The sequence below is a fragment of the Heptranchias perlo genome, chromosome 20 (assembly GCF_035084215.1).
Source record: "Heptranchias perlo isolate sHepPer1 chromosome 20, sHepPer1.hap1, whole genome shotgun sequence".
Classification (NCBI taxonomy): Eukaryota; Metazoa; Chordata; class Chondrichthyes; order Hexanchiformes; family Hexanchidae; genus Heptranchias; species Heptranchias perlo.
The window spans coordinates 18,542,000-18,686,178 of record NC_090344.1 but is presented as its reverse complement, the minus strand read 5'-3'; the positions used below and the strand labels follow the sequence as shown (position 1 = coordinate 18,686,178).

Here is a 144,179-nt window from a genome sequence, read left to right as displayed (position 1 = left end):
GCTACTCGAGTAGGTCAGAAGCTGATATTCTGTGGCAAGTGCTCACCTCCTGAACCCCCAGAGTTTCTCCACTTACATCACTTACAAGGCACAAGTCAGGAGTGTGATGGAATATTCTTCACTTGCCTGGGTGGGTGCAGCTGCAACAACAATCAAGAAGCTCTACACCATGCAGGACAAAGCAGTCCACTTGATCGGCAGCCCATCCACCACCTTAAACATCCAGTCCCTCCACCACCGGCACACCGAGACTGCAGTGTGTACCATCTACATGATGCACTGCAGAAACTGGCTGAGGCTTCTCCGAAGGCATCTCCCAAACCCGCGACCTCCATCACCGAGAAGGACAAAAGCAGCAGATGCATGGGACACCACCACCTCAAACTTGAATCAAAATCATGGACATCCCCACGTTACCGCCTCCCCAAAGCCTCTCCAATACCTACAAGTTAGGAGTGTGAGGCAATCCTCTCCACCTGCCTGGATAGGTGCAGCTCACACAACCCCCATGAAGCTCGACACCATCAAGGACAAAACAGTCTGCTTGATCAGCAGCACATCCACCACTTTAAACATCCACTCACTTCACCAGCGGTGCACCGGGGCTGCAATGTATAGTAAGTGTCGGATGTACTGCAGCAACTCACCAAAGCTGCTTCCACAGCACCTCTCAAACACGTGACCTGCTCCACCTCGAACGCCAAGGACCGCAGGTGCATGGGAACACCATCACCTCCAAATTCCCCTCCAAGTCACACACCATCCTGACTTGGAAATATATCGCTGTTTCTTCATCGTCCCTCAGTCAAAATCCTGGAACTCCCGACCGAACAGCACTGAGAGATACCTTCACCATACGGACTGTAGCGGTTCAAGAAGTGGCTCACTACCACTTTCTAAAGGGCAGCTATGGATGGGCAATAAATACTGTCATTCTATAGACGCCCACAAACAGAGAACGACAAAAACGTCTGAAAATAAGAGGGAATGTTCAGGGATAGGAACTGCGATTCGGGGAAGGACCTGAACGTTGATTGTAGCGGTCATCAAAGGGAGCCGTCTGGGTCCCGGTCATCAAAGGGAGCGGTCTGGGTCCCGGTCATCAAAGGGAGCGGTCTGGGTCCCGGTCATCAAAGGGAGCGGTCTGGGCCCCGGTCATCAAAGGGAGCGGTCTGGGCCCCGGTCATCAAAGGGAGTGGTCTGGGTCCCGGTCATCAAAGGGAGTGGTCTGGGTCCCGGTCATCAAAGGGAGAGGTCTGGGTCCCGGTCATCAACGTGAGTAGAAAGGAGCAATCAATATAAAGGTTATACTGGGCGACGACAAAACAAACCGGACACATGTAAATAGGAGGATCAGCTGTGGATGGAATTTAATAGGGACACGTGGAAAGTGCTGCGCATGGGAAGGGAAAGTGGGCGACAGGCGGACTGCGGGAATGGGGTGGGACCAGCCAGAGTGACGGGGAGAAATATCAAGTGGGTTTCGCGGCCTTGAACCTCAACATGTTCATTCATCGAAAATCAACAATCAGCGAAACAAAGCAGGTGCTGGACTATGTCACCAAACTGTACAGGACAAGTCTGGGAGATCAGCGTTAAACTGAACAGAGTTCTGTCCAGATATCGCCTTGTGCACTGTGTATAGTTCAAGTACAAGGTGCAAGAGGTCAGTTAGACTGAACAGTGATCTGTCCAGATATCGCCTTGTGCACTGTGTATAGTTCAAGTACAAGGTGCAAGAGGTCAGTTAGACTGAAGATTGATCTGTCCAGATATCGCCTTGTGCACTGTGTATAGTTCAAGTCACAAGGTGCAAGAGGTCAGTTAGACTGAACAGTGATCTGTCCAGATATCTCCCTGTGCATTTTTCATAGTTCTGGTCACCAATTACAATTGGTCAGAATTAAACTGAACACAGCTCTGTCAAGGGTTCGCCTTGTGCGCTGTGTATAGTTCTGATCACCGGGTACAAGTGGTTAAAGTTAAACTTAACAGACCTCTGCCCAGATATCGCCGAGTGCACTATGTATCATTCCGGTCATAAGGTACAAAAGGTCAGAATTGAACTGAACAGAGTTCTTTCAAGACCCCGCCTTCTGTATTGTGTATAGTCCGGTCTCCAGGTACAGGGGGAAAATCAGACCCCGGAAGAGGTGTGTAGAAAAGCCTGGAGATTGATGTCTACGGGTAGATACGGTACATTGTGGGCCTTGTAGCGGGAAATGCGGAGACTCAGAAGTGAGCTGCTGGAGGTATTAAATGTAGAGAAAAGGTAAATCTGGGAAACGACATTTAATTAAATCTTTACAGTGGAACAAAGTGGGAAATACAAAGTGGGAGAGAGACAAAGTTAGGACTGGTATCGGGATATTTTTCTCACAAAGAGAGGTGGATTGGTCCTGGTTGAGGAAAATAGAAACATTGAAGAAACTGCTGTGAAAAGCCTTCTTTAGGGTATTTCTGGGTTAATGAGCTGTACCGGCTTTGACCATCATCAGAAAACGTATGTATCATGTGTTGGGTAAAAGAGAGAGTGTGACCTGAGAGGGACGGGACAGTCCTGAGTTCTCCCCTCAGTGTCCTTCAGTTCCAGGGTGAAAGGAGGGTGTGATCTGAGGGGGGCGGGACGGACCTGAGTTCTCCACTCAGTGTCCTTCAGTTCCAGGGTGAAAGGAGGGTGTGATCTGAGGGGGACGGGACAGTCCTGATTTCTCCCCTCAGTGTCCTTCAGTTCCAGGGTGAAAGGAGGGTGTGATCTGAGGGGGACGGGACGGTCCTGAGTTCTCCACTCAGCGTCCTTCAGTTCCAGGGAAAAATAACTGTGCCAGCCCACCTCGGCCTCTGGTTTCTGGAGGAGAAAATGTATTCAGTCGGCAGTGGAGCGAACCCAAAGTGGGTGCAGGTAAGACAGAGATTGTTTGAATTGAATTTACCCATCTCTCGCCATTGATACTTTGCCGAGTTCTCTCAGTACGTGATTGTAACATCACAGTGACGGCAACTGGGTAAGGTAGCAATAAATAGAGGAATGTTATCAACAGCCATGCAGTCACAGTGTAACCAATAGCGTTTGGGGGGAAACAGCATTATCCATATTGGAACAGAATGGAACCAACCTGAAAGTAATAATCACAGATCTGTGATTACTCATGTGTATTCATTTGTAAATATTTAATGTTATTGTTATTATGATGCTTATTATTATGATTAATATGATTTTAGATCACAAAATTCCCAGACTGGTATTCGGAGACACCCCATGCTCGGGCAGACTAGAGGTCCAATACGGTGAAACCTGGGGTTCAGTGTGTGACCTTCACTGGGATTTGAATGACGCCAATGTAGTCTGTGCGCAGCTTCAGTGTGGAGTCGCGGTGTCCGTGCCAAGAGGTGCTTATTTTGGAGAGAGCACTGGGATTGTAAGGAGTGATACCTTTCAATGTAAAGGGAATGAGACATCTCTGCGGGACTGCCCTCTTTCTCCAGTAAATCAGCAGGAGTGCACCCACAGGAACGATGCCAGTGTGATCTGTTCCGGTGAGTACAGATTTACTGAAAAACAGACAAATTCCTCCTTAATATTTGGAAAACTGATGGTGATGACATTCCTGTGCTTCTCTTTAACACGGTCATATCTAAACTCGCCCTGACAGTTTACTATTATTGTTCTACGTCTGGTGTAACGTGGTATAAGGTATCCACAATTATTTGTAAATAAGAAGTTTCTAAACTTTAACTTTTGTTCTGGAAGAAGTAGATTTGTTACTAGTTTGTTTACCGCCTGCACCGAATGTATTTTTCTCCATCACATTTGACCAAGTTTTCGGTGTCAATCAACTCACAGGTCCTGCGCTGACTCACGAACCGTGCACACCCTTCATGGACCATAATGGTAACTTCATTAATCTTGCACAACATCATCAACTATGGGTTGTCTTCATTAACTATAGGTTAACTTCATTAACTATAGGTTGCCTTCACGCAGAACACTTGTGACTTGATCAACCGTGCGTTGACTTCTTTAGTTCTGGGACTTTTCCGTTAACCTTCCTTAAAGTTCAGTTCCAGGCAGTCCATTGTCCTCATTGCTCAAACACTGACTTACTGATCACTGCACTGTCCTCATTAACCATCCGCTGACTGCACTGACCTCAACACCGTGCCACTGTATACATTTCTAATGCTCCTCTGTAATTAAGCGTGCATGAGGTCATCACCCTGACGTTCACTTCGCTAACAACTCAATTATATCAGCAGCTGTGGACTGTCCTCGGAGTCACACACTGAACCCCTCAGTGGTGCAGATACCTTCATAATTAGCATCAAATGTATTAACGTGGCACTGAACAGCGATCGCTTTAACTGATCACCCATCTCATTAACTGATCACTGATCTCATTAACAGATCATTAACTACAATAACTGACCTTTGACCTCAATAATTGACAATTGACCAAGAATCAGCCATTGATTTCATGAAACGGATAAACACGACACTGATACCTGATCGCATGAACTGATCGCATGAACTGATCGCATGAACTGGCCATTAACCGCAAAAATCGAATATTGACATCATGAAGTGCGCACTGACCTAATCAGATACTTTGATTTCAACGTCAGACCACATCAATTGTACACGGATAGAATATTGAAGTGAATTTCTAATGGTAAAACTGGTTTCTTTGAATATGGCTGTGAATATCTCTAATTAATAAATATTATTGTGGAGAATTTATCCAAGGGATTTATAGGGTCGCTATCTGGGAGCTGCAGTTGTCCTCAGTGTCCCACACACCAGCAATAGGGGACTGAGCTCGAGCTCCTGCTTCTAGTCACTTGAGAATAATTGAATGTGTGTGTAGGATCTGACTGTTCCACACGGCAATAGCCTTCCGACCCTCCCTGTCCAGGGTCAGACTTACGGAACAGTAGGGTATCAGAGGGCGGCTGTGCTCCAGCACGGGTGTGTACAATCAGGCCAGATGGAGCGGATTTGGAAGTTATTTTACAGAATGTGTGCATTTTGCTGTCCACGGGGATATTGACAGGTTAAGCGAATGTGCAAAATTTGACAGATGGAATATAATGTGGGAAAATATGAAGTAATCCACCTTGGGTCGAAAAATAAAAAAGCAAAATATAATTTGAATGGAGAAATATTACAAAATGCTGCGGTACAGAGGTATTTGGGTGCCCTCGTAGATGAAACACAAAAAGTCTACATAAAGGTGCAGCAGGTAATCCGGAAGGCAAACGGAATATTGGCCTTTGTTTCCGGGGGATGGAGTATAAAAGCAGGGATGTCATGCTACAACTGTACAGGTTGCTGGTGAGACCACACCTGGAGTAATGCATACAGTTGTGGTGCCCTTATTTAAGGAAGGACATACTTGCATTGGAGGCAGTACAGAGAAGGTTCACTCGGTTGATTCCGGGTATGGAAGGGTTGTCTTATGAGGAAAGATTGAATAGGTTGGGTCTATACTCATTGGAGTTCAGAAGAATGAGAGGAGATCTTATGGAACATACGAGATTCTGAGGGAACTCGATAGGGTAGATGCTGAGAGGATGTTACCCCTGATGGGGGAATCTAAAATTAGGGGCATTGTCTCAGAATAAGAGATCGCCCGTTTAAGACAGAAATTAGGAGGAATTTCTTCTCCCAGAGTGTCGTGAATCTTTGGAATTCTTTACCGCAAATTGCTGTGGAGGCTGAGTCATTGAATACATTCAAGGCTGAGCTAGACAAATTTTTGATCAGCAAGGGAGTCAAAGGATATGGGGAAAAGGCGGGAAAGTGGAGTTGAGGTAAAAATCAGATCAGCCATGATCTCATTGAATGGCGGAGCAGGCTCGAGGGTTCGAATGGCCTATTCCTGCTCCTATCATTTATGGTCTTATGGTCTCGGACCAACTGTCTTCAGGTGAGTCATCGATAATTTTGCCTCCATCATAAGGTCAACAGTGGGGCTGTTCGCTGATGATTGCACAGTTTTCAGCTTCATTCGCAATTCCTCAGTTAATGAAGCAGTCCCTCCCCGCTTGCAGCAAGACCTGGACATCACCCAGGTTTGGGCTGATAGGTGGCAAGTAAAATTCGCACCACACAAGTGACAGGTAATGGCCATCTCCAACATGAGGAAGTGCAACCAACTCCTCTTGTCATGAAATGGCATTACCATCGCTGATCACATACCATCAATATCCTGGGGTCCGCCATTGACCAGAAAATTAACTGGACCAGCCGCATAAATGCCGTGGCTACTACAGTAGGCCAGAGGTTAGGTATTCTGTGGAAAGTGGTTCACGTCCTGACTTCCCAAAGCCTCTTCACCATCTACAAGGCACAAGTCAAGAGTGAGATAAATTACCCTCTATTTGCCTGCATGGGTGCAACTGCAACAAAATTCAACAATTTCGACACCATCCAGGACAAAGCAGTCTGCTGGATCGCCAGCCCATCTACCATCTTAAACATCTATTCCATCCTTCATTGGCGTAGAGTGACTGCAGTGTACTATCTACAGGATGAACTGCATATATTACCGTTCTTTCATCGTCGCTGGTTCACAATTCTGGAACTCCTTACCAAAGAGATTTAAAGGACAGCTTTCACCACACTGATTACAGCGGTTCATGAAGGCCCCAAACCACGTCTCAATGGCAAGTGGGGATGAGCAACAAATGCTGGCCCTGCCAGCGATGGCCATATCCATAGGATGAATAAAATAAAATCCTTAATGGCCTTGTTCTGAATTGCTCCATCAGAACTCCTGTGCCTAATCTATCGAATCCCTTTATTAATTTAAACACATCAACGAGATCAGCGGTAAACCTTCTAAACTCAAGGGACTACAAGCCAAGTTTAAGCAACATGTCTTGATAATATAATGATTTAAGTCCAGGAATCATTCTGGTGAATGTGCGTTGCACCCCCTCCAACGCCAATAGATCCTTCCTGAGGTGCGGTGCCCAAAACTGAATGCAATAACTCGAGATGGGGTCTGACCAAGGGTCGGTTCAATTGAGGCATCATTTCCTCATTTTTGTATCCCAACCCCCTTTAGATGAAGGCCGAATTCGATTAGATTTTTTTCTAGGACGAGCTGTCACCTTTGTGTTCATCGGACAACTTTTTAACGTGGGTCCTGTCGTAATTTTAATTGTTTTTAGACAATTTGGATAAAATCCGGACAGACGATAGTGGTGTCTGAGGTTTACCTTATTGTCCCCTATTCTCGAGTTCGCCCCGTATTTATTCTGGGTATGATTTATAATTTATTTCGATCTGTATTTGTTTCCAAAACAGGGAACCATGGCCCACGATTGGTTGGTGGGGAGAGCCGATGCTCCGGTCGGGTTGAAGTGCTACACGGAGACCAGTGGGGGACGGTGTGTGATATTTACTTTGGTTTAGAAGACGCCAGTGTGGTCTGTGAGCACCTTCAGTGCGGGGCAGTAATCGCATCCCCGGGAGGAGCTCACTTTGGGGAGGGAACCGGCCCAGTGTGGAAGGAGAACTACAGGTGCAGAGGGAACGAGTCCCGATTGTGGGATTGTCCGGTTTCATCCTGGGATCAGTTCAACTGCTTACATGGAAATGACGCCAGTGTCATCTGCTCAGGTGAGTCCTCACAGTCTATTGAAATGAAATACACCAACTGTTCTACACTCCAGTAGAGTCTCACGTCAGTGAATCGATTTCCACCTTTCATTGATCCACCAGTTTTACTGATGACGATCTCATATTTTCATTCAGCAATGACGGCTGCTTAGTAGATTGGTTCATTACTGAACTACATCAGACTAAAGGGTTTCACTCCAGCACATTTCATTAATAAATGGTTCGACCTACTGTTTAATCTATCCGTGTGAATCCATTACGGATGGCACCAAATTGAGGGGGGGGGGGGTGGACAGCTAACACTGAGGAAGAATACAACAAAATTGCAGAATGTTTAAATGTCCATTTAATTTCAATATAGACAAGTGTGAGGTGGTGCATGGTGGTAGGTGGAATAAGCAGGCCACGTACTCCTTGGAAAATAACGGACAAAATGGCGCAGAGGTACAAAGGGATCTGTGGGTACAGATTCACAAATCATTAAAAGTAACAAAGCAGGTCAACAAAACCATAAAAAGCGCAAACAAAGAGCTGGATTTCATTTCTAGTGGAATAGAATTCAAAATCAGAGAAGTTATGTGAAACTTAAATGTGACCTTGATTCGAACACACTTGTAGTCCTGAAAGGGTACAACTATCAGGAAAGACTGAACAGGCTGGGGCTCTTTACCCTGGAAAAGACTGAGAGGTGACCTGATAGAGGTCTTCAAAATTATGAAGCGGTTCGATAGGGCAGAGGTGGAGAAGTTGTTTCCACTAGTCGGGGAATATAAAACTAGGGGCCATAAATATAAGATAGTCACTAATAAATCCAATATGGAATTCGGGAGAACTTCTTTAACCAGAGAGTGGATAGAATGTGGAATTCGCTACCACAAGGAATGGTTGAGGCAAAAAGCACAGATGCATTCAAGTACATGAGGGAGAAAGGAATAGAAGTGTATATTGATAGGGTGACGTGAAGTAAGGTGGGGGGCTCGTGTGGAACAAAAACATCGGCATAGATCCGGTGGGCCGAATGGCCTGTTTCTGCGCCGTCAAATTTAATAAAATTCTATACAATATCTCACGTTGCTGTAGCACAGAAATCCTGTGGTCGTATTTAAACCGTTACAAATGTTACCGGCTTAAATGTATCAGTCAACATAAAATTCATCGCAAAGATGAGATGTGCTTTTTCCTGGAAACCTTCGGCGTTAATTCGGCAGCAGATAAATGTTTTTCCAGATGAGTTTTTACCTGGTGTGCACGTTTCAGTATGTGTTAAATAGAGAACAATGTAATGTTGAGTGAATGGATCCTCTCGTCCTCTCCTTGGTTCACGATCACTCTTCTGGTGTCAGGAGCTTTATCTTTATCACAGCCCGTCATTTCCGATAATTGACTTGAATACGTTGCTAAAATCAATAATTAGTTGGCTGGTTCCTATTATTTGAACAGATTTATGCCCCGCGATGCGAAAGTAAAATTGTTTTTCAGCTTTGTCGAAATGACCGTTGAAATTGTAAAATTGTGGCTGGGAGGAACTTGTGAAACTGACTCGGTGAAATTCGTGCCTTTCTGGTCATTGGGGATCTCGGTCAGAAATACACCAGTGACCAAGTGACGGATTTACACAATGCACCTGTTGTGCTCCAAATCACACAGGGCCATGAATTTTACAGAGTAGTGATCCAGGCAGCGCTGAAACTAACAATCGCCCGTTTACCTGTGACTGGATTGTGTGTCTACTTCCTGTAATATAGTATCGCTATCTTCAACCATCGGTCCCAGTGATCACCCGCCACTCTCCTCATATGGTGAGGGCCTGATTGTGGCAGCTCTGCCCCCTGACACCGTGATCCACTTTACAAAGGGCATTTATACTGGGCTTAATTTCAAAGGATGAAATCCTGTCACTAACTCGGGACCCGCTCCCTATGGGAAAGGGAACCTGAGAGGCAGTTAATAGCTGTTATGACCATGTGAGCACTGTCTGAACCCGACCTCTATATACTGGAGGAGGCATAGTGCGAGTGGCCAGGAGTCATTTTCTGACCGAGCTCCTGCCATCGATCGCAGCACTACAACCACCGCCGGCCTGGACTGATCGCCCTCTGATTTATCTCCGATTCTCCGGAGCAGCGGCTGGTTTCGGCTCGGTATTTCTCCAGAATCTCTTCACCCGAGATCAGGAGACGGCAGAAAGGATGTGCGCGCAACCCGCCTGTCCAACTGGGAGTTTCAGGTTATCCACTGTTATTAATTTATTCTTCTTCAGATGAAGGTTGGCCGCCGAGACTGATGAATGGGGGAAGCCGCTGTGACGGGCGAGTGGAGATTTACTCCAACAGCAGCTGGGGGCGAGTGCGGGATAATCTCTGGGATTTAAATGGTGCCAGCGTGGTCTGCAGACAGCTGGGCTGCGGCTATGAGATATCCGCTTATAACTCTTCAAAGTACGGAGAGGGTGAAGGGCCCGTGTGGGTGAATGAAGTCCAATGTGAGGGAAACGAGTCGCGGCTCTGGGACTGCAGCTCATTCACATTGAATCAGAGTCTGACTGACAGCGAGGATGTCGGCGTGCTCTGTTCAGGTGAGTGAATGGTGACAATTAAGGAAACATAAACCATCGTTATTAGAGATCTGAGAAATAGAGAATGTAGATCCAGTGTTCATTCGTTTCCATGCAAACTGGATATTTAGCACAGAATGTGAGCCGACATGGGAGAAAATTCACAAACATTACGCAAGACTAGGAGAGATTTTCCCGCTAAATGTGGAGCAGACTCTCGACTGCAGCAGGCATCACCAAGGGCTTTGTACCACTTGCTTGGCAAAATGTTTGAGCGTTTTAAGGATAATGAGAACGGTTGGGGTTATGGAAATATTACACAAAGAAAACAGTTTGCCTGAGTTGTATTATTCGGTGCAAGGAAATCTCCCCTGGCGTTGATCACGGTTAGTGGGTGGAACAGTTGTTTCTTCAGCTGCCTTTTCACTGACAGTCTGAACGAGGTTAAAGCGCCACCTCGCGGCCAACAAGGATCACCAGCTTTCCAGAAACATTGCTTGTGAGATAACAGCGCCATCCATTGGATGAAGTAACAAAAGCAGATGGGGTCTTTCGAGAACCACCCATTATTTTCAATGGACTGGTATCTCAGTGGTAATCAGGTAAATAAATATCAAAAGCGAACATTTCGACATATGTATTCTGTATTTGTGCTTGGATTGTTTTTGTAGATTTCTCGAACACAAGAGACGAGACAGGAAATGAGAGGAGAATGTAGATTGAGTGGAACTTCACTTCTCTGGGAGTTTGGCGCTAGAATGAGTTCAGTCAAACTCTCGGCACATGTTTTAATTTAGTCAGTCTGACACCGCAGGGTGGCAGTGCAGAGAGCCCAGGTGAGTTTCATGGAGTGAGCTTTGTCGGAGGTCATGTATTACTATGATGGGAGGAGGAAGTTACAAAGGGACATAGGCAGAATGAAGGAGTGGGCAAAACTATGGAAGATGGCGTTTAATGAAGGGGAGTGTAAGACCATCCGCTTTGAATCTCAAAGGGCAAATTTTAACATTGTCTCAATGGGAACAGACCAAAAACTGTGGAGAAGCAAAGAGGTTTAGGTTTCTAGGCACACAAATCACTAAAAGCTAGTGCACAGGTACAAGTGGTAGTCAAAAGGCTAATCGGATGTTGACCTTTATCTCAAGGAGAATGAAATACATAGGGGAGGAAGTGATGGTTCAATTGCATAGAGCATTGTTTAGACCCCAGCTGGAGCAATGTGTTCAGTTTTTAGCATTGGCCTTCAGATTTGTGCAGGGCAAATGGTTAAATTATGAGGACAGATTGCATATACAATGTTTGTATTGTCTTCAGCATAGATGATTGAGGGTGATTGTAAATGAAAATAAGGAAACAGTGGACATGTTAAATAATTATTCTTCATCAGTATTTACAGCAGAGGAAGAGGATAGCATGCCAGACACCCCAAGGAAACTAATTTTGAATCAGGGCCGGGCGTCACCATAATTAATGTAAGCAAATTAACAGTAATGAAGAAAATAATGGCACTAAAGAGTCACAAATCTCCAGGCCAGATGGTTTTCATCCCAGGATTTTGAAGGAAGGAGGTGAGAACATTGCAGAAGCCCGAACTACAATCTTCCAAAGTTCTTTCAATTTAAGAACCGTTCCTTTAGATTGGGAAATTACACATGTCACTCTGCTCTATAAGAAAGGTGAGCGAAGGAAACCATGGAATTATAGACCAGTTAGCCTGACATCTGTTGTCGGGAAATTACTAGAATCTAAAATTAAGGATAGAGTGACTGAACTCCTTGAAAACTTTCAGTTGATCAGAGAGCAACATCATGGATTTGTAAAGGGTAGGTCATGCCTGATGAAACTGATTGAATTTTTTGAAGAGGTGACGAAAGCAGTAGACGGGAGTGTCTATTGATTATGTCTATATGGACTTCAAGAAGGCATTCAATAAAATCCCTCATAAAAGACTGTTAGCCATAGTTGAAGCTCATGGAATTGAGGGCAAATTATTGACCTGGTTAGGAAGTTGACTGAGCGGCAGAAGACAGAGAGTAGGGATAATGGACACGTACTCAAATTGGCAAGATGTCCCAAAGGGATCTGTGTTGGGGCCTCAACTATTCACTGTATTTATTAACGACTTAGATGACGGGATGTAGAGTCACAGATCCACGTTTGCCGATGAGACGAAGATAGGCAGCATTGTAAGCAGTGTAGATGGAAGCTTAAAATTACAGAGAGATATTAATAGGTTAAGTGGATGGGCAAAACTGTGGCAAATTGATTACAATGTAGACAACTGTGAGGTCATCCGCATTGGACCTAAAAAAAGATAGATCAGAGTACTTTCTAAATGGTGAGAAGCTCGAAATAGTGGAGGTCCAAAGAGACTTTAGGGGTTCACGTACATAGATCATTAAAATGTCATGGATAGGTACAGAAAATAATCACAAAGGGTAATGGAATGCTGGATTTATATAAGTAGAGGACTAGGATACAAGAAGGTAGAAATTATGCTACAGCGATAGAAATCCCTAATTAGACCACACCTGGAGTATTGTGATCAGTTCAGGGCACCGCACCTTAGGTAGGATACATTGGCCTTGGAGAGAGTGCAGTGTAGATTTACTGGAATGATACCTGGACCCCAACCGAGGGCTAAATTACGAGGAGAGGTTACACAAACTAGAGTTGTATTCCCTGGAATTTAGAAAAATGAGGCATGATTTGATCAAAGTTTTCAAAATATTAAGGTGAACTGATAGGGTGGATTGAGAGAAACTATTTCTGCTGGTTGGGGAGTCTAGGACTAGGAGACATAGCCTAAAGATTAGAGCCAGGACTTTCAGGAGTGAAGTTAGGAAACACTTCTATACGCAAAGGGTGGTAGAAGTTTGGAACTCTCTTCTGCAAACGGCAGTTAATGTGTGCTCAATTGTTAATTTTAAATCTGATATTGATAGATTTTTGTTAACCAAAGATATTAAGGGGTATGGGGCTAAGGCGGGTCTCTGGAGTTAGGTCACAGATCTGCCATGATTTTACTGAATGGTGGAACAGGCTCGAGGGGTTAAATGGTCTATTTATGTTCCGATGATCGAGGCATTTAAAATGATAAAGGATTCCAACAGTAGATAATGATACTATTTCCTCTGTTGGGGAATCCAGAACGAGTGGGCATAATCTTAAAATTAGAGCTAGGCCGTTTGGGAGAGAAATGAGGAAATCTATTTTCACCCAGAGGATAATACAAACCTGGAAGTCTGTTCCCGCAGACGGCTGTGGATTCTGGGTCACTTGACACATTCAAGACTGAGATAGATAGATATTTTTGTTGGGTAAGGGGATCAAGTGATATGGCCCAAAGCCGGTATATGGGGTTAAGATACAATACAGCCATGATCTAATTGAATGCCAGAAAAAGGTTCCAGTGGGGTGGGGCGGTTGGTAAATGTCCTCCTCGTCTTTCTTTATTCCTCCCCTTCTCTCCAGCACCACTTGCACTAAGTGACGAATATCTGGAGCAGGGGCGCCTACTGCTGGAGCAGAACCTGGTCACGTCCCACAGTATCAGAGGCTGAGTGGATTCGGGATGCGGTTGATGGGTGATTCCACAATCTGACAATTACAGCCAGGATGTATAGAAACACACAGCACAGAAGGAGGTCATTCGTCCCACCTTGCCTGTGGCAGCTCATTGGAAGAGCTATCCAATAAGTCCCACTCTCCTGTTACTTCCCCATAGCCCTGCACTGTTATCCTTTTCAAGTATTTATCTATTCCCTTATGAAAGTTACTGTTGAATCTGCTGTCACCACACTTTCAGGCAGTGAATTCAGGATCATAGCAATTCGCTGCGTAAAAAAACCTCCTCATCTCCTCTGGTTCTTTTGCCAATTATCTTCAATATGAATCCTGTAGTTATCGACCTTCCTGCCAGTGGAAACAGTTTCTCGTTATTTACTCTATGAAAATCCATCATAATTTTGAACACCTCAGTTAAATCTCCCTCTTAACCTTCTCTGGTCTGGACTGGGAATTCCAGATGTGGAACAGGGACAGTGCAGCTGCAAGTCGTGGTTTTGAGAAGTCCCAGAGAGAGCTTAAACAGTTAGACAATAATCTGAGATTGTAATATTTGAACGACTTTGTGCCATACGATGGCCAAGTAAGGTCGAGGATGTCTGGACAGATTAGCGGGTGGTTAAAGGGCTGGGCTAGGGTGTTCACATTCTTGGGCCATTGGAAGTAACTCTGGAACAAGCAAAAGAGGTACTGAAGATACAGCCTGTATCTGAACCAAATGGCCTAATGCCCTTGCGGATAGGTTAACAGGACCATTTGGAGATGCTAAACTAATATTTCCAGGGTCGTCGGAACGTGTAGACTTTGGACTAGAGGTAAAACATGATTAGTAACACAGTTGGGACAGAATAAGACTTGGCTGCAATAAGCAATAAGAAATATCACGAGAGGAGGAAGGGAAAGAAACAGGTTTCCAGGAAGTGAGAGATGCACGAAATGTATTAAAGTGGACAAGAGTTTGCCGGATTTAGGAGAGAGCTGCACAGAGGAGGACAGGAGCGCCGAGAGGTGCGGCAGAGGGAGGCGGAGGGACAGGAGGCCGGAATCAGAGGGACAAGGAGTACAGGGGATGGGGGGCTGGGGGAACTTGAGAGATGGGGTGTGGGGACATCATGGGGGAAGGGGATTGTAAACTGACAGTGTGGGAGGGGCGGTGGGAAAGGTTGAGAGATGGAGTTGGGTGACACCATGGGGAGATGGGACTGGTAACTCTCTGTGTGGGGTGATGTGGGGCTGGAGATGGTTGAGAGATGGGGTGGGGCTGAAGCCATGGAGGGGCGGGGATTTAAAGTGACACTTACGGGAGAAAGTTAAATAAGAAAATTAGAAATGGGAATCAGAAGACTTTCTGAAATAATCGGGTCAGGATAGCGGATGACTTATGTCCATACATAAGGCATTGGAAAGATTTATGAAGAATTTAAAAAGTTGTTAATTATAGCTGGACATGACCAAATTGCTATAACAAAGAGATGCCTTGTTTTTGGCAATTTGGGGACCTTTATATTCCTGGTCACCATAGTTAAGATGTGGTGAGGAGTTGAACTCCCCATTGTAATTTTTTGCCTCTATCTCATTAACATTTACCCCCTTGGGACCTTTCTCAGTCATTCCATCTCTGAAACATTTGCAAATGACTTTGTCACCTCATGAATTGGCCACCTTACTGCCCTCCCATACTCCACCCTCCAGAAACTCGACATTGTCCAAATCTCGGCTGCACATTCCATGTCCCACAATAATTCCTCACCGTTCATCATCCCTGTCCCACAACAATTCCTCACTCCCCATCATCCCTGTCCAACAACAATTCCTCACTCCCCATCATCCATGTCCCACAACAATTCCTCACTCCCCATCATCCCTGTCCCACAACAATTCCTCACTTCCCATCATCCATGTCCCACAACAATTCCTCACTCCCCATCATCCCTGTCCCACAACAATTCCTCACCGCCCATCATCCCTGTCCTACAACAATTCCTCACTCCCCATCATCCCTGTCCCACAACAATTCCTCACTCCCCATCATCCCTGTCCCACAACAATTCCTCACTCCCCATCATTCCTGTCCCACAACAATTCCTCAATCCCCATCATCCCTGTCACACAACAATTCCTCACTCCCCATCTTTCCTGTCCCACAACAATTCCTCAATTCCCCTTATTCATGTCCCCGCTGATATACAATTCCTTACCACCTATTATCCCTGTCCCCACTGATAGTCTTCTACATGCATGCAAACAGTAACCGGGTAGTAAGAGGAGGGGTCCGGCCGATTCGGGACCAGAAAGGAGATCTACTCATGGAGGCAGAGGGGACGGCCGAGGTACCAAATGAGTACTTTGCATCTGTGTTTATCATTAAAGAAGATGCTGTCAGAGTCTCAGTAAAGGAAGATATAGTTGAGATACTGGATGAGCTAAAATTTGATGAAGAAGAGCTACGAGAAAGGCTAGCTGTACTTAAAGTGGATAAGTCACCCGGTCTGGATGGGATGTATCCTAGGTGAAGTAAGGGTGGAAATTGCGGAGGTACTGGCCATAATCTTCCAAACATCCGTAGATACGGGGATGGTGCCAGAGGACTGTAGAATTACAAATGTTACACCATTGTTCGAAAACGGGTGTAAAGATAAACCCAGCAACTATAGGCCAGTCAGTTTAACCTCGGTGGTGGGGGAACTTTTAGAAATGATAATCCAGGACAGACTTAACATTCACTTGGACGAGCGTGGATTGATTAAGGAAAGCCATCACGGATTTGTTAAAGGCAAATCGTGTTTAGCTAACTTGCTTGAGTTTTTGGAGTAGGCTACAGAGATGGTGGAAGAGGGCAATACAGTTGATGTGTTGCATATATGGACTTTCAAAAGGGGTTTGATAAAGTGCCGCATGGTAGGCTTATCAAGATCGCAGCCCATTGAATAAAGGGGGCAATAGCAACATGGATACAGACTTGGCCAAGTGACAGGATTCAGAGAGTTGTGATGAACGGTTGTTTTTCGGACTGGAGGGAGGTGTCCAGTGCTGTTCCCCGTGGGTCGGTGCTGGGTCAAAACTGGAAAGGGTAGTAAAGAGTGAGGAGGATAGTGATAGACCGCAAGAGGATATCGACAGGCTGGTGGCATGGGCAAATGAAATTTAAGGCAGAAAAATACGAAATGATACATTTCGGTAGGAACAACGAGGAGAGCCAATATAAACTAGAGGGCACAAATCTAAAAGTGGTACAAGAACGGAGAGATCTGGGGGTGTATGTGCAGGAATCGTTAAAGGTGGCACGGCAGGCTGAGAAAGCGGTTAAAAAAAGCATACGAGATCCTGGGCTTTATAAATAGAGGCATAGAGTATAAAAGTATGAAAGTCACGATGAACCTTTCTAAAACACTGGTTCGGCCACAACTGGAGTATTGTGGCCAGTTCTGGGCACCGCACTGTAAGAAAGATGTGAAGGCCTGAGAGAGGGTGCAGAAGAGATTTACTGGAATGATTCCAGGGTGAGGGACTATAATAACGTGGATGGACTGGAGAAGCTGGTGTTTTTGTCCTTGGAACAGAGATGGTTGCGACGAGATTTGATAGAGGTATTCAAAATCATGAAGGGTCCAGACAGAGTGGACAGAGACAAACTGTTCCCATTGGCGGAAAGGTCATGAACCACAGAGCATAGATTTAAGGTGATTGACAAAACAACCATGACATGAGGAGAAACTTGTTCACACAGCGAGTGATTAGCATCTGGAATGCACTGCCCGAGGGGCTGGTGGAGGTAAATTCAATCATGGCCTAAAAAAGGGAACTAGATAAGTACTTGAAAGGTAAAAAAATTGAAGTGCTGCGGGGTAAGTGCGGGGGTGGGGGCGGTCGTGGGGTGGGGGGGGGGGTGGCGTGAACTCGCTTGATTGCTCTTGCATCGAGCCGACGCGGATTAGTTGGGCCGAATGGCCACCTTCTGTGCTGTCCTTTCTATGATTCTATACACAATTCCTCACCACTCATTACCTCTGTCCCCGCTGATATACAATTCCTAACGCCCACTATCCCTGTCCCCGCTGATATACAATTCCTCACCATCCATTATTCCTGTCCCTGCTTTTATACAATTCCTCACCACCCAATATCCCCGTCCCCGCTGACATACAATTCCTCACCATCCATTATCCCTGTCCCCGCTGATATACAATTCCTCACCACCCAATATCCCCGTCCCCGCTGATATACAATTCCTCACCATCCATTATCCCTGTCCCCGCTGATATACAATTCCTCACCATCCATTATCCCTGTCCCTGCTTTTATACAATTCCTCACCACCCAATATCCCTGTCCCCGCTGACATACAATTCCTCACCACTCATTATCCCTGTCCCCGCTGATATACAATTCCTCACCATCCATTATCCCTGTCCCTGCTTTTATACAATTCCTAACCACCCATTATCCCTGTCCCTGCTTTTATACAATTCCTCACCACCCATTATCTCTGTCTCCGCTGATATACAATTCATTACACCCATCATCCGTGTCCCCGCTGATATACAATTCCTCACCACCCATTATCCCTGTCCCCGCTGATATACAATTCCTCACCACCCATTATCACTGTCCCCGCTGATATACAATTCCTCACCATCCATTATCCCTGTCCCCGCTGATATACAATTCCTCACCACCCATTATCCCTGTCCACGCAGAGCTGCCCGTTCTCGCGGCATATAATCCCAGTCTGCAATGATCGACAACAGATCCCTACCACACATAATCCCAGTCCACACTGATCTACAATAGATCCCGACACACATAATCCCATTCCATTTTGATTTACAACAGATCCCGACACACATAATCCCATTCCGCACTGATCTACAACAGATCCCCAACTCACATAATCCCAGTCCACACTGATCTACACAGATCCCCACGCACATAATCCCAGTCCACACTGATCGAAAACAGATCCCCCCACATAATCCCAGTCCACACTGATCAACACCAGGTTCTCCAACACATAATCCCAGTCCACGCTATTCCATAACAAGCCCTCAACGCACAGCAACACTTTCCACCATCTTTGCCCCACTGTTTGCAGAGCATTCTGCTGAGTCGCTACTCTCTGGTATCTCTGCTAATCTCCTATGACTCTCCGCTTCTCTCTCTTTTTGAACACCGTCTCAAAACCCAAGCATTTGACCCAGATCTTGGTCACACCTCATGTTTTCGGCTCGTAGAAAAAAAATGTTTTCTGTTACCTGGGTTTTCAAGAAGGCGTTCAATTGGCATCTCACTGAAGGCTGGTTGTAAATGATCTATCGTATCATTAAGTATTCTTAATGAATACATTGCGTCTGATTTCATAACAGAGGGGGATGAAGCAGAGATTGTAGTTAAGGAGGAGGAATGTGAAATATTAGCTGCGATAAACATAGTGCGAGAGGAAGTATTAAGGGCTTTAGCATCTTTGAAAGTAAATAAATCACCAGGCCCAGATGAAATGTATCCCAGTCTGTTAAGAAAAGCAAGGGAGGAAACAGCAGAGGGTCTGACCAACATTTTCCAATCCTTCCTGGCGACAGGCGTGGAGCCGGAGGATTGGAGGACGGCTAACGTTGTACCGTTGTTTAAAAAAAGAAAAGAGTAAACCTAGTGATTACAGGCCGGTCAGTTTAACCTCAGTGGTAAGAAAATTATTGGAATCAATTCTGAGGGTCAGTATAAACCATCATTTAGAAAGGCACGGGTTAATCAGGGACAGTCAACACGGCTTTGTTAAGGGAAAGTCATGTCTGACTAACTTGATTAAATTTTTTGAAGAAGTAACAAGGATGTTCGGTGAGGGTAATGCATTTCCTGGAGTCCACATGGATTTTAGCAAGACTTTTAACAAGGTCCCATCTAGCAGGCTGGTCAGAAAAGTAAAAGCCATGGGATCCAAAGGAAAGTAGTAAATTGGATCCAGAATTGGCTCAGCGGCAGGAAGCAAAGGGTAATGGGCGACGGGTGTTTTTCTGATTGCAAGGCTGTTTCCAGTGGGGTTCCGCAGGGCTCAGTTCCAAGTCGCTTGCTTTTCGTTGTACATATTAATGATTCAGACTTAAATGGAGGGGTCCTGATTCAGAAGTTTACTGATGATTCAAAAATTGGCATGCAGCTGATAGTGAGGAGGAAAGCTGTAGACTGCAGGACGATATCAATGGACTGGTCAGGTGGGCAGAAAAGTGGCAAATGGAATTCAATCCGGAGAAGTGTGAGGTAATTCATTTGTGGAGGTCAAGCAAGGCAAGGGAATACACAATAAATGAGAGGATACAGAGAGGTGAAGTGGAAGTGAGCGACCTTGGAGTACATGTCCACAGATTCCTGAAGCCAGCAGGAAAGGGAGACACGGTAGTTAAAAAGGCATACGGGATCGTTTCCTTTATTGGCCGAGGTATACAATATAAGAACAGGTAGGTTCTGTTCGGACTGTATAAAACATTAGTTAGGCCATAGCTTGGGTTCTGCGTACAGTTCTGGTCACCACATTACAGGAAAGATGTGATTGCAGTAGAGAGGGTACAGGGGAGATTTATGAGGATGTTGCCAGGACTGGAAAATAATAGCTATGAGGAAAGATTGGCTAGGCTGAGGTTATTTTCTTTGTAACAGAGGAGGCTGAGGGGTGATTTAATTGAGGTGTATAAATTTATGAGGGGTCGAGATAGAGTGGATAGGAAGGACTTATTTCCCTTAACAGAGAGGTCAGTAACCAGGGAGCACAGATTTAAAGTAATTGGTGGAAGGATTAGAGGGGAGATGCGGAAAAAAACCCACCAGTGGGTGTGTGGGTGTCTGGAACTCACTGCATGAAAAGGTGGTAGAGGCAGAAATCCTCATCGCATTTTAAAGCTACCTGGATATGGACTGGAAGTGCCGTAACCTGCAAGGCTGCGGACCAAATGTTGGAAAGTGGGATTCGGCTGGGGAGCTCTATTTCGACCGGCACAGACACGATGGGTCGAATGGCCTCATTCTGTACCATAAATTTTCAATATTTCTATGTAAGATATAAATGGAGATGAAGCAGCATTGGGTGATAGCTGTTTTTCGGACAGGAAGCAAAGTGCTGGAGTGCGTGGGCATTGCTTGGATTGGAGAAGGTTTGGAAGTCCCACACCCCGGGGTTCATTAATGCTCCACCTTTATCCCCGATATATAGATGATTTGGATTGGAGAAGGTTTGGAAGTCCTACACCCCGGGTTCATTAATGCTCCACTTTTATTCCTGATATACAGATGATTTGGATTGGAAATGGGGAACACAATACTGAGATTGGCTGACGATAAAACAGTAAGGGATGTGGTTAACAGTGAGAATAGTGAAATGTTTCAGGCGAACACAAACACGATAGGAGAAATGTATTTCTTCACGAAACTGTTAGAGGACACATTGCTTTGCCACAGGCATTAGTTGCTGCACAGACCATTGCATTTTTACGGAGAATGTGAGTCAGCATTTGAACCAGATGAACATTCAGGGTTTTGGGAGAGAGAAAGGAAGTGGGATTAGTTTTTGACTTATCTGGCTAGGAGCTGACAAATTGGCTCCTTGTGTGCTGTAAGTATCTGTGGAAGGAACCGGAACAAACCGCAGACCTTTTCTAACCTCGGAAATGTAGTGTTGGGAGTTCCTGACACTGCGGATTGTCTGTGGTTAGTGTACGGAACGGAAGGAGAGGCCAGTTGGTCATTTCTATTGCCGTTCCTTTGTACTGTGGTCCGGCAGGAGTCAGCTGATACTGGAGAGGAGACAAGGGGATTGGTGGAATAAAAGGGAAGACAACTTGTAGAAATGTTGCAAGAACTAATCAAGCCCTTTCAATCCACTACATCTAATACAACCTACTTGATTTGCAACAGAACATAAACAGATAAGACTGGTGGACGGCGGAAGTCCTTGTGCTGGGAGAGTGGAAATGTACTACAATGGTGCCTGGGGGACAGTGTGCGATGACTCCTGGGATCGACTGGACGCCGATGTTGTTTGTAGGCAACTGGGTTGTGGATATTCACTAACGGCGACAGCTCCGGTTTCCTGTGGACAGGCCTCTGGGCCAATTTGGTTGGATGAACTGAGATGCACGGGTAACGAGTCGGTACTTTGGGAGTGTGATTCATCACCTTGGGGAGAGCATGACTGTATTCATAAAGAAGATGTCAGGATCGTATGCTCAGGTAAGTGAGTCGACACAGCAAGAGGGTATTCATGTTAAAGGAGTGAGGATTATATATTCAGATAAGGAACTAAAGACAACAGGAGTGTGTTCATATAAAAGGGGGAAAGGATGTACAATTATGGAAGGGACTAAACACTTGGTCCTATTCACTTGAAAAGATTGTGGATTAGTGTTGGATTAGCGATTGACTGTTTCCCTGTTTAAAATTCGGTGCTATTTACATGAGCGGATGTTGTCGTAGAATGGTATCAATCCGCTCTGCTGTAATCCTGGAACTTTAACCAATAATACAGTTCAGGCTGTGGCAGTCCCGCCACCAGAACCGTTTGTCGGTGTCGTAACTACTTTCTCTTCACTCCACCTTTTGCTCTGGGAGCGGCGTCAGACGATTCAAGTCTGAAATCGCTTTTTAAAAAAGTTTATAGCCGATTTACTTGGTAAGAAATCATTTTCACTGCGCTGCCGTATAATATAACCAGAGTGTGGACGCTCCTTTAGGTGTTGCACATACTGGGCGGGAAGCGAAGCTGTAGCATGTTTGTGAGCGGGGCTCACTGCTGGCTGGGCTCAGAGCCCGAGTCAGTGATGAATGAATTGATCGAGACAGTAAATGGTCGGGAGTCATTACAGGTAAAGAGGCGGTATTGTTCACTGAAACTCTCCCCCTACCGTCCAGGAATGAATTTATAAAGATTGACAGTGAAGCGAATTCCATCAGATGATATTTACAGATTCCAGTATCAATATCCCTTCCTTACTCCATCAGATAATGGTGACAGATTCCAGTATCAATATCCCTTCCTCACTCCATCAGATGTCGGTGACAGATTCCAGTATCAATATCCCTACCTCACCCCATCAGATGTCGGTGACAGATTGCTGTATCAATATCCCTTCCTCACTCCATCAGATGTCGATGACAGATTCCAGTATCAATATCCCTTCCTCACTCCATCAGATGTCGATGACAGAGGGCTGTATCAACATTCCTTCATCATTGTCAATTACTGACACTCTCTTCTATTCACAGAGCATAAGGAGATCAGATTAGTGAAAGGACACCATCCCTGTGAGGGCCGAGTGGAGGTGTTCTATCGAGGATCCTGGGGGACAGTTTGTTACGATGACTGGGATAAGAAAGACGGCGAGGTGGTCTGTAAACAGCTGGATTGTGGATCAGTTACCGAGATTCCATTCGAAGCCCATTTTGGAGAAGGCACTGGGCCCATTTGGCTGGATAACGTTGAATGCCGGTCAGACGAGTCCTTCTTGTGGCAATGTCTCTCCACACCATGGGGTCAGCATGACTGTAAGCACAGAGAGGATGCCGGTGTGGTTTGCTCAGGTAACAGTCTGTGTTTAATCAGTGCAAGTACCATTCATGGATATCTTTATTACAGTGCATCATTGGCGCATGTGTCTTGTACTGCAGGAAATCAATCGTCAACGAGGAGCGACAGTTTCCATTCCTGTCCTGGGACACCTGACCACACAAGTGATCATTTAACAGGTAGTTTCCTTTTAAATAATATGGTCTTTACGTGGGATTCCGCTAATGAGTCATAAAAAAACTGAACTTCCTGTTGATTTGTTATTTTATTCAGGACAACAATTACGATTAGTTGGAGGAAAGACTAACTGTTCGGGAAGAGTTGAGATCATGTTCAATAACACATGGGGGACGGTGTGTGACGATTCCTGGGATAGGCGAGAGGCCCGTGTGGTGTGCCGGCAGCTCGATTGCGGCTCCGCCCTTGCGGATTCCGGGGAGCCCGTGTTTGGGAAAGGCGAGGGCCCTGTATGGCTGAACAGAGTCCAGTGCAAGGGAAGCGAACTCTTCCTGTGGGACTGTCGGTCATCAACATGGGCTCAGCGGGTCTGTGCTCACAAAGTCGCCAGTGTGATGTGTTCTGGTAGGAGCAGGAACATGTTTATTCAATCAATGGACGCCTTCATTTATTCATTTCCGTGCTTCATAGGAAATCTCTTGTTATCTATTTTAAAAGCGAGAGTGTAAAATGCTGATTTCCTTTCAACTGATATTGAATATTCGGCTTTGTCATCTCCCCATAAAACTGCAAAAAAACTACATGTACTTTTCAGTAGAAATTGTTTTGTTATTTAATTTGAGAATATTGATTGATCCGGATCAGTAGTCACTCTGTTTACTGATAAGATGAGACTGTTTGTTGTTTCAAACATTCTAAGATTGAACCATATCCCCTTCCCCCTGTTTCCTGTAACAAACCAGTTCTCCAGTTTGTTCTCTTCCTACAAACAGCCTCAATTAAAGTGGAGGAATGTTCCCCCTTTCTGAAAGTGTTGTTTCATTGAAGCAGACTTATCGCTGTTCCCACAATAATTCGCTCTGTTTGTCTTAATCAAACTCCTCATTGCCCCTCCTCTGTCACTCCGCCTATCGTTTGTCTCTCTGCCGACAGTTACGGCAGTTCAAGTGGAGATTCATTGTGCCAAGTATTTTCAAACGTTTCGAATTGATAGGGCAAACAATAAATACAAATATATATTATTGTCTTTCATTCATGCTTTATCCCAATTTAAATTCATTAAGTTTTGACCATAGTTACTGCCCCTTCAATTGTGACATGCAACAAATCAACTGACCCACAGCCAGTTTGTCTCCTCTTCAATCCTTGTCCTTGTTATAAGAACTTCCTGCTGTGACCCTATTTCAAAGTTCCTATTTACTGCGATAGTTTTCTGCTCCTTGACTAAAAATCCAGCATTAACTCTCGACCTTAGTTAGATTTGAGTCTTGTCAATGGAGAAATCGCTGCTTTGGTCGGATCATTTTCCTCGTGTCTGTTTTAGTTACAGATGTGCTGATCCCGGGGGGAATAATATCCACGCCGGTTGCCGTTTCCATCATCCTGGGAACCCTGTTGGTTTTTGTGCTGATTGCACTAACTGTACAACAACAGAGACAGTCATCAAGAAGAGGTACCTTTAATCTTAGAGCCTCGGTGATCAGCAGTTTTCTGTGTGTGTTAAGGGGCTGTAAATTGCTCGCTGTAATGCTCGATCCCAGTTGTGAATCAGTCACCTTCTCACACTTGAAAGTACATTCTATTTTGTGGTTTTGAATGGAACAAGACAGGGGTCATTTATTCGGTGGATTTTGTTCTGTTCCTTGGAGATAGCTGTCGGGAGGAGTCCGGAATACAATGAATGAAATATATCTGTTTTACTCCTAAACAGTGAAAAATCGTAGCTTCAGTTATACGATTTCCAGACCGGGTGAACCAATTTATCAAGAAATCGATGACATTACAGCTGGAAGAGGATCGCGTGAGTCCCACCCCATGACATGTTCTGTCTGTCCAGGTGTCGCTTCCCCCCAATAAAACTCCGCTGCATTGAATGTATTTGGGACCAGTCCCGTGATATTCGGCCCTGTTCACAGGACACCTCCTTTCACGGTGAACATGGTGCTGTCTGATTGTTCAGATTATTAACTGTTGTCAGCTTCATGTTTGATGGGATTTCTATATTTCTCCCTTTCCTGTCTTTTCACAGTCCTCCTAGTTTCTAATTCTGAAGCTTTTTTTTGAGTGTTTTTCCCTACTCTCATTCAGAAGGTTGTGTCGATGTACTCTGAGCAGTCACTGTGCAGTTTATCACACTCTCCTTGCCGCAGAGGGCAATGATGCTCCGTGTTGCTCCCACAGGTGGGATCACTGAGAGCACTGCGGTTTAAGAGTCCATACAATGAATATGATCACACTTATTACAAAGGCTCTGAGGTGTGAAGACTGTAAATGTATTTTTGTCTTTGTATTCTGGTATCATACTAACTAATGATGGTATTTGCTGGCGATCTGAACAGTTGACAAGATTTCTGTATGACAGCGTTTGTGTATTTGAAAGAATGTAACAGCCTTAATTTACATTAAATGTTCTTCACCGTTCTCATTTGTTTTGACAGTTTATCGATCTAATAGCGGAGAGATTGATCTGGAATATTATACCAGTTCAAGTTTACATCAAACCGACCAGAACTCGCAGAATCCTGAAGGTATGTACTACCCAGAACTGTGTAATAGTTTGTGACTGTTACATTCCGCATCTAATTACTCAGATCTGTGTAATATTTTGTAAATGTCCTTTCGTTGTGTAATTACTCAGATCATAGAATTTTACAACACAGAAGGAAACCATCCGGCCCGTCGTGCCTGTACCGGCTCTTTGAAAGAGCTGTCAAATTTAGTCCCACAACCCAGCTTTTTCCCATAACGCTGTGAATTAGTCCCCTTCACGTACATACCGAATTGCCTTTAAAAGTTCCTATGGAATCTGATTCCACCGCCCTTTCAGGTAGTGCGTTCCAGATCTGAGAGAAACAATTTCTCCTCATTTCCTCTCTAGTTCTTTTGCCAATTATTTTAAATCTGTGACCTCTGTTTACCGACCCACTTGCCAAAAGAAACAGTTTCTCCGGACTGGCTCGATCAAACCCCCTCATAATTTTGAATATCTTTATTAGTTCTCCCCTTAACCTTCTCTGCTCCAAGGAAAACAATCCCAGCTTCTCCAATCTCTTCACAAATCTGAAGTCCCTCATCCCTGATATCATCCTGATAAACCTGCTCTGTATCCTCACCAAGGCTTTACATCCTTCCTAAACTGTGGTGCCCAGATTTGTACACAATACCCCAGCTGAGGCCTAACCAGTGATTTGTAAAGGTTCAACATGACTTCCTTATTTTTTATACGATACCTCTATTTACAAAGCCAAGTATCCCATATGCTTTCTTCACCACATTATCAACTTGCTCATTATATACTAAGATCTGAGTAATATTTTGTTCGTGACATTTGGTTTGTAAATACTTAGATCTGTGTATTATCTTATAAATATGACATTCGGTGTGTAATTACTCATATCTGTGTAATATTTTGTGAATGAAATTCGATACCTTATTAATCAGATTTTGTGTAATATTTTGTAAATATTATGATCGGTGTGTAATTACTCAGATTCTGTGTAATATTTTGTAAATATTATGTTCGGTGTTTAATTACTCAGATTCTGTGTAATATTTTGTAAATATTATGTTCGGTGTGTAATTTCTCAGCTTCTGTGTAATATTTTGTGAATTTGATAATTAAGCACCAGCCACTGCTTGAAACATCGACAAAATGATACACACAGGGTGACAAAGAGCCAGGAATAACTAAAATAGTTTCTCACGCACCCAGATCCCTAAACCGGTGATGGTGATTGTTTTGCCATCAGATTGTAATAATGGCCGTGATGTCAATCAGGAATCCAGGAGCTCCACCCGATGGGTTCCCTTGAATACTTGTCAGGACGTGTGCGTCATTACTTTAGGAAAACTCTGTTTAAATGGTCTGGAAAAGACCGCCTTGCGGCTCCACCGCTGTTCTCCGCTAAAATGAACATTTCCTTTTATAGATTGGACCAGAGAGCGCCTCAGTAAACAGGATTACGATGACACTGATTCTGGCCCATTGAATGATCAGACCCCCAGCGCAGAGGGTCCTGGTAAGTTAACCCCTGGGCTCGGAGGCTGCCGACTCATTCCTTTATTTGTAAACACATTTCTGTACAATTGCACCAGCCCAATGCCAATCATTAATCGCCATTCGTAGAATTGTTTTACAATTTGTGTTGAAAGTTCCCATTGGATGACTCATGCCTGTTGCCCTAAAAAGCCCGAAAATTGCTGTTGGTGATTAAGCCGACGAACACTTAACCCTGTCATACCACACTCAATTACCGGCTATCATGACAACGAAATAAGTCCAGTTTAAAGAAATAAATCAAACTCAATGTTAAAATAGCGGAGAAAGCAATTTCAATTTTTTTCGCCAATACCTGCGGCAATAATTAACGCCTACGGTTACATGTTGGTGAAAAGGTTTCTCCTGAATTCCTTATTGGATTTACTAGCCACTATTTTATATTTATGATCTCCAGTTTTTGTCTCTCCCACAAGTGGAAATCTTTTCTCTACTTCTCCCCTGTCAAAGCCTTTTATAAACTTAAATACCTCGATCAGTGGGGATATAGCATTGCATGTGTGAGGTCCCGCGTTCAATTCCCAGCATCCCCAAAGGCTTTAACTTGCACGGGCTCGATGGGCCGAATGGCCTCCTGTTTTGTAACCATTCTATATATCACCCCTTTGCTTTCTCTTTTCTAGGACTGAGGATTATTCCATATTGTCGATGGTCCCAAACTGCTTCCTGTAGTTTGATGATTGTGTAAAAAGGGGTTTGTGTTTTTCTCTGAAGTACGTTTTAAAACTCCTTCTCTGATTCCCAACAATCGTTTCCTTCCAGCACCAGTTCGGGGGAGTTGTGCCGATGTTGAGGGCGCGACCCCGAGCAGCACGCATTGTGACTCCTTGCTGGACAGAAGCTTCCGTCTCACACTCAGAAGGACCGCGGACCACCCCGCCACAGACTGTGAGTTCAATTCAGTAGAACGGCCCAGATAGTTAGTTCTCAGTAATCGACCGAGAGTCCATTAGTCTGTTTATTGACAGATCCCTGACCAGAAATATTCTATTATTAAAAAAGTTGGGGAGGAAAGTGCAAATTATCTTTCTGGCTTTCCACATGCAGCAATCTCAGTCTCTGTATCCCCTCCCTCTTTCTCTCCCTCTCTCTGTCTCTTGCTCTGTATCTCTGTCTGACTCTGTCTGTCTATTTATCCAGTTATATATATGTCGCTCTCTATCATCATTTCTATCTCTCTATCATCGTCTCTCTCAATCTCACTCTTCATCTCTCTCCCTCCATATTTCTCTCTTTCCATCTTTCTACATCTATTTCTCTATCTCTCTACTTCTCCAGTTTGACAGAAGGATTTTCCAAACAAATCAAAAGAATAATATAGACTCAATTCTTACACTGAGACAATGGAGCAAAAGGCACTGACCCGAGGGGTCAGAAGACAAAATTCGGTCAGAGGGACTTCAACAGCTGCATATTGTTGCCAAGAAGATTGGCTGAGGCCAGGTCACCGGACTCGCTCAACAAACAGCGCAATGTTCAGAAGGTTCTTCATTTGGAAACAAAAGGGTGGTCGGTGGTCGTGAGGGATTGACAGTAACATTTCACGTCCGGGTTAAAGTTCAGCCCTGAATAGTGTAATGGAAGCGTCCCCTAGTGCGAGCTGTGAGTGAGTTCAGACAATATCAGTCCCAGTTCCAGATACAACCCAGTGAGCACTGGTCCACAGCAAAATTCAGCTTCAATTTGCACGAAACTGACAACTTTACTGAAGGATGAGTGTGGGAATAAGAAAACATCAGACTCGGGCAATGGCAGGGTTCTGTTGAGGTTGCAGTTATGTAAGGTTTTTGAGGCCGAATAAAGGCTCTGACTGTCAACCGTATTACATGTGATGAGTGAGCAGCTGATACCATCACTGATGCACACAATGGTGTCCATGTCCTGCCAACAGAAGCGTTCTCAGGTGCTTTCAAAGGGTGGGGTTTGGAAATGTTGCATGGAATCTGGGAAACACTTGGGGTCCAGACCGAGGACGTGCTCCAACATGGAGCTTGATGCCTAGGAGTGAGGAGAGTGAGATCTGTGCATTCAGGTGGAGAAATACAAAGGCCCACCGCCATCTTCTCAGGACAACTAGGGATGGGCAATAAACGCCGGCCTTGCCAGCGTCATCCCACATCCCGAGAATTAATTAAATACTGAATGCAAATGGGTGATTTGCGAAAGGTCAACATTGATAGTGGGGGGAGTGGAGTGGGGTGATTCACAACAGACCATCGTCAGAGACGTGGAGGGCGTGTGTTGGTGTCTGTGGTAGAGCAAGTTGCAGAGGTGGATGGTCCGGACATTGGAGGGATTCATAAACAAGCAGGAGAATTTCCTTTCAAAAGAAATGCGGGAAAGAAACCCGGGCACGGTCGGCCCCGGCCATAACCCAGATTGATTTGACTTTATTAGTGGACAGTTTTTAACAGTGAGGTGAGAGCTCCTCACCGGCCATCCACAATTGGAAAGATTTCCTCAGTCTTCTGTCCCATTGCCTCTTTATGCGGACAATTTGAGTTTCAATTTCATAAAAGTTATCAACTGTCTAAAATTGTCTTAAATTCATAAATTGCAAATGTCCCAGAGAATGTGAGACACATCAGTTTAAAATAAAGCCTGATCGTCACTGTCTGTATTTAGTCAATTTACAGAGTGGGAATGAGTTAATTAACTTCATTTACCAACATGTTTTCTTTTGTTTCGTGGCAGAATTTTGGTTGAAATATTCCAACCGGATGTGAATTCATCACCGGAAGTCCTAAAGTATTCGGCTCGATCATGGACGAATCTCGACTGACTGTCTCCACAGCCGTGGGTATTTTACATATTATCTCATGTTCGTTGCTAAGACAGCTTTATTTTCTGCTAAAATCCCTCCATGAAATTTGCCTTCTCAATCTATAGAATCTGATAGCGCAGAAGGAGGCCATTCGGCCCATCGTGCCTGTGCCGACTCTATGAAAGAGCTGTCCAATTAGTCCCAATCCCCCGCTCTTTCCCCATTGCCCTGCAATTGTTTCCTTTTCAAATATACAAAAAGAAAAAAAGACTTGCATTTATATAGCGCCTTACTCAACCTCCGGACGCCCCAAAGCACTTTACAACCAATGAAATACTTCTGAATTGGAGTCAATGTTGTAATATAGGAAGTGCGGCAGCCAATATGTGCACAGCAAGATCCCACAAACAGTAATGTGATAATATCAGATGATCTGTTTTCGTGATGTGGATTGAGGGATAAATATTGGCCAGGACACCAGGGATAACTCCCCTGCTCTTCTTCGAAAAAGTGCGATGAGATCTTTCACGTCCACCCGAGAGGGCAGATGGGGCATCGGTTCAACATCTCATTAAAAAGGACCGCACCTCTGGCAGTGCAGCATTCCCTCCGGACTGATCTGGGAATGTCAGCCTAGATATTGTGCTCAATTCTCTGGAGTGGGAATGAACCCACAAACTTCTAAATCAGAGGCGAGAATGCAGCCAACCGAATCACTCCAATACATGCAATTCCCTTTTAAAAGCTACTATTGAATCTGCTTCCACCACCCTTTCAGGCAGAGCGGTCCAGGCCAGTAACAACTCCCTGTGTAAATAAAACATGTCTCCTCATCTCCTCTCTGGTTCTGTTGATAATTATCTTAAGTGTGTGCCCTTTGGTTACCGACTCTCCTGCCAGTGGAAACGGTTTATCCGGATTTACTCCCTATCAAACCCCTAACTATTCTGAGGACCTCTATCAAATCTCCCCTTAACTTTCTTTGTTCCAAGGAGAACAATCCCAGCTTCCCCAGTCTCTCCACATAACTGAATTCCCTCATCCCCTGTACCATTCCAGTAAATCTCCTCTGCACCCTCTCCAAGGCCTCCACATCCTTCCTAAAATGTGGTGCCCAGAATGAGACACAATACTCCAGCTAGGGCCTCACCTGTGATTTATAAAAGTTTACCATAACTTCTTTGCTTTTTACTTTATATCTCTGTTCAATAACAGGTTTATCACCTTCTTCTCTGTTACCTCCTCCAGCCTGACAACCCCAGACACCCAATTTTCCCCGCCCTCTGACTCGGATCTCTTCTAACTCTCCCTCCGTCCAATCTGCCATCAGCGCCTCGGCCTTCAGCCGGCGAGCTCCCATATTCTAGAATCACCCCGCTCCACTCCCCCGAGGATCAATTTCCCTCGGCCCGAGTTACACCCGGCTCTTTGATCAAGCTGCGTCTCATGCCTCCTCTTCCCTCTCCTTCACTCTGTGTTGCCTTTATTTCACATTCTCTTTGAAGCGCCTTGGGATTTTTTTCTACCTTAAAGGTGCCATTTAAAAAGCAAGTTATTGTTGTAAAATAAATAGATATAATGTCTTTCTTCTATAAATAAACATGGGGAATTTTTTTAACTGATGTAATTCTGCGGAAAATGTATTTTGAATTGAATTGTTTTATCAGCTGATGAACTTTGTATCGTTTTATGTCGCTGTTTTTACTCAAATGTTGTTAATGAAGAATATTAAAAATATCTGATGTAACAGACTGAGAACTGCGGTGCTTTGCTATTATTAAGTAAAATTGCTGTCCTCACCATTGCTTTCGTATCGGGATCATCCGTTTTAGTTACATTTTTAATCAGACTATTGCGGTTCCAACAGAATCACCAACACACAAATATTCCAGTTTCTCTGAAAGCCTCATGGAACCAACGAGGGACATCGGTTTCAAAATGAAATATAACTCAATTTGGATTCTGCTTTTTGGAAAAAGTCCATCAGGACGTCACAGAAAAAATCAGCCTGTTTGTGTCAGTCGAATCCCCATCTCACACAAGTTATTCCTGCGGCCGAGTGTGGGGTTTAAGGAAAACAGTTACCGATAATTCAAAGATTAAATGGTGCTCAGCAAAATCCAGTGGTCATTAAACATCTGCTCCTGCCCTTGATTTCTGTTAAAATTCTAACTGGCATAAAGTCAATGGACAGACATAATGTAAGAGTTCGGGTGGGAGATGAGGATCATGTGAAAGTTACGAGTGGGATGTCGAGGCTGATCAGAGCTCTGGGTGAGGATGTAGATCTGGGACCGGGATGGGGACTGCATCATACAGCAGGGATATTGAGAGAATAATGTCACCTCCTGCTGGTGTGTACTCCATCATACAGCAGGGATTTGAGAGAATAATGTCACCTCCTGCTGGTGTGTACTCCATCATACAGCAGGGATATTGCGAGAACAATGTCACCTTCTGCTAGTGTGTAATCCATCATACAGCAATGATATTGATAGAATGATGTCACCTCCTGCTGGTGTGTACTCCATCATACAGCAGTGATATTTGTAGAATGATGTCACCTCCTGCTGGTGTGTACTCCATCATACAGCAGTGATATTTATAATATAATATCAGCCCCTGCTGGTGTGTACTCCATCATACAGCAGAGATATTTATAATATAATGTCACCTCCTGCTGGTGTGTAGTCCATCATACAGCAGTGATATTTATAGAATAATGTCACCTCCTGCTGGAGTGTACTCCATCATACAGCAGTGATATTTATAGAATATTGTCACCTCCTGCTGGTGTGTACTCCATCATACAGCAGTGATATTTATAGAATATTGTCACCTCCTGCTGGTGTGTGCTCCATCGTACAGCAGTGATATTTATAGAATAATGTCACCTCCTGCAGGTATGTACTCCATCACACAGCAGAGATATTTCTAGTATAATGTCACCTCCTGCTGGTGTGTACTCCATCATACAGCAATGATATTTATAGAATAATGTAACCTCCTGCTGTTGTGTACTCCAAAATACAGTAATGATATTTATAGAATAATGTCACCTCCTGCTGTTGTGTACTCCAAAATACAGCAGTGATATTTACAGAATAATGTCACCTCCTGCAGTTGTGTATTGCTTCATACAGCAGTGATATTTTTTAATAATGTCACCTCCTGCTGGTGTGTTCCCCATTATACAGCACTGTTATTAGTTTCATAGAATCATAGAAAGGTCACATCACGGAAGGAGGTCATTTGGCCCATCGAGTCCGCGCCAGCGCTATGGATGAGCAATCAAGCTCGTCCGACTCCCTGCCCCATCCTCGCAGCCATGCAACATTTTTCCTTGCAAGTACTTATCCAGTTCCATTTTGAAGGCCATGATCGAATCTGCCTCCACCACCCCCTCGGGCAGTGCATTCCAGATCCTAATCACTCGCTGTGTTGAAAAGTTTGTCCTCATGTATCTTTTGCAAAACACCTTAAACCCATGTCCTCTGGTCCTTGACTCTTCCTCCAATGGAAACAGTTTCTCTCTATCCACTCTGTCTGGACCCTTCATGATTTTGAATGCCTCTATCAAATCTCTTCGCAACCGTCTCTGTTCCACGGAGAACAACCCCAGCTCCTCCAGGCTATCTACGTCATTTAAGTCCCTCGTCCCTTGAATCGTTCGAGTAAATCTCTTCTACACCCCTCTGTAAGGCGTTTACATACTTCCTAAAGTGCGGTGACGTTATCCAATAAATATCACTGCTGCATGATGGTGTAAACGCCAGCAGGTGGTGACAATATTCTATAAATATCAATGATGTATGATGGTGTACACACCAGCAGGGGGTGACTTTATCCTATAAATAGCACTGCAGTATGATGCAGTAATCATGGTTGACTTTAATCTGCATATAGACTGGCCAAACCAAATTAGCAATAATACTGTGGAGGATGAATCCCTGGAGTGTGTACGAGATGCTTTTTAGACCAGTACGTTAAGGAACCAACCAGGGAACAGGCTATTCTAGATTGGGTATTGTGCAATGAGAAAGGGTTCATTAATAATCTTGTTGTGCGGGGTCCTTAAGGGAAGAATGATTCTAACATGATAGAATTCTTCATTAAGATGGAAAATGAAGTAGTCCATTCTGAAACTAAGGTGCTAAATCTGAACAAAAGAAAGTACGAAGGTATGAGGAGTGAGTTGACTATGATAGATTGGGAAGCTTCATTAAAAGGCATGACAGTGGATAGGCAATGGCTAACATTTAAGGAATGAATGCATGAATTGCAAGAATTATACTTTCCTTTCTGTCGCAAAAACACAAAAGGAAATGAGGCCCAACCATGGCTAACAAAAGAAACTAAGGATAGTATTACATCCAAAGAGGAGTCATATAAAGTTGCCAGAAAAAGGAGCAAGGCTGAGGTTTGGGAATTGTTTAGAATAACGCAATAAAGGACCAAGAGATTTATTAAGAGAGGCAAAATAGAGTATGAGCGCAAACTTGCAACGAATATAAAAGTGGAATGTAAAAATTTCTACAAATATGTAAAAAGAAAAAGATTAGTGAAGACAAATGTAGGTCCCTTACAGTCAGAAACGGGAGAATTAATAATGTAGACCAGGGAAATGGCAGAGCAATTAAACAAATATTTTGGTTCTGTCTTCATGGAAGAGGACACAAAAAAATTCCCAGAAATGCTAGGGAACCAATGGACTAGTGAGAAGGAGCAATTAAAGGAAAATAGTATTAATAAAAAATAGTGCTGGAGAAATTAATGGGACTGAAAGCGAATAAATCCCCAGGACCTGAAAATCTGCTTCCAAGAGTACTAAAACGTAGCCATGCAAATAGTGGATGCATTAGTTGTTTTCTTCCAAAATTCTATAGATTATGGAACAGTTCCTGCAGATTGGAGGGTGGCAAATGTAACCCCACTTTTTTAAAAAAGGAGGGAGAGAGAAAACAGGGAACTACAAACCGGTTAGCCTAACATCAGTATTAGGGAAAATGCTGGAGTCTATAATAAAGGACGTGATAACAGGACACTTAGAAAAGGGATTAAACAAAGTCAGCATGGATTTATGAAAGGGGAATAATGTTTGACAAACCTACTGGAATTTTCTGAGGATGTAACTGTTCGAATAGATTAGGGAAAATCAGTGGATGTGGTGTATTTGGATTTTCAGAAGGCCTTTGATAAAGTCCCACATTAGATGTTAGTGTGCAAAGTTAAAGCACATGGGATTGGAGGTAATATACTGGCATGAATTGAAAATTGGTTAACAGATAGCTAACATAGAGTTGGAATAAATTGATCTTTTTCCGGGTGGCAGGCAGTGGTAAGTGGGCCCCAGCTATTCACAACATATACCGATGATTTGGAAGAGAGAACCAAATGTTAAATTTCCAAGTTTGCTAACGACACAAAAGTACGTGGGATCGTGAGTTATGAGGACGATGCAAAGAGGCTTCAAGGCAAATTAGACAAGTTGAGTCAGTGGGCAAATACATGGCAGATGCAGTATAATGTAGATAAATGTGAAGTTGTCCACTTCGGAAGGAAAACAGAAAGGCAGAGTATAATTTAAATGGTGATAGATTGGGAAATGTTGATGTACAAAGGGATCTGGTTATCCTTGTACATCAGCCACTGAAAGCAAACATGCAGGTGCAGCAAGCAGTTATGAAGGCAAATGGTATGTTGGCCTTCATTGCAAGATGATTTGAGTAAAGAAGCAAGAATGTCTCACTGCAGTTTTACAGGGCCTTGGATATTGTCTGCAGTTTTCGTCTCCTAAGCTGAGAGAGCATATACTTGCCATAGAGGGAGTGCAGCGAAGGTTCACCAGACTGTTTCCTGGGATGTCAGGACTGTCGTATGAGGAGAGATTGTGTCGACTTGGCTTGTATTGATTGCAGTTCAGAAGAATGAGAGGGGATCTCATTGAAACATATAAAATTCTGATAGGGCGAGACAGACTGGATGCAGGGAGAATGTTTCCTCTGGCTGGGGTGGTCCAGAACGAGGGGTCACAGTCTCAGGATACGGGGGAGGCTATTTAGGACTGAGATGGGGAGAAATTTCTTCACTCAGAAGGAGTTGAACCTGTGGAATTCCCTACCACAGAAGGCTGTGGAGGTCAAGTCACTGAATATGTTTAAGAAGGAGCTCGATAGATTTCTAGACTCAAAAAGTATTAAGGGGTATGGGAAGAGAGCGGGAATATAGTATTGAGATAGAAGATCAGCCATGATTATATTGAATGATGGAGCAGGCTCGAAGGGCCGAATTGCTTACTCCTGCTCCTTCTTTCTATGTCTCTTTGTTTCTAACAGATTCACGAAAGGAAACATGGGTCCCTTGGAGACAGAGACAGGAGAAATTATAACGGGGAATAAAGAAATGGCAGAGACGTTTAACAAATATATTGCATATTTCTTCAAAGTAGAAGACACAAAGAACGTATCGGAAATAGTGGGGAACCTACCTTCTAATGAGAGTGAGGAACTTAAAGTATTTAAGATTAGTAATGAAAAAGTACTGTAAACATTAATGGGTCTAAAAGCCGCCAAATCTCCCGGGCCTGATTGCCAACATCATAGGGTTTTAAAAGAGGTGGCTGCAGAGATAGTGGATGCATTGATTTTGATCTTCTAGAATTCCTTGGATTCTAGAAAGGTTTCCGTGGATTGGAAGGTAGCAAATGTAACCCCGCTATTCAAGAAAGGAGGGAGAGAGAAAACAGGCCAGTTAGCCTGACAATAGTAGTAGGGAAAATGGTAGAATCTATTAATAGGGACGTAGTAACAGGGCACTTAGGAAATCATAATTTGATTATGCACATGCAACACGGTTTTATGAAAGGGAAATCGTGTTTGACAAATGTATTAGAGTTTTGAGGGTGTAACTATCATGGTACAAAAGTGAGAACCAGTCGATGTAGTATGTCTGGATTTTCAAAAGGCATTACATAAGGTGCCGCACAAGTGGCTGTTACTCAAGATTAGGGTCATGGGATTGTGAGTAATATATTAGCCTGGATTGGGGATTTATTGACGGACAGTAAACAGAAAGCCGGAATAAACAGGTCATTTTCGGGTTGGCAGGTTATAACTAGTGGGGTGCCGTGGAGATCAGTGCTTGGGCCTCAGCTATTTACAATCTATATTTATGACTTAGATGAGGGGACCGAGTGTAATGTATCCAAGTTTGCTGATGATACAAAAGTAGGTGGGAAAGTAAGCTGTGAGGAGGACGCAAAGAGGCTGCGAAGTGATACAGACAGGTTAAGTGAATGGGCGTGAAGGTGGCAAATGAAGTATAAAGAGGGGAAATGTGAGGTTATTTACTTTGTAGGAAGAATAGAAAAGCAGAATATCGTTTAAAATGTGAGAGACTACGAAATGTTGCTATTCAGAGAGATTTGTGTGTCCTTGTACACGGATTACAGAAAGTTAACATGCAGGTGCAGCAAGCAATTTGGAAAGCAATTAGTATCTTGGCCTTTATTGCGAGGTGGTTGTAGTATAAGGGTAAGGAAGTCTTGCTGCAATTATACAGGGCTTTGGTGAGACCACACCTGGAGTACTATGTACAGTTTTGATCTCCTTACCTGCGGAACAATTGCCTTAGAATTGGTGCTAAAAAGTTTGGCTGGATTGATTCCTGGGATGAGAGGTTGTCCTGTGAGGAGAGATTGAGTAGAATGGGTCAAAATCCTCTGGAGTTTACAATAATGAGGTGATGTCATTGAAAAGTATAAAATTATTAGAGGACTGGACAGTGTAGATGCTGAGAGGCTGTTTTCCCGAGCTGGAGACTCGAGAACTAAGGGTTATCATCTCATGATGAGGAGTCGGCCATTTAGGACAGATATGAGGAATAATTTCTTCACTGAGAGGGTTGTGAATCATTGGAATTCTGTACCCCGGAGTGCTGTGGATGCTGAGCCGTTGAGCCGTTGAATATATTCAAAACTGAGATCGATAGATATTTGGGTGCTCAGGGACTCAAGGGATATGGAGATAGGTCGAAAGTCGAGTTGAGTTCGGAGATTAGCGATGATCTCATTGACTGGCGGGGCAGATTCGAGGGGCTGAATGGCCGACTCCTGTTCCTATTGGTAAAGTTGGACGTTGGAAAGGCAGAACTTGACAGCTGTTCCAAAATTTACAGCCTGAACAGGGACTTGATCCCGAGATCCTCAGATCCCGACCTGTTTTAAAAGTCTGATGTGCTAACGACTGAGTTACCCAGGCTCGCTGTTAGATTAGATCCCATTGTACAGATTCATGGTAGTACTATAAATTATTCCTTGTCGATGTCGAACGAGGGTGAGGGTCCGTTTTTTTAAAATTCTCAACAACGTGTTTAGGAGAATCCTTGTTTCTGTTGAACATGATGTAAGAAACATGGACAGTGAACTCGTGAGTTCACAATTCTTTTTGTTTGTGCCAAATATTCTGTCTTCGTTCACACTAATTAAAAGAAAACACTTTACCCAATGGCTCAAAAGCTAAACTTGTTCCACACAGGAGCTGGAAAACGCCTCTTGACCTTTCAGCCGATCAACAATTGAAAGCTGATTAATTTCACCCGTTACAACGTGACACCAGGCAGCAAATTTTCTTCCGGAATTTTCCCTACACGACACTTCAAACCGATGAATACCAACTTCACGGAAAGAAGAATTATGTGTTTGGTTCTTTGGATTTAAAGACCTCGTGCCGGCTCCTTTACCATTTCAGCTGCCGTCAATCGCCCCCTCTCCCTCCTATAAACAATATAAATTGGAGGGTGCAATTCTAAAAGGGGTGGAGGAACAGGGGGATATGGGGATGTATGTGCACAAATCGTTGAAGGTGGCAGGGCAGGTTGAGAAAGCCATTAAAAAAGCATACGGGGTGCTGGGCCTTATAAACTGAGGCATGGAGTACAAAAGCAAGGAAGTCATGATGAACCTTTATAAAACACTGGAGTATTGTGTCCAGTTCCAGGCACCGAACTTTAGGAAGGATGTGAAGGCCTCAGAAAGAGTGTGGAGGAGATTTAATAGAATGATACCAGAGATGAGGGACTTAAATTTCGTCGATAGACTGGAGAGGCTGGGATTGTTCACCTTGGAACAGGGAAGGTTAAGAGGAGAATTGATTGAAGTGTTCAAGATCAGGAAGGGTCTACGCAGAGTGGATAGAGAGAACCTGTTCCCTTTGGCGGAAGAGTCTAGAACCAGAGGGCATAGATTTAAGGTGATTGGCAAAAGAACCAAAGGTGATGTGCGGAGAAACTGTTTTTACACAGCGAGTGAATAGAATCTGGAATGCTCTGCCAGAGCGGGTGGTGGAGGCAGATTCAATCATGGCCTTCAAAATGGCAATGTGTAAGTAATTGAAACGAAAAAATGTGCAAGGCTACGGGGATAGGGCGGGGCAGTGGGACGAGCTGGATTGCTCATGCATAGAGCTGGCACGGACTCGATGGGCCGAATGGCCTCCTTCATTTCTGTAACCTTCTATGATTCTATACAGTAAAACGGCACCTGCTATTGCAACACAGTAGGCCAGAGGAGACTCAGTGCCCACATGGGAACACGAAGAAGTCGATGTGTTATGGAATATACTGTTTGAACTTTGAACTCTGGTCAAAATGTTCAGAAGCAAAAGGCTCAACTACTTTAGGTGAGGTTGAAACTCACAACCTCGGCATTTCTCGAGAGTATAATTGTTGTAGAAATAACGCGCGCTGACCGATTGCGCCACCAGAGCCGCGCACGGTCTGTGTCACCAGTGCTCCCATCAAACACCTTCCTCGTCGGTCTCTCAATTATCGCTTAGTGATGTTTCCCACACAGAAGCCTCCAACCAAGAGGCGCTTCGTTAAACATCCGCAGTGACCTTTAAAAGCCGTGGAATCTGAAATAAAACTCCAGAAGATAAGAACTTTTAATTATATTATTAGTGACTTAAGGACAATCATGGTACTTCAAGGAGGATTTGGGGAAAGTGGGAGCTGAAACTAAGAAACTCTCTCTGGGCTGTCGGTTACTGAAGAGATGGGCGTTATTTCATTTCAAAATCGAGACTCTGATCTTTCTGATGGGGAAGTGTGACAGAAGATTGTGGTTCGTGGCAGTTGCCGGTGAGATCTCGAGGAGAGGGAGAAAAGACAAAGTCACAACTGTGACAGCTCAAGTGCTCTGCTTATCTGTAATATTTAAAAAGTAATGTACAATACAGGACAAACCGATTTGGTATCAGTTATCAAAAATATTAAAAGACACGGGGTCAAATGGGGATTTGTGAAGAGGGAACGGATTTAACCGCCAGACCGAAATCATTCCACATGAATCTGAAGCGTCTTGCGGAAAACGGCAGTGCGAACTGTTATGTTCGTGTCATGATTTGAAAGACCCTCCAATTACCGACAGTATCTTTGAACGAGTTGTGCAGCAAAACCGCGATTGAAGCCGCTTTGAATTTGTCAAACGTGTAGGTGCCGATATTGGGGTTGATAAGGGTCGATTTCAATTATTTGAAATCTCACCATCTGACCCGAAGATTGACCGCAGAATCGAGTTTTTCCTGTAAGTCCTGAATTGAAGGGACAGGCGCATCAAGCAGGTCGGAGAAATGAAGCGCAGAAAATGTGGATGAAACTTGCACGAGTGAAAATCCCTGTATGTTGGAAGACTCAGTCCCCAGTGGTGGAGCGGATTGGGATTTCAAGCTGTTTCACAGCTCACACACACACCACTGGCTCATTTAATCACGATGTGGAGATGCCGGTGATGGACTGGGGTGGACAAATGTAAGGAATCTTACAACACCAGGTTATAGTCCAACAAATTTATTTTAAAATCACAAGCTTGTGATTTTAAAATAAATTTGTTGGACTATAACCTGTTGTTGTAAGATTCCTTACATTCATTTAATCACCTTCAACAACTCGATTACATCATCACTTAATCTTCTATACACAAGGAAATACAAACCTTGTCTGTGCAACCTGTCCCGCATAACTTAAATATTTTAGCCCCGGTATCATTCTGGTGAATCTGCGCTGCAACCCCTCCAAGGCCAATATATCCTTCCTGAGGTGTGGTGCTCAGAACTGAATGCAGGACTCTAAATGTGGTCTCAGCAGAGTTGATATAACAGTAACATAAATTCCACCCCTTTGAATTCCAGCTCCATTGAGATAAAGGCCAACATTCCATTCGCCTTTTGGGTTATTTTTTGTAAATGTCCACTGACTTTTAGTGATTTCTGCACTTGGGCCCTTAAACATCTTGCCTCCTCCACAGTTCCTAGCTTCTCACCAGTTAGAAAATATTATAACCTATCTTGCTTCGGTCCAAAGTTCATACTTCCCCATATTGTAAGGTTGAACAGACTGGGGCTCTTTTCCATAGGAGAGAGAAGGCTGAGGGCTGACCTCATACTGGACTTCAAGATTATGCAAGGGTTTGATAGGTCAGATGTGGATAAGGTGTTTGAACTTTTGGTGGTGAGGATTCCAAAACTTGGGGCCATAAATAAAAGATAGTCACTAAGTAATCCAATGTGGCATTCAAGAGAACCATATATACCCAGAGACTCGTTAGAATGTGCAACTCGCTACCTCAAGAAGTCGTTAAGACGAAAAGCATGGATGCGTTTACGGGGAAGCTAGATAAACACATGGAGGAGAAAGGAATATAAGGGTTTGCTCATAAGGTTAGATGAAGAGGGGTTCGAGAAGGTTCGTCTGCAGCATAAACACCGGCAGAGTCTAGTTGGGCCGAATTGCCTGTTTCTGCGATATACATTCTATGTAATTCCATGTAAGTTCCATCTGCCACAGTTTTACCAACTCACTTAATCTATCAGTTTCCATTATAACTTTATGCTCCGACCTGCACTACTCACTGTGCCACCTAACTTGGTGTCGTCGACAAACTTGGATATACGGCTCTCATTCCTTCATCTACGACATTTATGCATAGAGTAAAAAGCTGATGCCCCGGTACAGATCCCTGGGGGACACCACTAATCACATCCTGTCAATTTGAGCACAGATCCTCTATCACTACTCTCTGTCTCCTACCTCCTAACCAACTCCCCACCCATGTCAATGGGTTGTTTTAATTTCCATGTGCTCCCATTTGTGTTAACAGTCTCTTATGTGGCACCTCATCGAATGCCTCTGGAAGTCAATATACATAAACACCCAGAGACACTCCATTATCTACCACGTTATTAAATCTTCAAAAAGTTCAACTAGTTTCGTTGGACTTGACTTCGCCTTTACAAATCCATGCTGGCTCTCTCTGATCAACGCACTGATGGACACACAAAGATAAACACAGCCTGAAACGCCGGCAGTATCGGGATTCACAGGGAAACGGGCAAGCGGAATTGACAAAGATGGAACAGTCTGAACCCCCAACAGAATGTGGCGTGTGGCTGATAGATATTAAAGAGAAGAGGTGAAAAGCAATACCAGGAATTGGCTCCGTGGCATAGTTGGTTAAAGCGCCTGTCTAGTAAACAGAAGGTCCTGGGTTCAACTACCAGCGGCGCCTTTATGTAATTTATACTGTTTAGTGAATCTGGTATGCGAAAACACACAGTGGAGTGTTTGTCCTTGTTCAGGAGCAAACACAGAACTGATCAGCATGCCTCTTCAAAAATGCCCTTTCATGATACAAATAGACCTCTCATGGAATGTGACCGGAACACGCCAATGGAAGGACACCTTCTTGTCTCTGGGCTGGTTGAGGTCGGGGAACAATTCTCGATTCGAGAGTCACAGCCCGGAGAAGCCTGAATTTAACCCTAGACGTGTGATCTTGACTTTTGCAAAGAGGGGAATGAAGTCCCCAAATCACTCCACCTGAATCTCAAGCACCTGCTGAAGAAGTTCAGTTCAAACAATCAGGACTTTAAAGGCACCTCAATGACCTGCACGTTCATTGAACGAGCTTTGCTTACAATTGCATTCGACCTTGAAACTGCTCTGGGCTTTCATCTCACTGAAGCAGAGTGTGTCCGCTTTGTATCTGTGAGCATGTCGGTGACGAGGTTCGCTTTGATATTGGTCGCTTTCAATTTTAAAATTTCACCAAGCGTCAGGGAAAAGAAACCGAGAATCGAATTGTCCTTGTAAGTGATGAATTGAAGGGATTGGTGCTCCAAGCAGACTTTGAAAATGCTCAGTGCAGTCGCTCAGGAGTTCCAAATCCACCCTCTCGCCACTGGGCGATTATATTAACAAATTTACTCTGGCCCAGTGTCACCGCGCTGAAATCGAGTATTTCTTCGGCACGTTTCTCTTAACTTCATAGTTGCTGATTTCAGAGTGAAGACCGGCTCGTTGGATTTTCACTCCTGCAAGCTTCAACCATTCATTTTGGACTGACAGTTGACAACTGTTATATTGGTCACTGCAACCTCAAAGTTTAGCTGAGTGAATTATTGGTTTAGTCGGTAAATTCTTCAACTGTCTCGTGGTGCTGTCGGTTAACGCGAAGGTTTGATGGTTTGAGCCCTAATTTTATTTTCTCTAAGGTTTCATCGCCTCCAAGTTCCAGGGTTTCAATGTGTGTTTTGTCTGCAAGAAAATCTACCGTGATGATTGCCGGCTGAGCAGGGCTGATATTCCACCATTTACCCTGCGGTCGGAGAGCAGGCACATCAATCAGATAAAGGAATGGAACTTTGGCTTCACGGAAATCACAATTCATAACCCATTTATTTTAAGCGGGTTTATTTTAAACGAGTTAACGCCTGCCTTAAATGGTCGACCGAGGACTGTCACACAAACAGGTTAAATCTTCATAGAATAATTACCAGTCATTTTTAGACTGGACGCCGCACGGCGACTTTGCTGTCAGTGAACAGAGACAAGAAAGACCGAAGTGCTTTTTGCCCCTCTCAGTGTGGCCCTGAAGGACTGTGTCCAGGTTGAAGTTCTGTTCCCACCGGACGATCCTGCCCCCAGATTGTCCTTTCTGAGCTCCAGTCAGGTGATGCTAAACACTCAGGTGGGAAAGACCAAAATCTACAACAAGTTGTGTAAAACAAAGCTGTTTTATTTATCAGATATCCAGAATATTAATCTCCAGCCCAGTTATAGGGTTATTAACATCAGAAGAAACAAAGCCCAAATGTCAGAATGAACATGGTTCAGTTCTGGATGGGATTAACAGCAGAATCCTACCCCTGCAGTCACTTTTGAACTCCCTGGTGTCTCAGCACGTGTGATGACTGAGTGAATCCCTTCCCACACACGGAATCATAGAATCATCGAAGGTTGCAGAACAGAAGGAAACCATTTGGCCTATCGTGTCTGTGCCTGCCGAAAAAGAGCTATCCAACTTAATCCTACTTTCCAACACTTGGTCCACAGACCTGTAGATTACGGCACTTCAGTTGCACATCCAAGTACTTTTTAAATGAGTTGAGGTTTTCTGCCTCGATCATTCTTTCAGACAGTGAGTTCCAGACCCCCACCACCCTGTCCGCTTTTGTGTATCCTGTTACTTTTTCACTGCTATCCGGAAGTCTATAAACAACTCCCACTAAAGTCTTGCATTCTGTTCTGTTACTCAATTCTACGCAAAGCGTTGCTACTGCGTGCTCACCTTTACTGATATCTCTTCTTTCTGATGCAGTAATAGTATCCCTCCTCAATATCGCTACTCCACCGGCTTTTCCAATGTCCCTATCCTTTCTAAACGGCTTATAACCTGAAATATTTATCTGCCAGACATGCCCAGTTTGTAGCCATGTCTCAGTGATGAGCACTACGTCATGCACTATAAGCTGAATTTACGCTTCGAATTCACTTGTTTTATTTCTTATGCTACGTACATTAGTGTACAGAACATTTAATTGGGCCATAGAACGTGTCCTACCCTTATGCCCTGATGTTGTGTTTAACACACTTGGTAAATAATGTCGGTGAGCTGCAGACACAAGTGGTAACATGGGATTATGTTATAGTGTCAATAATGGAGACCTGGCTCAAACAAGCGGCGGAATGGCCACTTAAATATTCCTGGCTACAACGTATTCAGGAAAGGCAGGGAAAACATGTAGTGGGGAGTGGGGGGTTTAGAGGGGAGCAGGCACGATTGATCAAAAATACTGTTACAGCGGTAGAAAGGGTCGCCATGCTTAAGGGTTCAAAGGCAGAATCTATTTGTTTAGAATTAAGGAACAATTGAGGAGCTATTACGCTGCTGGATGCATTCTACAGGCGACCAAATAGTGGGAAGGAGATAGAAGAGCAAATTTGCAGGCAAATTACAGAAAGATGCAATAATTTTAGAGTAGTGATAAAAAGGAACTTCATTTATCCGAATATAGACTGGGGAATAGCAGTGTAAAAGTCAAAGAGGTCGAGCAATTCCTGAAATGTGTACAAGAGAACTTTCTTAATCCGTATGTTTTCAGCCCAACGAGGAAGGAAGCAGTGTTGGATTTATTTAGGGGAAAGAAGTGGGGCAAGTGGAGCATGATTCAGTGGGGGAGCATTTGCAGCAGGTTTAGTGTAGTTATGGAAAATGAAAGGAAAAATCAGATATGAAAATACTCAACTGGGAAGAGCGAATTTCAGGGAGTTGAAAAGGGATCGGGTCCAGGTGGATTGGAATCAAAGATTGGCAGGTGAAACAGTAAATGAGCAATGGGAGGCTTTGAGTGAGGAGATATTTCGGGTACAGACTGGATACATTCTTACTAGGGGAAAGATAGGGCATGCAAAACTAGAGCTCCCTGGATGACAACAGAGTATTTGAGACAGCATTTTGTACATTCTGAATACCAATGTCCGGACAGGTGTGCCCGCGGTTATCAACCACAACCTCGTCACCTCCACGCTGACAGATAAAAAGCGGCCACATTCTGCTTCAGTGAGATGAAATCCGAGAGCGGTTTCAAGGTCAATTGCAATTGCAAGTAAAATGCATTCAGAGGACATGAGATCATTGAGATACCTCCAAACACCCTGCCAGTTTGAACAGCAGCTCAAGATCAAAAGTCGTGGGGGGAAAAAAATGAGGGTTCGACCGGGATTTGAATCTTTCACATATTTCAAACTACAAACCCGAAGCGAGAATCATACCCCGAGGCCAACGAGCCCGCTGGAAAAAAAAGCAACAAGCAGTAGTTTCTGAGTATCAGCGGCCACTTTCCCCAACTCTCCCTGAAAGTGCCGTAAATAAAAGTGTGTCCGTACATTAGTGAAGAATCATAAAGCAAATTTCTTCACTGTTGGGTTTTGTTTAGGGCTCCTGACGCTGATAAAGATGACTGGGGAAAGTTGATGAGTTAATGGTTGTAAGGGCGCAGATACACCGGTATGAGGGCGCAGATACTCCGGTGTGAGGGTGCAGATACTACGGTGTAACGGTACAGATACTCCAGTGTGAGGGTGCAGATACTCCGGTGTAAAGGTGCAAATACTCGGATTTAAGGTGCAGATACTCGGATGTGAGGATTTGTTGCCACGACTGAAATGCGGCTTAGAACTGTTGTTATTATCCAAGGCAGCGCTGCAGGATTCTTTCATGATCTCTCATAAATCAACTGAAACCCATCGGAATGTGAATACAATTTTGCGTTTCCAAAGTAAAAGGGAGTGACATTCATTGTGGAAACAGTCTGGTGTCGCTCACTGCAGAAATATCCATGTCAGAGTGAAGCGGCTCTCCTGCAACCTTCGGACCTTGTCTGTCAAGAAGAATTCAGATTTCGGCGAAGCCAATCACAGGTTAAATGGTGGAAGATCGGCCGCACTCAGCTGGCCATCGAAACCGGACATTTGTTTTGCAGCCAAAACAAACATCAGAAACCAGGAAATGCGAGACCATGAAGATAAAAGTTACCCCATCGTCCCCGGGTGGGTTCGAATCACCAATCTTTTAGTTGATAGCCAAACGCGCTAACCGATTGCGCCACAGAAACAGCACACGTTTGTTACTAAACCACTGATTGAACGAGCTAAAAATTCAGGTTGCAGCGATTAATGTAACCTCTCTCGACAATCAGTTTACTTTACCAAAATAAAGTGTGTGAAGTTTGCACGAGTGAAATTCTGTGCTCTATTATTCCTGAACATTAAACTCACCTTGCCATTAAATACCTGTATGTTGGAAGACTCAGTCCCCTCGTGGTCGAGAGGATTGATTTATCGAGCTGTGATTCGCCATTCTCTATTCCAGTAATATTCAGGTTTACTGAAAATGAGATGAGATGAAATGAGCAGGTCCGACGAGCAGGTCTGTGACACGAATCGGTGTTCACAAAGATGTCTCTTGCACTTACAGTGAAGCCGACGGCAGTTTTCACTCTTAAACCAGTAACTGTGATGTTCAGAAAAAGTGTGGCCGAGAAATACTCGATTTCAGCGCGGTGACACTGGGTCAGAGTTAAGTTCAGTTCATTCGATTGCCGAGTGGCGAGAAGGTGGATTTGGAACTCCTGTGCGGCTGCACTGCGCATTGTCCAGATCTGCTTGGAGCGATATTCACTTCAATTCATCACTGACAGGGACAATTTGATTCTAAGTTTCTTTTTCTCTGCTGCTTGGTGAGATTTCAAAAGTTGTAAACGACCCATACCGACCCCAAACTCGTCACTTCCACTCTGACAGATGTAACGCGGTCACACTCTTCACTTCAGTGAGATTAAAGCCGGGAGCGATTTCACGGTCGAATGCAATGGCGAACAAAACTCATTCCAAGAAAGTGCAGGTCATTGAGGTGCCTTTAAATTCCTGATTGTTTGCACTGAACTTCTTCCCAAAGCGTTTGAGATTCACGTGGAGCGATTTGGGGACTTCTTTTCCCTCTTTGCAAAAGTTTCAACCGCAGGTCAAAATCAATCGTCGAGGGCGGAATGAGACGCCTTCCAGAAATTTGAGAGCCAGGGAAGCAGACTTTAGAGCAAGGTTCTGTTTATTGAGAAAAAGCAGATACAATATTCATTCCGGAATGATCCAGAATCCGATCAGCTCGAAAAGTAACGGTTACCCCGTGATTTGAACACGCAGCCTTCTGGTGACGCAATAATTCATGAAGATTGAAGCAGGAAGTTGAAAAGTGGGAATTGATTGATTCAGTGAGTGGGCAAAACTGCGGCAAATGTAGTTCAATGTGGGGGAGAGCGAGCTCATCCACTTTAATTCTAAGAACGATAAATCAGAATGTTTTCAAAATGGTGAGAAACTGGGAACTGTGGAGGAGCAGAGAGATTTAGGGGTCCAAGAACAGAAAGCGCTACCAACTAGCGTACAGTACAGAAATTAATTAAAATGTCTAATGGACCGTCAGTACGGCCGGTTAACTCAGTTGCTTAGAGTGTTGTAACGCCTTAATCACGGATTCGAATCTTATAATTTACTTTATTTATTTCGGCTTTTTATAACTTTTAAAATCGAAGCTTTACAAAAAAATATATAAAGACAGATTCGAGGGGACAGTTTTTTGAATAACATCAATTGTTACTTTGCCCCTGGACCGGAGAAACACGTCTTTCTTTTTATTCGGGTTTTTTTGGCAACTGACCCTGTGACGCAATGGCGAGTGTGTTGGACTTCTACTTGTTTTGTTTGAGAAGCCATTCAAAGGTTGTGGATTCGAGTTGCAACGGCGTTGGATATTAGTTCGGGAGCTAGGAAGTGAAATTTTGCAGCAAAACCGCAACAGCATCATTAATGTCCGTCAAGGATGTGAAACTGACCCCGACACTTCATCTTGCACAAGTGGCTCCAGTCACACCCGAATTCATGATTCTTAAACCACTCTGAGCTGGAATGGCGAAACTCTCTCAAGAAGGAGACTCATCATCTGCTCAGATCGAAAGTCAATCTGCTGGACTTCCGGCTCTGTCAGACTGCATGTTCCTTCAGACAGGTTTCTAACTGGACACATGCATCCTGCTGCCGTGGCAGCATTGGTGCTTCAGGGGTAGAATTCTTGCTTGCAGTAATTGTATTCCTGTCAGACTAGCTCCTGAAGTGTCGGATGGAAAGTATCCTGGCTGAGCGGTCAAAGGCGCAGGTTTAAAGCTCCAGTTAAATCCCACGATTTGTAAATGGATCGAAATCATAGTTTGTGTCCACAAAACCACTGCCTCCCTCCTGTAAACAAGTAACAGTAAACATCTCGTCTGCTATTGCAACAGCGTAGTCCGGAGGAACCACATGGCATTTCAGATAAGTCGATGCATTTTGGAACACACCAATTGTACCTTCAACTCCGGTCGAAATGTTCACAAGCAAAAAGATTTTTTGGTCTAGGTGAGACACGAATTAAAAACCCCGGCATTTCCCGAGCCTGTAACCCATATGAGGACGGATTGCGCCGCGAGAGCCCGGTCACTCTGATCACCTGTCCCACTCTGCTGGAAAGAATCTTAAGGTGAGAGGTCATTACCTGTGGAAACGTGTCCAGTCACTGTGATGAAACTAATATCTGCACTTTCACTTTCAGCTTCTTTCACATCCTCTGCTCCATCGCACTGCAATCGGATTTTCTGTGAACAGGTCAAAGTGGACATTTGCAGAAATTCTGTCAGTGGTAAAATTCGAATCGATAAACGCCCCAGACATTGAAACCAGCGATTTTAACCACCAGCTCACACTTCCACAAAACAGGGCCAATCTTCAAAGGTCTGTTTAATGATCAAATAAATTAATTGAAGCTAATTGACCGCATTTGCCGCGTGCTGGGTTGTTCCCCTTGGAGCAGAGAAGGTTCAGAGGAGATTTGATAGAAGTCTTCAAAGTCATGAAGGGTTTAGACAAAGTAAATAAAGAGAAACCATTTTAATTGGCGGAATGGTCGGGAACCAGAGGACACAGATTTGAGGTGATTGCAAAAGAACAAAAGGCGATATGAGGAAAAAAACTTAATGACGCAGCGAGTAGTTATGATCTGGAATGCGCTGCTTGAAAGGATGGTGGAATCAGATTCAATCGTGACTTAAAAAAAGAATTTGAAGGGGAAAAATGCAGATCACCGGGAAAGGGCCGGGGAATTGGACTAATTGGATTGCTCTTATAAAAGCCGCCACGGGCTCGATGAGCCGAACAGCCTCCTTCTGTGCTGTAACCATTCTATGATTCGATGGACAGAAGCGGTCTGAATGAATGGGCGATCGGTTGTGGGGAACAGGGAAATTTTCGACTGGTTGTTCGGTTGTGTTACTGACGGCTCCTTGTTCTCGGATTATGGTTTTCATTTTGGCCGTTTCACTATTTGATATGTGAGAGTTCCCCAGTTCAAATCCCAGAACCCTCCTGTTTCACTATTTCCAGTGAAGATTCACTCATTTCTTTCTCACATCTTTTCAGCGTTGCAGAAAGCAGCATTGATTTAATTCTCGAACATGTTTGAGGTCCAGAGGCCAGAATGCAGCCGGTTTATCGACGCAACACACACGGAGAGAGTAAAATGTCTCACGGCGGTGTGCAGATTGAAACTGAAGGTGAATTTATCCCAATTCAGGCGATCTCAGAGGTGCAGAATAAAAATGAGCCTTAATTGGTCGGGAAAACGAACCCTGTTCCCTCGCGTGGTAAGTGCAAATTCTACCAGTGAAACAGCAACGTTTGCTGTGTCCAATTGGAAACCTGTTCAAAACAACATATCATTTCACAAATATCCTCTGAGCACCTTGCGCATTCTGATTTACAGCCCTGCATTACGAGCACTCGCTGCTTGTGATGGCCGAATGGTTAAGCCGTCACATCTAAAACTCGACGGGGTCTTTTGGTAAAACATTGGAATCCTGCTCGCGGCGCTATTGTTTACAGTTTTGTTCAATGCTCAAATAAATATGAACTGGAGATAACGGGCCGCATTTCCTTCTCTCAGAGAGATCCTCCACCGCGGCAGACCTTTTAATTGGGAGCCCAATGGTCTCTTGCAAAATTTCAAGGTGCGTGAAGGAAACTTCACAATAATCCACAACTGGAGTATTGTGTCCAATTCTGGGCACCGCACTTTAGGAAGGATGTGAAGGCCTTAGAGGTGGCGCAGAAAAGATTTACTGGAATGGTTTCAGGGATGAGGGACTTCAGTTACGTGGATAGACTGGAGAAGCTGGGGTTGTTCTCCTTCGGGCAGGAAGGTTGAGAGGAAATTTGACAGAAGTGTTCAAAATCATGACGGGTTTAGATAAAGTAAATAAACAGAAACTGCTCCCGTTGGCGGAAGAGTCGAGAATCAGAGGACATCGATTTACGGTGGTTGACCAAAGGAGATATGAGGAAAAACGTTTTAAATCAGCGAGTAGTTATAATCTCCTGAAAGGGTAGTGGAAGCGGATTTAATCGTTAATTTCTAAAAGGAATTGGACAAGTATTTGAAGGAAATATATTTGCGGTCTACAGGGAAAGAACGGGGGAATGGGACGAACTGGATTGCTCTTAAAGAGATCCGGGGCAGGCTCAATGGGCCGAATGGCCTCCTTCTGTGCAGTAACGATTCTTTGAGTGTATGATTCCATCTCTCTCAAGCTTCATTTAAAATTCTTTTAACTTGATATTCAGGCTTATTTTCTATACTTTTATCTCTATCTCTCCCTGTCTCTGTCCCGCTCTGTTTTCCCCTGATGGACTTCTCAGGCTTCATTAAACGGCCAAAGCTCATCGAACCTGCGACACCAGCAGAGAACGCTAAAGATCGAAAGAATGAGACGGGAGGAAAAGTAAAGGACCAACCCAGATGATGAATTCGTAGCCAATGTCCACATATTGATGTCTCTTCGTCCTCATAGTGAAATTATCAGTACTTTTAGCCCAGTATAAAAACAAAGTCTTGTATTTATAAAGCGCTTTTCACGACATCAAGACGTCCCAAAGCGCTTTACAGCCAATGAAGTATTTTTGAAGTGCAGTCACTGTTATACTTGTGGGAGAGTGGATAATCTGCGGATGCCGAGACAGAAAACAATGTAGCTACAGAGCAATTAATTCTGCAATGTCTCACTTGATATTACAACTCGCACATTCGAAACGAATGTGGTAAAGAGAGGCTAATATTGTTGATATGAAATAGTTAATGTACGTCTTCACATTGCCGTACATCGGAATAGAAAAAGTGATAGGATGGACAGAATGGTGGCCGATCGGCTGTGGGTGGCACCGAATTCTGCATTGGTTTCACCCCTCTGTTATCAGTGGCTCTTTGGTCTTCTGGTATGATTCTCGCTTTGGGGATTTGCTGATTGTTATGTGAGAGATCCCGGACGAGCCCTGCGGTGTTACCATTTATAGTTCAAAATCACAAATTGGTTTCTCACGTCTTGTCAGCGGTGTTGTCGGCAGGATTGTCTCAATTCCAGTGCATGGAGGACAGAATGCAGAGGTTCTGTCGACGACAATACACATGGAGAAAGGAAAATGTCACAAGATGGTGTTCAAATTGAAGCTTCATGTAAACGTATCCGAATTCACATGACCTCATGAATGGAGAATGAAAAATGCTCCTCGATTGAGCGGTGGTCGAACTCGGGCCTCCCGCGCAGACAGCTAGAATTTGATCGCTGAAATAACAAAGTCCGCACAGCAGCCGGTGGTCTGCGCTCAGTTCGAAACCTGTCTAAAAGAACATACAGTCTCAGAGTTCTCCTGTCATAACCTTCTTCATTCTCTTCTGCAGCCGTGTCGGATTTGTCGCTTGCAGCTGCGATGACCGAATGATTAAGGCGTTAGACTTGCAATGTGATTTTCCAACCCAGCTTCGACGCAACACACGTGGAGAATGGAAAATGTCTCAAATGGTGCGCAGATTTAAGCTGAGGGCGAATGTCGCACAATTCACGCGATCTTATGAATGGAGAATGAAAATAATCCTAAACGAACCGGAAATCGAACCCCGGTTTCTCACGTGATAAATGAGAATTCTATCACCGAGACAGCAAAGTCAGCACATTAACAAGCTGTAAGTTTCCAGTTGGAAACCTGTCTGAGAGAACAAAGTGTCACAGATCTCGTGTGATAACCCTACGCATTCTGATTTATAGCTGTGCATCAGCGATGTTGACAGCTGCGATGGCCGAGTGGTTAAGGCGTTGGACTTGAAATCCGATGGGGTTTCCCTGCACAGGTTCGAATCCTGTTCGCAGCGCTACTTTTTAAAGTTTGTTCAGTGTTCAAATTAATCTGAACTTGAACGAACGGACCTTGTTCGCTCCCTCAGAGAGGTGCTCCATCGCCAACGACGCTTTTAACTCGGAGCCCAATGATCTCTTGCAAAATTGCAAGACACGTGAAGGAATCTCTCCCAAGCTCCGTTCTAAGTTCTGCTCGTTCGCAGAACTTGACATTTATACAACTTATTTCTATGTTTTAATCTCTCCCTGTCTCTGTCTCTTGACTTTGCCTGTTTTCTCCTGATGGACTTCTCAGGCATCGTGAACAGCGAAGAATGATGGAACCTGCAACACCAGCAGAGAAGGGTAAAGATGGAAAGACTGAGACGGTAGGAAAAGAAAAGGTGCAACCCAGCTGATGAATTTGTAGTTAATGTCCACACATTTATGTTTCTTCCCCTCACAATGAAAAAATCAGCAATTTGAGTACAGTACACTTATGGTAGAGTGTATAATATGCGGATGTTGAGACCGACAATCGAACCTTTGCCGTGGTGATGAAAGCGCCGAATCCTAAACACTAAACCCCAAGGAAACGCTGAAAATTCTTTGCTGCGAACAAGCAGAGCAACGCGACCTTTCCTACTTGGCCCTTTGTAATTCAGGTCATTTTCCTGCCAGACAAACTGCTCGCACAAAATGGCATTTTCTGTTCGAAATAATATCGCGACAGAGGTGATGTTCAGGCAATGACATCACCAAGTGCAAGTAGGCATGTGCATGAAATGGAAAGTGAGGTAAAATACCACCACAAGCTGCTGATGGACATGTTTCCATTTCCAAAATTCACGCACTGAATGCAGCTCCTTGGAAAACTGCAAGGCCACGCAGGTCCATCGTGAATCGTTTGAAGCAACTGGCAGTTTAAAGTGGCATCTCCTGCTGCTTCTGTGGGGAGTGAGAGAGAGGCACTGTCGGTATTTGCGTGCAGTTTGATTTTGCACAGAACTGCACAGAGAAACAGCAAATATACCGGGGCTGTGAGATGTTCTATATTATTCATATTTAGCCACAGGAATATCCGCAGTCAGAAGCTGAAAAGAAGGAGAGATAAGCGGCCTGAGAATAAACACAGAGCTGAATGAATCATGAAAGAGCGAAAGAAAAACTAATGTCATCAGTTCCACTTTGTCTCGTGCGCAATCTTGGGAGCTCCCCAATGGCCTGGTGGTGAGAATTCGGTACTCTCACCGCCGCGAGGTTCGATTCCCAGTTAGGGAATTAACTTTAAAAAGAGTTATGAACTTATTAAATTAATTACATGAAGCTAATTAAATCCTGATCGTAGTTGAATCCCTGTTTTAATCACCATGAATCAATGGATAACTATCTATTTCAGACTGAAGGCGATGTTGACGTGGTGACCGAGAGACAGTCAAAACTTTAATAAGATTTTTATGCTTTGAATGTGATTAATTTTTTTCATTTTATAGACTGCATCTTAAGAGTGGGATTAAAAACGCAATGGAGTCGTTGTTAAATTTAACATTAACTGGCAATTGTCGCTGTTTATCACAGGAGCGCCCGAACTGGTTCTCCGATCAAGATGAAAGTAACGCAACGAGGAACATCTGATACAACACGAAAGGCATCGGGCTATGACAAAAATCCCCACCGTTTTGCTTTTCCAAAATAAAGGGTGTGAAATGTATTCTCTGAACATAGGAACAGTCTGGTCTCACTCACTGCAGAAATCTCCATGTCACAGCGAACCAGCTCTCCTGCTGCGAATGCGGCCTCCCTTCGGGCCTTTCGGGGGCTTGTCTGTCAAGGAGAATTGTAATTACTGTGAAGCCAATGTTCCATTCCTTTATATGATTCATGTGCCTGATTCCCGACCGCAGGGTAAATGGTAGAATATCAGCCCTGCTCAGCTGGCAATGATTCTTGATTCCAAAACATGCGTTGAAACCCTGGAACTTTGAGGCGATGAATCCTGAGGAAAAATAAAATAAGGGCTCGAACAATCAAACTTTCACGATAACGGATAACACCGCCGAGAACAGGTGAAGAGATCACCTGCTAAACCAATAATTCACTGGGCTAAACTTTGAGATTGCAGCGGCCAATCTAACAACTGTCTACAGTCAGTGAAAAATGAATGATTAAAGCTTGTAGGAGTGAAAATCCAACCAGCCAGTCTTCACTCTTAAACCAGCAACTGTGAAGAAAAACATGCCGGAGAAAGACTCGATTTCAGTGCGGCGACACTGGGCCAGAGTAAAGCTCAGTTAATATAATTGCCGAGTGGCTGGAGGGTGGATTTGGAACTCCTGACCGATTGCACCACGCATTTTCCAGATCTGCTTGGATCACCAATCCCTTCAGTTCATCACTGAGAGGGACAATTCGATTCTCTGTTTCTTTTTCCTGACGATTGATGAAATTTTACAAATTGGAAGCGATCAATATCAAAGCTAAACACGCCACCGACATGATCACAGATGCAAAGCGGCCACACTCTGCTTCAGTGAGATGAAAGTCAAGAGCGATTTCACGGTCGAATGCAATGGCTCACACAATTCATTCAACGAAAGTTCAGGTCGTTGAGGTGCCTTTAAAGTCCTGATTGTTTCTATTGAACTTCTTCCCAAAGCATTTGAGATTCACGTGGGACGATTTGGGGACGTTATTTTCTTTTGTGCAAAAGTTTCAACTGCAGTTCAAGATCAAAATTCCTGGGACGACAGTTGTTCACAATTTATCGGTGCTGGGACCACTGCTGTCCACAATTTATCGGTGCTGGGACCACGGTTGTTCACAATTTATTGATGCTGGCACAACTGTTGTTCACAATATATCAGTGATAGGACCACTGTTGTTAACACTTCATCAGCGGTGGGACCACTGTTGTTCACAATTTATCGGTGCTGGGACCACTTTTGTTCAAAATTTACATTCATGATTTGTACACGGGAATCGGAAGTACAATTTCAAAATTTAGAGACGACACCTAATTGCGAGCTGTAGTTAATGCAAAGAAAAATGCGAATAATAAAGGAAGACATTAGTAAATTTGCAGAATGGGCGTGTAAATGGCAAATTAATTGCAATATTTATTATATACTCCCTTGCCTTTTTGCCCCCCCCCCCACCCCACTAAATGCATTACCTCACACTTCTTCAGATTGAATTGCATTTGCCACTTTTCTTTCCACCTGTCTGCTCTATGGATATTTTCCTGCAGTCGACAGCTTTCCTCCTCACTATCAACCACAGGAACAATTTTTGTATCATCTGCAAATTTCTTCATCATGCCCCCTACATTTAAGTCCAAATCAATGATCTGTACCATGAAAAGCAGGGACCTGGTATGAAGCCGCATGGAACCCCACTCGAAACAGCCTTCCAGTCACAAAAGCACCCGTCGACCACAACCGCTTGCTTCCTGCTACTCAGCCAATTTTGGATTCAACTTGCCAATGTCCCTTGGATCCAATGGGCTTTTACATTTTTGACAAATCTGCCCTGTGGGACTTTGTCAAAAGCCTCGTTAAAATCCATGTTGACTCCATCAATCGCGATACCCTCATCGATCCTCCTTGATACCTCCTCAAATAATTCAATTCAAACGACCATCCCTTAACAAATCCACGCTGACTGTCCTTGATTAATCCGTGCCTTTCTAAATGACGATTCATACTACCCATCGAGTTCATGCTGACTGGCCTGTATTTACTCGATCTTTCCCTTTCTCCCTTTTTAAACAATGGTACAACGTTAGCAATCCTCAAATCCTCCTGCACGACGCCTTTTGCCAGGGAGGATTGGAAAATGATGGTCAGAGCCTCCGCTATTTCCTTCCTTGCTTCTGTTAACATCCTGGGATATATTTCATCTGGGCCTGGAGATTCAGGTCGAGCGATTTGGGGACGTCATTTCCTTTTATGCAAAAGTTTCAACTGCAGTTCAATTTCAAAATTCCTGGAACCACAGTTGTTCATAATTTATACATGCTGGGACCAATGCTGTTCACAATTTATCGGTGCTGGGACCACTGTTCACAATTTATCAGTGGTGGGACCACTGCTGTTCACAATTTATCGGTGCTGGGACCACTGTTCACAATTTATCAGTGGTGGGACCACTGTTGTTCACAATTTATCGGTGCTGGGACCACGGTTGTTCACAATTCATCAATGGTGGGACCACTGTTGCTCAAAATCTATCGCTGCTGGGACCACTATTTTTCAAAATTTATCGGTGCTGGGACCACTGTTTTTCAAAATTTATCGGTGCTGGGACCACTTTTGTTCACAATTTACATTTATGATTTCTACACTGGAATCGGAAGTACAATTTCAAAATTTAGGGACGACACCTAATTGCGAGCTGTCGTTAATACAAAGGAAAAATGCGAATAATAAAGGAAGACATTAGTAAATTTGCAGAATGGGCGTGTCAATGGCAAATTAATTACAATGTTTATTGTATACTCCCTTGCCTTTTGCCCCCCCCCTCAACTAAATGCATTACCTCACACTTCTTCAGATTGAATTGCATTTGCCACTTTTCTATCCACCTGTCCGCTCTATGGATATCTTCCTGCAGTCGACAGCTTTCCTCCTCACTCTCAACCACAGGACCAACTCTTGTATCATCTGCAAATTTCTTCATCATGCCCCCTACATTTAAATCTAAGTCAATGATCTGTACCATGAAAAGCAGGGACCTAGTACGAAGCCGCATGGAACCCCACTCGAAACAGCCTTCCAGTCACAAAAGCACCCGTCGACCACAACCGCTTGCTTCCTGCTGCTCAGCCAATTTTGGATTCAACTTGACAATGTCCCTTGGATCCAATGGGCTTTTACATTTTTGACAAATCTGCCCTGTAGGACTTTGTCAAAAGCCTCGTTAAAATCCATGTTGACTACATCAATCGCGATACCCTCATCGATCCTCCTTGATACCTCCTCAAATAATTCAATTCAAACGACCATCCCTTAACAAATCCACGCTGACTGTCCTTGATTAATCCGTGCCTTTCTAAATGACGATTCATACTTCCCATCGAGTTTAGGCCGACTGGCCTGTATTTACTCGATCTATCCCTTTACCCCTTTTTCAGCAATGGTACAACGTTAGCAATCCTCAAATCCTCCTGCACGACACCTTTTGCCAGGGTGGATTGGAAAATGATGGTTTGAGCCTCCGCTATTTCCTTCCTTGCTTCTGTTAACAACCTGGGATCTATTTCATCTGGGCTTGGAGATTCAGGTCGAGCGATTTGAGGACTTCTTTTTCCTCTTTGCAAACGTTTGTCCCGTAGGTCAAGATCACAAGTCTTGGTCCAAATTAGGATGTCTTCCGGCTTTGAACCTCAAATCGTGAATTATACCCCGATCCCAACGAGCCTAGAAACAAGAACGTGTCCTTAAATTAACGTGTTACAGGCACATTCTCTGAGAGGTCTGTCTGTGGAATGAAAGGGCGTTTTTGAACAGTCATTCTGTTATCCGTTTCCTCCTGAAACCTGAACAAAAACGAACACCACATTGTTATTTTGTCGCTTTACTCCATAAATTAGGTAAAATAATGAACTGCACAAGGCACCACTGGGAGTTGAACCCAGGATCTTCTGTTTACTGGACAGATGCTTTAACCAGCTAAGCCACAGCGCCAATTGATGACATGGGGCCCCCACCTCCTCACTAATATCTATCAGCGACACTTCACTGTTGGGGGTTCAGGCCGTTTTGTCTCTGTCCATTTCGCTTGTCCGTTCACCTGTGAATCCCGACACTGACTGCATTTCTCGCTGAGTTTATCTTTGTGTCTCCTTCAGTGAGTTGATACACGGATGATTATGTGTGATTTTATTTGTGACATGAAATAAATCAGGGCTTCAGACAATTCTCGCTCTGACATTGGAGAACTATTGAGCCGAACTTTACAGCGAAGTGTTGTTTATTGTCGTGCTGAAACTAAAAAAAATCGCAAGTTGAGAAAAAAGGGAAAAGGAGAAAAACTTATGAGGGAAAATGAGGACAACTCTCAAGATTTTTACGAGTATATTCAGAGAAAGAAGGGAGGCTTAGAGTAATGTGGGCCGCTTAAAGACAGATGCAGGTGATATTGTAATTGAAAATCAGGAAATGGCAGAGTTGCTAACTTTTTACTTTGCATCGGTCGTCACAGAAATGGATGAAGCTAACATACCAGAGACACGAGGAAAACTGTTAATAAATCAAGGGGATTCAGTACAAGTAAAATAATGGCAATGGAGAAAATGAGGAGGCGAAAGATAGACAAATCTCCAGGACCTGATGGTTTCCACCCCAGGGATTAAAAGGAACAGGTGAGGAAATTGTACATACTTCAGTCATGATCGATCAAAACTCTCTTGATTTAGGAATTGTTATTTAACGAATCGCATCTTGATTGGAGGCTTGTGTTTGAGAAAGATCTCGAAGTGATAATTGAGAGACCGAAAATAAAGCTGTTTGGCAAGAGCGCTGATGCTGTCGGTTGTTCGCTGCTCTCGTGTTGCACAATTGTTAAGCGTGCGTTACTTATTTATAGCAGTATGGGCTCCAGAAATGACCAGGTTGTGAGTTCGAGCGTCTTCTAAAACAATCAAACCTTTTACTCCGAACATTTTGATCGGAGTTCAAGGTACAAATGGTATCTTCAATAACGCATCTTGTTAACAACCAATCGTTTTTACAATACGCCCTTGTGGGACAAACGTATGGAGGTCAACAATCGACTTCTTAGTTTTCCCATGTGGGCATTTGGGTTCCTCTGGCCTACCGTCTTTCAACAGCAAGTGTCAGTTTACTTGTTCATAGGGGGAGAGGGGGCTTTTAGCGGCAGCTCATATGACAAAGGGGCCGGTACGAGATCTTTAAATCTAAAGAACCAAAAAACAATTCTTCTTTTCTTTAAGCCAATATTCATCGGTTGCAAGTTTCGTGTTGGGAAAATTTGGAAGAGAAATATTCTGCCTGGTTTCAATGTGTCACGGGTGAAATTATTCAGCTTACAGATGTTAATACGCTGAAAGGATGGGAGGCCTTTTCCAACTCCCGTGTGGGACAAGTTCAGCCTTTGAGCCTCTGGGTAAAGTGTTATTTTTAATTGCTGCTAACGAATGACAAGACATTTCGCACAAACAAGAAGAATTGTAAACTCACGAGTTCACTGTCCATGTTTCTTACATCATGTTCAACAGAAACAAGGATTCTCCTCAACATGTTCCTGAGAATTTTATCAAACGGACCTCACCCTTGCTCGACGGCTGCAATGATAATTCGGAGATCTCCCATGAATATGTACGATGGGAGCTTATGTAGTATCGAGCCTGGGTAGCTCAGTCGGTAGAGTATCAGACTTTTAAAGTGGGTAGTGAGCTGAAGGTCCAGCGTTTAACTCCCTGTCCAGGCTCCAAATTTCGGAACAGCTGGCAAGCTGTGACTTTGTAGGGGGACCTGCGATGTGTTGTCAAAGCTTCGGTAGTATCTTGTTTCCCAGGGATGGGCAGTAATGCGCTGTCTGAGGCGGTTCCCGATCAGGAATTCAACTTTACTGTATTAGTTCACTGTATTAATTTCGAAAAACTCATTCAACTCTGTAAAAAAGACGAATACTTGTTCAAATCGCCATTGATCAACCAGTAACTTTCTGTTTCCAGCTGAAAGAAATGCTAACTTTTTTATGCGTTAATTCACCAGGCAGAATTTAGGGAGTTCAGAGGGGAAGTGAAAAAGGAAATGAGAGGCAAAGAGAAATATGACTATTGACTGACGGCCAACATAAAAGGGAATCCAAAAGACTTCGACAGGCATGCAAACAGTAAACGGGTAGTCAGAGGAGGGGTGAGGCCGATTCGGCACGATAAAGGAGATCTACTCATGGAGGCAGAGGGGATGGCCTAGGTACCAAATGACTAATTTGTATCTGTCTTCACCAAGAAGACAGAGTCTCAGCAAAGGAAGTTATCGTTGAGATACTGGATGGTCTAAAAATTGATAAAGAAGAGGCACTTGAACGGCTGGCTGCACTTAAAGTAGATAAACCACCAGATCCGGATGGGATGCATGCTTGGTTGCTGAGGGAAGTAATGGTGCAAATTGCAGAGGTACTGGCCATAATCTACCAACATCCTTAGATATGTATGTGGTGCCAGAGGACTGGAAAATTGCAAAGGTTACACCCTTGTCCAAAAAAGGGTGTACGATTAAACCCAGCAACTATCGGCCAGTCAGTTTAACCTCAGTGGTGGGGAAACGTTTCGAAACGATAACCCGGGATAGAATTAACAGCCACTTGGACGAGGGTGGATTGATTAGGGAAAGGCAGCACGGATTTGTTAAAGGCAAATCGTGGTTAACTGACCTGTTAGAGTTTTTTGATGAGGTAACAGAGAGGATAGATGAGGGCAATTTAGTTGATGTGGTGTATGTGGACATTCAAAAGGTGTTTGCTAAAGTGCCGCATGGTGGGCTTCTCATCAAGATTGCGGCCCATGGAATAAACGGGGCAGAAACAACATAAATGCAGAATTGACGAACAGCAGGAAAAAGATTACTGGTGAACTGTTGTTTTTCGAACTGGCGAGAGGTGTACAGTGGCGTTCCCCAGGGATCAGTGCTGGGACCACTGATTTTCTTGATACATATTAATGACTTGGACTTGAGTGCACAGAGCACAATTTCAAAATTTGCAGATGAAACAAAACTTGGAACAGTAGTAAACAATGATAAGGATCGTGATGGACTTCAAAGGATATGGACAGGCTGGTGGCTTGGGCGGAGACGGGGCAGATGAAATTTAACGCAAAAAAAATGCGAAGTGATACATTTCGGTCGGAAAAACGAGGAGAGGCAAAATAAACTCCAGGACACAAATGTAAATGCGGTCGAGGAACAAAGAGGGGTTTATGTGTACAAATCGTTGAATGTGGCAGGGCAGGTTGAGAAAGCGGTTAAAAAGCATACGGGATCCTGGGCTTTATAAATAGATGTATAGAGTACAAAAGTATAGAAATCAGGATGAAACTTTATAACACACTGGTTCGAACACAACTGAAATTTTGTGTGGGGTTCGGGACACCGCACTTCAGGAAAGATGTGAAGGCCTTCGAGGGGGTGCAGAAAAAAAATACTATCATAATTCCAGGGATAAGGGACTTTACTCACGTGGATAGACCGGAGAATCTGAGGTTGTTCTCCTTGGAACAGAGACGGTTTTGTAGAGATTTGATAGAGGTATTCAAAATCATGAAGGATCGAGGCATGGAAGATGGAGAGAAACTGTTCCCATTGGCGGAAGGGTCAAGAACCAGAGGACAGAGATTTAAAGTGATTGGCAAAATAACCAAAGGTGACATGAGGAAAAACTTTTTTACACAGCGAGAGGTTCGGATCTCAATGCACTGCCCGAGGGTGTGATGGAGGCAGATTCAATCATGGCCTTCAAAGGGGAGCTGGATCAGTACTTGAAAGGGAAAAAAATGCAGGGCTTCGGGGAAAGGCAGGGGAGTGGTTCTAGCTGGATTGCTCTTGCAGAGATCTCGCACGGACTCGATGGCGCGAATGGCCTCTTTCCGTGCTGTAAGTTTTCTATGATTCAATACTACGTGTAGGTTGCAATGCAAAGGGAACAGAGCGTGCCATAAATCGACACGACTCTGAGTATCCTCACAAGCAATGTATTTTAAGAGCAACTAATTCTGAAACGTCTTACTTGATAACTCAATTCGTGCACTCGAAAGCAATTTGGTAAAGGGAGACTAATATTGGTGAATGGAAATAGTTGGTGCACAACTTGATATTGCTGTCCACCCGAAGAGAAAACGAGATTGGATGGATCGAAGTGGTCTGAAAGGATGGTCGAGCGGCTGTGAGTCGCAACCAACTTTTACACTGGCTGCACGATTAAAGTAACAGTGGCTCGTTGGTCTAGGGGTATGATTCTCGCTTAGGCATTTCATTGAGTGATATGCGAGAGGTCCCGGGTTCAATTCCCGGACGAGCCCGCATGTCTTTCTCCCTTTAGTGAAAAATCACCAATTGGTTTCTCACATCTTTTCAGTTTTGCTGTTGGGAGAACTGAATTATGTCCAGAGGATGTTTGAGCTCTCGTGGACTGAATGCCGAAGTTTCGTCGACGCAATACACATGAAGCAAATAAAATGTCTCAAGATGATGAGGAGATTGAAACTGAATTTGGATTTTTCCCAATTCAGGCGGATATTAGATGACGGGATAGAAAGCCACATATCCAAGTTTGCCGACGACACCAAGATGGGCAGCATTGTAAGCAGTGCAGATGGAAACATAAAATTACAGAGAGGCATTAATATAATAAATGAATGTGCAAAATTGTGGCAAATCGATATGAATTTCGTCAAGTGTGAGGTCATCCACTTTGGACCTAAAAGGATAAATCAGAGTACTTTCTAAATGGTGAAAAGCTCGAAACATTGGAGGTCCAAAAAGACTTAGGGGTCCATGAACATACATCATTAAAATGTCATGGACAGGTACAAAAAATAATCAAAAAGGTTAATGGAATGTTGGTCTTTATATCCCGAGGACTAGATTCAAGGGGATAGGCATTATGATACAGTTATGCAGAGCTCTGGTTGGACCACACCTGGAGTATTGCCTTCACTTCTGGGCAAGGCACCTTAGGAAGGATATATTGGCTATGAAGGGAGTGCAGCGTCGATTTACTAGAATGTAACCTGGACTCCACAGTTCAAATTACGCGGAGAGATTACATAAACTCGGGTTTGCCTTGAATTCAGTAGATTAAGTGCTGATTTGATCGAACATTTCAAAATATGAAGGGGAACTGATGGGGTAAACAGAAAAAAAAAGATTTCCGCCCGTTAGCGTGTCTCGGACGCGGGGACGCAGCCTAAATATTAGGGTCAGGACTTTCAGGAGTGAAGTTGGGAAACACCTCTGCAAGCAAAGGGAGGTAGAAGTTTGGAACTCTCTTCCGCAAACGGCAGTTGATGCGAGCTCAATTGTTAATTTTAAAACTGAAATTGATAGATTTTTGTTAACCAAAGGCATTAAGGGACATGGGGCTAAGGCGATAATATGCAGTTAGGTTACATATCAACCAGGATCTCACTGAATTGCGCAACAGGCTCGAGGGGCGAAATAGTATACTTTTGCTCTTCAGCTCCTCATTGTTACAGAATGATCCTGCATTGATTGGGAATCGAACCAAGGTCTCCAGCGTAACAAGTAAGAATTCGACCCCAAGCACCATCAACGCGCGCGTTTGTAACAGCAGCATGTGTCCATTTGGAATCCGATCTGAATGAACATGCCGTTTACAGCTGCGGTGGCCGAGTGTTTAAAGCGTTGGACTCAAAATTCAATTGAGGATTTCCTGCCCAGGTTTGAATTCTGCTCGCAGAGCTACTGTTTAAAGATCACTTCAGTGCTGAAATAGATTAATTGGAGTTAATTGACCGCATTTATCTCTCTCCCAGAATGAGAGATTCTCCAGCGAGGCCGGTGCTTTTAACTTGTGTCCAATCTTCTCTTGCAAGATTTCAAGACCCAAGAAGGAATCTCTCCCAATCTGTAACTTAAATTCTGCTAGTTTGCAAAACTTGACATTTATACTCTTTATTTTCTTTGTCTGCATCTCTCCATCTCCCCATGTCTCCGTCTCTTGTCTCTCTGTGTTGTCCCCGATAGACTTCTCAGGCTTCCTTGAACGGCGATGGCTGATCTAACCTGCAACAATAGCAGAGAAGGGTAAAGAAAAAAAAGACTGAGACAGCAGGAAAAGGAAAGGTGCAACCCAGCTGATAATTTCGCAGCTAATGTTTCCACATTCGTGGCTCTTCGTTCTCATGGTGAATGAAAGCAGCAATTTGAGCAAAGTGTACTTATGGTGGAGTGTAAACTATGACGATGCCGAGACAGACGACAATGTCGTTTCAGAGTAATTCATTCTGGAAAGTGTTACTTGATAATACAAGTCATACATTCAAAACAAATTTGATAAAGAGAGACTAATGTTGTTGATCTGAAATAATTAGTTTAGAACCTGATATTGCTCTACATCGTATATCGTACAAGAAAGCGAGTTTGGATGGCCATGGTGTTCTGAAAGGATTGCGGATCAGCTGCGCGGCAGCGAAATTTTACAGTGGCTGCACGGCTCTGTTACCAGTTGGACTTTGGATCTGATTCTCGCTCAGGGAGTTTCACTGGTTCAAATCCCGGTATGAGCCCCCTTGCGTCCCCATTTTTCGTCAAAAACCACCAATTGGCTTCTCACATCTTTGAAGCAAGTGCAGAAGGCAGGTTTGACTTATCTCCAGCCGAGCATGTTTGAACACCAGAGGAGAGAATGCAGAGGGTATGTCCACGAAAGACACGTCGACGAAATGAAGATAATCTTTCAAGAAGTTGTACAGATTGAAGCCGGCACATGAATTTATCCCAATTCAGGCGATTTCATGGTTCCAGATACAAAAGGTAAAGGAAGCTGCATTGGCCTGGAACCAAACCCCTGGTTTCCCGTCGGCAGGCGAGAGTTCTACACTCAACCACCAATCCACACACGGCTGCAGGCGGCACGTGTAGCGTTGGATACAAGTCTGGAACATGCAGTCTGGCAGAGTTCCTGTGATGAGCCTGCGCAGTCTACAACCGCGTGCTACCTGTGGGTGACCAAACGAGTGGGTCAAGCATGGTCTTGAAATTCACTGAGATTCGAAATCACTTCAAACCGCCACTGTAAAATGGTCAAATAAATAAGAGCTGTCGTTACCAGGCAGTGTTTACTTTTTTCAGAAATAATGTAAGAATCCAGCCCTATGTCGAACTCTTAGATTTCACGGCATGCGACGAATTTCCATTAAGCTGCCACCTAAATTCTGCTCAATGACAGAATTGGAGATTTATACTATTTTTCTTTGCATGTATCTATCTATCTCTGTCTGCGTTTCTTCACTTTCGCTGTTGATCCCTAATGGACTTATCAGGCTTCCTTCAACAGCCAGGTCTGCAAACCCGGGATGGGAAAAGGCTGTCGGTTCTTCGTCCAATTGTTGGATTTCGACGGGTTGAGTTTTGCTATTTTCCGTCTCCGTTTTCGGAAAATATAAACCGAGATGGGATTTCCCCTGCTCGGGTCCCGTCACCTGCGGATAATGGGAATGAACCCGATCTATCATCCGGTCCTAATATCTGTATTCTCATTGTTTAACAATAAAATTACGGGGTTACAGTTATTTTCAGAACACATTTTAGAAATTCAGACTTATTCGAAAACTAGAAGCACGTGGGATTAAAGGGCCGGTGGTAACGTGGGCAAGTAATAGGCTGGGGGATAGGAGGCAGAGAGTAGTGGTGAACGGATGTTTTTCTGACTGGGGAGAAATATGCAGTGGAATCCCCCAGGGGTCGGTATTAGGACTATTGCTTTTCTTGTTATATATAAATGTCTTGGATGTGGGAATAGGGAATACAATTTCGAAGTTTGCGGATGATACAGAACTTGGCAACGTAGTAAATAGTGAGCATGATGATAGCAGACTTCAGGAGGACATGGATAGACTGGTGAAATGGGAGGTCACGTGACAGATTTAACGCCGATCAGTGTGAAGTGATGCACTTTTGGAAGAAGAACATGGAGAGGCAGTATAATCTAAATGGAACAATTTATGGGGGGTTCCAAGAGCAGAGGAACCTGGGGGTTCATATTCAGAAAACAGGGCAACTTGATAAGGCGGTTAAGAAAGCATATGGGATACTTCGCTTTGCAAATAGGGGCATTGAATACAAAAAATGGAAATCATACTAATCCTTACAAATCAGTGTTCAAGTCTCATCTGGAGTATATTGTACAGATCCGGGCACCACACTTTAGGATGAAAAGGGATTGAAGAGGATTCAGAGCAGGTTGACCTGGATGATACCAGGGATGAGGGACTTCAGTTATTTGGAGAGATTGGAGAAGCTGGGATTGTTCTCCTTACAGCAGAGATGGTTAACGGGAGACCTAATAGAGGTATTCAAAATAATGAGAGGTTTTGAAAGAGCAAGTAGGGAGAAACTGTTTCCTCTGGCATGTGGGTTGGTAACCAGAGATCATAGATTTAAAATAATTGGGGAAAGAACTGTAGGGGAATTGAGGAGAATTTTTTTCACACAGAGGGTTGTTAAGATCAGGAACGCACTTCCTGAAAGGGTGGTGGATGCCGATTCCATGGGATCATTCAAAAGGCAATTGGACATAATTGAAGAGGACTAATTTGCAGTGTTATGGGGAAAAATCTGGGGTGTGGGTCTAATTTGGACAGGTCTTCGAAAAAGCCGACACTGGCACGACGGCCGAATGGCCTCCTTCTGTGCTGTAAGATTCTATGATTCTATGATTACCTTCTGAATCATTACAATTGAAGCTATTCAGTGTTGAGCAACCAAGAAAATTATAACCGTGATATTCTGCTTCTCCATTCCCTTATGAATATCGCAGATTATAATGTCCAGGCGGCGGCGGGTCCGAATGGGCGATAGAGTGCGGAGCTTGGAATGGAAGCCCAGCAGAATGAACTTGGTCTCATCAGTTTTTGTTATTTTTCCGACCAGTTGCCCGAAGCAGGCGGTGAACCTTTTTCTCGAGAGAGGATCGTCATTTCAGTTCAGAAGGAAAAAGGTATCAAGAAAATCGCGTAAAACGCACACAGAATGATCCGGGACTTACAGCACATCTCTTTTAAACAGACACAGACACGGAATGATCCGGACATAAATCATAATTATGGGACATAAGTTTCTCTTACGTTGACCATATGATTTACTCATTGGCAGGCAAAGGGACGTCTGGTAAGTGGGAGGCTTTCAAAAGTGTGTTAACCAGGGTTCAGGGTAAGCACATTCCTTATAAAGTGAAGGGCAAGGCTGGTAGAAGTAGGGAACCTTGGATGACTTGGGAGATTGAGGCACTAGTCAAAAATAAGAAGGAGGCATATGACATGCATAGGCAGCTGGGATCAAGTGGATCCCTTGAAGAGTATAGAGATTGCCGGAGTAGAGTTAAGAGAGAAATCAGGAGGGCAGAAAGGGGATATGAGATTGCTTTGGCAGATCAGGCAAAGGTGAATCCAAAGAGCTTCTACAAATACATAAAGGGCAAAAGGGTAACTAGGGAGAGAGTAGGGCCTCTTAAGGATCAACAAGGTCATCTATGTGCGGAACCACAAGAGATGGGTGAGATCCTGAATGAATATTTCACATCGGTATTTACGGTTGAGAAAGGCATGGATGTTAGGGAACTTGGCGAAATAAATAGTGATGTCTTGAGGAGTGTACATATTACAGAGAGGGAGGTGCTGGAAGTCTTAACGCGCATCAAGGTAGATAAATCTCCGGGACCTGATGAAATGTATCCCAGGACGTTATGGGAGGTTAGGGAGGAAATTGCGGGTCCCCAAGCAGAGATATTTGAATCATCCACCGCTACAGGTGAGGTGCCTGAAGATTGGAGGGTAGCAAATGTTGTGCCTTTGTTTAAGAAGGGCGGCAGGGAAAAGCCTGGGAACTACAGACCAGTGAGCCTGACATCTGTAGTGGGTAAGTTGTTAGAGGGTATTCTGAGGGACAGAATCTACAGGCATTTGGAGAGGCAGGGACTAATTAGGAACAGTCAGCATGGTTTTGTGAGAGGACAATCATGTCTCACGAATTTGATTGAGTTTTTTGAAGGGGTAACCAAGAAGATAGATGAGGGCTGTGCAGTAGACGTGGTCTACATGGACTTCAGCAAAGCATTTGACAAGGTACCGCATGGTAGGTTGTTACATAAGGTTAAATCTCATGGGATCCAAGGTGAGGTAGCCAATTGGATACAAAATTGGCTTGACGACAGAAGACAGAGGGTGGTTGTCGAGGATTGTTTTTCAAACTGGATGCCTGTGTCCAGCGGTGTGCCTCAGGGATCGGTGCTGGGTCCGCTGTTATTTGTTATTTATATTAATGATTTGGATGAGAATTTAGGAGGCATGGTTAGTAAGTTTGCAGATGAAACCAAGATTGGTGGCCTTGTGGACAGTGAAGAAGGTTATCTAGGATTGCAACGGGATCTTGATAAATTGGGCCAGTGGGCCGATGAATGGCAGATGGAGTTTAATTTAGATAAATGTGAGGTGATGCATTTTGGTAGATCGAATCGGGCCAGGACCTACTCCGTTAATGGTAGGGCGTTGGGGAGAGTTATGGAACAAAGAGATCTAGGAGTACAGATTCATAGCTCCTTGAAAGTGGAGTCACAGGTGGATAGGGTGGTGAAGAAGGCATTCAGCATGCTTGGTTTCATTGGTCAGAACATTGAATGCAGGAGTTGGGATGTCTTGTTGAAGTTGTACAGGGCATTGGTGAGGCCACACTTGGAGTACTGTGTACAGTTCTGGTCACCCTATTATAGAAAGGATATTATTAAACTAGAAAGAGTGCAGAAAAGATTTACTAGGATGCTACCGGGACTTGATGGTTTGACTTACAGGGAGAGGTTAGACAGACTGGGACTTTATTCCCTGGAGAGTAGGAGGTTAAGGGGTGATCTTATAGAAGTCTATAAAATAATGAGGGGCATAGATAAGGTCGATAGTCAAAATCTTTTCCCAAAGGTAGGGGAGTCTATAACGAGGGGGCACAGATTTAAGGTGAGAGGGGAGAGATACAAAAGGATCCAGAGGGGCAATTTTTTCACTCAAAGGGTGGTGAGTGTCTGGAACGAGCTGCCAGAGGCAGTAGTAGAGGCGGGTACAATTTTGTCTTTTAAAAAGCATTTGGACAGTTACATGGGGAAGATGGGTATCGAGGGATATGGGCCAAGTGCAGGCAATTGGGACTAGCTTAGTGGTATAAACTGGGCGACATGGACATGTTGGGCCGAAGGGCCTGTTTCCATGTTGTAACTTCTACTTCTATGATTTTACAATGACACCAATGTGCACTCTGATATTTCACGATCTCACAATCTCACAATCTCAACACCTCCCTGGAAGGAACTGTTGCTGATTTCAGCAAACAATGCAAAACCCTCCGTCTGCCGTTTCGAGAAGGATAGGACTTTCACCAGACCTTCTGGGTGGACTGAATGGGAGAAACAAAACTTAAACGCAATAACGACGAAGATGGGATTCGAACCCACGCGTGCAAAGCACAATGGATTAGCAGTCCATCGCCTTAACCTCTCGGCCACCTCGTCGCATGCGGAAACATGCGAAACCCCCTTTATTCAAAATTAAAATTCTGGCTATGTTGCCAATCTGAAATAAAAACTGTCAATGTGTATATCCTCAGCAGGTCAGGCAGAATCTTTCGACATAGAAACAGAGTTAACGTTTCAGGTCCATGACCATCACATGAGTATTCCAACTCACTCAACTTGCGCCTTGTAAATGGGTGAACGGCTTTAGGGAGTTAGAAGGTGAGTCACTTGGCGCAGAATATCCAGCCTCTGACCTGCTCTTGTCGCCACAATATTTATGTAGCTGGTCCAGTTATGTTTCTGGTTAATGGTGACCACTAGTATGTTGATAGTGGGGGATTCGGCGATGTTACTAACGAATCCCCACAGAAGAGATTTACTGTAATGATTCCAGGGATGAGGGGTATAAGTTTCATGAATAGATTGGAGAAGCTGGGGTTGTTCTGCTTGGAACAGAGACGGTTACGAGGAGATTTGATAGAGGTATTCAAAATCATGAAGGATCTAGACAGAGTAGATAGAGAGAAACTGTTCCAATTGGCGGAAGGTTCAAGGACCAGAGAACATAGATTTAAGGTGTTTGGCAAAAGAACCAAAGGTGACATGAGGAAAAACTTTTCGACACAGCGAGTGTTTCGGGTCTGGAATACACCGCCCGAGGGGGTGGTGGAGGCAGATTCAATCATGGTGTTCAATAAAGAACTGGATAAGTATTTGAAACGAAAGAGAATACAGGTCTACAGGGATAGGGTGGGGGAGTGGATCTGTCTGGATTGCACTTGCAGAGAGCCGGCACGGACTCGATGTGCCGAATGGCCTCTTTTCGTGCTGTGACCTTTCTATTATTCTATTCTATTTGTGGGAGGCGATGCGAAGCGACCGGAGCGTGACGTAAATCGACCTGCTCATGAACATTCCCTGATAATAAATCCTTGTGTGATGCAAAGAAGAAATTCATAATTATGGTGCATATCTTTTATATTATACTGACTATAAGAGGTGCTCGGTTCACCAGGGCGCCATTGTGCACATTGATTGATGCTTCACCTCGATCACCACTTGAAGTCCCAACACCTCCGTCCAAGAAACAGTTGGGTGGCAATCCAGACGTTGCTGAATTTTGCAAACAGTTTTAAACCAGCAATGCGGAAAAGCACTTCTTATCAAAGAAGGGTTTTTGGTGAGGCGGCGAAAATGGAAGGGTGCACATATTCTGGCAGCAGTGAGATTCGAATCCTCATAATTCAGAGATGGAAACCAGCATCCAAGACAGCGCAGTTATTCACGCACATGGTAAGCCATTTGGATCGGATGACAAAGCTCATACAGCTGAAACGTTTCCTCTGGTTCTTTCACCACAGGTGCTGCCTGACCTGCTCAGCGTTTTCAGCATTTTCTGTTTTCATTTTTGTGATTTCACAATGGCTGTTTGCCTGAAAACACCCAATTTGACCCAAGGACGCAGCTCGCACTTTACTTTCCTCACGCGCTTAAAGTCTGCCGTTTCCGAACTAAATCTCCTCCACGCCGAGCTTTCAAAGGACCTTTCGCTCACGGCCAACCTCCTGTAATCGACACCTTTTCACCATTGCCGCTCTTTTCATTTCTCCTCATTCCTTTTCAATCGGACATTTCCACAGACCTATTAAGATCAAGCGGTACATTTCCGACTTTCCTGCACCGCCCAGATTGCCAAAAATGCACATTTCAGCCGTCTTTCGCAGCAATGTCGCGCCGCCCGTCTCTCCCCAACATCAACTGTTCGGGGAAAAGCGCCAACGACCATGAAAACAAAACCCAGTTCTTCAGTTAACATCCCCCGTGTCACAAGATACCCCATGGAAATTTCACGGAAAAGTATGCGCTGTCCTTCCGAATGCCAACCCTGCTTTCTTAGAGCTTGTCTCTGGAGCAGATCGAAATGTATCGACTGGTTTCAAGGCACAAATGAACATTGATGCGAACGGGACATGTGCCCCCGAGAAACAGCGGTCGATGGAGAGCAAACTTAAAGCCGGAAGAATGTGAAAGTGAATGTTAGATTCGGCAAGGCCGCAGGAAAGTCTCAATGAAATAGACCATGATCGTCGAAGGAAGGAAAAGCTGGAAGAAGCGGCAGGTCTGAATTGTGGATCATCCAGCAGAGACACATGGAGAACAAAAACAGGATAAAGACAAAGGTGCTGGGGCAGAAAGAAAAAGCACGAAATAAGAGGAATGAAAAGAGAGTGAAAGAAAGAATGGGAGAGAGGGAGGTGAAAGAAAGAAAGAGAGAAAGAAAGATAGAAGGGAGAGAGAAAATCAAGCGTGCAATACTCACCCCGCAAACGGGCGCTGCTCCCAATCGGCTACACTTGGCCCCACAGACCCTCATCCCATTCACACCATCCGGCAATACACTGTCAATGTTGTGCAGTGAAACAGAGAGTTTAAAGGTATAAAGACACACACACCATCCTAAAATACACTTTCGATACCTGTGCAGAGAGACAGAGAGTTTAAAGATGCAGAGATACTTACATACTATCCTACAGTACATATCAAACATCCGTGCAGTGAGTCAGAGAGTTTACAGGAACAGAGACACACAGCGTCCCACAATACACTTCAAATCACGTGCAGTGAGTCAGAGCGTTTCAGGATATAGAGAAATTCACTTTCTTTTTTCAAAAGTGGTACATCCCAGAAGCAAGAGAGAGCGTGGGTCAGTCTCCCTCTCCTGATAGAGCTGAGGCTTGTCAGTCAAGAGTCCTCTCCTCCGTGTATTGGCCGTGGAGGAAGTGCAGAGTAGATTTAATAGAATACCTTCAGCCTGACCGAGATTAGGCTGACTGGCCTGTAATTACTTGATCTATCCTTTTCTCCCTGTTTATACAACAGTACAACTTTAGCAGTCCTCCAATCCTTCGGCATATCACCTGTAACCAGGGAGGATTGGAAAATGATGACCAGAGCCTCCGTTATTTCCTTCCTTGCTTCTGTTAACAGCCTGGGATATATTTCATCGGGGTCGGGAGATTCAGGTGGAGTGATCTGCGGACTTCATTTTCCTCTTTGCAAAGATTTTCACCGCAGGTCAAGATCACAAGTCTCGGTCCAAATTAGGACTACTTCCGGGTTTGAACCTCAAATCGTGAATTGGACCCTGACCTCAACGAGCCCAAAAACGAGAACGTGTCTTTAAGTTAACCCGTTACAGACACATTCTATGAGAGGTCTGACTGTACACTGAAAGGGCGTTTTAGAAGAGTCAATCCAATATCAGTTTCCTCCTCAAACCTGAACAAATACCAATTCCAAAGTGCCATTTTGTCGCTTAATTCCACAAATTAGGTAAAAATAATTAGTTACACAAGGCACTGCTGGGAGTTGAACCCAGGATTTCCTGTTTACAAGACAGATGCTTTAACCAACTAAGCCACAGCGCCCATTCATGATCACTCAGCCCCACCTCCTCTCACTAATATCTATCAGCGATACGTCACTGTCTGTTTGGGGTTCAGACCGTTTCATCTTTGTCTGTTTGGTTTGTCCGTTCACCTGTGCATCCCGATGCTGCCTCCATATCTCGTTTTGTTTATCTTTGTGTCTCCATCAATGCGTTGATATACGGATAAGTATGTGTACTTATGTTTGTTACATTAAATAAATTACCGGTTTAGACAATTCTCGCTCTGAAAGTGAAGAACTATTGAGACGCACTTTACAGCAAAGTATTGTTTATTTTGGTGCTGAAAATAAAAAACCGTAAGAGGTCCAAACAGGGAAAAGGAGATAAACATGTTAGGGAAAATGAGGACAACAGTCAAGATTTTTACCAGTATATTAAGTGAAAGAAGGGAGGCTTAGAGTAATGTGGGCCGCTTAAAGACAGATGGAGGTGATATTGTAATTGAAAATCATGAAATGTAGAGTTGCTGAATATTTACTTTGCTTCGTTCTTCACAGAAATAAATGAGGCTAACATATCAGAGATATGAGGAAAACTGTAAATAAATCAAGGGGTTTCAGTATAAGTAAAATAATGGCAATGGAGAAAATAATTCGATTAAAGATAGACAAATCTCCAGGACCTGATGGTAACCATCCCAGGGGACTGAGAGGACTAGGTGAGGAAATTGTACATGCTTTAGTCATGATCGTTCAAACTCTCTTGATTCAGGAATTGTTCCTTTGATGGAAACAATTTCAATGTCACTCCATTATTTGGGATGGGTAGCAGAGATGATGTTGGAAATTATAGACCCATTAGTCTGACATCCGTTGTGGGGAAGTTGCCAGTATCCGTTATTAGAGAAAGAGAGATTGAGCACTTGGATAAACATGAATTGATCAGAGAGAACCAGCATGGATTTGTAAAGGGTAAGTCAAGTCTAACAAAACTAGTTGAACTTTATGAAGATGTAACTAACGTGGTAGTTAATGGAGTGTCCATGGTTGTTAAATGATATTGACTTCCAGAGGTATTCGATAAGGTACCATATAAGAGACTGTTAACGACAATGACAGTGCGTAGAATTTAAGACAACCTAATGAAATGGGTAGGGAGTTGGTTAGAAGGTGGGAGACAGAGTCCCGGCATATAAATGACATAGACGAAGGAATAGAGAGCCGTGTATCCACGTGTGTCGCTGACACCAAGATAGGTGTCGCAGTGAGTCGTGTGGATGGAAGCATAAAGTTACAAAAGGAAATTGATAAATTAAGTGAGTTGGCAAAACTGTGGCAGATGGAGCAACATAGAATTACATGGAAAGTACATCACGGAAACAGGCAATTCGGCCCAACTAGACAAAGCCGGTGTTTATGCTGCAAACACGCCTCCGCCATCCCCATTTAATCTAACCCTATGAGTAAACCCTTAGATTCCTTTCTCCTCCATTTGTTTTTCTAGCTTCGCTGTAAACGAATCCATGCTATTCGCCTAAACTACTCCTTGTGGGAGTGAATTGAACATTCTAGCCACTCTCTGGGTGAATGTGTTCCTCTTGAATGCCATATAGAATTAAATTGTGAATACCTTATATTCATTGCCCCAATGATTTGGAGTCCCCACCTCCACAAATGCAAACACCTTATCTACGTCTAACCTATCAAACCCTTGCATAATCTTAAAGTCCTATATCAGGTCACCCCTCAGCCTTCTCTTTTCTATACAGAAGAGTTCCAGTCTGTTCAAACTTTCAATATGGAGAAGTGTGAGTTCATCTACTTTGGACTGAAGCAAGATAGATCAGAGTATTTTCTGAAAGGTGAGAAGCTAGGAACTGTGGAGGAGCAGAGAGATTTAGGGGTCCAACTACAGAAATCGCTAAAAGCCAGTGGAATGGTCGAAAAATGTATTTAAATGTCTCATGGGATGTTGGCCTTTATCTCAAAGAAGCTGGTATTCAAAGGGGGAGAATGTTACCGGTAGAAATATCTGCTGAGACCCCATTTAAAGTACTGCATTCAGCTCTGGGCACCAAACATCAGGAAGGAAATATTGGCCTTGGAGGGGCTGCAGCGCAGATTCACCAGAATGATACCGGGGCTAAAATGGTTAAATTATGAGGACAGGTTATGCGGAGGTCGGTCCTCATTTTGCTCTTATGGATCCGGCCCCATCCGTTTACTGTGGACGGGAGCGCGTCTGATACTAAGTCAGTCAGAATCGGATGCAAATCACATAACCGGCACAGCAGCTCTGGAACTGGCGACTGGTTTTACATTGAGTCTTTTTTAAGGGATAGGCTGTACATTGTTTGTATAATAATAATAAGTTTGATACAATGAAGGTTTTTTCAGTTATTTCACATTTCCACCCACACCAGTTTTACATAGCAAAAGGTAACAATATTTAAGGGATGTGATGTACAGTGTTGGTGGAATCAATGTAATTTAACTTGATATATTGTAGAATCTCTTGTCCATCCCAGGCTCTTACCTCAGGCTTAGATCCTCACCTAGTTTAAAACCAGTCACTCACTGATATAAATAAACCAGTAACAACCCCGAAACCTCAGCGGGTATATTTGTTCCGATACTAAGTGACGGTCCCAATTTCCACTGAAATTCTCGATCAGCAAATACCAGAGGCTGTTTTGGGTTTGACAAACTGTGAAACAGATTGTTTTAAAAGCCGGAAAGAGGGAAATACTGGTGGTTGATATTAAGTGTTTTACATTAACTCTTTCTGTTTCCGATTTACAATTTATCTTCGTGTGTGACTGACAGGAGCGGCTATAACGGAGCCCAGTGACTGGGTAACGAGCTGTACTGAATCATTGTCCTGTGTTCCAGACCGGCTCGTTAGACCTGTTCATTTCGTCTCATCTCATTGTCAGCAAACAGGAAATTACTGAAGTTGAGGCTGGTGAATAACAGCTCGAAATATCAATCCTCTCCACCATTGGGGACTGAGTCTTCCGAAAAACAGGGATTTTCACTCGTGCAAATTTCATCCACATTTTCTGCTCTTCATTTCTCAGATCTATTTGATGCGGCTTTCCCTTCAATTCACGACCTACAGGAAAAGCCCGATTTTATCATCGATTTTCGGGTCAAGAGTTATGGTGAGATTTCAAATAATTGAAATCGACCCTTATTAACGCCAATATCGTCACCTACACGTTTGACAAATGCAAAGCGGCTTCACTCACGGTTTTGCTGCACAACTCGTTCAAAGATACTGTCGGTAATTGGAGGGTCTTTCAAGTCATGACACGAACATAACAGTTCGCGCTGCCATTTTCCTAAAGACGCTTCAGATTCATGTGGAATGATTACGGTCTGGCGGTTAAATCCGTTCCCTCTTCACAAATCCGCCTTTGAACCTGTATCCTTTAGTATTTTTGATAACCGATACCAAATCGGTTTGCCCTGTACTGTACATTACTTTTTTAAATATTATAGATAAGCAGTGCACTTGAGCTGTCACAGCTGTGACTTTGACTTTTCTCCCTCTGCTCTCGATCTCCCCGGTAACTGGCACTAACCACAACCTTCTGTCACACTTCTCCATCAGAAAGTTCCGAGTCTCAGTTTTCAAATGAAATAACGCCCATCTCTTCAATCAACGACAGCTCAGAGAGAGTTTCTTCGTTTCATTTCACACTTTATCCAAATCCTCCTTAAAGCACCATCAAAAGTTGTCCTTTAGTTAAAAATAAGATCAATAAAAGTTCTGATCTTCTGGGGTTTTGTTTCAGATTCCAGGGCTTTTAAAGTTCACTGCGGATATTTATCGAAGCACATCTTGATTGGATGCTTCTTGGAGAAATCGGAAAAAGATCACAAAGCGATAATTCAGAGACGGAAAATGAAGCTGTTTGACGGGAGCACTGATAAAACCGATTGTGCGCTGCTCTTGTGGCGCAAGCGCTCAGCGTGCGGTACTTTTATGAACTCCAGAAATGCCCAGGTTGTGAGTTTGAGCCTCATCTGGAACAATCGAACATTTTGAGTTCAAGGTACAACTGGTATGTTCCATAACGCATCTACTTCTTAATGTTCCCATGTGAGCACTTGGGTTCCTCTGGCCTACCGTCTTGCAATAGTAGGTGTGAATTTACTTGTTTTTCGGGGGAGAGGGGGCGATTAGCGACAGCTGATATGGCAAAGGGGCCGGTACGAGATCTTTCAATCTAAAGAACTGAACATACAATTCTTCTTTTCGTTTAGCGGATATTCATCAGTTGGAAGTTTCGTGTGGGGAAAATCTGGATGGGAAATATTCTCCCTGGTGTCACTGTGTAACGGGTGAAATTATTCAGCTCACAGATGTTAATACGCTGAAAGGTCGCGAGGCCTTTTCCAGCTCCCGTGTGGGACAAGTTTAGCTTTTGAGCCACTGGGTAGAGTATTATTTTAATTGCTGCTAACGAATGACAAGACATTTGTTAAATAATAGCTACATCATGAAATAAATGTAAAACAGAAATAGATAGTTTCCTAGAAGTAAAGGGAATTCGGGGTTACGGGGAGCGGGCAGGAAATTGGACATGAATTTAGATTTGAGGTTCGGATCAGATCAGCCATGATCTTATTGAATGGCGGAGCAGGCTCGAGGGGCCGATTGGCCTACTCCTGCTCCTATTTCTTATGTTCTTATGTTCTTATTTGGCACAAACACGAGAATTGTAAACTCACGAGTTCACTGTCCATGTTTCTTACATCATGCTGAAAAGAAACAAGGAGTCTCCTCAACACGTTGCTGACAATTTTATAACAGGGACCCTCACCCAATTTCGACGTCTACGATGGATAATTCAGAGTCCTACAATGAATAAGTACGATAGGAACTTAACAAATTGCGAGCCTGCATAGCTCAACAGGTAGAGCAACAGACTTTTAAAACGGGTAGTGATCTGAGGATCCAGTGTTCTGGTTGTAAATTTTGAAACAGCTGGCAAGTTCTGTCTTCGCAGCGGAGCAACAACTACGGGACAGACGATGCCTGCGATGTGTTGTCAAAGCTTCGGTGTTATCTTGTTTCCCAGGGATGGGCAGTAATGCGCTGCCTGAAGCGGCAATTGCAGCTTCCCGCCAGCAACGTGTGATTGGAGAGAGCGGGGCCTGACAGGCGGCCTGAATGTTGTTGCTCTCGTGGCCTCACTCAATGCGGGAGCTGGGGAACATCGAACATCGAAAAACTGATCTGTTTGTTGCCGCGGCTGCAATGCTGTTTATAACTGCATTTATAAACCGAGGCAGCGCTGCAGGATCCTTTAATGACCTCTCACAAATCAACTGAATACAATCGCAATGTGCAGCTTTGAGAGGGGCTTCCTGCACAGTCGGGGCATGAAACGTGAATGAGGGCGAGACACTGTCTGTATATGTGTAGTGTTTGAATGTGTATTGAACTATACAGAGAATGGAAAATATATCAGTTCTGTGAGGTGTGGTATTTTATTCACAATTAACCACAGACCGAATTCTTGCTTTTTTCAGACGGATTGATTTTTAGTGGGTAACTTTTTCAAAATGTTTCTGCCCGGTTTCGAACCGGAGACCTTTCGCGTGTTAGGCGAACGTGATAACCACTACACTACAGAAACTCTGCTGTACACGTTGCTATACGAAACCCTCAGAAGATAGCTGCCGACCGCAAATGCTCTCATGTGGGAGATGGGTCCCTTTCCCGTTCAGGGAATTAACTTCGACAAAATAGTTTACTGTATTAATTTCGCAATTCAGTCAACTAATAACTTTCTGTTTCAAGCTGACGGAAATCCTAACTTTTTTTATTTATTCACCAGGCAGAATACAGAAAGTTCAGAGGGGAACTGAAAGTGGAAATAAGAGGGGCAAAGAGAGGGTATGAGAATAGACTGGCGGCCAACATAAAAGGCAATCCAAAAGTCTTCTACAGGCATGTAAATATTAAACTGGTCGGAAGAACCCGACTCTGATTCGGGACCACAAAGGAGATCGATTCATGGAGGCAGCACAAAAATGTTTCTTCCCGGTTTTGAACCGGGGACCTTTCGCGTGTTAGACGAATGTGATAACCACTACACTACAGAAACTCTGCTACATGTATCATTATAGGAAACCCTCAGAAGATCGCTGCCGTCTGCAAATGCTCTCAGTGTGGGAGACGGGTCCCTTTCCCGTTCAGGGAATTAACTTCTACAAAATAGTTTACTGTATTAATTTCGCAATACTCATTAAACTCTGAAAAAAGACGAATAGTTGTTCAAATCGCCATTAATCAACTCATAACTTTCTGTTTCAGGCTGACGGAAATGCTAACTTTTTTTTTATTCATTCACCAGGCAGAATACAGAATGTTGAGAGGGGAACTGAAAGGGAAAATAAGAGGGGCAAAGAGAGAGTATGAGAAAAGGCTGGCGGCCAACATAAAAGGGAATCCATAAATCTTCCACAGGAATGCAAACATTAAACGGGGAGTCAGAACCCGACTCTGATTCGGGACCAGAAAGCAGATCGACTCATGGAGGCAGCCCAAAAATGCATCCGCTCGGTTTCGAATCGTAGATTTTTCGCATATTAAACGAACGTGATAACCACTACACCACAGAAACTCTACTGCACACATGGTTGTAGGAAACCCTCAGAAGATAGGTGCCGTCTGCACAGGCTCTCAGTGTGGGAGACGGGTCCCTTTCCCGTTCAGGGAATTAACTTCTACAAAATAGTTTACTGTATTAATTTCTCAATACTCATTAAACTCTGAAAAAAGATGAATAGTTGCTCGAATCGCCATCAATAAACTAATAACTTTCTGTTTCAGGCTGACGGAAAACCTAACTTTTTTTTATTCATTCACCAGCAGAATATAGAAAGTTGGGAGGGGAACTGAAAGCGGAAATAAGAGGGGCAAAGAGAGGGTATGAGAATAGACTGGTGGCCAACATAAAAGGCAATCCAAAATACTTCCACACGCATGTAAACATTAAACGAGCAATAAGAACCAGACGCTGATTCGGGATCACAAAGGAAATCGATTCATGGAGGCACAGGGGGTGGCCCAAAAATGTTTCGTTCTGGTTTCGAACCAGGAACTTTTCGCGTGTTAAGCAAACGTGATAACCACTACACTACAGAAACTCTGCTGCATCGATGGTTATAGGAAACCCTCAGAAGATAGCTGCCGTCTGCAAATGCTCTCAGTGTGGGAGACGGGTCCCTTTCCCGTTCAGGGAATTAACTTCAACAAAATAGTTAACTGTATTAATTTCGCAATACTCATTAAACTCTGAAAAAAGATGAATAGTTCTTCAAATCGCCATTAATCATCTAATCACTTTCTGTTTCAGGCTGACGGAAATCCTAACTTTTTTTTTCTTCATTCACCAGGCAGAACAAAGAAATTTGAGAGGGGAACTGAAAGGGGAAATAAGAGGGGCAAATACAGGGTATGAGAATAGACTGGCGGCCAACATAAAATGCAATCCCAAAGCCTTCAACAGGCATGTAAACATTAAACATCTGTTTTTGGTAAAATTTTTGAATCTATTATTAAGGAGACAGTAGCAGAACATTTGGATCAACATAATTTAATAGGACAAAGTCAGCATGGCTTTACGAAGGGGAATTCATGTCTGACAAATTTGCTTGAGTTCTTTGAGGACATAAGGTACAGGGTGGATAAAGGGGAACCAGTGGACGTGGTGTATTTGGACTTCCAGAAGGCATTCGACAAGGTGCCACATAAAAGATTATTGCTCAAGATAAAGAATCACTGGATTGGGGGTAATATTCTGGCATGGGTGGAGGATTGGTTATCTAGCAGGAAGCAGAGAGTTAGGATAAATGGTTCGTTCTCGGACGAACAACCCAGTGGCCAGTCGTGTTCCGCAGTGTTCGGTGCTGGGTCCCAACTCTTTACAATCTATATTAACGATTTGGAGGAGGGGACCGATTGTAACATATCAAAGTCTGCAGATGATACAAAGATGGGAAGGAAAGTCGGGAGTGAGGAGGACATAAAAACCTACAAGGGGATACAGATAGGCTGGGCGAGGAGGCGGAGATTTGGCAGATGCAATACAATATTGGAAAATGTGAGGTTATACACTTTGGCAGGAAAAACCAGAGAGCAAGTTATTATCTTGATGGCAAGAGACTGGACAGTACTGCAGTACAAAGGGATCTGGGGGTCCGAGAGCAAGAAAATCAAAAAGTTGGTATGCAGGTGCAGCAGGTGATCAAGAAGGCCAACGGAATGTTGGCGTTTGTTGCGAGAGGGATAGAATATAAAAACAGGGAGGAATTGCTGCAGTTATATGAGGTATTGGTGAGACCGCACCTGGAATACTGCATACAGTTTTGGTCTCCATACTTAAGAAAAGACATACTTGCTCTCGAGGCAGTACAAAGAAGGTTCACTCGGTTAATCCCGGGGATGAGGGGGTGGACATATGAGGAGAGGTTGAGGAGATTGGGACTCTACTCATTGGAGTTCAGAAGAATGAGAGGCGATCTTATTGAAACATATAAGATTGCGAAGGGGCTTGATCGGGTGGATGCGGTAAGGATGTTCCCAAGGATGGCTGAAACTGGAACGAGGGGGCATAATCTTAGAATAAGGGGCTGCTCCTTCAAAACTGAGATGAGGGGAAACTTCTTCACTCAGAGGGTAGTAGTTCTGTGGAATTTGCTGCCCCACGAAGCTTTGGAAGCGACATCATTGAATAAATTCAAAGCAGAAATAGACAGTTTCCTAGAAGTAAAGGGAATTAGGGGTTACGGGGAGCGGGCAGGAAATTGGACATGAATTCAGATTTGATGTTAGGATTAGATCAGCCGTGATCTTATTAAATGGCGGAGCAGGCTCGAAGGGCCGATTGGCCAACTCCTGTTCCTATTTCTTATGTTCTTATGTGAACGGTAGTAAGAACAGGACTCTGATTCGGGAGCACAAATGAGATCGACTCATGGAGGCAGAGGGGGTGGCCCAAAAATGTTGCTGCATGGTTTTAAACGGGGGACTTTTCGCGTGTTCGGTGAACGTGATAACCACTACACTACAGAAACTCTGTCGCATACGTTGTTTTTGGAAACCCTCAGAAGATAGCTGCCGTCTGCAAATGCTCTCGGTGTGGGAGACGGGTCCCTTTCCCGTTCAGGGAATTAACTTCTACAAAATAGTTTACTGTATTAATTTCGCAATGCTGATTAAACTCTGCAAAAAGACGAATAGTTGTTCAAATCGCCATTAATCAAGTAATAACTTTCTGTTTCATGCTGACGGAAATCCTAACTTTTCTAAAATTCATTCACCAGGCAGAATACAGAAAGTTGAGAGGAGAACTGAAAGGGGAAATACGATGGGCAAAGAGAATACTTTGCATCTGTCTTTACCAAGCGTGAAGTTGCTGCCAGAGTCTCAGTGTAAGAAGATATAGTTGAGATACTGAATGGGTTAAACATTGATAAAGAACGGGTGCTTGAAAGGCCAGCTGCACTTGAAGTCGATCAGTCACCCGATCTGGATGGGATGCATCCTCGGTTGCTGAGGGAAGTAAGAGGGGAAATTGTGGAGGTACTGGCCATAATCTTCCAAACATCCAAAGATACCGGGGTGGTGCAGAGGACTGGAGAATTGCAAATGTTACACCCTTCTTCAAAAAAGAGTGGAAGGGTGAACCCAGCAACAAGAGGCCAGTCAGGTAATCTCAGTGGTGGGGAAACGTTCAGAAACTATAATCCGGGACAGAATTAACAGTCACTTGGACGAGTGTGGATTGATTAGGAAAAGCCAGCACGTCTTTGTTAAAGGCCAATCGTGTTTAACTGACCTGATGGAATATTTTGATGAGTTAACATAGAGGGTAGATGAAAGCAATGCAGTTGATGCAGTGTATATGGACTTTCAAAAGGCGTTTGATAAAGTGCCGCACTTTTGACTTATCAGTAAGTTTGTGGCCCATGGATTAAAGGGGGCAGAAGAAACATGGATACAGAATTAGCTCAGGGACAGGAAACAGACAGTAGTGGAGAGCGGATGTTTTGTGGAATGGAGGGAGTTGTACAGTGGTGTTCCCCAGGGGTCAATGCTGGGACCACTGCTTTTCTTGATATATATCAATGATTTGGACTTGGGTGTACAGGGCACAACTTCAAAATTTGCAGATGACACAAAATTTGGAAGGGTAATAAACAGTGTGGAGGAGAGTAATAATCTGCAAGAGGTTATAGACAGGCTGGTGGCATAGCGGACAAGTGGCAGATTAAATTTAACGCAGAAAAATGCGTACTGATCCATTTCGTGTTGGAAGAACGAGTAGAGGCAATATAAACTAGAGGGCATAACTCTAAAAGAGGTACAGGAACAGGTAGATATGGGGGTTTATGTGCACAGCTGGTTGAAGGTGGCAGAGCAGGTTGAGAAAGCCATTGAAAAGCATCCGGGATCCTGGGCTTTATAAATAGAGGCATAGAGTACAAAAGTATGGAAGACATTATGAAACTTAATAAAACACTGGTTCGGCCACAACGGGAGTATTGTGTCCAGTTCTGGGCACCGCACTTTAGTGAAGATGTGAAGGCCTTAGAGAGGGTGCAGAAGAGATTTACAAAAATGATTAAAGGGATGACCTACTTTAGTTACGTAGATAGACTGGAGAAGCTGGGATTGTTCTCCTTGGAACAGAGACGGTTGCGAGGAGAATGTATAGAGGTATTCAAAATCATGATGGGTCTGGACAGAATAGATGGGGAGAAACTTTTCCCATTGGCTGAAGTGTCAAGAACCAGAGGATATCGATTTCAGGTGATTGGCAAAAGAGCCAAAGGTGACACGAGGAAAAAACTTTTTCAAACAGCGAATGGTTCAAACCTGGAATGCACTGCCCGAGGGGGTGGTGGAAGCAGGTTCAATCTCGGGCTTCAAAAGGGAACTGGATAATTACTTCAAAGGAAAATAATTTCCGGGCGACGGCGATCGGATGGGAAAGTGGGACCAGCTGGATTGTTGTTGCATTGAGCCGAAGGGTCTCCTTCCTTGCTGCAACCTTTCTCCGAAATCTATGATTTCATCGGATGGAGGTGTCGCTGACAATGCCAGCATTTATTGCCCATCCTTAATTGCCCTTGAGAAGGTGGTGGTGAGCCACCTTCCTGAACCGCTGAAGTCCGTGTGCTGAAGGTTCTCCAACAGTGCTGTTTGATAGGGAGTTCCAGGATTGCGACCAAGTGATGATGAAGGAACGGCGATATATTTCCAAGTGAGGATGATGTGTGACTTGGAGGGGAATGTTCAGGTTGTGTTGTTCCCATGTGCCTGCTGCTCTTGTCCTTCTACGTGGTAGAGTTCGCGGGTTTGGGTGGTGCTGTCGAAGAAGCCTTATCGAATAGCACTGCTACATTGCATCTTATAGATGGTACACACTGCAGCCACGGTGCGCTGGTCGTGGAGGGAGTGAATGTTTAAGGTAGTGAATGAAGTGCCATTCAAGCGGGCTGCTTTGTCCTGGATGGTGTCAAGCTTCTTGAGTGTTGTTGGAGCTGCACTCATCCAGGCAAGTGGAGAGTATTCCATCACACTCCTGACTTGCGCCTTGTAGATGGTGAATGGCGGGAGAGAGCGAGACCAGAGCGGGAATAAAAACAGTGCGGAGAGAGCGGGAGTTCAGTCGGTGAGCGGCGGGAGAGAGCGAGACCAGAGCGGGGATGTAAACAGCGTGGAGAGAGCGGGAGTTCAGTCGGTGAGCGGCGGGAGAGAGCGAGACCAGAGCGGGGATAGAAACAGCGCGGAGAGAGCGAGAGTTCAGTCGGTGAGCGGCGAGAGAGAGCGAGACCAGAGCGGGGATAAAAACAGCGCGGAGAGAGCGGGAGTTCAGTCGGTGAGCGGCGGGAGAGAGCGAGACCAGAGCGGGGATATAAACAGCGCGGAGAGAGCGAGAGTCCAGTCGGTGAGCGGCGGCAAAGAGCGAGACCAGAGCGGGGATAAAAACAGCGTGGAGAGAGCGAGAGTCCAGTCGGTGAGCGGCGGGAGAGAGCGAGACCAGAGCGGGGATAAAAACAGCGTGGAGAGAGCGAGAGTCCAGTCGGTGAGCGGCGGCAAAGAGCGAGACCAGAGCGGGGATAAAAACAGCGTGGAGAGAGCGAGAGTCCAGTCGGTGAGCGGCGGCAAAGAGCGAGACCAGAGCGGGGATAAAAACAGCGCGGAGAGAGCGAGAGTCCAGTCGGTGAGCGGCGGCAAAGAGCGAGACCGGAGCGGGGATACAAACAGCGCGGAGAGAGCGAGAGTCCAGTCGGTGAGCGGCGGCAAAGAGCGAGACCGGAGCGGGGATACAAAACAGCGCGGAGAGAGCGAGTGTCCAGTCGGTGAGCGGCGGCAAAGAGCGAGACCGGAGCGGGGATATAAACAGCGTGGAGAGAGTGAGACCAGAGCGGGGATATAAACAGCGTGGAGAGAGTGAGACCAGAGCGGGGATATAAACAGCACGGAGAGAGTGAGACCAGAGCGGAGATATAAATAGCGTGGAGAGAGCGAGACCAGAGCGGAGATATAAACAGCGCGGAGAGAGCGAGACCAGAGCGGGGATATAAACAGCGCGGAAAGAGCGAGACCAGAGCGCGGATATAAACAGCGCGGAGAGAGCGAGACCAGAGCGGGGATATAAACAGCGCGGAGAGAGCGAGACCAGAGCGGAGATATAAACAGCGCGGAGAGAGTGAGACCAGAGCGGGGATATAAACAGCGCGGAGAGAGGGAGACCAGAGCGGAGATATAAACAGCGCGGAGAGAGCGAGACCAGAGCGGGGATATAAACAGCGCGGAGAGAGCGAGACCAGAGCGGAGATATAAACAGCGCGGAGAGAGTGAGACCAGAGCGGGGATATAAACAGCGCGGAGAGAGGGAGACCAGAGCGGGGATATAAACAGCACGGAGAGAGTGAGACCAGAGCGGGGATATAAACAGCGCGGAGAGAGCGAGACCAGAGCGGAGATATAAACAGCGCGGAGAGAGCGAGACCAGAGCGGGGATACAAACAGTGCAGAGAGAGCGAGACCAGAGCGGAGATATAAACAGCGCGGAGAGAGTGAGACCAGAGCGGGGATATAAACAGCGCGGAGAGAGCGAGACCAGAGCGGGGATATAAACAGTGCGGAGAGAGCGAGACCAGAGCGGGGATATAAACAGTGCGGAGAGAGTGAGACCAGAGCGGGGATATAAACAGCGCGGAGAGAGTGAGACCAGAGCGGGGATATAAACAGCGCGGAGAGAGCGAGACCAGAGCGGGGATATAAACAGTGCGGAGAGAGCGAGACCAGAGCGGGGATATAAACAGTGCGGAGAGAGCGAGACCAGAGCGGGGATATAAACAGTGCGGAGAGAGCGAGACCAGAGCGGAGATATGAACAGCGCGGAGAGAGTGAGACCAGAGCTTACTCTGAGAGCGAGACTCTGAGACCAGCGGCAGAGTTCAGGGTGACGTCACCAGTCAGAAAGTGACGCGGCACAGGGGAGGCAGCTGATTGGTGAGTAGGTTCAGGTGAGTATTTCTACCATTTTACTGTAAGTAAAGTAATAAGAAAGGGAAGATCTGCAGGTTTTATAGCAGATAGTGTTTTTTTTTTAGTGAACCTAGGTCCCTAGTATAGTTAACATTTTCTAATTTCAACGTAATTTAAAAGGGGTAACTCAGCTAAGGCAAGTTATGGCAGCAGACCTCGCACCCGTGATATGCTCCTCCTGCAAGATGTGGGAAGTCATGGACACTACCAGTGTCCCTGCCGACCATGTGTGCGGGAAGTGTGTCCACCTGCAGCTACTGACCGATCGTATCTCGGAGCTGGAGCTGTGGGTGGACTCACTGTGGAGCATCCGCGATGCAGAGAAACTCGTGGATAGCACGTTTAGCGAGTTGGTCACACCGCAGGTAAAGGGTATACAGGCAGGAATTGAATGGGTGACCACCAGGAAGAGTAAGAGGTGCAGGCAGGTAGTGCAGGGGTCCCCTGTGGCCATCCCCCTCTCAAACAGATATGCCACTTTGGATGCTGTTGGGGGGGATGACTTATCAGGGGAAGGCAGCAGCAGCCAACTTCCTGGCACCACGGGTAGCTCTGCTGCACAGGCTGGGAGGAAAAAGAGTGAAAGAGCTATAGTGATAGGGGACTCAATTGTATGGGGAATAGACAGGCGTTTCTGCGGCCGCAACCGAGACTCCAGGATGGTGCGTTGCCTCCCTGGTGCAAGGATCAAGGACGTCTCGGAGCGGCTACAGAACATTTTGGAGGGGGAGGGCGAACAGCCAGCTGTCGTGGTGCACATAGGCACCAACGATATAGGTAAAAAAGGGGATGAGGTCCTAAAAGCAGAATATAGGGAGTTAGGAGGTAAATTAAAAAATAGGACCTCAAAGGTAGTAATCTCAGGATTGCTGCCAGTGCCACGTGCTAGTCAGAGCAGAAATAGGAGGATATTTCAAATGAATACGTGGCGAGAGGAATGGTGCAAGGGGGAGGGATTCAAATTCCTGGGACACTGGAAACGGTTCTGGGGGAGGTGGGACCAGTACAAACCGAACGGTCTGCACCTGCGCAGGGCCGGGACCGCTGTCCTAGGAGGAGTGTTTGCTAGTGCTGTTGGGGAGGGTTTAAACTAAAGTGGCAGGGGGTTGGGAACCTGAGCAGGGAGAGAGAGGAAAGCGTAACAGGAAGGGACAGAAGGTATGGAGTAATAGGTAAAGTGTTAAAAAAGGAAAAAGCAGGAACTAAGCGTCACAAAACAGATTTGAAAGTTCTTTATCTGAATGCACGTAGCATTCGTAACAAAATGGACGAGTTAACGGCACAAATAATTACGTATGGGTATGATCTTGTGGCCATTACAGAAACATGGCTGCAGGGTGACAACGATTGGGAATTAAATATGCCAGGGTATTTAACAATCAGGAAGGACAGGCAGGAAGGAAGGGGAGGTGGGGTGGCTATGTTAATAAAGGAAGGAATCACTGTAATACAGATAAATGATATTGGGACAAAGCATCAAGATAATGAAACAGTTTGGGTGGAGATAAGGAATTATAAGTGGAAAAAAACATTAGTGGGCGTAGTATATAGGCCTCCTAATAGTTGCAACTCTGCTGGAAGAAGTATTAATCAGGAAATAGTCGGGGCATGTAATAAGGGAACAGCTATAATTATGGGGGATTTTAATTATCATATTAACTGGACAAATCAAATTGGGCAGAGCAGCCTTGAGGACGAGTTCATTGAGTGCATCAGGGATGGATTTCTTGAGCAGTATGTAACTGATCCTACTAGGGGGCAGGCAACCTTGGACCTGGTCCTGTGTAATGAGTCAGGATTAATTAATAATGTCCAAGTTAAGGATCCCCTTGGAACGAGCGACCACAACATGGTTGAATTCCATATCCAATTAGAGGGTGAGAAGGTTGATTCTCACACAAGCGGACTGAGCTTGAATAAAGGAGACTATGATGGTATGAGAGCGGAATTGATTAAAGTGGACTGGGAAAATAGATTAAAGGGTAAGACGGTACATGAGCAGTGGTGTTCATTTAGGGAGTTATTTTACAACTTTCAACATAAATATATTCCACTGAGGAAAAAAGGGTGTAAAAGAAATGACAGCCATCCGTGGCTACGTAAAGAAATCAAGGATAGTATCCGACTAAAAACAAGGACATATAAGGTAGCCAAATTTAGTGGGAGGATAGAAGATTGGGAATTCTTCAAAAGACAACAAAAAGTAACTAAAGGATTGATTAAGAAAGGGAAGTTAGATTATGAAAAGAAATTAGCAAAAAATATAAAAACAGATAGCAAGAGTTTCTATAGTTATATAAAAAGAAAAAGGGTGGCTAAGGCAAACGTCGGTCCCTTAGAGGATGAGACCGGGAAATTAATGGTGGGAAACATGGAGATGGCAAAAATGCTGAACAAATATTTTGTTTCAGTCTTTACAGTAGAGGACACTAAGAATATTCCAACACTGGACAAACAGGGGACTCTACGGGGGGAGGAGCTAAATACGATTAAAATCACTCAGGAGATGGTACTCAGTAAAATAATGGGACTCAAAGCAGATAAATCCCCTGGACCTGATGGCTTCCATCCTGGGGTCTTGAGGGAAGTGGCATTCGGGATTGTGAATGCTTTGGTGATAGTTTTCCAAAATTCCCTGGACTCAGGAGAGGTCCCGGCAGATTGGAAAACTGCTAATGTAACACCGTTATTTAAAAAGGGTCGTAGGCAGAAGGCTGGAAATTATAGGCCAGTCAGCTTAACATCTGTGGTGGGTAAAATTTTGGAGTCTATTATTAAGGAGACAGTAACGGAACATTTAGATAAGCATAATTTAATAGGACAAAGTCAGCATGGCTTTATGAAGGGGAAGTCATGTCTGACAAATTTGCTTGAGTTCTTTGAGGATATAACGTACAGGGTGGATAAAGGGGAACCAGTGGACATAGTGTGTTTAGACTTCCAGAAGGCATTCGACAAGGTGCCACATAAAAGATTATTACTTAAGATAAAAAATCACGGGATTGGGGGTAACATTCTGGCATGGGTGGAGGATTGGTTATCGAACAGGAAGCAGAGAGTTGGGATAAATGGTTCATTTTCGGACTGGCAACCAGTAACCAGTGGTGTTCCGCAGGGGTCGGTGCTGGGTCCCCAACTCTTTACAATCTATATTAACGATTTGGAGGAGGGGACCGAGTGCAACATATCAAAATTTGCAGATGATACAAAGATGGGAGGAAAAGTAGAGAGTGAGGAGGACATAAAAAACCTGCAGGGGGATATAGACAGGCTGGGTGAGTGGGCGGAGATTTGGCAGATGCAATATAATATTGGAAAATGTGAGGTTATGCACTTTGGCAGGAAAAATCAGAGAGCAAGTTATTTTCTAAATGGCGAGAGACTGGAAAGTACTGCAGTGCAAAGGGATCTGGGGGTCCGAGTGCAAGAAAATCAAAAAGTTGGTCTGCAGGTGCAGCAGGTGATCAAGAAAGCCAACGGAATGTTGGCTTTTATTGCTAGGGGGATAGAATATAAAAACAGGGAGGTATTGCTGCAGTTATATAGGGTATTGGTGAGACCACACCTGGAATACTGCATGCAGTTTTGGTCTCCATACTTAAGAAAAGACATACTTGCTCTCGAGGCAGTACAAAGAAGGTTCACTCGGTTAATCCCGGGGATGAGGGGGCGGACATATGAGGAGAGGTTGAGTAGATTGGGACTCTACTCATTGGAGTGCAGAAGAATGAGAGGCGATCTTATTGAAACATATAAGATTGTGAAGGGGCTTGATCGGGTGGATGCAGTAAGGATGTTCCCAAAGTTGGGTGAAACTAGAACTCGGGTCATAATCTTAGAATAAGGGGCTGCTCTTTCAAAACTGAGATGAGGAGAAACTTCTTCAGTCAGAGGGTGGTAGATCTGTGGAATTTGCTGCCCCAGGAAGCTGTGGAAGCTCCATCATTAGATAAATTGAAAACAGAAATCGACAGTTTTCTAGAAGTAAAGGGAATTAGGGGTTATGGGGAGCTGGCAGGAAATTGGACATGAAGCTGAGTTCGGATCGGTCAATGCCCTGTGTTTGTCGGAGAGGGCCCAGGGGCTGTGCGGCCGGGTCCTGCTCCTACTTCCTGTGTTCTTTAGATTTGTGGTTGGGATCAGATCAGCCATGATCTTATTGAATGGCGGAGCAGGCTCGAGGGGCCGATTGGCCTAGTACTGCTCCAATTTCTTATGTTCTTATGAAAGGCTTTGGTGAGTCACTCGCCGCAGAATTCACAGCCTCTGACCTGCTCTTGTTGCCACAATATTTATGCGGCTGGTGCAGTTAAGTTTCTATTCAATGGTGACCCCCAGGATTTTGATGGTGGGGGATTCAGCCATGGTAATGCCGTTGAATGTCAAGGGGAGGTGATTAGACTCTCTCTTGTTGGAGATGGTCATTGTCTCGAACTTGCCTGGTGCGAATGCTGCTTGCGACTTATCAGCCCAAGCCTGGATATTGTCCAGGTCTGACTGCATGCGGGCTCGGGCTGCTTCATTATTTGAGGGTTGCGAATGGAACTGAACACTGTGCAATCATCAGCGAACATCCCCATTTCTGACCTTATGATGGAAGGAAGGTCATTGATGAAGCAGCTGAAGTTGGTTGAACCGAGGACACTGCCTTGAGGAACTCCTGCAGCAATGCCCTGCGGCTGAGATGATTGGCCTCCAACAACCACTACCATCTTCCTTTTTGCTAGGTATGACTCTAGCCAGTGGATAGATTTCCCCTGATACCCATTGACTTCAATTTAGTCGGGCTCCTTGGTGCCACACTCGGTGAAATGCTGTCTTGATATTAAAGGCAGTCACTCTCACCTCACCTCTGGAATTGAGCTCTTTTGTCCATGTTTGAACCAAGGCTGAAATGAGGTCTGGAGCCGAGTTGGCCTGGCGGAACCCAAACTGAGCATCGGTGAGCAGGTTATTGGTAAGTAAGTGCCTCTTGATAGCACTGTCGTCGACACCTTCCATCGCTTTGCTGGTGATTGAGAGTCGACTGATGGAGCGTATTTGGCCTGATTGGATTTGTCCTGCTTATTGTGGACAGGACATACCTGGGCAATTTTCCACATTGTTGGATAGATGCCAGTGTTGTAGCTGCACTGGAACAGTTTGGCTAGAGGCGCGGCTAGTTCTGGAGCACAAATCTTCAGCACGACAGCCGAGATGTTGTCGGCGCCCATAGCCTTTGCTGTATCCAGTGCATTCAGCCGTTTCTTCAGATCACGTGGAGTGAATCGAATTGGCTGAAGACCTGCTTCCGTGATGGTGGGGATATTGGGAGGAGGCCGAGATGAATCATCCACTCAGCACTTCTGGCTGAAGATGGTTGCAAACGCTTCAGGCTTGTCTTTTGCACTCACGTGCTGGACTCCGCCATCATTGAGGATGGGGATGTTTGCAGAGCCTCCTCCTCCCGTTAGTTCTTTAATTGTCCACCACCATTCACGACTGGATGTGGCAGGACTGCAGAGCTTTGATCTGATCCGTTGGTTGTGGAATCGCTTCGCTCTGTCGATAGCATGTTGCTTCTGCTGTTTAGCATGCATGTAGTCCTGTGTTGTAGCTTCACCAGGATGGCACCTCATTTTTAGGTACGCCTGGTGCTGTTCCTGGCATGTTCTTCTACACTCCTCATTGAACCAGGGTTGATCCCCTGGCTTGTTGGTAATGTTAGAGTGGGGAATATGCCGGGCCATGAGGTTACAGATTGTGCTGGAATACAATTCTGCTGCTGCTGATGGCCCACCGCACCTCATGGATGAATAGTTTTGAGCTGCCAGATCTGTTCTGAACCTTTCCCATTTAGCACGGTGGTAGTGCCACAAAACACGTTGGATGGTGTCGTCATTGTGAAGACGGGAATTCGTGTCCACGAGGGCTGTGCGGTGGTCACTCCTACCAATGCTGTCATCGACAGATACATCTGCGACAAGAAGACTGGTGAGAGACGAGGTCAAACAGGTTTTTCCCACCTCTTGGTTCACTCACCACCTGCCGCATGCCGGGTCTGACAGCTATGGCCTTCAGGACTCAGCCAGCTCGTTCATTAGTGGTGCTACCGAGCCACTCTTGGTGATAGACATTGAAGTCCCCCGCCATAGTACATTCTGTGGCCTTTCCACCCTCAGTGCTTCCCAACATGGAAGAGGACTGATTCATCAGCTAAGGGAGGACGTTAGGTCGTAATCAGCAGGAGGTTTCCCTGCCCATGTTTTACCTGATGTCATGAGATTTCAAGCGGTTCGGCGTCGATGTTGAGGGCTCCCTCCTAACTGTTGATCACTGTACCGCCACCTCCGGTCGATCTGCCCTGCCGATGGGACAGAGCATACCCAGAGATGTGTGATGGAAGAGTTTGGGACCTTGGCTGAAAGGTCCGATTCTGTGAGTATGTCTATGTCAGGCTGTTGCTTGACTCGTCTGTGGGACAGCTCTCCCAATTTTGGCACATGTCCCCAGATGTTAGTGAGGAGGACTTTGGAGGGTGAACAAGGGCTTGGTTTGCCTTTGTCGTATCCGGTGCCGAGTGCTCCATCCGGTTTTATTCTTATTATGATTTTTTTTGGCGAGATTGTGCAACTTAGTGGCTTCCTGGGCCATTTCAGAGGGCAATTGAGAATCAAGCACATTGCTGTGGGTCTGGAGTCACATATCGGCCAAACCGGGTAAGGACGGCAGGTTTCCTTCCCAAAAGGGCATTACTGAACCAGGTGGGTTTTTGCGATAATCCAGAAGTTTCATGGTCGTCTTTACTGATTACAGTTTTTTAAATTCCCGATTTTATTGAATTGAATTTAAATTTCCCACTTGCCGTAGCGAGATTTGAACGCATATTTTTGGATAAATTAGTGCAGGCTGCTTGTATTATTAATTTAGTAACATAACCACTATGTTACCGTGCAAAGCTAGTTAAGTCTATGGTCAATCCTGCCCCCCAGGATGTTGATGATGGGGGATTCGGCGATGGTGTTGCCGTTCAATATTAAGGGGAGGTGGTTCGACTCTATCTTTTTGGATATGATCATTGCCTGGCTGTTGAATGTTACTTGCCACTTATGAGCCCAAGTCTGAATGTTGCCCAGGTCTTGCTGTATGCAGGCACGGACTGCTTCATTATCTGAGGGGTTGCGAATGGAACTGAAAACTGTGTAATCATCAGTAAACGTCCTCACTCCTGACCTTAGGATGGAGAGAAGGTCATTGATGAAGCAGCTGAAGATGGTTGAGACTAGGACAGTGTCCTGAGGATCTCTTGCAGCAATGTCCTGGGACTGAGATGATTGGCCTCCAACAACCATACCATCTTCCTTTGTGCTGGGTATGACTCCAGTCACTGGAGAGTTTCCCCCTGATTCCCATTGACTTCAACTTTCCTAAGGCTCCATGATGCTACACTCGGTCAATGCTGTCTTGATGTCCAGGGCAGTCACTCTCACCTCACCTCTGGAATCCAGCTCTTTTGTCCATGTTTGGACCAAGGCTGTAATGAGGTCTGGAGCCCAGTGGTCCTGGCGGAACCCAAACTGAGCTTCGGTGAGCAGGTTCTTGGTGAGTACGTGTTGCTTGATAGCACTGCCGACGACTTCTTGCAACACTTTGCTGATGATTGAGAGGAGACTGATGGAGCGGTAATTGACTGGATTGGATTTTTCCTGCTTTTTCTGTTGAGGACATACCTGAGCAATTATCAACGTTGTCGGTTTTCCACCTTGGTGACCAAGTGACAGTATAAACTTTAATAAGTTTTTTTGTGTTTTGCCTGAGTTGAATTGTCATCCGTTCCCATTTTACAGTCGTGACTTTCGAACTTGGTTAAAAATGTTCCATGTTTATGATTCAAGGAATCTGGTGCAGTTAAATTCCTCACCTCAATTACACAGAAGGGCGACGAATGCTCCACTTTATCATACAACCTCAACTCGTGCCGCCTCAATTAAAGTACATGAACTATTGCCCCCCACTATTGCACAACCACAAATGTGTACATAAAAAGTGTGTGTGCGTTTGCTTGACTGTGATATTATGCAACAGCAGCCGCCAATCACTCCGTGTCAATGGAACGTTTGTGAGCGACGAAAATCGAAACCCACCCGGACAATCCTGGAATATCAATGTCCGGGCTCAATCCACTCGGCCATGCTCTATGCCTCCATGCAGTGTTGTCCAGGAGAAATTGCTGACGAGCCGCAGGCGTGGCTATGGTGACATCGTTTTAGGCGCATGAACGAATTTTAGTAGAAAACATCTTACACACAAACAATATACAATACTTGACGTGTGTACATTTCATAGCAAACATCTCCCACCATTCAGTAACCGAGGAAGTGAAGCACTCACAACGATCAAAACACCCGCACACTCTGCTTTTCACCATTTTATCAAAAACACACAAAACGTTTAAAGTCCACATGCATACGTCATGCGAATATGAGTATTGAGATCACAGGCCCAAAGACTGTATCCATTACTCATTCTTATTTAATAATCGCAATTGCAATTATCCACATTTGCATTCCCATTTCGCCAGATGAAGCGAGTGTCTAAGGTATTGGAACAACTGGTCAATGCCACAATGGATTGATTCCACGGGCCGTGTTCTGCTGACCCCAAACACTACACATTCTTACAACCAATAAAAACAAACCTGCTGTGGACGGATGTCGGGTTGGTTTTCTGGAAGCAGCAAATCAACTGCGCAGAAAAATCACCTCCAGCAGAAGGAACAAAAAAAAAATCCGACATGGAAAGGACTGAATGTGAGAATTCGAAACCACACCACGAGGGGAAATTGCGATCTGAATACAGCGCCTCAGACCGCTGGCTCATCCTGACTCCAGCAGCTGTAATTTACTGACCCTGATTTTCTCAATGAGGCCTAATGACAGTTTCACTCACTTTGGTTCTCGGCAAATCCTGCTGGAAGGCCAAGTGATCAGGATATAAACTTCCCGGAGCTTCCTCTGCCTGTGCTTGGTGTACGAGAAGGCTTGGTCGGGCCGTGGTATCCAGTTTCCCAGGGAAGGGCAATAATGCTCGGTCTGAGACTGTATTCGCTGCTTTCCGTTGGCAGCCAGTGATTGGAGAGAGCAGAGCCGGACAAGCGGCCTGAATGACGCTGCTGTCACGGTCTCACGCACTCCGGGAGCTGGGGAACAGCGAACAACTGATGGGATTGTTGCTGCGTCTGAAATGCGGCTTCGAACTGCTGTTGTTAACGGAGGCAGCGCTGCAGGATCCTTGAATGATCCCTCACAAATCAACTGAAACCTGTCGGATTGTGAGTACAATTTGACTTTTCCAAAGTAAGGGGAGTGACAATCATTGCGGAAAAATGGGAAACAGTTTGCGTCTTGCTCACTGCAGAAATATCCACGTCACAGCGAGACAGCTCTCCGTCAAACAATGAGTCTTCTCTTCGGACCTGGTCTGTCAAGAAGATTTCTGATTTCCTTGAAGCCAATCTCGGTTTTTTATTTATTGTTCGTGTGCCTGCTCTCCGATCGCCGGCGAATTGGTGGAATATCAGCCGTGCTCAGCTGATAGCAGCAAATAAGAGACACATTCGAAACCTGGCAATGTGAGACAATGAATGTTAAGGTAACAGTTACCCCCTTCTCTCTGTGAGTGGACTTGAACCACCAACCATTATCAATAAGCAATTGTGCGACAGAAACACAATGCCTTACGAACTGAACCATTAATTTTCGGAGCGAAAGCTTCAGTTTGCAGCGATAAATATAACTGCTGTCTTATCATCAGTTTACTTTTCAAAAATAAAGGCTGTGCAGCTTGCACGATTGAAAATCGGTGCTGTCATATTTCTGAACTTCAAACTCCCCTTGCCCCTAAATGCCTCTATGTTGGAAGACTCAGTCACCCAGTGATGGACAGCATTGATCTTTCGAGCTGTGATTCACCATCCTCCATTTCAGTAATTTTCAGGTTTGCTGAAAATAAGATGAGTTGAAATGAGCAAGTCCAACGAACCGGCCTTTTACGCTACACAGCATCTATAAAGTTGTCTCTTGCACTCACAGTGAAGCGGACCGTAGTTTTCACTTTTAAACCAGTGGTTGTAATGTTAAGAAAAAAATGTGTCCGAGAAAGACTGGATTTCAGAGGGTGACTCCGGGCCAGAGTAAAGTTCAGTTAAAATTTATGATTGCCGAGCAGCTGAACAGTGGATATGGAACTCCTGTGAGACTGCACTGTGCGCTGTCCAGATCTGCTTGGATCCATATTCCTTCAACTCATCACGAATAGGGACAGTTCGACTCCAAGTTCCTTTTCCCTGGCGCTTGTGATATTGCAAAAATTGGATAAGACCCGTGCCTGATCCAAGCTCGTCACTTACACGCTGACAGATACAAAGCGGCGACAGTGAGCTTCGGTGAGATGAAAGCCGAGGCCGATTTCACGGTCGAATGTAATAGCCAACAAAACCCCTTCAAAGCAAGTGCAGGTCACTGAGGTGCTTTTAAAGTTCTGATTGTTTGCACTGAACTTCTTCCCAAAGCGTTTGAGATTCACGTGGGGCGATTTGGGGACTTCTTTTCATTTTATGCAAAAGTTTCAACTGAAGTTCAATGTCAAAAGCCCTGGGACCACTGTTGTTCTCAATTTATCGGTGCTGGGACCACTGTTGTTCTCAATTTATCGGTGCTGGGACCATTGTTGTTCACAATTTTTCTGTGCTGGGACCGTTGTTGTTCACAGTTTATTGGTGCTGGGACAGTTGTTGTTCACAGTTTATCGGTGCAGGGACCACTGTTGTTCACAATTTATCGGTGCTGGGACGATTGTTGTTCACAATTTATCGGTGCTGGCGCCACTGTTGTTCACAATTTATCGGTGCTGGCGCCACTGTTGTTCACAATTTGCATTAATGATTTGGACACGGAAATCGGAAGTACAATTTCAAAATTTGCGGACGACACCGAATTGGGTGCTGTAGTTAATACAAAAGAAAAATGCGAAAAATACAGGAAGACATTAGTAAACTTGCAGAATGGGCGTGCAAATGGCATATTAATTTCAATATAGTTAAGTGTGAGGGGGTGCATTTTGGTAGAAAGAATAAGTAGGCCACATACTGCTGGATAATAAGAGTCGAAATGGAGGAGAGGAGCAAAGGGATCTATGGGTACATAGACAAATCATTAAAAGTCACGACGCAGGTTAATAAGGCTATAAGAAAACAAACCAAGCACCGGGGTTCATTTCTAGAGGGATAGAATTGAAAAGCAGAGAAGTTATATTAAACTTTCAGTGAGCCTAGGTTAGACAACATTTGGAGTGCTGGCTACAGTTCAGGTCTCCATATAATAAGAAGGATATAGGGGTAATGGGGAAGGTGCAATAAGATTCACAAGGATGCTACCAGGGCTGAGAGGATATACTTATCAGGAAAGGCTGAACAGGCTAAGGCTCTTTTCTCTAGAAAAGCGAAGGCCGAGATGTGACCTGATAGAAGTAATGAAGATAATGAAATGGTTTGATACGGTAGACATGGAGAAAATCTTTCCACTTGCCTTGTGGAGGTGTCCAAAACTAGTGATCATAAGTATAAGATAGTCACTGATAAATCCAATAGTCAATTCAGGATAAACTTCTTTACCCAGGCTGTGGTCGAAATGTGGAGCACGCTAGCACAAAGAGTAGTTGAGACAAACAGCACAGATATATTTAAAGGAAAACTAGTTAAGCACACAAAGGAGAAAGGAATAGAAGGATATGCTGATCGGGATGGATGTGGAAGGGTGAGAGAAGGCTCGTGTGGTGCATCAACGCCAGCATTGACAAGTTGGGCCGAATGGCCTGTTTCGGTGCTGTAGACTCTATGTAAAAGTCGAGGGCAGAAAGAGACACCTCCCTGAAACTGGGGAACTCGGGAGACAGACTTTAGAGTAAGGTTCTGTATAATTAGAATGAGCAAATAAAACATTCATTCTGGAACATCCAGAATCCGATCAACTCTAAAAACAACTGTTAGCCCCGCGTGATTTGAACACGCAGCTTTCCTGTGACACAATAATAATGTAGATGGAAGCAGGAAGTTGAAAAGTGACGTTGACAGATTAAGAGAGTGGGCAAAACTGCGGCAAATAGAGTTCAATGTGGGAAAGTGCGAGGTCATCCACTTTTGTCCGAAGAAAGATAGATCAGAGTATTTTCTAAATGGCGAGAAGCTAGGAATTGTGGAGGAGTAGACAGATTTAGGGGTCTATTTACAGAAACCGCTGCCAACGAGCGTGCAGGTACAAAACATAATTCAGATCAATAACGGACTATTTGAATGGTTCGTTAGCTCACGTGATTAGTCAAAATCGCGGGTTTGATCCCTGTGCGGGCAATCAGAAGCTCACTGTATTTGTTCCGGTTTTTTGCAACTCTTAAAATCCAATCTTTACAAGCAAATCCACACTCCGAGTCAAGGGAATTTTTCTGGTTAACATCGATTGCATCTTTGCCCCCGGGGCGGAAAAAACAGATCATTCTTTTTATTTGTCTTCCTCTGGTTTGCAGATAAACGTTTAACTCGCGGCCTGTTCCCATTAATGGCCAGAAGCAGTAACAGACAGGCAGAGCGGGTCTGACCGTCCCGAGATCTGGAAAAGACATCAGTTTAGGACAAATGCATCAAATAAAATGGTCACCTGGAACCGGGGGAGACAAAACCAAGAGAAAAAGGCAGAGGGGAATCGAGAAATAAAAGCTAAAGGAATACGATCGAAATTTTCCCAAACTTCATTCCTTTCTATTCCATCCTCAATCCTTCAGTGGCGGATATAAAATATCACTGTAAATAAATGCAAGAATCGACCCAAATCTGATTCTGGGGAATGAGATGGGCCCAGTGGAGCAAATGTCAGTGGGGGAACGTTTAGGGAACAGCGATCATAGTATCATAAGGTTTAGAATCCATAATGTTTATGGAAAATGACAAGGAGCAATCTAGAGTAAAATTAGTTAATTGAGGAGGACCAATGTCAGTGGGTTGAGAACGGATCTGGCCAGGGTAAATTGGAATCAAAGATTGGCAAGCAAAACTGTAATTGAACAATGGGCGTCCTTAAAAGAAGTGATGGTTCAGGTACAGTCTAGGTACATTCCCACGAGGGGGAAAAGTAGGGCAAATAAAGCCAGAGCTCCCTGGATGACGAAAGAGACAAAGAGTAAGGTGAAACAGAAAAAAAGAGGCGCAGGACAGATGTCAGGTTGATAATACAAGTGAGAACTCGGCAGAGTGTAGAGAGTTCAGAGGGGAACTGAAAAGTGAAAAAGGGGCATAGAGTATGAGTATAGACTGGTGGCTAACATAAAAGGGAATCCAAAAGTCTTCTTTTGGCACATGAACAGTAAACGGGGAGGAAGAGGAGCGGTGGGACCGATGAGGGACCAAAAAGGAGAGCTACGCATGGAGGCAAAGGGCATGGCTGTGGTACTCAATGAGTACGTTGCATTTGTCTTTACCAAGGAAGAAGATGCTGCCAAGTTACAGTAAAAGAAGGAGTTGAGATACGAGGCGGGCTATAAATTGTTAAAGAAGAGGTATTAGAAAGGCCAGCTGTACTTAAAGTAGATCAGTCACCTGGTCCGGATGGGATGTATCCAAGGTTGCTGAGGGAATGAAGGGTGGAAATTGTGGTGGTGCTGGCCATAATCTTCCAATCATCCTTAGATATGCGGGTGGTGCCAGAGGACTGGAGAATTGCTAATATTACACCCTTGTTCAAAAAGGCGTGTATGGAAAAACCCAGGAACTACAGGCCAGTCACTTTAACCTCGGTGAAGGGGAAACTTTTAGAAACGATAATCCGGGACAAAGTTAATCGTCACTTGGACAAGTGTGGATTAATTAAGGAAAGCAGCACGGATTTGTTGAAGGCAAATCGTGTTTAACTAACTTGATTGAGTTTTTTGTTGAAGTAAGAGAGAGAGTCTATGAGGGCGATGTGTTTGACATGATATGTATGGACTACCAATAGGCGTTTGATAAAGTGTTGTATAATAGGCTTGTCATCAAAGTTGAAGCCCATGGAATAAAAGGGGCTGTGACCGTATGAAATTGGCTAAGTGACAGTAAACAGAGAGCAGTGGTGAACGGTTGTTTATCAGACTGGAGGGAGGTCTACAGTCGTGTTCCCCACGGGCCGGTACTCGGACGACTGCTTTTCTTGATATATATTAATGACTTGGACTTTGGTGTACAGGGCACAAATTCAACATTAGCATATGACACAAAGCTTGGAAGTGTAGTGAACAGCGAGGGGGATAGTGATAGGACAAAGACAGGCTGGTGGAATGGGCGGACACATGGCAGATCAAATTTAATGCAGAGAAGTGCGAAGCGATACATTTTGTGAGGAAGAACGAGGAGAGGCGGAATAAACTAAAGAGCACAATTCGAAAGGAGTTGCAAGAACCGAGAAATCTGAACAAATATTTAAAGGTGGCAGGGCAAATTGAGAAAGCGGTTAAAAATGCACACGGGATCGTGGGCTTTACAAATAGAGGCATAGAGTGTAAAAACAAGGAAGTTACAATGAGCCTTTATAAAACACTGCTTCGGCCACAACTGCAGTATTGTGTCCAGTTCTGGGCACCGCACTTTAGGAAGGCTGTGAAGGCCTTAGAGAGGGTGCAGAAGAGATTTAATAGAATGGTTGTAGGGATGAAGGACTTCAGTTCCGTGGGTGGACTGGAGAAGCTGGAGTTGTTCTCCTTCGAGCAGAGAATGTTGAGAGGAGATTTCGTCGATGTATTTAAAATCATGAAGAGTCCAGACAGGGTAGATGGAGAGAAACTGCTCCCATGGTCGGAGAGTCAAGAACCAGAGGACAAAGATTTATGGTGATTGCAAAAGAATCAAAGTCGACATGAGGTAAAACGATTTTACACAGCGAGTAGTTAAGATCTGGAATTCACTGCCTGAGTGAGTGCTGGAGGCAAATTCAATCGTGGCTTTCAAAATGGAACTGGATAAGTACTTGAAGGGAAAAGGTGCTGGGCTACGGGTAAACTGCGGGGGAGTGTGACGAGCTGGATTGCTCTTGCAAAGGGCAAGCACGGACCCGACGCACCAAATGGTCTCCTTCCGTGCTGAAACCATTCTATGATTCTAGGATTCAAAGAAGCAGAAACTAAATAACTCAAACTGCCGAAACACGAGATCAGAAGACCTTTATTCTAACGCCCTCCCAACTGAGCTATTTCCGCCCCACTGTTAATTGAACGTTGTGTCCTTATGTTGGAAGAACGTATAACCCCGGGAGGAATTGCCCCTCCCGGTCATTCCGCACTTCATGTATAAACATCGCACTCATATATACAGACCCATCGTTCATATATAAACATCGTACTCATATCTACACTCCCACAGTTCACATATAAACATCGCACTCATGTCCACACTCCCACAGTTCATATATAAACATCGCACTCATATCTACACTCCCACAGTTCATACATAAACATCGCACTCATATCTACACTCCCACAGTTTATAAAGGAACAGCGCACTGCTACACCACACCCACTTTATATGTACCCAAAGTCTTGTTTATGGTTCTCATCAAAGTCTGAACACTGAAAGTTCAACTGTTTTCCAGATACTGTCCGTCCTGCTTTGTGTTTTTCAGCATCGGATTTCCCGCAGACCGGCAAAGGGAGCGGAATAGCGGTCCTGCCGGTGAATGCTGCTTTTAACGAAAGTCTCGGCGTCCAGGAGCTGGCGGGGATTGGAAAGCTCTTGTGTCACACGAAGTGTCTGAACGGCCCGGATACACCTGAAGATCATCAGCGCGGTGCCTCCACGTCGTGCTGCAATGTTCGTGTGTCTGACAGAAACTAAAAGGCGGCTTGTTGGAAAACGTTGCGGTCACAGTTTCTTTTTGTAATTGAACCTAAATCTTTCAAGATGGAATGTTTTCTTTGCTGCTTCACCATAAACAATATCTTATTACGAAATTTGATTCTTATGTCCCCAATGTCAGAGATAAAATTGCACGAACCCGAGCCAGGTAGGAGTCGAACCTACAATCTTCTGATCCGTAGTCAGACGCGTTATCCATTGCGCCACTGGCCCATGTGATATCAATGATTGTATTTTATTTCATTTTTCATTCAGAATCAACCGACAGGTTGACACAGATAAACACAGCGAAATCGACAAGAGAAACAGAAATGAACCAAACGGCTTCAAACTCCAACACACAGTTGCGAGTATCTGACAGGTATCAGTGAGGGGAGATGGTGATTTTGCAGCTTGATTTGGCTCCGTTGCTTCGCTGCTCAAAGTGCCTGTTTCGTCCGGTCCTTTATTGACTTAAGCCTCCGATGTGATATTTACCCAATTTGTGAGTTCAGCAACAAAATGATCTTTAACAAAATAATATTTGTATTAGTTTCAGAGTCAACAAGGAAAGGATTCCAGAACTGCAGTGCGGAAGTGCTCTTTCATTGTACAGACGGACCTCTCATGGAATGTCTCCGAAACACGTTTCGAGGATACTGTTCCAGAGGGCTGATTTTACAAACTACTTTAGTTACAACCAGCAACCCATCTCCATTAAAAGTTACGAAGCGATACTCGTTTCAGAGCAGTTTTCGCTGTTCAGCTTTTGTAAAATTAGTAGAAACTCATTTTGAACACATCTTAGTATTAATGAGAATATCAGGCACATGACAATTGGGATGAAACCGTCTCTTGCAATAAGTACAAAGTATAATCGATTACAAAGTGAAAAAGCCAATCCAATCTCTCAGTCTCTCTCTCTCTCACTTTCTCGGTGAGTGAACGTAAACCAGCAGAAGAAGCGAAAACAAAGAACTGAGCAGTTTTGTTTCTTTCCTTTTCCTTCGGGCGAGTACAGTTGAAGAGAATGATTTCTGTTTCCTGCTGGACAAATAACTGGAATGAGCAGTGTATCTGGTTCCCATGGTTACCCAGTGAAACATCCACGTTTATATCGCACATTTACACTGACACCTTCCTTCCTCACTAATTATAGGAAACTTTTGGGAAGGTTCAATCACACTTCAGAAGTCCAGAAGCGCAAAGAAACGTAGACAGCTCATGGTGACGTCACCGACAGGCAAGAGAGGTTTGCAGGTTTACCTGGAGCTGTAAATGTATAAACTCCTTCCAATGTACAAACTCCCCTCACCAACAGTAATTCAATTCTAACTGATCTGAGACTTTGGTCATTTATGGTGATTATACTTTGTGGTGTTAAAGCAGCAGTAAATCCGTTGTGTGTTATTTGCATAGCCATTCATTCAATATAAAACATTGTCATCCGACCGACCATGAGCAATGCCACAGTGGGTATGTTAGGTTACCGCCAGTTCTCCTCCAGCGATTGTTCTCTCGGCCACACATCCGGCATCACCTCTCGGTCTCACATTTCAGAGTCACTCCTGAATATGAACATATTTCTGTTTCAGTCTTTTACCTGAAGATTAACAAATCACAATTCAAGAGGGAGAGACCAAACTGTCATTTGCGAAATGAACGAATGCATTTATTTAAATGTCGGTACGGGTAAGGAAATCCCCACTGGATCATTTCCAGGAAACAGTCAAGTAATTAAATTAGATTATCAAACCCAAAATACCCGCTGGGATTTGCTGATTGAAATTTTCAATGGAAATCGAGATGGTCACTAATTATTGCAACAAATATACCCGCTGAGATTTCTGGTGTGATAAACACTGAGCATTTTTACAAATGCTTACCCTGTTCCGGTTTCTGTATTATCGCGATTATCACGGACGCCTCACAAGCAAAAAGCCCCCGATTCGATCCCGGGCAGAATTTTTTCATTATATTGGAACTTGCTCCAGATGTACCTCCAGGGGCGAGTTTCTTCTCCTGTGTTGATCGGTCGACAATCGGCTGTTCCTGTTCAATTTAACAACGGCTGCACCAAACTCCTGGTGTGATACACACTGAACATTTCCAAACAGTCTCCTAAAATGCAGTCTGAAAAGCGTTTCACATACAAAACAAATCATTATTAAACTTATGAGTGTCACTCGGTAACCATGTTAGCGTCTCTTTCAGTCTGCAACAGAAAGTTATAGGTTGGTTAATGGTGTTTACAGAAATATTCCTCTTTTTGTAGAGTTTATTTGGATTCATGTAATTAATTATATAGGTGTGAGCGCCGAATCATAAACACGAGCCCACCAGGCACCTGATCCGGTCACTTTGATCATCTGCCCTAATCTGGCAGAAAAACAATAGGATGAACAGCCCTTGCCTGTGAAAAGGTGTCCTCTCCCCTTCATCAAACTAATATCTGCAATTGATGTACTGGAGCGAATTGCGCTCGAAGCAGTTCTGGAAAATCCGCAATGCAGCCGCACAGGAATTCCAAATGAACTCTACGTGGAGGAAACGCAGTGACAGAAGCAGAAGGAGATGCCATGTGGAAGATTTCGACCCGGACCTGCTGCATGAGACTTTAAATGTTGTCAGCCTTTAACTGTAGCTCACAGTGTGAGAACAGTCATTGTTATCATTAGCCTTTTATGTATCTTCTTGCACTGCATCTCCTCAATAGCCCCGGCTTATCACAGCATCGTTTTCTGCAAATTAAACCCCAGAGTGCAAACATATACGATTTCAAACCTAAGCAAAGTGTTTGAGATTGGAAGGAGAGTGCGAGTGGGGATCATGGGCCTGGGGGGCAGTGAGATCATCTCCTGAATACCAAGATATTCCGCAAAGCAAAGAAGCAGGGAGATGAGACCTTTGCGTCTATTTTTCCTGGTATGTGCAAAATCCATCCCTTCTCAATGGCCAGCACCGTTCTTTCCCTCTCCATGCTGACCAGGTCAAGATGGGTTTCATGTATTCGCTGTGTTTGCATCAAGCATCTAATTCAACTGGCAGCTGGAGGAGCAGAGGAAGCAGGAAGGAAAGAAGATTCAGAAACAGTTGATGCCCCGTGAAACGGGCCGAATCTTTTGTGTACCGGTTGCTTCAAATGATCCACGGCAGCCCTGCGTCGCCTCGCAGATCTCCCAGGAGCTGCTTCGATTCGGCCCGTGCATGCGTGCAATGTGGAAATGGAAACAGAGACATCCGCTGCTTGTGGGAGTATTTCACCTCACTTTTCCATTTCACGCTCAGGCCAACCCGCATTCGGTACTGTCATGGCCTGAACAGGTCTTTCGTGTTCTCACAGAAAATGCCACTTTTGCGAGCAGCTTGCCTGGACTGGACTGCACTGAGCTGGGACACTGGGAGTATTCAATTAATAAAATCAGTACTTCAAACAGAAAACATTCTTCACTCACTCATCCTGATACATTAGGGTCCCTATACTTGAATTATTATTTCATTTATTGGAACATATGAACATGAGTAGGCCATTCAGCCCCTCGAACATCCAGGTTCATACATCCTTCCTGAGGTGGGGTGCCCAGAATTGAATGCTGTACTCCAGATGGGGTCTTGCCAGAACTCTGTGCAGCTTTAACATAACTTCCACCTCTTTGTATTCCAGCGCTCATGAGATAAACGGGGAGAGTGAGAGCTCAAGATAGAAAGCGAGAGTGAGCAAATGGGAGAGAGAGAGAGAGGACTATGCATTGTACAAACCGTCGCTGTGTCGCTTTCTCAGGAGCAGCTTTGAGTCCCCACTGAGCTTTTGAACCACTTACTGCACCGCAGCAAAAGTTCCAAAGCAGCATATGGGTAACGTGAAATAACCTAATCGATAGCCGATTTGTGGCGCCATGGGTAGCACGTGGGACTTCTTCTAATCACTGCAAAAGTTGTGTGTCCAAATCTCACCATCGTTGAATTTTAGCTCAGGGTTCGGTGATTTCGGCGCTGGGAAGTGAAATTTTGCATCAAAACCTCAACAGGATCATTAATGCCCTTCAAGGAAGGGAAACAACCCCCTACACTTCCTCTGATACAAGTGGCTCCAGTCCCACCCGAATTTATAATGCTTAATCCACTCTGAGCTGGATTGGCGAAACACTCTCAAGATGGAGGCTCATCATCTGCTCACCGCAAAAGTCAATCTGCTGGACTTCCGGTTCTATCAGACTGCATGTTCCATCAGACAGGTTTCCAACTGGACAAATGCATCCGGCTGCCGTGCAAGCATTGGTGCTTCAGGGGTAGAATTCTTGCTTGCAGTAATTCTATGCTGCAGAAGTAGCTCCTGAAGATCGCAAGATGGAAATTATCGTGGCTGAGCGGTCTAACGCGCTGGTTTAAAGCTCAAGCTAAATCCCATAATTTACAGATGGATCAAAATCATAGTGCGTGGCTCCAATTCCGCAGTCTACCTCCTGTAAACTGATAAAACGAAATATCACATCTGCTATTGCAACAAGAGGAACCACGTGGCGAGACAAATAATTGATGCATTTTGGAACACCTCAATTATTCCTTTTGCTCCGTTCGAAATGTTCAAAAGGAAAAAGATTCGTTGATCTAGGTGAGACTCAACTAACAACCTCGCCATTTCCCGACCCTGTACAGTCATATAAGGACGACGCACTGACTGATTGCGCCGCTAGAGCCCGGTCACTCTGATCAACTGTCCCACTCTGCTGGAAAGAATCTTAAGGTGAGAGACGCTTACCTGTGGAAACGTGTCCTGTCCCCTTGATGAAAATAATATCTGCATTTCACTTTTAGCTTCTTTCACATCCTCTGCTCCATCGCACGACAATCGGGTTTTCTGTGAACAGATCAAAATAAACATTGCCAGAAATTCTCGCATCAGTGGGATTCAAACCCATGCCTCCATAGAAATTTGATGGAACACTTTAGACCGCGAGGCCACGCTACCATAATGTCACAGTAACGTTTAAAGAGCTGTTTAATGCTCAAATTAATGAATTGAAGCTGATTGATCGCATTTACCCCGTGCTGGGGTTGTTCTCCTTCGAGCAGAGAACGTGAAGAGGAGATTTAATAGAAGTGTTCAAAGTCATGAAGGGTTCAGATAAAGTAAATAAAGAGAACCTGTTCCCATTGGCGGAAGGATCGAGAACCAGAGGACACAGATTGACGGTGATTGGCAAAAGAACCAAAGGCGACATGAGGAAACACTTTTTTACCCAGCGAGTAGTTATAATCTGGAATGCGCTGCCTGAAAGGATGGTGGAAGCAGATTGAATCGTGGGTTTTAAAAAGGAATTCGATAAATACTTGAAGGCATAAAAATATAGAGCGACCGGAAGGAGCGGGGGAATGGGACTAACTGGATTGCTCTTGAAATGACCCGGCACGGGCTCGATGGGCCGAATAGCCTCCTTCTGTTCTGTAACCATTTTATGATTGTATGATTCTATTGAAAACCTATATTTTCTTTGCATGCATTTCTCTTTCTCTCCCTATCTCTGTCTCTTGTGTTGTTGCCTGATGGGCTTTTTAGGCTTCTAATGAGACCCTAATGTATCAGGATGAGTGAGTGAAGATTTTTTTCTGTTTGAAGTACTGATTTCATTAATTGAATACTCCCAGTGTCCCAGCTCAGTGCAGTCCAGTCCAGACAAGCTGCTCGCAAAAGTGGCATTTTCTGTGAGAACACGAAAGACGTGTTCAGGCCATGACAGTACCGAGTGCGGGTAGGCCTGAGCGTGAAATGGAACGGCGACGGCTGATCGAACCTGCAACACCAGCAGAGAAGATTAAAGAAAGACTGAGACGGTAGGAAAAGTAAAGGTGCAACCCAGCTGCTGTAGCCAATGTCTACACATTTATGTATCGTCGCTCTCACAGTGAATCAAATCACCAATTTGATTAAAGTATTCTTATGGTAGAGTGTATGTTATCACCATGCCGAGACAGACGGCAATCATATCAGAGAATCAGACAATCTGAAAAATTTACGCCAGTGGAGGCCATTCCGCCGATCGTGTTTGTACCGACCGGAAAAGAGGTATCCAGCATCGCCCGACTTAACTGCGTTTGGTCCGTAGTCTTGTCGGTTATGGCTCTTCAAGTGCATATTGAAGTGCTTTTTAAATCCGATGAGGGTTTCTGCTTCTCCCACCCTCTCAGGCAGTGAGTTCCAGACCCCCACCACCCGCCGGGTGGAAAAAAATCCCCTCTGCTCCACTCTAATCCTCGACCAATTACCCTAAATCTATGCGCCCTTTTTATTGACCTCCCTGCTAAGTGAAACAGGTCCTTCGTTTCCACTCTATCCAGGCCCGTCATAATTTTGTACACCTCAATTAAATCTCCCCTCAGCCTCCTCGGTTCCAGAGAAAACACCCTCAGCCTATCCAATCTATTCTCATAGCTAAAATTCTCCAGTCCTCTAAACATCGTCGTAAATCACATCTGTACCATTTCTCGTGCAGTCGCATCTTTCCTGTAATGTGGTGACCACAACTGTAGGCAATGCTCCAGCTGTGGCCTAACTAGTGTTATATTCATTTCAAGAACAACCTCACTGCTCTGACATTCTATGCCTGGGCAACACATGTAAAGTAAATAAAATGTCTCAAGATGATGAAGAGATTGATGCTGAATGTGAATTTCCCCAAGGTCAGGCGGTCTAATTGATATTGGATAACGGGATAGAGAACGACATATCGAAGTATGCCGATGGACCCAAAATGGGAAGCGATGTAAGCAGTGTAGATGAAAGCATAACATTCCAGAGAGACATTAATATAATAAATGAATGGACAAAACCGTGGCAAATGGATTTCAATTTTGGCAAGTGTGAGGTCATCCACTTTGGACATCACAAAGATAGATCAGAATACTTTACAAAAGGTGAAAAATTGGAAACTGTGGCGTTCCATAGGAACTTAGGTTTTCCCTGTACATAGATCAATAACATGTCATGGACCGGTACAGGAAATAATCAAAAAGGCTAATGGAATGGTGGCCTATATATTTAGAGGACGAGAATACAAGGGAATAGACATTATTCTACAGCTACAAAAAGCTCTGGTTGGACCACACCTGGAGTACTGTGTTCAGTTCTGGGCACCACACCTTCGGAAGGATATTCTGTCCTTGGAGGGAGTGCAGTGTAGATTTACTAGAATGATGCCTGGGCCCGAAGCGTTAAATTACGAGGAGAGATTACACAAACTATGGTTGTATTCCCTGCAATTTAGTAGATTAAAGGCTGATGTGATCGAAACTATCACGATATTATTAGGAACTGATGGGATAGTTACAAATAAACTATTTCCGCTCGTTGGGGTGTCGAGGACTTGGGGGCAGAGCCGACACATTAGAGTCAGGACTTTCAGGAGTGAAGTTAGGACACACTTCTACAAGCAAAGGGAGGGAGAAGTGTGGAAATCTCTTCCACAAACGACAGTTGATGCGAGCTCAATTGTTAATTTCAAACCCGTGATTTATAGATTTTTGTTAACCAAAGGTATTAAGAGATATGGGAGGAAAGCGGGTGCAGGGAGTTCGGTCACAACTCATTGAGTTGCGGAACAGGCTGGAAGTATCAAAGACCAAACTCCTGTTCCGAAGTTCCACCTTGGTGCAGAATGCAAAACGATCATGCATTGGCCGGGAATCGAACCCGGGTCTCCCGCGTGGCAGGCAAGAATTCTACCCCTGAACCACCAATGCTGGGTTGTGAAGAATTTGCATGTTTCTAAATAGAATCCTGTCTGAACGAACATGCCGTTTCCAGCTGCGATGGACGAGTGGTTCAAGCTGTTGTCTCAAAACCCCAATGGAGTTTTCCTGCCTTGGTTTGAATTCGGCTCGCAGTGCTCCGGTTTAAAGATCTCTTCAATGCTCAAATACATAAATTGGAATTAATTGACCGCATTTACCTCTGTCCCAGCATGAGAGATAATTCAACGGGGCCGGTACTTTTAATTGGGCGTTCAATCTTCTCTTCCAAGATTTCAAGACCGAGAAGCAATATTTCCCAATCTGTAACTTAAATTCCGCTAGTTTTCAAAACCTGACATTTATACTCTTTATTTTCTTTGCATGCATCTCTCTATCTTTCCCTGTCTCTGTCTCTTGTCTCTCTGTGTGACCCCTGATGGACTTCTCAGGCTTCCTTGAACGGCGAAGGCTGACCGAACCTGCAACACCAGCAGAGGAGGGTAAAAAAATGGACTGAGACGGTAGGAAAATAAAGGTGCAACCCAGCTGCTGTAGCAAATGATTACACACTTATGTCTCTGCTCTCACAGTGAAACAAAGCACCAACTTGATTAAAGTATACTTATGGGAGAGTGTATGTTATCACGATGCCGAGACAGACGGCAATCGTATCATCGAATCCTAGAAAGCTCGGTCACAGAAGGAAACCATTCTGCACATCGTGCTTGTGCCGGCCGAAAAAATCGATACCCAGCCTTATCACACTATCCAGCGTTTGATATCTAATACTTTTAGTAACGGATCTTAACATGCATATTGAAGTTTTTATTTTTTCAATGCGATGAAGGTTTCTGCATCTCCCACCCTTTCGGGCAGTAATTTCCCGACCCCCACCGTCCACTGGGTGGGAAAAAAATCTTCCTCTCCCCTCTAATCCTTCTACCAATTACCTTAGATCGATGTACCCTGATTATTGACCTCCCTGCTAAGGGAAATAGGTTCTTGCTATCCACTCAATCTCGGCCCGTCATAATTTTATACACCTCAATAAAATCTGCCAACAGCCTACTCATCTCCAAAGCAAACAACCTCATCCTATCCAATCTAATCTCATAGCTAAAATTATCATGTTCTGGCAACAGTGTCGTAAATCTCCTCTGCACCATCTTTAGTGCAATCACATCTTTCCTGTAATGTGGTGACCACAACTATATGTTGCTTTCTTGCTGAGGCTGAACCATTGTTTTATAAATTTCTACCATAACCTCCATGCTCTTACATTCTATGCGTCAGCTAATAAAGGAGAGTATCCTGTATGCCTTTTTAACCACTTTAACTACGTGTCCTCTTACCTTCAGGAATCTGTGGACATGCACTCCAAGGTCCCTCTTTTCATCGACACCTCTCAGTATCCTCCAAAGCAATGTAGTTTCAGAGCAACTAATTCTGAAACGTCTTGCTTGATAATAAAAGTCGCACAGACGAAACCAATTTAGTAAAGGGAAACTAATATTGGCGACAGGAAATAGTTAGTGTACAGCTTGATATTAGTGCACACCGGAATGGAAAACGAGATTGGATGCACAGAAGAGGTCTGAAAGGATGGCCGATCGGCTTTGGAAGACAACGAAACTTGTCACTGGCTGCACAAAGCAAGTAACAGCGCCTGGTTGATCCAAATGCATGATTCTCGCTTTGGGGCTTCAGTTAATTAAAGTCCGAGAGGTTCCGCGTTCAAATCCCGGATGAGCCTTGCTATTCCACAACTTTGAGTGAAAAGACACCAATTGGCTTCTGACATCTTCTCAGTATTGCTGTTGGTAGGATTGAATTACATGCAGAGCATGTTTGAGCTCCAGAAGACAGAGTGCTGAGTTTCCCAAGGCGCAACACATGTAAAGTAAATAAAATGTCTCTGGATGATGAAGAGATTGATGCTGAATGTGAATTCCCCCAGTTCAGGCGTTCTCATTAATATTACATGACGGGTTCGAGAAAGACATATCGAAGTTTGTGGATGGCTCCAAAATGAGCAGCGTTGTGAGCAGTGCAGATGAAAGCATAACATTCCAGAGAGACATTAATATAATAAATGAATGGCCAAAACCGTGGCAAATGGATTTCAATTTTGGCAAGTGTGAGGTCATCCACTTTGGACTTCACAATGATAGATCAGAACACTTTACAAAAGGTGAATAATTCGAAACTGTGAAGTTCCACAGGAACTTAGGTGTCCATGTACATAGATCAATAACATGTCATGGGCAGGTACAGGAAATAATCAAAAAGGCTAATGGAATGGTGGCCTGTATATTTAGAGGATGAGAATACAAGGGAATAGACATTATGCTACATCTACACAAAGCTCTGTTTGGACCACACCTGGAGTGCTGTGTTCAGTTCTGGGCACCGCACCTTAGGAAGGATATACCGTCCTTGGAGGGAGTGCAGTGTAGATTTACTAGAATGATACCTGGACTCTAAGCGTTAAATTACGAGGAGAGATTACACAAACGATGGTTGTATTCCTTGCAATTTAGTGGATTAAAGGCTGATATGATCGAAATTATCAAGATATTAAGAGGAACTGATGGGGTAGTTACAAAGAAACTATTTCCGCTCGTTGGGGTGTCTTGGACTTGGGGGCATAGCCTAAATATTAGAGTCAGGACTTTCGGGAGTGAAGTTAGGACACACTTCTGCAAGCAAAGGGAGGTAGAAGTGTGGAAGTCTCTTCCACAAACGGCAGTTGATGTAAGCTCAATTGTTAATTTCAAACGCGTGATTTATAGATTTTTGTTAACCAAAGGTATTGAGAACTATGGGACGAAGGCGGGTACAGGGACTTCGGTCACAACTCAGCCATGATCTCATTGAGTTGCGGAACAGGCTGGAAGGACCAAAAACCACAATCCTGTTCCGAAGTTCCTCCTTGGTGCAGAATGCAAAATAATCGTGCATTGGCCGGGAATCGAACCCGGGTCTCCCGCGTGGCAGGCGAGAATTCTACCCCTGCACCACCAATGCTGGCTTGTGTAGAAATTGCATGATTCTGAATGGAATCCTGTTTGAACGAACATGCCGTTAACAGCTGGGATGGCCGACAGGTTGAAGCGGTGGTCTCAAAACTCCTTTGTGGTTTTCCTGCCTAGGTTTGAATTCTGCTCGAAGCGCTACTCTTCAAAGATCTCTTCAATGCTCAAATACATTAAATGGAATTAATTGACCACATTTACCTCTCTCCCAGATGCTTCAACGTGGCCGGTGCTTTTAATCGGGCGTCCAATCTTCTCTTCTAAGATTTCAAGACCCGAGAAGGAATCTCTCCCAATTTGTAACTTAAATTCTTCTCGTTTGCAAAACCTGACATTTATACTCTTTATTTGATTTGCATGCATATCTCTATCTTTCCCTGTCTCTGTCTCTTGTCTCTCTGTGTGTCTCTTGATGGACTTCTCAGGCTTCCTTGAACGGCGAAGGCTGATCTTACCTGCAACACCAGCAGAGAAGGCTGGAGAAGAGGACTGAGACGGTAGGAAAAGTAAAGGTGCAACCGAGTTGCAGCAGCCAATGTCTACACACTTATGTCTCTTCGCTCTCACAGTGAAACAAAGCACCAATTTGATTAAAGTATACTTATGGTAGAGTGTATATTATCGCGATGCCGAGACAGACGGCAATCATATCATCGAATCATAGAAAGTTAGGCCACTGAAGGAAGCCATTCTGCACATCTTGCCTGTGCTTACCGAAAAATCGGTACCGAGCCTCATCTCACTTTCCAGCGTTTGGTCACTAATCTTGTCGGTTACGGATCTTCACGTGCATGTTGAAGTTTTTATTTTTCAATGCGATGAGGGTTTCCTCCTCTCCCACCCTTTCAGGCAGTGATTTCCCGACCCCCACCGCTCACTGGCTGGGAATTAAATCTTCCGCTCCCCTCTAATCCTTCGACCAATTATCTTAGATCTATGTACCCTGATTATTGACCTCCCTGCTAAGGGAAATAGGTTCTTGCTATCCACTCTATCTAGGCCCGTCATAATTTTATACACCTTAATTAAATCTCCCAAAAGCCTCATCAGTTCCAAAGCGAACAACCCCAGCCTATCCAATCTATCCTCATCGTTAAAATTCTCCAGTTCTGGCAACGTTGTCGTAAATGTCCTCTGTACCCTCTCTAGTGCAATCACACCTATCCTGTAATGTGTGACCACAACTGTATGCAGTATTCTGGCTGTGGCCTAACTATTGTTTCATACATTTCTTCCATAACCTCCCTGCTCTTTTATTCTATGCCTCGCAAATAAAGGAGAGTATCCTTTGTGACTTCACAACCACCTTATCTACCTGTTCTACTACCTTCTGGGATCTGTGGACATGGACTGCAAGGTTCCGCTGTTCATCTGGATCTCTCAGTCTCCTCCCAAGCAATGTGGTTTCAGAGTACCTAATTCTGAAACGTCTTACTTCATAATTCAAGTCGTACAGTCGAAACCAATTTGGTAAAGGGAGACTAATATTGGTCGCTGGAAGTAGTTAATGCACAACTTGATATTGCTGTGCACCAGAATAGAAAACGAGATTGGATGGACAGAAGAGGTCTGAAAGGATGGCCGATCGGCAGTGGGAGGCAGCGCACATTTTAACTGGTGTACGATTTCAATGTCAGCGGTTCGTGGGTCTCGGGGTATGATTCTCGCTTAGAGCTTTTGCGTTAAATGGTATACGTGAGATCTCAGTTTCAAATTCCGCACGATCTTTCCTATCTCAGTGCTTTTCGTGAAAAGTCAGCAATTAGCTTCCGACATCATTTCGGTGTTGTTGTTGGGAGAATTGATTTTTTTCCAGAGAATGTTTGAGCTCCAGAGGACAGGGTGTGGAAGTTTCCAAGGCGCAACACACGTGAAGGAGCGGGTGAGTGGGACGAACTGGATCGCTCTGACAATGAGCCGGCACGGGCTCAATGGACCGAATAGCCTCCTTCTGTGTTGTTACCATTTTATGACTGTATGATTCTATGTATTCTCTTTATTTTCTTTGCATGCATTTCTTTATCTCTCCCTGTCTCTGTCTCTTGTATTGTCCCCTGATGGACTTCTCAGGCTTCCTGAAACGGCGATGCCTGATCGAATCTGCAACACCAGCAGAGAAGGTCAATAAGAAATAGGAGCAGGAGTCGGCCAATCGGCCCCTCGAGCCTGCTCCGCCATTCAATAAGATCATGGCTGATCTGATCCTAACCTCAAATCTAAATTCATGTCCAATTTCCTGCCCGCTCCCCGTAACCCCTAATTCCCTTTACTTCTAGGAAACTGTCGATTTCCGTTTTAAATTTATTTAATGATGTAGCTTCCACAGCTTCCTGGGGCAGCAAATTCCACAGACCTACTACCCTCTGAGTGAAGAAGTTTCTCCTCATATCAGTTTTGAAAAAGCAGACCCTTATTGAAAGATTATGCCCCCTAGTTCTCGTTTCACCGATCCTTGGGAACATCCTTAACGCATCCACCCGATCAAGCCCCTTCACAATCTTATATGTTTCAATAAGATCGCCTCTCATTCTTCTGAACTCCAATGAGTCGAGTCCCAATCTACTCAACCTCTCCTCATATGTCCACCCCCTCATCCCCGGGATTAACCGAGTGAACCTTCGTTGTACCGCCTCGAGAGCAAGTATGTATTTTCTTAAGTATGGAGACCAAAACGGTATGCAGTATTCCAGGTGCGGTCTCATCAATACCTTATATAACTGCAGCAATACCTCCCTGTTTTTATATTCTATCCCCAGAGCAATAAAAGCCAACATTCCGTTGGCCTTCTTGATCACCTGCTGCACCTGCATACTAACTTTTTGATTTTCTTGCACGAGGACACCCAGATCCCTTTGTACTGCAGTACTTTTCAGTTTCTCGCCTTTAAGATAATAACTTGCTCTCTGATTTTTCCTGCCAAAGTGCATAACCTCACATTTTCCAATATTGTATTGCATCTGCCAAATCTCCGCCCGCTCACCCAGCCTGTCCATATCCCCCTGCCGTTTTTTTATGTCTTCCTCCCTCTCCACTTTCCCTCCCATCTTTGTATCATCTGCAAACTTTGATATGTTACACTTGGTCCCCTCCTCCAAATCGTTACTACAGATTGTAAAGAGTTGGGGACCCAGCACCGACCCCTGCGGAACACCACTGGCTACTGGTTGCCAGTCTGAGAATGAACTGTTTATCCCAACTCTCTGCTTCCTGTTGGATAACCAATCCTCCACCCATGCCAGAATATTACCCCCAATCCAGTGATTCTTTATCTTGAGCAATAATCTTTTATGTGGCACGTTGTCGAATGCCTTCTGGAAGTCTAAATACACTACGTCCACTGGTTCCCCTTTATCCACCCTGCACGTTATGTCCTCAAAGAACTCAAGCAAATTTGTCAGACATGACTTCCCCGTCGTCAAGCCATGCTGACTTTGTCCTATTAAATTATGTTTATCCAAATGTTCCGCTACTGTCTCCTTAATAATAGATTCCAAAATTTTACCCACCACAGATGTTAGGCGAACTGGTCTATAATTTCCAGCCTTCTGCCGACTACCCTTTTTAAATAAGGGTGTTGCATTAGCAGTTTTCCAATCTGCCGGGACCTTTGCCGAGTCCAGAGAATTTTGGAAAATTATTACCAAAGCATCCACAATCCCTACTGCCACTTCCCTCAAGACCCTCGGATGTAAGCCATCAAGTCCAGGGGATTTATCCGCCTTCAGTCCCATTATTTTACTGAGTACCAATTCCTTCGCGATTTTAATCGTATTCAGCTCCTCCCCCCCTCGAGCCCCCTGTTTGTCCAGTGTTGGGATATTCTTAGTGTCCTCTACCGTAAAGATTGAAACAAAATATTTGTTCAGCATTTTTGCCGTTTCCATGTTTCCCACCATTAATTTCCCGTTCTCATCCTCGAAAGGGACCGACGTTTACCTTTGCCACCCTTTTTTCTTTTTATATAACTATAGAAACTCTTGCTATCTGTTTTTATATTTTTTGCTAATTTATTTTCATAATCTATCTTCCCTTTCATAATCAATCCTTTCGTTACTTTTTGCTGTATTTTGAAGACTTCCCAATCTTCTATCCTCCCACTAAGTTTGGCTACCTTATATGTCCTTGTTTTTAGTCGGATACTGTCCTTAATTTCTTTACTTAGCCACGGATGGCTGTCATTTCTTTTACACCCTTTTTTCCTCAGTGGAATATTTTTTTTTTGAAAGTTGTAAAATAACTCCTGGAATGAACACCACTGCTCATGTACCGTCTTACCCTTTAATCTATTTTCCCAGTCCACTTTAATCAATTCCGCTCTCATACCATCATAGTCTCCTTTATTCAAGCTCAGTACGTTTGTTTGAGAACCAATCTTCTCATCCTCTAATTCGATATGGAATGTAACCATGTTATGGTCACTCATTCCAAGGCGATCCTTAACTAGGACATTAATAATTAATCCTGGCTCATTACACAGGACCAGGTCCAAGGTTGCTTGGCCCCTTGTTGGATCAGTTACATACTGCTCAAGAAATCCATCCCTAATACACTCAATAAACTCTTCCTCAAGGCTGCCCTGCCCAATTTGATTTGTCCAGTTAATAAAGAAAGATTGAGACAGTCGGAAAATAAAAAGTGCAACCCCGCTGCTGCAGCCAATGTCTTCACATTTATGTTTTCTTCGTTCACTGGATGTGGGCGTCGCTGGCGAGGCCGGCATTTATTGCCCATCCCTAATTGCCCCTTGAGAATGTGGTGGTGAGCCGACTTCTTGAACCGCTGCAGTCCGTGTGGTGAAGGTTCTCCCAAAGTGCTGTTAGGAATGGAATTCCAGGATTTTGACCAAACGACGATAAAGGAACGGCGATATATTTCCAAGTCGGGATGGTGTGTGACTTGGAGGGGAACGTGCAGGTGGTTTTGTTGCCCATGTGCCTGCTGCTCTTGTCCTTCTTGGTGGTAGAGGTCGTCGGTTTTGGAGGTGCTGTCGAAGAAGCCTTGGCGAGTTGCTGCAGTGTATCCCGTGGATGGTACACACTGCAGCCACTGTGCGCAGGTGGTGAAGGGAGTGAATGTTTAGGGTGGTGGCTCGGGTGCCATTCAAGGGGGCTGCTTTGTCCTGGATGGTGTCGAGCTTCTTGAGTGTTGTTGGAGCTGCACTCATCCAGGCAAGGGGAGAGTATTCCATTATACTCCAGACCTTAGCCTTGTAGACGGCGGAAAGGCTTTGGGGAGTCAGGAGGTGAGTCACTCTCCGCAGAATACCCAGCATCTCGTCGCCACAGCATTTACATGGCTGGTCCAGTAAATTTTCTGGTCAATAGTGACCGCCAGGATGTTAATGGTGGGGGATTCGGCGATGGTAATGCCGTTGAACGTCAAGGGGAGGTGGCTGGACTCTCTCTTGTTGGAGATGGTCATTGCCAGGCACTTGACTGGCGCGAATGTTACTTGCCACTTGTCATCCCAAGCCTGGATGTTGTCCAGGTCTTGCTGCATGCGGGCTCGGACTGCTTCGTTATTTGAGGGGTTGCGAATGGAACTGAACACTGTGCAATCATCAGCGAACATCCCCATTTCTGACCTTATGATGGCGGGAATGTCATTGATGAAGCAGCTGAAGATGGTTGGGCCGAGGACACTGCCCTGAGGAACTCCTGCAGCAATGACCTGGGGCTGAGATGATTGGCCTCCAACAACCACTACCATCTTCCTTTGTGTGAGCCACTGGAGAGTTTTCCCCTGATTCCCATTGACTTCAATTTTACTAGGGCTTCTTCGTGTCACACTCGGTCAAATGCTGCCTTGATGTCAAGGGCAGTCACTCTCACCTCACCTCTGGAATTCAGCTCTTTTGTCCATGTTTGGACCAAGACTGTAATGAGGTCTGGGGCCGAGTGGTCCTGGCGGAATCAAACTGAGCATCGTTGAACAGGTTATTGGTGAGTAAGTGCCGATTGATAGCACTGTCAACGACACCTTCCATCACTTTGCTGATGATTGAGAGTCGACTGATGGGGCAGTAATTGGCCAGATTGGATTTGTCCTGCTTTTTGTTGACAGGACATACCTGGGCAATTTTCCACATTGTCAGGTAGGTGCCAGTGTTTTAGCCGAACTGAAACAGCTTGGCTAGCGGCGCAGCTAGTTCTGGAGCACAAGACCTCAGTACTACCGCCGGAATGTTGTCGGGGCCCACAGCCTTTGCTTTATCCAGTGCATTTAGCCGTTTCTTGATCTCACGTGGAGTGAATCGAATTGGTTGATGACTGGCTGCTATGAATATGGGGAGGAGGCCGTGTTGGATTCATCCACTCGGCACTTCTGGCTGCAAACGCTTACAGCCTTGTCTTTTGCACTCACGTGCTGGACTCGTCCATCACTTAAGTATGGGGATGTCCACAGAGTTCACAGAGCCTCCTCCTCCCGTTAGTTGTTTAATTGTCCACCACCATTCACGATTGGCTGTGGCAGGACTGCAGAGCTTTGATCTGATCCGTTGGTTGTGGATTCGCTTTGCTCTAATCTATAGCATGTTTAGCATGCATTTTGTCCTGAGTTGTAGCTTCACCAGGTTGGCACCTCATTTTTAGGTACGCCTGGTGCTGCTTCTGGCATGCTCTTCCAAACTCCTCATTGTACCCGGATTGATTCCCTGGCTTGTTGGCAGAGTGAGGAATATGCCGGGCGAAGAAGTTACAGATTGTGCTGGAATACAATTATGCTGCTGCAGGAAGGCCACACAGCACCTCATGGAATGCCCAGTTTTGAGCTGCTGGATCTGTTATGAATCTATCCCATTTAGCACGGTGGTAGTGCCACACAACACGTTGGATGGTATCCTCAATGCGAAGACAGGACTTCGTCTCCACCAGGACTGTGCAGTGGTCACTCCTACCAATACTGTCATGGACAGTTGCATTTGCGACACGTCGATTGGTGAGGCCGAGGTCAAGTTGGTTTTTCCCTCGTGTTGATTCATTCAGCAATGCACTTCAGGCCTCGGCGAGTAGTGGTGCTACCGAGCCACCTTTGGTGGTGTACATTGAAGTCTCCCAGCTACCCTCAGTGCTTCCTCCAAGTGGTGTTCAACATGGAGGAGGACTGATATCAGCTGCTGAGGGCTTGTCAGTAGGTGGTTTCACTTGCCCATGTTTGACCTGATGCCATGAGGTCCACAGTCAATGCTGAGCACTCCCATCCTGACTGCATATCACTGTTCCGCCACTGTCTGGTCCGTCTGTCCTGCCGGTGGGACAGAACATACCCAGGGATGGTGATGGAAGAGTCTGCGGATTTTGGCTGAAAGGTATGATTCTGTGAGTATGGCTATGTCAGGCTGTTGCTTGACAAGTCTGTGGAACAGCTCTCCCAATTTTGGCACAAGTCCCCAGATGTTCGTGAGGAGGACTTTGCAGGGTCGACTAGGCTTGATTTGAGCCTTTGTCGTGTCCGGTGCCTTGTGGCCCGTCCGGTTTTATTATGACTTTTTTTAATGGAGATTTTACAACTGAGTGGCTTGCTTGGCCATTTTAGAGGGCAATTAGGAATCAACCACATTGGTGGCTGTGGGTCTGGAGTTACATATCGGCCCGACTGGGTAAGGACGGCAGGTTTCCTTCCCTGAAGGGCATGAGTAAACCAGATGGGTTTTTATAACAATGCGGTCGTTTCATGGCCACCATTACTGATACTGGTATTTTAATTCCAGGTTTTATTTTTCATTAATTGAATTGAAATTCTCCAGCTGTCATGGCGGGATTATGAACTCGTGACCCCGGATTATGAGTCCAGGTCTCTGTCTTATTAGCCATTAACATAACCATTATGCTACTGTATCTCTTCGCGCTCCACCAAGTCACTCCCTTTTCATTCCTCTTATTTCGTGCTTTTTCTATCTGCCTCCAGCACCTTTATCTGTATCCTGTTTTTATTCCCTCATGTGTCTCTGCTGGATGATCCAAAATTCAGACCCGCCGCTTCTTCCAGATTTTTCTTCCTTCCACAATCATGGTCCATTTCATTGAGATTTTACTGTGGCCTTGCCCACTCTAACATTCACTTTCACATTCTTACGCCTTTAAGTTTGCTCCACATCGACCGCTGTTTCTCGGGGGCACATGTTCCGTTCACACCAATGTTCATTTGTGCCTTGAAACCAATCGATACATTTCGATCTGCGTGACTGTTCCAGAGACAAGCACTAAGAAAGCAGGGCTGGCATTCGGAAGGACAGCGGCATACTTTTCCGTGAAATTTCCATGGGGTTTCTTGTAACACGAGGGATGTTAACTGAAGAACTGGGTTTTGTTTTCATGGTCGTTGGCGCTTTTCGCCAAGCAGTTGATGAGCGGGAGAGACGGGCGGCGCTCCATAGCTGCGAATGACGGCTGAAAGGTGCACTTTTGGCAATCTGAGCGGTGCAGTCAGGTTGGAAATGTTCCGCTTGATCTTAATAGGTCTGTGGAAATGTCCGATTGAAAAGGAATGAGGAGAAATGAGAAGAGCGGTAATGGTGAAAATTTGTCGATTACAGGAGGTTGGCCGTGAGCGAAAGGTCCTTTGAATGTTCGGCGCGGAAGGGATTTTGTTCAGAAACGACAGACCTCAAAGCGCGTGGGGAAAGTGAAGTGTGAGCTTTGTTCTTGGGTCAAATTGGGTGTTTTCAGGAAAACAGCCATTGTGAAATTACAAAAATGAAACCAGAAAATGCTGGAAACACTCAGCAGGTCAGGCAGCGCCTGTGGAGAAAGAACCAGAGGTCAGGTTTCAGCCCTTTGAACTTTTTCATCAGAAATGGGCAGACTGGTATGTTGGAGAGTAGCTTATCTGTCTGAGATGCTGGAGCCAATTTTTCGATTATGTTGGTTGGAATCTCACCTCGACCACAATTAGTCGAGCTGTTTATTTTGGCCGCCTCACCTAAAAATCTTCTTTCCAAAGAAGTGCGTTTCCGCATTGCTGTCTCACATCTGTTTGCACAAATCAGCAAAGTCTGAATTGCCACCCAAAATGTTTCTTGCACGGAGGTGTTGGGAGTGTAAGGGGTGATCCAGGTGAAGTATCAATCAAAGTGCGCAATGGCCCCCTGGTAAACGAAGTACCTCTTATGGTGAGCAGAAGATGAAAGATATGGACCATAATTATGTATTTCTTCTTTGCATCACACTAGGATTTATTATCAGGGAATGGACATGAGCAGGTCGATTTACGTCATGCTCCGGTCGCTTTGCATCGCCCCCTGCACATAGAATAGAATCATTGAAAGGTTTCAGCATGGAAAGAGGCCATTCGGCACATCGAGTCTGTACCGGCTCTCTGCAAGAGCAATCCAGCTGGACCCCACCGCCCCACCGCGCCATTTCCCTGTATCCCTGTATTTTTTTTCTCGTTTCAAATACTTATCCAGTTCCCTGTTGAAGGCCATGATTGAATCTGCCTCCACCACCCCCTCGGGCGGTGCATTCCAGATCCTAAACACTCGCCGTGTCGAAAAGTTTTTCCTGATGTCACCTTTGGCTCTTTTGCCAAACACCTTAATTGCTCTGGTCCTTGACCCTTCCGCCAATGGGAACAGTTTCTGTCCATCTACTCTGTCCAGATCCTTCATGATTTTGAATACCTCTATTAAATATCCTCGCAACCGTCTCTATTCCAAGGAGAATAACCCCAGCTTCTCCAGTCTATCCATGAAACTAAAGCCCCTCATTCCTGGAATCGTTCCAGGAATCCCACAGAATCAACATCCTGGTGGTCACCATGAACCAGAAAGTTAACTGGACCAGACACCTAAATGCTGTGGCGACAAGAGCAGGTCAGAGGCTGGATATTCTGCGCCGAGTGACTCACCTCCTGACTCCCCAAAGCCATCCCACAAGGCGCAAGTCAGGATTATAATAGCATACTCATGTGATGGTCACCGATATGAAATGTTATCTCTGTATCGATATCTAAAGATTCTGCCTGACCTGTTGAGGATATCCAGCATTTCCTTTTTTATTTCAGTTTGGCAACACAGCCAGTATTTTCATTTTGAATAAAGGAGCTTTCGCAAGTTTGCGCATGCGACGAGGTGGCCGAGTGGTTAAGGCGATGGACTGCTAATCCATTGTGCTCTGCACGCGTGGGTTCGAATCCCATCCTCGTCGGTGATGTATTTAATCTTGTTTATTTCATCCAGAAAGTCGGATCCCTTCTCGAAACTGCAGACGGAGGTTTTTGCATTGTTTGCTGAAATCAGCAACAGTTCCAACCACAGTTCCTGATCTTAACAAACCCTCTGTGTGAAAAAAAATCTTTTAGATTCCTCTCTAGTTATTTTGCCAAATATTTTAAATCTATGACCTTTGGTTAGCGACCCACTTGCCAGAGGAAACACTTGCTCTTTCAAAACTCCTCATTATTTTGAATACCTCTATTAGGTCTCCCGTTAATCTTCTCTGCTGTGAGGAGAATAATCTCAGCTTCTCCAATCTCTCCAAATAACTAAAGTTCCTCATCCCTGGTATCATCCAGGCCAACCTGCTCTGAATCCTCTTCAATCCCTTTTCATCCTTCTTATAATATGTTGCCCAGAAGTGTAATATACATTCCAGCTGAGGCCTAACCAGTTGTTTGTAAAGGTTTAGTGTGACTTCCTTGTATTTAAATTCAATGCCCCCATTTACAAAGCCAAATATCCCATACGCTTGTTTAACTATCTTATCAACTTTCCCTGTTTTGTGAATATGCTCCCCCAGGTCCCTCTGCTCTTGGAACCCCCCATAAATTGTTCCATTTCGATTATACTGCCTCTTCTTGTTCTTCTTCCAAAAGTGCATCACTTCACACTGATCGGCGTTAAATCTGTCACGTGACTGCCCATTTCACCAGTCTGCCTCTGTTCTCCTGAAGTCTGCTGCTATCTTCCTCACTATTTTCTACGTTGCCAAGTTTTGTATCATCCGCAAACTTCGAAACTGTACTCCCTATTCCTACCTCCAAGTCATGTATATATAACAAGAAAAGCAATAGTCCTAATACCGACCCCTGGGGGATCCCACTGCATATTTCTCTCCAGTCAGAAAAACATCCGTTCACCACTGCTCTCTGCCTCCTATCCTTTAGCTAATTACGTGCTCACGTTAACACCGGTCCTTTAATCCCACGTGCTTCTAGTTTTCGAATAAGTCTGTTATGTGTTAATTTCTAAAATGTGTCCTCAAAATAACTGTAACCCCGTAATTTTATTGTTAAGCAATGAGAATACACATATTAAGACCGAGTGCGAGATCGGGTTCATTCCCATTACCAGAAGGTGACGGGACCCGAGGAGGTGAAAACCCATCTGGGTTTATATTTTCCTTAAACGGAGACGAAAATCGCAAAGCTCATCCCGTCGAAATCCAACAAATGGACTGAAGATCTGACATTCTGGAAACCCGGGCGTTCCAGAAACCCTTCTGGAACGCCTGGGTTTCCAGACCTGGCTGTTCAAAGAAGCCGGATAAGTCCATCAGGGGGAAACACAGAGAGAGAAGAAACGCAGACAGAGATAGAGAGATACATGCAAAGAAAAATAGTATAAATCTCCAAATTCTGTGATTGAACAGAATTTAAGGTGCAGCTTAAAGGCAATTCGTCGCATATCGTGAAATCTTGTAAGGAATCTTACAAGACCAGGTTATAGTCCAACAATTTTATTTTAAAATCACAAGCTTTCGGAGATTATCCCCTTCGTCAGGTGAGTGAGTGAATAAGAGGTTCTCAAATCATATATCTTATATTAAATCTTGGAGGTGGACATATGGCTGGATAATATTGTTATTTCTGGGAGAAACAAGCACCGCTTGGTAATTACAGCTCTTATTTATTTAACCATTGTTTACAGTAGCAGTATGAACTGGTTTTGAACCCCCCGTGAATTTCAAGTCCATGTTTGACCTACTTATTCAGTCACAGGAATTCTGCCAGACTGCATGTTCCAGACATGTATCCAACGTTACACGTGCAGTCTGCAGCCGTGTGTGCATTGGTGGTTCATTGTGGAACCCTTGCCTTCCGGCGGTAAACCATGAGTTTGTTTCCAGGACAATGCAGCATCCTTTACCTTTTGTATTCTGTGCCCTTGAGATCGCCTGAATTGGGATAAATTCATGTGCCGGCTTCAATCTGTCCAACTTCTTGAAAGATTATCTTCATTTCGTCTCTGTGTGTTGCGTGGACAAACCCTTTGCATTCTGTCCTCTGGTGAGCAAACATACTCTGCTGGAGATAAGTCAAACCTGCCTTCTGCACCGCTGAAAAGATGTGAGAAGCCAACTGGTGATTTTTGACTAAAAATGGGGACACAACGAGGCTCATCCGGGATTTGAACCAATGAAACTCCCTGAGCGAGAATCAGACCCAAAGACAAACTGGCAACAGAGCCGTGCAACCACTGTAAAATTTCGCTGCACGCAGCCGATCCGCCATCCTTTCAGAAGGCTCTGTCTACACAATCCCGCTTTCTTGTACAATGTCAAGTTCTACACTAATTGTATCATATCAAAAATATCAAATTTGTTTTGAATGTACGACTTGTATTATCAAGTAACACTTTACAGAATGAATTACTCTGAAACGACATTGTCGTCTGTCTCGGCATCGTCATAGTTTACACTCCACCATAAGTACACTTTACTCAAATTGCTGCTTTCATTCACTATGAGAGTGAAGATCCATGAATGTGGATACATTAGCTACCAATTTATCAGCTGGGTTGCACCTTTCCTTTTACTACTGTCTCAGTCTTTTTTTTCCTTTCACATTCTCTGCTATTGTTGCTGGTGAGATCAGCTGTCGCCGTTCAAGGAAGCCTAAGAAGTCCATCGGGACAAAACAGAGAGACAAGAGACAGAGACAGGGAGAGAGAGAGAGATGCAGACAAAGAAAATAAAGAGTAAAAATGTCAGGTTTTGCAAACTAGCAGAATTTAAGTTACAGATTGGGAGAGATTCCTTCTCGGGTCTTGAAATCTTGCAAGAGAATATCCGACACTAATTAAAAGCACCGGCCACGCTGTGGAATCTCTCATTCTGGGAGAGAGATAAATGCGGTCAATTAACTCCAATTAACCTATTTCAGCACTGAAGTGATCTTGAAACAGAAGCTCTGCGAGCAGAATTCAAACCTGCGCAGGAAAACCTCAATTGAATTTTGAGTCCAACGCTTTAAACACTCGGCCACCGCAGCTGCAAACGGCATGTTCGTTCAGATCGGATTCCAAATGGATCTCTTTGATTAAGATCCCGAAGCGATCATTGAGAGACCGAAAATCAAGCTGTTTGACAGAAACACTGATACTTTGGTACTTTTATCAGCAGCATGGGCTCTGGAAATGCATAGGTTGTGAGTTCGAGTCTCACCTTCAACAATCAAACATTTCACTGCGAGCATTTTAACCGGAGTTCAAAGTACAACTGGTAAGTTCCATGATGCATCGACTTCTTAATGTTCCCGTGTGGGCACTTGGGTTCCTCTGGCCTTCCGTCTTGCTTGAGCAGATGCGAGTTTCGTTGTTTTCGAGGGAGAGGGGGATCTCAGCGTCAGCTGATATGGCAAAGGGGCCGTGATGAGATCTTTAAATCGAAGGAACCAAACATACGATTATTCTGTTCGTCAAGCGGATATTCATCGGTTGCAATTTTCGTGTGGGGCAAATTTTGAAGGGAAATATGCTGCCTGGTGTCACTGTGTAACGGGTGAAATTCTTCAGCTTTCAGATGTTAATAGACTGAAAGGTCGAGAGGCCTTTTCCAGCTCCCGTGTGGGACAAGTTCAGCTTTTGGGCCAATTGGTAAAGTGTTATTTTAATTGGTGCTAACGAATGACAAGTCATTTGGCACAAACAAGAGTTCGCTGTCCATGTTTCTAAGATCATGTTCAACAAAATCAAGGATTCCCCTCAACACGTGACTGAGAATTTTATAACAGGGACCCTCCCCCCTGTTCGACGTCTTCGAGGGATAATTCAGAGTCCTCTTATGAATATTTAAGATAGGAACTTAACGACTAGCGAGCCTGGGGAGATCACTCGTTAAAGCAACACACTTTTAAAGCGGGTAGTGATATCAGAGTCCAGAGTTCAAGCTATAAATTTTGAAACAGCTGGTAAGTTCTGCCTTTGTTGCTGAGCAACAGCTCCGGGACAGACGATGCCTGCGATGTGTTGTCAAAGCTTCGGTGGTGTCTTGTTTCCCAGGGATGGGCACTAATGCGCTGTCTGGAGCGGGAATTGCAGCTTCCCGCCAGCAACGTGTGATTGGAGAGAGCGGGGCCGAAAGAGGGGCTTAATGTTGTTTCTGTCGTGGCCTCAATCAATCCGGGAGCTGGGGAACATCAAACATCGAAAAACTGATGTGTGTTGCCGCGGCCGCAATGCTATCTATAACTGTGGTTATTAACCGAGGCTGCACTTCAGGAGCCTTCAATGATCTCTCACAAATCAGCTTAAATTATTCGCAATGTGCAGCTTTGAGAGGGGCTTTCTGCACCGTCAGTGCAGGAAACGTGAGTGAGTGTGAAACACTGTCTGTATATGTGTAGAGTTTGAGTTTGTATTGAACGATACAGAGAATGGAAAATATACCTGTTCTGTGAGGTGTGGTATTTTATTCACATTTCACCACAGACTGAATTCTTGCTTTTTTCACACTTATTGTTTTTTAGTGGGTAACGTTTTCAAAATGTTTCTGCCCGGTTTTGAACCGGGGACCTTTCGCGTGTGAGGCGAACGTGATAACCACTACACGACAGAAAAGCTGTTACACACGATCGTATAGGAAGCCCTCAGAAGATAGCTGCCGTCTGCAAATGCTCTCAGTGTGGGAGACGGGTCCCTTTCCCGTTCAGAGGATTAACTTCTGCAAAATAGTTCACTGTATTAATTTCGCAATACTCATTAAACTCTGAAAAAAGACGAATAGTTGTTCAAATCGCCATTAATCAACTAATAACTTTTTGTTTCAGGCTGACGGAAATCCTAACTTTTTTTTAATGTATTCATTCACCAGGCAGAATATAGAAAGTTCAGAGGGGATGTGAAAGAGGAAATAAGAGGGTCAAAGAGAGAGTATAAGAATAGACTGGAGGCCTACATAAAAGGGAATCCAAAAGACTTCCACAGGCATGTAAACATTAAACGGGTAGTAAGAGCGCTACTCTGATCAGGGACCATAAAGGAGATCTGCACATGGAGGCAGAGGGGTTGGCACTAAATGAATACTCTGCATATGTCTTTACCAAGGATGAAGATGCTGCCTGAGTCTTAATATAGGAAGATATAGTTGAGATACCAGATGGGCTAAACATTGATAAAGAAGAGGTACTTGAAAGGCTATCTGCACTTCTAGTAGATACGTCACCCGATCCGGATGGGATGCATCTTAGGTTGCTGATATAAGTAAGAGGGGAAATTGCAGAGGTACTGGCCATAATCATCCAAATATCCAAAGATACGGCGGTGGTGCAGAGGAGCGGAGAATTGCAAATGTTACACCCTTGTTCAAGAAAGAGTGCAAGGGTGAACCCAGCAACAAGAGGCCAGTCAGGTAACCTCAGTGTTGGGGAAACTTTTAGAAACGATAATCCGGGACAGAATTAACAGTCACTTGCACGAGTGTGGATTGATTAGGGAAAGCCAGCGCGGATTAGTTAAAGGCAAAACGAGTTTAACTAACCTGATGGAATATTTTGATGAGATAACAGAGAGGGTAGATGAAGGCAATACAGTTGATACGGTGTATATGGACTTTGAAAAGGCATTTAATAAAGTGCCCCACTGTAGGCTTATCAGTAAGATTGCGGCCCATGGATCAAGGGGGCAATAGAAACATGGATACAGAATTGGCTAAGGGACAGGAAACAGAAAGTAGTGGTGAGCGGTTGTTTTGTGGACTGGAGGGAGGTGTACAGTGTTGTTCCCCATGGGTTAGTGATGGGACCACTGTTTTTCTTCATATATATTAATGACTTGGACTTGGGTGTACTGGGCACAACTTCAAAATTTGCAGATGACAGAAAATTTGGAATGGCGGTAAACACTGTGAAGGATAGTGATACACCTCAAGAGGTGAAAGACAGACTGGCTGCATGGCGGACACATGGCAGATGAAATTTAACGCAAAACATGCATAGTGATACATTTCGGTAGGAAGAACGAGGAGAGGCAATATAAACTAGAGGGCACAAATCTAAAAGGGGCACAGGTTCAGAGAGTTCTGGGGGTTTATGTGCACAAATCTTTGAAGGTGGCAGAGCAGGTTGAGAAAGCCGTTAAAAATCATACGGGATCCTGGGCTTTATAAATAGAGGCATAGAGTAAAAAAGCATGGACGTTATGAGGAACCTTTATCAAACACTGATTCGGCCACAACTGGAGTATTGTGTCCAGTTCTGTGCACCGCACTTTAGGAAAAATGTGAAGGCCTTCGAGAGGGTGCAGAAGAGATTTACTGGAATTATTCCAGGGATGAGGGACTTCAGTTACTTGGATAGACTGGAGAAGTTGCGTTGTTCTCCTTGGAACAGAGACGGTTGCGAGGAGAATTAATCAAGGTATTCAAAATGATGATGGGTCCAGACAGAATAGATGGAGAGAAACTGTTCTCATTGGCTGAAGAGTCAAGAAACAGAGGACATAGATTTCAGGTGACTGGCAAAAGAACCAAAGGTGAAATGAGGAAAAACTTCTTTACACAGCGAATGGTTAGGACCTGGAATGCACTGCCCGAGGGGGTGGTGGAGGCAGATTCAATCATGGCCTTCAAAAGGGAAATGGATAATTAATTGAAAGGAAAAGAATTGCACGGCTTCGGGGAAACGGTGGGGGAGTGGGACGAGCTGGATTGCTGTTATATGGAGCCGAATGGCCAACTTCCGTGCTGCAACCTTTCTCCGAAATCTATGATTTCATGGGAAGTGACCGTCGCTGGCAATGCCAGCATTTATTGTGTATCCCTAATTTGCCTTGAGAAGGTGGCGGTGAGCCGCCTTCATGAACCGCTGAAGTCCGTGTGCTGAAGGTTCTCCCACAGTGCTGTTCGGCAGGGAGTTCTAGGATTTTGACCCAGCGTCACGTGAGCATGGTTTGTGACTTGGAGGGGAACGTGCAGGTGGTGTTGTTCCCATGCGCCTGCTGCTCTTGTCCTTCTAGCTGGTAGAGGTCGTGGGTTTGGGTGGTGCTGTCGAAGAAGCCTTGGCGAATTGCATTGCTACAGTGCATCTTGTAGATGGTACACACTGCAGCCACGGTGCGCTGGAGGGAGTGAATGTTAAAGATGGTGGATGGGGTGCCAATTAATCGGGCTGCTTTGTCCTGGATGGTGCCTAGCTTCTTGATTGTTGTTGAAGATGCATTCGTCCAGGCATGTGGAGGGTATTCCATCACAGTCCTGACTTGTGCCTTGTAGATGGTAGAAAGATTTTGGAGAGTCATGAGCTGAGTCACTCGCCGTAGAATGCCCAGCCTCTGACCTGCTATTGTAGCCACAGTATTTAAGTATTTTAATATATATTCGTTCATGGGATGTGGGCGTCGCTGGCGAGGCCAGCATTTGATGCCCATCCCTAATCACCCTTGAGTGGTGGTGGTGAGCCGCTTTCTTGAACCGCTGCAGTCCGTGTGGTGAAGGTTCTCCCACACTGCTGTTAGGTAGGGAGTTCCAGTATTTTCACCCAGCAGTGATGAAGGAACGGCGATATATTTCGAGGTCGGGATGGTGTGTGACTTGGAGAGGAACGTGCAGGTGGTATTGTTCCCATCTGCCTGCTGCTATTGTCATTCTTGGAGGAAAAGGTCGTAGGTTTGGGAGGTGCTGTCGAAGAAGCCTTGGCGAATTGCTGCAGTGCATCCCAAAGATTGTACACACTGCAGCCACTGTGGGTCGGTGGTGAAGGGAGTGAATGTTTCGGGTGGTGGATGGGTGCCAATCAAGCGGGCGGCTTTGTCCTGGATGGTGTCGAGCTTCTTGAGTGTTGTTGGAGCTCCACTCATGCAGGCCAGTGGACAGTATTCCATCACACTCCTGACTTGTCCCTTGTATATGGGGAAAGGCTTTGGGAATCAGGAGGTGAGTCACTCGCCGCAGAATACTCAGCCTCTGACCTGCTCTTGTAGCTGCACTATTTATATGGATGGTCCAGTTAAGTTTCTGATCAATGGTGAACCAAGGATGTTGATGATGGGGGATTCGGCGATGTTAATGCCGTTTAATGTCAAGGGGAGGTGGTTCGACTCTCTCTTGTTGGAGATGGTCATTGCCTGGCACTTGTCTGGCGCCAATGTTACTTGGCACTTATCAGCCCAAGCCTGGATGTTGTCGAGGTCTTGCTGAATGCGGGCTCGGACTGCTTCATTATTTGAGGGATTGCGAATGGAACTGAACACTGTGCAATCATCAGCGAACGTCACCATTTCTGACATTATGATGGAAGGAAGGTCATTGATGAAGCAGCTGAAGATGGTTGGGCCTAATGCACTGCCCTGAAGAACTCCTGCAACAATGTCTTGGGGGTGAGATGATTGGCCTCCAACAACCACTCCCATCTTCCTTTGTGCTAGGTATAAATCCAGCCACTCGAGAGTTTCCCCCTGATTCGCATTGACTTCAATTTTATTAGGGTTCCTTGGTGCCACACTCGGTCAAATGCTGCCTTGATATCAAGGGTCTGTACCTCTCAACTCACCTCTGGAATTCAGCTCTTTTGTTCATGTTTGGACCAAGGCTGTGGTGAGGTCTGGAGCTGAGTGGTCCTGGCGGAACCCAAACGAGCATCGGTGAGCAGTTTATTGGTGAGTAAGTGCCGCTTAATAGCATTGTCGACGACACCTTCGATCACTTTGCTGATGATCGAGAGTAGACTAATGGGGCGGTAATTGGCCGGATTGGATTTGTCCTGCTTTTTTGGACAGGACATACCTGGGCAATTTTCCACATTGTCGGGTAGATGCCCGTCTTGTAGCTGTACTGGAACAGCTTGGCGAGAGGGGCGGCTAGTTCTGGAGCACAAGACTTCAGCAGGACAGTCGGGATGTTGTCCGGGCCCATCGCCTTTGCTGTATCCAGTGCACTCCAGCCGTTCCTTGATATCACGTGGAGTGAATCGAGTTGGCTGAAGATTGGCTTCTGTGATTTTGGAGATATCGGAAGGAGGCCCAGATGGATCATCCACACGGCACTTCTGGCCGAAGATGGTTGCAAACGCTTCAGCCTTGTCTTTTGCACTCACGTGCTGGGCTCTGCCATCATTGAGGATGGGGAGGTTTACAGGGCCTACTCCTCCCATGACTTGTTTAATTATCCACCACCATTCACGACTGGATGTGGCAGGACTGCAGAGCTTTGATCTGATCCGTTGGTTGTGGAATCGCTTAGCTCTGTCTATAGCATGTTGCTTCCGCTGTTTAGCATGCATGTAGTCCTGAGTTATGGCTTCACCAGGTTGGCACATCATCATTTGGACGCCTGGAGTTGCTCCTGGCATGCTCTTCTACACTCCTCATTGAACCAGGGTTGATCCACTGGCTTGTTGGCAATGGTAGAGTGAGGGATATGCCGATCCATGAGATTACAGATTGTGCTGCTGCTGATGGCCCACAGCAACTCATGGATGCCCAGTTTTGAGCTGCTGGATCTGTTCTGCATCTATCCCATTTAGCACAATGGTAGTGTCACACAACACGTTGGATGGTATCCTCAGTGCGAAGACGGGACTTCGTCACCACGAGGACTGTGCAGTTGTGTCATGGAACAGATGCATCTGCGACAGGTAGATTGGTGAGGACGAGGTCAAGTAATTTTTCCCTCGTGTTGGTTCGCTCAACACCCAACGCAGGCCCACTCTCGCAGCTATATCCTTCAGGACTCGACCAGCTCGGTCAGTAGTGGACATTGAAGTCTCCCACCCAGAGTACAATCTGTGCCCCTGCTACCCTCATTGCTTCCTCCAAGTGGTGCTCAACATGGAGGATAACTGATATCATCAGCTGAGGGAGGACGGTAGCTGGTAATCAGCAGGAGGTTTCCTTGCCCATGTTTGACCTTATGCCATGAGTTTTCATGGGGTCCAGATTCAATGTTGAGGACTCCCAGGGCCACTCCCTCCTGACTGTATATCACTGTACCGCCACCTCTGGTCGGATCTGTCCTGCCGGTGGGACAGGACATACCCAGGGATGGCGATGGAAGAATCTGGGACGTTGGTTGAAAAGCATGATTCTGTGAGCATGGCTGTGTCAGGCTCTTGCTTGACTCGTCTGTGTGACAGCTCCCCCAATTTTGGCACAAGTCTCCAGATGTTAGTGAGGAGGGCTTAGCGGGGTAGCTGGGCTTGTTTTGACCTTTGTCGTGTCCCGTGCCGAGTGGTCCGTCCGGTTTAATTCTTATTATGACTTTTTTTTCAGCGGGATTTATACAGCTGAGTTGCTTGCTGGGCCATTTCAGAGGGCAATTAAGAATCAACCACATTGCTGTGGGTCTGGAGTCACATTTCGGCCAGACCGGGTCAGGACGGCAGGTTTCCTTCTTTGAAGGATATTCGTGAAGCAAATGTGTTTTCACGACAATCCGGTAGTTTCATAGCAACCCATTACTGATACCAGTATTTTAATTCCAGCTTTTATTTAATTAATTGAAATTAAATTCCTCAGCTGCCGTGGCGGGATTTGAACTTATGACTTGGAGAATTATTCAGCCAGGCCTGCTGGATTCCGATTTCAGTAACATCATCACTCTGCTACCGTACCGTATCTGGACAATAACATATTGATTTCACTCTGTTTATTAATTAGTATTGAAAAACCCGCATTCCCACCGGTCACACGGAGATGGGGCCTATTTTTAATAAACTATTAAAGGTGACGTTGGTTCTAAAAAATAAAGGTGACTAAAAAAGCAAAAAAAAAACAAATAATGCGATTTGGTTCCAGTTTGGTTGTGATGAAGAAATAAAGTTGTCGTCGGACCCAGTCTCACCTTCATTCTGCCATTTAAAACAGGCCCATCCGTGTGAGCCGTGCGAATGCGGGTTGATGTTCGGGAGCTCGTGGGCCACGGACTCTGCCTCATGCTGATTGGGACATTCCGTTACTGCGGGTTAAACAGCGCTGCTATAAAAAGGGGAAGCCGGCTTTCTCTTATCACTTACTTAGGAGAGTTCGCTTGTTATAATGCAGGGGTTGGGGGATTCTTGTTTTGTTATTTGTTGTAATCTGTTCAGCTCAGCCGCCCTCTCTTCTTTTCCCCGCCGATAAATGTTGGTTGTCTCCTAAAAACCGCAAAGACTGCGGATTTCCGGGCATTAAAGCTAGTGAGTGTGTGCAGAGAGGCTGCTGCTTCGATGCGGGGAATCGGGATGCGCCGCCGTGTTTCTATTCACTGGACAATTTGCCAGGTGGGTGTATTCTTGGTCCGTCTATATTCTGGGCCAGGACTTCCCAGGGTCACCCGCAATCCAGCTGCACGCGGTTTCCCTGGACAGTTTCATCTCTCTCCTTGTCCTACAACGCCAGTTGGGAATTCAAACGTTTCCAGTCCGGAGAGTAGAACCGGTGGTGGGATTGGGAGCTTCCAATCCCGCAGAGTAGATTTGATGGTGGGATTGGGGGGCTGTTAATCAGATACAGAAAGGGCAATAGTTAATCGCCCTTTGACCCAATATCTGCAGTTCGAATCATTCTACTGTTGCTCGATGACTTGGGAATCACACGGTGGAAGGGCAGAGTGAACGAGCTGCTGCCACTGACCATTTGGATTTGATATTTAATTTCTATCGGAGATGCGGGCAATTTAAATCCAAGCAGCGCGGTGATGAGCTGTAGTTGGTCCACTGGTTTCCATTAGACAGATAATGGGGTGGGATAGAAACTGAAACATGGATGGGGTTTGTCCCCCTCCCGGTAACGGTTCCCTTGACCCTCCCCGTGGGGCAACTAACCGCCTTGCATTGCCTCTCTTGCAGTCTGCACCAAGGATGGGCGGGTCCTGATCGCGATCTCCAAGGATTTGACGCTGCCGCCTGTAAACCTAACAACCCTCCATCTGAAGGATGGAGACGGAGCTGAGTGCAGTCCAACCGTGGCCTCTGCAGACACTGTGCTCTTTCAGTTCGCAGTCACTGAATGTGGCGCTACTCCGCGGGTAGGTATTGCGGGCTCGGAGTCCCATCAATGTCTCAGATCGGGACTGATGGTCTTCTGTCTCTTGTAGCTGGATGGCGTGAACGTCCTGTATGAAACGGATGTGTTGGGTGAGTTTGAGATCTTGGATGGCGCTTTGGGATCGGTGACCCGGGACAGCCCTTTCAGGTGAGAATAGGAGCACATTCAGCGGGTAGAGACAGTGAGGAGCTTAATTCTCCAGCCGTGTCCGTTCTCTTGCAGGCTCCATGTCCGGTGCAGTTACAAGGGAAGCCAGGAGTCTGATCTGCAGGTGAAGCCCAGAGTTTACACCCTTTCTCCACCACTGCCTGCCACTGAGGCCGGGATCCTGCTTCTGCAGCTGAGAATAGCGAAAGGTAACGAGTGCTCGCTGATAGTAGTGTCCAACTTTAGGCTCTCTCCAAATAGTGCCCACCCTTCATGTTTCGCTTTTCAGATGGTGGCTACCGGAGCTGGTATGTGGCCAGTGACTACCCGATCCTGAGTGTGCTCCGGGACCCCGTGTTTGTGGAGGTTCGTGTTCTGAACAGGAACGATCCGTCCCTTGTGCTGCTGCTCAATGACTGCTGGGCGACCCACACTGCCGAGCCGTATTCGGGGCTCCGATGGGACCTCCTGGTGGAGAGGTAAGGGAGCGAGTGAGGGGGCTTGAGGCAAATTGGGGAGGGGGCGACATGGGCGGGGATAATACAGAAATCGTTACTTCAGTCCGGGTTAGTGATTGGGGAAATATTCCTTCGAAGTTGATATTTTGTTCCAGACGCTGGTATAATTGGTTTCATGTCAACCTATAATCGTGTGACTCACTTTGTCTCTGTTCCAGGTGCCCCTTTGCTGGTGATAACTACAAAACCCGCCTCCTTCCGGTAAACGCTGATTCCCATTTGCGGTTCCCAACTCACCATAATCGTTTTGTAGTCAGCACGTTCGCTTTCTGGGACCGAGTTTCGGGCCGTGCTCTGTCCGGGGAGGTGAGTTTCCTTCAGTGCTTCTTTCCCGGTCACTTGGTATCACTTGTTCCCTGGGTGTTAAGTGAGCAGGCCCCTGTCGGTCGGTTGACTGTAGAAGCATTAATCTCCGGACTGGGAGCTGTGGGATTGACCATACTGCACTGTCGCTTTGCAGGTTTATTTCCACTGCAGTGCTGAGGTTTGCTACCCTTCCACTCGAGAGAACTGCACGGCTCCCTGCAGCCCCAGTAAGTACCTGTAATCTGACTAGAAACTAAACCCTGATGGGGAGGGGTGGGTGTGGGACATCTGGACACGGGACTCCCTCAGCAAGAGGCCGAACACTGGGCACAGGAGGAGTGTCCTGAATCTGGCGGTTCTGGGAACTTTCCCAGTTGCATTCGGTGCAGGTTTCCATTTAGAATGGCAATCTAGGGCAGCGGGTCTGAGCACATCTTGCACCAGGTCAGTAATTGTGAAGGATGCTCTGATCCTTGAAATGGGATGAATGAAGTATTTCTGGTTCCTTGCTAATTGCCCGGATGCTGAGCTGCCCTCCTTGCCGACCGCTGAAGAGCAGAATCCTCCCATTGTTGGCATGGGTGTGTTCCGCATCCGGTTCGGAGTAGTCCACCATTGGCATTGGAGAACATTTAACCAGCATCTAATTGTCATCTTTCTGACACCGGGAGTTCAGGGTGCAACTGAAAGGATGTCCCGGGGCCGGACACCTGGCCAATTTGAAGGTCTCATGAAACTGCGGGTCAAAGTAATGCATCAAACACTGTCTCCTTCACAGGAGACCAGACTGGCCATTGTAGCAGCAGCAATTGCAAACTCTGCTCAGTTGGTGCGTCCTTCTGAGAATCGGTTTGGTGAGAACCAGATGCAATTATAGCCTGAACTCTAAACTCTGTCCGGTACCCAGGGCCCTGATGTTTTTTGCATGAGGCCATTTGATTCAGGATTTGCAGACAACTGTAGATTTAATTATTCACCATCAACTCTTGTCTCTTGTTCTCCTTCGCCCCCAGAGAGGCGAAGAAGCGCCGATAACCGGTCTGGGGCCTTGGTGACCGCTGATGGACCCATCCTTTTCCTGGAAGGTGAGGAGAGATTGGCTGCTCGGATCCACCAGGATGAGAAAGGTAAAGCAGGATGCTCCACCTGTCTCTCGTGATGGAGTGACTGGTGCCCATCTAACCCTGGCTTTTCCCCACAGATGCTGCTGTTGATTCCCCCTCCCGTGTTCCTGGATTGGCGGTTGGGGTAGCGCTGCTCTCCGTGGCCGTGTTGTTCGGGACTGTTGCTATGTGGAAAATGGAGCAGGGCCGCAGGGTGGGCTCCGAGTGCAGCTCCATGGAACTGTAGATGTGTCTGTTGGATAATAAACTCCTGTTATAGACCATTGCTGGTCTCGTTATCTTTCAAATGCTCGCTGGATTGTACTGTTTGCAGTGAGTTAATTTGGTATCTGGTTTGAGAATTGTTTTTGCGGAATCCCACGGCTGCAGCAAACAATTCCCGCCTCCCCCCCCCCCCCCCTCCCCCAACGATTCGCATTGAGATCCAGGGCAAAGCTGTGGTGGGTTTGTAGCAAAATAGTGTCGGTCAGGAATGACTGGTTCACTTGCCTCTAACACTGGTCCTGGGCACATGTCGCCGGAATTGGCTCTTCCCTGACGGCATCGATTGACCAATTTGCCAAGCCTGGCGAGTGTTGGGCTCTCCTCGCATGACCACTGGCTGCTGGTCTCTCCGGCTATCGGAACAGGAGAATAGACCAGATGAATATGTGGCTGCAGGGATGGTGTCGGAGGGAGGGATTTAAATTCATGGGACATTGGGACCGTTCTGCAGAAGGTGGGACCTGTACAAGTGGGACGGGTTACACCGGAGCCGGACCAGGACTGATGTCCTCGCAGGGGAGTTTGCTCGTGCTGTTGGGGAAGGTTTAAACTAGAATGGCAGGGGGATGGGAACCTGAGCAGGGAGACAGGAGGGGAAAACAAGGATAGAAACAAGACAAAGGGAGGACGCAATAGTGGCAGGCAGAGACAACAAGAGCAAAAAAACAAATAGGACCATAGTGCAAAAAAAAAAATACTAGATAACTAGCAATCTTCAAGACCAGTCTGAAGGCATTGTCTTAATGCGTGGAGCATTCGCAATAAGGTCGATGAATTAACAGCACAGATATTAATGGGTATGAAAAAGTTACGATTATGGAGACATGGCTGCAGGGTGACCAAGGATGGGAACTGAACATCCATACTCTGGAACAGTTCCTACAGATTGGAGGGTTGCAAATGTAACCGCACTTTTTTTTTAAAAGGAGGGGGAGAAAAATCAGGGAATTGAAGACCAGTTAGCCTCATCAGTCGTGGGGAAAATGCTCGAGTCTATTTTAAAAGATGTGCTAACAGAACAATTAGAAGGCATTAATGGGATTTGATAAAGTCAGCATCGGTTTATGAAAGGGAAATCATGCTTAACAAATCTACTGGAGTTTTTTGAGGAGGTAACTAGTAGAATAGATAGGTGACAACCAATGGATGTGGTCTACGTGGATTTTCAGAAGGCTTTTGATAAGGTCCCACACAAGAGGACCGTGTGCAATATTAAAGCACATGGGATTCGGGGAATAGACTGGCCTGGATTGAGAATTGGTTGACAGACAGGAAAGAGCAGGAATAAACGGGTCTTTTCCCGGGTGGCAGGCAGTGACCAGTGGGGTGCCGCCGGGATCAGTGCTTGGGCCCTAGCTATTCACAATATATGTCAATGATTTGGATGAGGGAACGGAATGTAACATTTCCAAGTTTGCAGACGACACAAAGCTGGGGTGGAATGCGAGCTGTGAGGAGGATGCAAAGTGGGTCCAATGTTATTTGGACAAGTTGGGTGAGTGGGCAAGAACATGGCAGATGCAGTATAACGTGGATAAATGTGAGGTTATCTACTTTTTTTGTCAAAACAGAAAGGCAGATTATTATCTGAATGGTGATAGATTAGGAAAATGGAGAGGTGCAACGAGACCTGAGTGTCCTTGTACACCAGTCGCTGAAAGCGAGCATTCAGATGCAGCAAGCAGTTCGGAAGGCGAATGGTATGTTGGCGTTCAATGCAAGAGGATTTGAGTACAGGAACAGGGAATGTCTTACTGCAGTTGTACGGGGCCTTGGTGAGACCCCATCTGGAGTATTGTGTGCAGTTTTGGTCTCCTTATCTGAGGAAAGATGTCATTGCCATGGAGGGAGTGTAACGAAGGTTTTGCAGACTGGTTCCGAGGATGGCAGCACTGACGGATGAGGAGAGATTGGGTCGACCAGGCCTATATTCGCTCGAGTTTAGAAGAATGAGGGGTGATCTCATCGAAACATATAAAATTCTAACAGGACGAGACAGACTAGATGCAGGGAGGATGTCCCCGATAGCGGGGAGTCCAGAACCATGGGTCACAGTCTCAGGATACAGGTATGTCATTTAGAACCGAGATGAGAGATTTCTTCACTCAGAGGGTGGTGAACGTGTGGAATTCTCGACCACAGAAGGCAGTGGAGGCCAATTCATTAGACGTATTCAAGAAGCAGATAGATATATTTCTTAATGTTAAAGGGATGTGGGGAATAAGTGGGAACAGGGTACTGAATTAGATGATCAGCCATGATCATTTTGAATGGCAGAGCAGAATGATCTACTCTTGCACTTATTTTCGATGAAATTGACAAAGATAAAACCGTCTGCACCCCTAACAGAATGTGTAGCACAAATATTAATGAGAGGAAGTGAGAAGCGTTCCCGTGAATTGGCTTCGTTGGTTAAAGAACTCCGGTCCTAGATTCAGCTCCCGGTGGTGCTTTTGTGGCATTTATGATGTGTCGTGAATTTGACCAGCAAAAACATCGTGCGGTGTTTGTACTTTGTTCAGGGTCCAATACGGAACTGCTCAGAATATCTCTTCAAAATGCCCTTTTATTTTACAGACAGACCTCTCATAGAATGTGAGCGTCACACATTAATGTAAGGACACGTTCTTGTTTCTGGGCTCGTTGAGGTTGGGGTACAATTCTCGATTCGAGGTCCATATCCCGTAGAATCCCCAATTTAGCCCTTGACTTTTTATCTTTAGTTGCGGTTGACTTCTGCAAAGAGGGAAAAGAAGTCCCTAAATCTGAATCTACCTGAATCTCAAACGCTTTCGGAAGAAGTTCAGTTCAAACAATCAGGACCTTAAAGGCACCTCAATGACTTCCACATTCATTGAACGAGCTTTGCTTGCAATTGCATTCGACCTTGAAACCGCTCTGGGCTTTCATCTCACTGAAGCAGAGTGTGTCCGCTTTGCATCTGTGAGCATGTCGGTGACAAGGTTAGCTTTGATATTGGTCTCTATCAATTTTTGAAATTTCACCAAGCCTCAGGGAAAAGAAACCGAGAATCGAACTGTTCCTGCAAGTGAAGAATTGAAGGGATTGGTGCTCCAAGCAGATCTGGAAAATGCGCAGTGCGGGCGCTCAGGCATTCAAATCCACCCTCTCGACACTCGGCGATAATATTAACTGAGCTTTACACTGGCCTTGTCACCGCGCTGTAATCGAGGACGTTTCTCTTAACTTCACAGTTGCTGGTTGAAGAGTGAAGACCAGCTCGTTAGATTTTTACTCCTGCAAGCTTCAACCAATCATTTTGGAGAAGTAAACTGACAGTCGGCAACTGTTATATTGGTGGCTGTGAGAATCCCTACGTGGTCAGTTTTTAGTAAAATATTAAAATGCCTATGTGGCAAAGAAGCAGAATGCAAAATGGTTAGAAAGGGTTAATTAGTTAGTAACTGAGATTGATACAAGTGGCCTGGCCCTCCTGCTGGGCCATATGTTTGCTTAGTCAGCAGGCCTGCATTGTCTTATCAATAATAGGTCTTTGATGTGAGTCAAGGACTGGTCTGAATGTCTCCATGTTTATGGCAGATCAATATAGGGAACGAGCTTAGCCAAAGTTGAAAGACATTCCAGGTTGGGAGATAAGGAATAGAAGGAACAGGGAAGAACCTTCCAAGTTGGAAAGTGAGGAAGTAACCCCTTTGATGTCTAATAGCAACATGGTCAGCACATGGATTGTCTATGATTGGCCGGAAATAATGTAACCCCGCATGGTAGCCTGTGCCCGGCTTATGATTGGTGTTGACTTTTGTGTTAATGATGTTCCAACCTCTATGGATTTGTATAAAGGTATGAGTTTTTGTCTTTGTCTCTCCTTATTCTGTTAGAATCGTTCGGATTCTCTCAGGAATCTGAATTGAAGCTACAGACTAAGATCTGCTATTAAAGTTGTTTGAACTTTACAGTGTACTCGAATCAGTTCTTGCTGAACCAGACTGAGGGGAAAGAATCCGGTTCGTCATTTGGTGGCCCTTACGGGGATTTCAACGGTCGTTCACCGAGAGTTCGCGGAGTAAGAGGCGGTTTGTCTTGGACACAGAGGACGGGAAGGGCGCGCCCGGTGTGAGTAAACTTTTCTTTACTATATCGGCTTTCCTAAATCTGTTAAGTCTGACGACGAATCGTCCAATCGCTAACACTCGAGTGGCGTCTTTACGAGATTCAGGTCAGTCTGGCGAATACACAGAAATAGCAGAAAGAGGTCAATGGTTGAATATCACTGAGGGTCAGTACAGGGACTGAGGGAATAACTTGTAAGCGGTAGGTCAGTGATCGAACTAGAATCTTGAGTCAGTGATTAAAATTATCACTGAGAGTTAGAGTTCGAGTTCCTGGTGAGTGGGTACAAACAGGAACTGATTGCTTGTGCTGATCGACTAAGGGAGGAAGTGCCTGTCTCAACGCGCAGCCTTCGACCGGTTGTTAAGAGGGGAGATCCCCCACGCGAAGGTCAGGACCCTGAAGTGGGCGTAGAGACCAAAGGCACTTGGGATTGTGAGGCACAAGGAGTCAGGTCCATCTTTGAATTCTGTTCAAATACGGTTGTATTAATTAGTTGACTAAGAGTAAAGGAAAACGGGACATAGAATGGGTAGTTGTCTGGATACCTCTGCAGAACCAGGGAGTGCCTTACAGACTTTGTGTGAAAAATATCCGGACAAGGCAAAACAATTTAGACAATTGTCAGGCGGGTTGAATAAAAAACTGGGGAATGGTCAATGGCCATTGGGAGGAGTTAAAGACCTAGATACTGCCATAAAAGCACAGGAATTAATTTGGAAAAATAACGGAAATAAAGTAGCCAAAGATTTAATTGCTTTATGGAGACAGTACTGTCAAGAACTGAAAGAAGCTTCGTTATTAGCAAGTTGGCAGGATAATGCGTTGAAGTTAGGGATAGGACTCACTGAAGGAGGGGTGGTCAAGTCCGTAGAGGTCCTAAAAGGAGAATGTGCTCATGAAAAGTGCTCTAAAAAGAGGTCTGAAAAGACTTCGGGCGAGCCCAAACTGGTTGAGAAAAGTGGATTATGTAATCCAATGATTGGCCTTGCCTTGGCTGGGGGAGACGATGATGATTTGGATGAGTGGAATTGTAGGTCCCGTGTAGCTCCCCAGGGTCCTAGTGCCCCTCCTGAGTACAGTAATATCTATTCTTCAGGGCCTACGGTACAGACTGTTCAGACCCCTGTGATAATGCCTCAAACTGTCACCCCGGTTGCTTCCCGTACTAGAAGTAAAACTAGGGAATTATTGGCTCCAACATTTAAATTCTCAGTCAGCCCACTTAGTTTAAGTCAGCAGAGAGATCAGAGATTGGACAGTCAGGGACTTAGAGACGCAGAAACTGAAG

At 44.9% G+C, this 144,179-nt stretch overlaps 2 protein-coding genes and 13 non-coding genes across 15 annotated transcripts; 5 read left to right on the top strand and 10 right to left on the bottom strand.

Annotated features, from left to right (window-relative positions):
• Positions 1-7,603: 7,603 nt before the first annotated feature.
• LOC137335951 (deleted in malignant brain tumors 1 protein-like) lies at positions 7,604-31,979 on the top strand. Its single transcript, XM_068001460.1, has 13 exons — positions 7,604-7,627; positions 8,885-8,906; positions 9,888-10,202; positions 21,648-21,962; positions 22,995-23,309; positions 23,397-23,474; positions 23,569-23,877; positions 24,797-24,925; positions 25,184-25,273; positions 25,911-26,000; positions 27,402-27,491; positions 28,292-28,417; positions 30,224-31,979. Coding segments are annotated over exons 1-13 (1,905 nt in total). The 3' UTR covers positions 30,226-31,979.
• A 15,189-nt stretch (positions 31,980-47,168) lies between these two features.
• Positions 47,169-47,242, bottom strand: trnad-auc (transfer RNA aspartic acid (anticodon AUC)). Its single transcript has one exon. It is a non-coding gene; the product is annotated as a tRNA-Asp (tRNA).
• Positions 47,243-53,330: 6,088 nt separating this feature from the next.
• Positions 53,331-53,412, top strand: trnas-uga (transfer RNA serine (anticodon UGA)). The gene has a single exon. It is a non-coding gene; the product is annotated as a tRNA-Ser (tRNA).
• A 5,575-nt stretch (positions 53,413-58,987) lies between these two features.
• trnat-agu (transfer RNA threonine (anticodon AGU)) lies at positions 58,988-59,061 on the bottom strand. The gene has a single exon. It is a non-coding gene; the product is annotated as a tRNA-Thr (tRNA).
• A 4,270-nt stretch (positions 59,062-63,331) lies between these two features.
• On the top strand, positions 63,332-63,419 carry trnap-agg (transfer RNA proline (anticodon AGG)). The gene is given in 2 exon segments: positions 63,332-63,367; positions 63,384-63,419. It is a non-coding gene; the product is annotated as a tRNA-Pro (tRNA).
• Positions 63,420-70,551: 7,132 nt separating this feature from the next.
• trnas-gcu (transfer RNA serine (anticodon GCU)) lies at positions 70,552-70,633 on the bottom strand. The gene has a single exon. It is a non-coding gene; the product is annotated as a tRNA-Ser (tRNA).
• A 3,357-nt stretch (positions 70,634-73,990) lies between these two features.
• trnat-ugu (transfer RNA threonine (anticodon UGU)) lies at positions 73,991-74,064 on the bottom strand. Its single transcript has one exon. It is a non-coding gene; the product is annotated as a tRNA-Thr (tRNA).
• Positions 74,065-79,604: 5,540 nt separating this feature from the next.
• trnav-aac (transfer RNA valine (anticodon AAC)) lies at positions 79,605-79,677 on the bottom strand. The gene has a single exon. It is a non-coding gene; the product is annotated as a tRNA-Val (tRNA).
• Positions 79,678-80,075: 398 nt separating this feature from the next.
• trnav-aac (transfer RNA valine (anticodon AAC)) lies at positions 80,076-80,148 on the bottom strand. The gene has a single exon. It is a non-coding gene; the product is annotated as a tRNA-Val (tRNA).
• A 23,510-nt stretch (positions 80,149-103,658) lies between these two features.
• Positions 103,659-103,731, bottom strand: trnar-acg (transfer RNA arginine (anticodon ACG)). Its single transcript has one exon. It is a non-coding gene; the product is annotated as a tRNA-Arg (tRNA).
• A 7,432-nt stretch (positions 103,732-111,163) lies between these two features.
• Positions 111,164-111,234, bottom strand: trnag-gcc (transfer RNA glycine (anticodon GCC)). Its single transcript has one exon. It is a non-coding gene; the product is annotated as a tRNA-Gly (tRNA).
• A 2,947-nt stretch (positions 111,235-114,181) lies between these two features.
• trnag-gcc (transfer RNA glycine (anticodon GCC)) lies at positions 114,182-114,252 on the bottom strand. The gene has a single exon. It is a non-coding gene; the product is annotated as a tRNA-Gly (tRNA).
• Positions 114,253-124,326: 10,074 nt separating this feature from the next.
• Positions 124,327-124,408, top strand: trnas-gcu (transfer RNA serine (anticodon GCU)). Its single transcript has one exon. It is a non-coding gene; the product is annotated as a tRNA-Ser (tRNA).
• Positions 124,409-128,966: 4,558 nt separating this feature from the next.
• Positions 128,967-129,039, bottom strand: trnav-cac (transfer RNA valine (anticodon CAC)). The gene has a single exon. It is a non-coding gene; the product is annotated as a tRNA-Val (tRNA).
• A 7,359-nt stretch (positions 129,040-136,398) lies between these two features.
• Positions 136,399-138,779, top strand: LOC137335950 (zona pellucida sperm-binding protein 4-like). Its single transcript, XM_068001459.1, has 8 exons — positions 136,399-136,413; positions 136,487-136,584; positions 136,660-136,793; positions 136,874-137,063; positions 137,261-137,408; positions 137,563-137,635; positions 138,422-138,535; positions 138,610-138,779. The coding sequence occupies exons 1-8, from the start codon at positions 136,399-136,401 to the stop codon at positions 138,756-138,758; spliced, it is 921 nt and encodes a 306-aa protein (XP_067857560.1). The 3' UTR covers positions 138,759-138,779.
• Positions 138,780-144,179: the final 5,400 nt, after the last annotated feature.

What these genes read in the sequence shown, in the direction of transcription:
- LOC137335951 (XM_068001460.1), top strand. Translation starts at nt 7,604, where the DNA reads ATGACGCCAGTGTCATCTGCTCAG. An exon ending in GAGACAGTCATCAAGAAGAG is followed by an intron (nt 24,926 to 25,183) that starts GTACCTTTAATC and finishes ACTCCTAAACAG; the next exon opens with TGAAAAATCGTAGCTTCAGT. An exon ending in TACAGCTGGAAGAGGATCGC is followed by an intron (nt 25,274 to 25,910) that starts GTGAGTCCCACC and finishes TTGTTTTGACAG; the next exon opens with TTTATCGATCTAATAGCGGA.
- LOC137335950 (XM_068001459.1), top strand. An exon ending in ACCCGGGACAGCCCTTTCAG is followed by an intron (nt 136,585 to 136,659) that starts GTGAGAATAGGA and finishes GTTCTCTTGCAG; the next exon opens with GCTCCATGTCCGGTGCAGTT. An exon ending in GCAGCTGAGAATAGCGAAAG is followed by an intron (nt 136,794 to 136,873) that starts GTAACGAGTGCT and finishes TTCGCTTTTCAG; the next exon opens with ATGGTGGCTACCGGAGCTGG.